Source organism: Ascaphus truei, chromosome 19 (genome assembly GCF_040206685.1).
Source record: "Ascaphus truei isolate aAscTru1 chromosome 19, aAscTru1.hap1, whole genome shotgun sequence".
Taxonomy (NCBI): Eukaryota; Metazoa; Chordata; class Amphibia; order Anura; family Ascaphidae; genus Ascaphus; species Ascaphus truei.
In genome coordinates, this window is record NC_134501.1 from 32617809 (window position 1) to 32760141 (window position 142333).

General features: G+C 41.9%; 44 non-coding genes across 44 annotated transcripts; all 44 read left to right on the plus strand.

Moving 5' to 3' along the window:
* The first annotated feature begins 22711 nt into the window (after positions 1-22711).
* TRNAE-UUC (transfer RNA glutamic acid (anticodon UUC)) lies at positions 22712-22783 on the plus strand. The gene has a single exon. It is a non-coding gene; the product is annotated as a tRNA-Glu (tRNA).
* A 1590-nt stretch (positions 22784-24373) lies between these two features.
* TRNAE-UUC (transfer RNA glutamic acid (anticodon UUC)) lies at positions 24374-24445 on the plus strand. Its single transcript has one exon. It is a non-coding gene; the product is annotated as a tRNA-Glu (tRNA).
* Positions 24446-25914: 1469 nt separating this feature from the next.
* On the plus strand, positions 25915-25986 carry TRNAE-UUC (transfer RNA glutamic acid (anticodon UUC)). The gene has a single exon. It is a non-coding gene; the product is annotated as a tRNA-Glu (tRNA).
* A 6872-nt stretch (positions 25987-32858) lies between these two features.
* TRNAE-UUC (transfer RNA glutamic acid (anticodon UUC)) lies at positions 32859-32930 on the plus strand. The gene has a single exon. It is a non-coding gene; the product is annotated as a tRNA-Glu (tRNA).
* A 1468-nt stretch (positions 32931-34398) lies between these two features.
* Positions 34399-34470, plus strand: TRNAE-UUC (transfer RNA glutamic acid (anticodon UUC)). Its single transcript has one exon. It is a non-coding gene; the product is annotated as a tRNA-Glu (tRNA).
* Positions 34471-35938: 1468 nt separating this feature from the next.
* Positions 35939-36010, plus strand: TRNAE-UUC (transfer RNA glutamic acid (anticodon UUC)). Its single transcript has one exon. It is a non-coding gene; the product is annotated as a tRNA-Glu (tRNA).
* Positions 36011-44333: 8323 nt separating this feature from the next.
* TRNAE-UUC (transfer RNA glutamic acid (anticodon UUC)) lies at positions 44334-44405 on the plus strand. The gene has a single exon. It is a non-coding gene; the product is annotated as a tRNA-Glu (tRNA).
* Positions 44406-45875: 1470 nt separating this feature from the next.
* On the plus strand, positions 45876-45947 carry TRNAE-UUC (transfer RNA glutamic acid (anticodon UUC)). Its single transcript has one exon. It is a non-coding gene; the product is annotated as a tRNA-Glu (tRNA).
* A 1470-nt stretch (positions 45948-47417) lies between these two features.
* On the plus strand, positions 47418-47489 carry TRNAE-UUC (transfer RNA glutamic acid (anticodon UUC)). Its single transcript has one exon. It is a non-coding gene; the product is annotated as a tRNA-Glu (tRNA).
* Positions 47490-48959: 1470 nt separating this feature from the next.
* Positions 48960-49031, plus strand: TRNAE-UUC (transfer RNA glutamic acid (anticodon UUC)). The gene has a single exon. It is a non-coding gene; the product is annotated as a tRNA-Glu (tRNA).
* Positions 49032-50501: 1470 nt separating this feature from the next.
* TRNAE-UUC (transfer RNA glutamic acid (anticodon UUC)) lies at positions 50502-50573 on the plus strand. Its single transcript has one exon. It is a non-coding gene; the product is annotated as a tRNA-Glu (tRNA).
* Positions 50574-52042: 1469 nt separating this feature from the next.
* On the plus strand, positions 52043-52114 carry TRNAE-UUC (transfer RNA glutamic acid (anticodon UUC)). Its single transcript has one exon. It is a non-coding gene; the product is annotated as a tRNA-Glu (tRNA).
* Positions 52115-53582: 1468 nt separating this feature from the next.
* On the plus strand, positions 53583-53654 carry TRNAE-UUC (transfer RNA glutamic acid (anticodon UUC)). The gene has a single exon. It is a non-coding gene; the product is annotated as a tRNA-Glu (tRNA).
* Positions 53655-55123: 1469 nt separating this feature from the next.
* TRNAE-UUC (transfer RNA glutamic acid (anticodon UUC)) lies at positions 55124-55195 on the plus strand. The gene has a single exon. It is a non-coding gene; the product is annotated as a tRNA-Glu (tRNA).
* A 1469-nt stretch (positions 55196-56664) lies between these two features.
* Positions 56665-56736, plus strand: TRNAE-UUC (transfer RNA glutamic acid (anticodon UUC)). Its single transcript has one exon. It is a non-coding gene; the product is annotated as a tRNA-Glu (tRNA).
* A 1469-nt stretch (positions 56737-58205) lies between these two features.
* On the plus strand, positions 58206-58277 carry TRNAE-UUC (transfer RNA glutamic acid (anticodon UUC)). Its single transcript has one exon. It is a non-coding gene; the product is annotated as a tRNA-Glu (tRNA).
* Positions 58278-59746: 1469 nt separating this feature from the next.
* TRNAE-UUC (transfer RNA glutamic acid (anticodon UUC)) lies at positions 59747-59818 on the plus strand. Its single transcript has one exon. It is a non-coding gene; the product is annotated as a tRNA-Glu (tRNA).
* Positions 59819-61288: 1470 nt separating this feature from the next.
* TRNAE-UUC (transfer RNA glutamic acid (anticodon UUC)) lies at positions 61289-61360 on the plus strand. The gene has a single exon. It is a non-coding gene; the product is annotated as a tRNA-Glu (tRNA).
* Positions 61361-62829: 1469 nt separating this feature from the next.
* On the plus strand, positions 62830-62901 carry TRNAE-UUC (transfer RNA glutamic acid (anticodon UUC)). Its single transcript has one exon. It is a non-coding gene; the product is annotated as a tRNA-Glu (tRNA).
* A 1468-nt stretch (positions 62902-64369) lies between these two features.
* Positions 64370-64441, plus strand: TRNAE-UUC (transfer RNA glutamic acid (anticodon UUC)). The gene has a single exon. It is a non-coding gene; the product is annotated as a tRNA-Glu (tRNA).
* A 1468-nt stretch (positions 64442-65909) lies between these two features.
* TRNAE-UUC (transfer RNA glutamic acid (anticodon UUC)) lies at positions 65910-65981 on the plus strand. Its single transcript has one exon. It is a non-coding gene; the product is annotated as a tRNA-Glu (tRNA).
* Positions 65982-67449: 1468 nt separating this feature from the next.
* On the plus strand, positions 67450-67521 carry TRNAE-UUC (transfer RNA glutamic acid (anticodon UUC)). Its single transcript has one exon. It is a non-coding gene; the product is annotated as a tRNA-Glu (tRNA).
* A 1468-nt stretch (positions 67522-68989) lies between these two features.
* TRNAE-UUC (transfer RNA glutamic acid (anticodon UUC)) lies at positions 68990-69061 on the plus strand. Its single transcript has one exon. It is a non-coding gene; the product is annotated as a tRNA-Glu (tRNA).
* Positions 69062-70529: 1468 nt separating this feature from the next.
* TRNAE-UUC (transfer RNA glutamic acid (anticodon UUC)) lies at positions 70530-70601 on the plus strand. The gene has a single exon. It is a non-coding gene; the product is annotated as a tRNA-Glu (tRNA).
* A 1468-nt stretch (positions 70602-72069) lies between these two features.
* TRNAE-UUC (transfer RNA glutamic acid (anticodon UUC)) lies at positions 72070-72141 on the plus strand. The gene has a single exon. It is a non-coding gene; the product is annotated as a tRNA-Glu (tRNA).
* A 1468-nt stretch (positions 72142-73609) lies between these two features.
* On the plus strand, positions 73610-73681 carry TRNAE-UUC (transfer RNA glutamic acid (anticodon UUC)). The gene has a single exon. It is a non-coding gene; the product is annotated as a tRNA-Glu (tRNA).
* Positions 73682-75149: 1468 nt separating this feature from the next.
* TRNAE-UUC (transfer RNA glutamic acid (anticodon UUC)) lies at positions 75150-75221 on the plus strand. Its single transcript has one exon. It is a non-coding gene; the product is annotated as a tRNA-Glu (tRNA).
* Positions 75222-76688: 1467 nt separating this feature from the next.
* TRNAE-UUC (transfer RNA glutamic acid (anticodon UUC)) lies at positions 76689-76760 on the plus strand. Its single transcript has one exon. It is a non-coding gene; the product is annotated as a tRNA-Glu (tRNA).
* Positions 76761-78229: 1469 nt separating this feature from the next.
* TRNAE-UUC (transfer RNA glutamic acid (anticodon UUC)) lies at positions 78230-78301 on the plus strand. Its single transcript has one exon. It is a non-coding gene; the product is annotated as a tRNA-Glu (tRNA).
* A 1470-nt stretch (positions 78302-79771) lies between these two features.
* On the plus strand, positions 79772-79843 carry TRNAE-UUC (transfer RNA glutamic acid (anticodon UUC)). Its single transcript has one exon. It is a non-coding gene; the product is annotated as a tRNA-Glu (tRNA).
* A 1470-nt stretch (positions 79844-81313) lies between these two features.
* On the plus strand, positions 81314-81385 carry TRNAE-UUC (transfer RNA glutamic acid (anticodon UUC)). Its single transcript has one exon. It is a non-coding gene; the product is annotated as a tRNA-Glu (tRNA).
* Positions 81386-83313: 1928 nt separating this feature from the next.
* TRNAE-UUC (transfer RNA glutamic acid (anticodon UUC)) lies at positions 83314-83385 on the plus strand. The gene has a single exon. It is a non-coding gene; the product is annotated as a tRNA-Glu (tRNA).
* A 1468-nt stretch (positions 83386-84853) lies between these two features.
* Positions 84854-84925, plus strand: TRNAE-UUC (transfer RNA glutamic acid (anticodon UUC)). The gene has a single exon. It is a non-coding gene; the product is annotated as a tRNA-Glu (tRNA).
* A 1594-nt stretch (positions 84926-86519) lies between these two features.
* On the plus strand, positions 86520-86591 carry TRNAE-UUC (transfer RNA glutamic acid (anticodon UUC)). Its single transcript has one exon. It is a non-coding gene; the product is annotated as a tRNA-Glu (tRNA).
* A 1469-nt stretch (positions 86592-88060) lies between these two features.
* Positions 88061-88132, plus strand: TRNAE-UUC (transfer RNA glutamic acid (anticodon UUC)). Its single transcript has one exon. It is a non-coding gene; the product is annotated as a tRNA-Glu (tRNA).
* Positions 88133-89724: 1592 nt separating this feature from the next.
* Positions 89725-89796, plus strand: TRNAE-UUC (transfer RNA glutamic acid (anticodon UUC)). The gene has a single exon. It is a non-coding gene; the product is annotated as a tRNA-Glu (tRNA).
* Positions 89797-91265: 1469 nt separating this feature from the next.
* TRNAE-UUC (transfer RNA glutamic acid (anticodon UUC)) lies at positions 91266-91337 on the plus strand. The gene has a single exon. It is a non-coding gene; the product is annotated as a tRNA-Glu (tRNA).
* Positions 91338-92929: 1592 nt separating this feature from the next.
* TRNAE-UUC (transfer RNA glutamic acid (anticodon UUC)) lies at positions 92930-93001 on the plus strand. The gene has a single exon. It is a non-coding gene; the product is annotated as a tRNA-Glu (tRNA).
* Positions 93002-94470: 1469 nt separating this feature from the next.
* On the plus strand, positions 94471-94542 carry TRNAE-UUC (transfer RNA glutamic acid (anticodon UUC)). The gene has a single exon. It is a non-coding gene; the product is annotated as a tRNA-Glu (tRNA).
* A 1591-nt stretch (positions 94543-96133) lies between these two features.
* On the plus strand, positions 96134-96205 carry TRNAE-UUC (transfer RNA glutamic acid (anticodon UUC)). The gene has a single exon. It is a non-coding gene; the product is annotated as a tRNA-Glu (tRNA).
* Positions 96206-97674: 1469 nt separating this feature from the next.
* Positions 97675-97746, plus strand: TRNAE-UUC (transfer RNA glutamic acid (anticodon UUC)). The gene has a single exon. It is a non-coding gene; the product is annotated as a tRNA-Glu (tRNA).
* Positions 97747-99208: 1462 nt separating this feature from the next.
* On the plus strand, positions 99209-99280 carry TRNAE-UUC (transfer RNA glutamic acid (anticodon UUC)). The gene has a single exon. It is a non-coding gene; the product is annotated as a tRNA-Glu (tRNA).
* A 7108-nt stretch (positions 99281-106388) lies between these two features.
* On the plus strand, positions 106389-106460 carry TRNAE-UUC (transfer RNA glutamic acid (anticodon UUC)). Its single transcript has one exon. It is a non-coding gene; the product is annotated as a tRNA-Glu (tRNA).
* Positions 106461-107929: 1469 nt separating this feature from the next.
* On the plus strand, positions 107930-108001 carry TRNAE-UUC (transfer RNA glutamic acid (anticodon UUC)). The gene has a single exon. It is a non-coding gene; the product is annotated as a tRNA-Glu (tRNA).
* The last annotated feature ends 34332 nt before the right edge of the window (positions 108002-142333 follow it).

Genomic DNA, 142333 nt, shown 5'->3' on the forward strand with positions numbered 1-142333 from the left:
CAAATATGATAACACCGCCCAATGGCTTACAGAGAATCACCGTAATTCCACCTTCGACTTCCAACAAACCAACACTGACTGACATGACTTACGGGATTAACAAGGAGACAGGGACAGGGTGGGGATAGGAAGGGGGAGGGAGGGTGGCGGGGTGTGTGTGTGGGGGGGGGGCAACTCCGATGCTGAGAGCTGAGAGCTACTGCCTCTTCCGCTTGTTCCTCCAAATCAGGCACGGGTTCCCTTCCTGTGGGAATGGCTCGGGCCTAAGCCTCCGACCCTCGGCGGCACCCCATTATTTAAGAATACTCTCCTGCCTTTCGTCTGAGGTGTCCCCTATCGTCCAGGATCCGTTTCATAACCGGAGAACGCATCTTCTAACTATTATTGCAGTATAGTGGCACCGTCTACCCCCGGGATGTCCGTCTGTGCCAACCACTGCGACCAGACTTTTAGAAAATTTGTGCCGGAGTCGTTGACCAGACTTGTCAACTGTTCCATCCGGCAGACAAACCAAATTCTGTTTCTAATCTTGGGTATAATCGGAAACTCTGGTTGCTTCCACAGTGCTGCTATCTCACATCTGGTGGCCGTGGCAAAATGTGCAATCAATTTGTGCGTTGCATTCGAGAACCCCCGGATCCGCCTGCCCAGGAGGAACAGCCATGGGTCAAGGGGGACCTCGAGCCCAATCAGCCGCTGCAGCCACTCTTTAACTTCCGCCCAAATCGGAGCCACCTTCGTGCAGGACCACAGCATGTGGTGCAGGTCCGCTCTTTCTCCACATTGCTTGGGGCAAAGCGGAGAATAGCCTTTGACGAATTTAGAAAGTTTAGTTGGGGTGTAGTACCGACGCATCAGGACTTTATATGCGTTCTCCTTTAACGTGGTACAGATAGAGCTCTTCGCCGCTGCCTGTACGATCCTATCCCAGTCATCGTCCTCTAGAGTTTCCCCTAAGTCTGCTTCCCATTGTCTCATGTAGCTAAGTCTGGGATCGTCTGTTGTCCCGGGGCAGATCACTTCCCTATACATTCTAGAGGTTAGTCCTCTCGTGTCCATTTCTCTGGAACACATCTGCTCAAAATTTGTTCTCCGTGGCCGAATAGGGGCCTTATTATAGAAAGCCCTGATCTGTAGATATCTAAATAATTCGGAATGTTTTTTTCCTCTTTTATATGAGCAAAGGTTTTGATTACCTCCCTGCCTTCCAGATCATTTAGTCGGAGATACCCTGCCTGGATCCAATTTGAAAAATTAGCGCTATCCAGGCCTGGAGCGAAGTCCGGGTTGCCCCATATGGGGGTCATCAGTGAGTTTTGCGCTGTGAGAGAACTTCTAAATTTGGTGGCCTCCCATACTTTCAGGGAATTCATCATGGCCTGCAGCGGTGTTCGCATCCTAGATCGGCTGTTCCTGGGTAGCCATATCAGGTTTTTCAAATCTACCAGAGCGCAACACTCCCTCTCCAGTGCCACCCATCTCCGAAGTGTCGGGTTGGTGTGCCAATGCAGGATCTGCGTTAGTTGAGCTGCTTCGTAGTAGGCGAGCAAGCACGGCACCCCCAGCCCTCCTCTCGAGGTCGGCCTCCTCAAGATATCTTTTCTAATTCTGGGGCCTTTTTTATTCCAGATAAACTTCGTTATTGCGGACTGTAACGAGAGGATCTCATCTTTTGGCAGGGGGATTGGGAGGGCCTGGAAAAGGTGTAGCACCCGTGGAAGGAGATTCATTTTTACGCTTTGAATTCTGCCTATCCAGGAGATGCCATATTCCGCCCATCTCCGCAGATACTCCCTTAGAGTCTTAAATAACCTGGGATAATTTGCCTTGTATAGGGTTTTATAGTCTTTTGTTAGATTTACCCCTAGATATTTGATCGTGGAGGGCTGCCATTTAAAGTTAAAATTGAGTCCAATTAGCTTTTCCATTGGTTTAGGTAAATTTAGGTTGAGGGCTTCCGATTTGGCCTGGTTAATTTTGAACCCCGAAATTTGGTTGAATTTCCCCAGGATTGAGAACACGTTGGGCAGAGAGGTAAGAGGCTGGGATAATGTCAGGATCACATCCTCCGCGTACAGGGCCACTTTATGTGACTGCTCTTTTAATGCTATTCCCGAGATATCCGGGATACTCCTCAGATGTGCCGCCAAGGGTTCAATACATAGGGCGAACAACAAGGGGGACAACGGGCATCCCTGTCTTTTGCCACTGCGAATCTGGAAAAGTTCCGATGGGAATCCCTGATGTCGCACCCTTGCTGCTGGCCCCTCGTACAGTGCCATAATGGCTCCCAATAGGCATCCCTCGAAGCCAAATGCCCCAAGCATCTCTCTCAGGTAGGGCCAGTCTATCCGATCGAAGGCTTTTTCCGCGTCCAGACTCAGCACCATTGACGGGATGTTTTGCTTTTGGGCCAGATCAATTAAGTCAATTATTCGTCTGGTGTTGTCTGCCGCTTGCCTTCCACTTATGAAACCCATTTGGTCTGGATGTATCAGCAAGGGAAGAACGATACCCACTCTATTGGCTATTAGTTTAGAGAAATTTTTTATGTCCGTATTAATTAATGAGATGGGCCGGTAGCTCTTACAGTCCGCCGGGTCCTTTCCGGGTTTATAGATCAGCGAGATTGACGCCTGGAGCATCTGTGCTGGGAACAAGGCCCCTTGTAAGACCGAATTGAATATTTTCAACAAGTGTGGGGCTAAAAGTTTTAGATATTTTTTGTAGTAGAGGTTTGAGTAGCCATCTGGGCTGGGCGCCTTGGCTGGCTTGAGAGACTTTACAACTTCCGTTAACTCTTCTAAAGAGAAGTCTTCCTGTAGCGCTTCTCTCTCCACTCTGCTCAGTGTTGGTAGGTTCGCCTCTTTTAAAAATTCTCGGAGATTGTCCCTCGTTTTCTGATTATGTATGACCTTACCCCCGTCGTAGAGCGACTCATAGTAGCTTTTAAATTCTGCTACGATCCGCTTAGGATTCGAGGTAAGTTCCCCCCCCCTGCGTGCGAATAGATTGGATGTGGTCATTTGGTATTTTGTTTCTGAGTCTATTTTCCAGGAGGGTGTCCGGCTTGTTCGCCTTCTCAAAGAATCAACGCCTAGTCCAGCTCATCTCCTTTTCAGCCTGAGATGCCAGTCGCAAATTTAACTGCTTTTTAGTATCTTGAATTTGTTCCAGGACTGCTTCATTTTTGGAGCTTTTATGTGTTGCAGTGAGGGATGCCAATTTCCCTTTCAGCTCTTTTATCTGGCTCTCCTGTTCTCTTTTGCGTCTAGCAGCTAGCCACATAAGAGATCCTCTGAGGGTAGCCTTATGGGCCTCCCACAACATGGCAGGTGAAGACACACTCCCCTCGTTCTTCTTAAAATACTCACTGATTTTGTCCGCGATCTCTGATTCTTGTTTTGGGATTTTTAACAGCAACTCATTTAGTCTCCAACCCGCTCCAGGTCTGTCCAGTAAATTTAGTGTGCACCGCAGCTCTATAGGTGCGTGGTCTGACCACGAAATATCGTGTATTCCCGAGTGGGAGACTACTGGGACCAGTCTATTAGATACCAGGAAGTAATCAATCCGGCTATAACGGTTGTGAGGGTGGGAGTAAAATGTATAGTCCTTGGTCTGTGGGTGTTGCTCCCTCCAGATATCCACTAGTTGGCAGTCTCGGAGTCCCTGTGCAATGGTTAGTATGTCCTGTCGGTCTAGTTTCGGGTTTAGTGTCCTATTCAAGTCTCCCGCTACAATTATCTGACCCTTCGCCTCCTGCTGCAAACGCCGGAAGAGGGCAAAGAATTCCGTTGCCCGCTCGAACGGGGCATATATTGAGACCAGTGTGAGGGCTTGACCCTGTATGGACCCCACTAGTATGATGAATCTGCCTTTGACGTCTACCACCCTTTTATCTAGTTCAAACGGTAAGTTCTTGTGTATAACAATGGCCACCCCTCTCTTTTTTTCTTGTGCTGATGCTAAATGTATCGTACTAAAATCTTTATCTAGGTATTTTGGGAAGCTAGCTTTGGAAAAGTGGGTCTCTTGAAGGAAGAGAATGTCCGCTTTGTGTCTTTTATAATCTCTAAAGGCCAACTTACGTTTTGCGGGGCTGTTGAATCCCTTAACATTATGGGAGATGCACCTGATTTCTCTATTCATTGGGATCGTCTTGGTATGGCTCTTTCTCCGTGTCCAGTTTGGCTGACCTGCGTCATTGCTGCGAGGCCCTGCACATAGCTCTATCTCTTCCAGTGATACTTTCTTCTGTTCTGGTCGCCTCTGGGGCAGATGGGGGGTGTGTGGGGTTGCGGGATGTGACACGAGAGGGAAGACAAAAAGGGAACACAAAGGAAAAAACCCTTCCACACCTCCTCCTCCACCTTCTACCCCTTCCCCTCCTCCACCTCCCCCTTCCCCTCCTCCACCTCCCCCCTTCCCTTCCTCCACCTCCCCCCTTCCCCTCCTCCACCTCCCCCTTCCCCTCCTCCACCTCCACCCTTCTCCACCTCCCCCCTTCCCCTCCTCCACCTCCCCTCTTCCCCTTCCTCCACCTCCCCCCTTCCCTTCCTCCACCTCCCCCCTTCCCTCCTCCACCTCCCCTTCCCCTCCTCCACCTCCACCCTTCTCCACCTCCCCCCTTCCCCTCCTCCACCTCCCTCTTCCCCTTCCTCCACCTCCCCCCTTCCCTTCCTCCACGTCCCCCCTTCCCTTCCTCCCCCTCCCCTTCCCTTCCTCCACCTCCCCCCTTCCCTTCCTCCACCTCTCCCCTTCCCTTCCTCCACCTCCCCCCTTCACCTCCCCTCCGCCCCCCTTCACCTCCCCTCCACCCCCCCTTCACCTCCCCTCCGCCCCCCTTCACCTCCCCTCCGCCCCCCCCTTCACCTCCCCTCTGACCCCCCTTTCCTCCCCTCACCACCCCCCCTCACCTCCCCTCACCACCCCCCCTCACCTCCCCTCACCCCCCTTCATCTCCCTCACCACCCCCCCTCACCTCCCCTCACCACCCCCCCTCACCTCCCCTCACCACCTCCCCTCTGCCCCCCTTCACCTCCCCTCACCACCCCCCCCTCCCCTCCCCTCGCCTCCCCTTCACCTCCCCTCACCCCCCTTCACCTCCCCTCACCCCCCCTTCACCTCCCCTCACCCCCCCTTCACCTCCCCTCCTTTCCCCTTCACCTCCCCTCCTTTAACGCCTTTCGGCCACCCTCTCGCCTCTGCCTTTAGCCCACCTGCCCTTCTGCCTTTCACCCGCCCACGCTCACACCCCTGCACCACACAGCTGCCGCACGCACTGAACAGACACCCGCCACACTCGACACACACCTGCCGCCTCTCACCCACCCCACACACTCGCCACACACCCGCCGCCTCACACCCTTGCAAGACCCCGACCCACAGCCAGCACTCGCTAACCACGCGCCACCCGTACTGAACACCCACCCGCCGCCTCACACACGCTCACACCCTAGCAGGACACACGCCTCACATTTTTACATCACTTATGTCACCAAAATATACATTGTACTGTGGTGTGTTTACAATAAACCATTTTTATACAACATCGTATTACATTTTCTTCCATCTTTCTTTTCAACATTATTATCCAACCTTTACAACAAATACTCAACCTATTGTTCCACGATTTATAAATAATACTACCTACTGCACCGACACACTTTATTCGAGCAAATACCCAGTATGTACCTGGCAGATACCTGGAATGCTGACGGGCGGCTGATCTGTTAAATGATAATGATTAGGATTTAATAGGCTGCAATGCTTCGCGTGTCTACCAGATGGCATAAATTCATGAATTGTAATGCAGTATATATATATATACTGTGCAGTTTTGCAGCCAGCGGGAATAAAATGCTTCAATCCCTGCCTGGAAAATACCTCAATGCACTCGGGCAGAAAACAGTCACAAACCTCAATACACCCGAGTATACCCGAATTCGTGGGACTAGACGAGCTCGAATAAAGTGTGTCGCCAGTGTATTACGGATTTAGATCCCGGGCAACGCCGGGTATATCAGCTAGTTTAATGTATTTATTGTTGTTTATGTATTTTAAATGGACAACTGCACTATTATCGATTTGTGGATAATAGTAATGTTGCCCATTACTGTATTGTATGTTGTGTATTGCAATGTTTATTGGGGGCAATTGTCCCCAATAAACATGCTATTATGCGTTAACCCCTTCATTGCCTTAGCGGCTATCCGCTATGGTAATGAATCAGCATTAATGTATTTTAATAATATTGTGCGAGAGCAGGGGGTCCTCTGAGCTGAACCGCATTGATTGGTGGCACAGGGAACCCCTGCTTCCCGAGTTACAGGCCCCGGTTTGGGGCATCGGTTACAGTGTCGACGCCATCCTTATAGCGGGCACGTCACGTATGGGACGCTATAAAGATGGCGGCGACACTGCCCACACGTTGACACATACCGAGGCCTGTAACTTGGGAAGCAGGGGGTCCCTGGTCCAAAAAGCAATGCGGTTCAGCTCAGGGGACCCCCTGCTCACTGTACACTATTATTAAAAATACATTCATGCTGCTTCGTTACCATAGCAGATAGCCGCAAAGGTAAGGTATGAGTGTTTATTGATATTTGTGTTTTATTCATACTGTAGATGTGCAGAGGGTCTCCGAAGCTGAGCCGCTGTGGTTTTAGGTCCGGGGACCCCCTGCTTCTTGAGATACAGGCCCCTTTATGGGGTGCCGGGATCCCTCTGCTTTGTTTACATTCCGCGGTCATGTGTTCGGGACATTTAAATGCAGAGGGATACAGGCACCTCATAAAGGGGTCTGTATCTCTGGAAACAGAGGGTCCCCGGACCTGAAACCAATGCGGTTCAGCTCCGGAGACCCCCTGCACATGTACACTATTAATGAAATTGTATATAAAATAATTTTTAATATGCCGATGTTTGCGCCGAGAGAGCAACGAATCTCTCTCTGCTGCAAACACATCTCGGCAGGGGATGGCTTCTCGGCAGCTTCTCACCAGGCAGCCGTCTCGCCACCGGTTACTCGCCATTATATCAAATGGTGGTGGCGCATTCATTCACCAGGGATTCGGCCCTTACAGCATACAGCGAGGTTAAAACACCAAAAACATGGCTAGTTCAAAAACTGGCTAATGCATTTTTTCGCTGCTTAGTGCATACAGTAGACCCCCCAAAAGTGGATGGCAACCAATAGGAAGGGTGGTGAAAGGCTAAAGATGATGTCTAAACAAGAGTGTGAATGCACCATAAATTGATCTATAGTATACCATTGATAACTAAATAAGAGCCTGCAAGTATTGTGTATTTTGTTATACTTAGTCAATGAGATTTTTGGGGGGCCTTTAGACATCAGTTTGCAAAGTTTTAAAAAGTTCAGTATTTTGTAATAGAAAACAGATGCTGGACACTATTTATCTCTAATTTTTGTAGTTGAGCAAAATAATTTTTTGTCACTTCGGGCTTCAGCTACACTTTTTGTAATTGGTATTGTTGACACAATAAGGACAATGCTGGTCAATTGTCTCAAACTATTTCAGTTCTGTAAAAAATCTGCTTAGAGTGGCAGATACAATAGATTTGTTCATAAAAAGGTTGGATAGAATGGATAGGGACGCTCTACTGATCCAGAAGGTAAAAAGAATAACAAATGATGAGGTAGACGATAAATTAAAAGTTCCATTCATTACAGAGTTCAGCTCAGTGAGCACCAGTGTGCAAAAAATAATTAACAAAAACTGGGGCATTCTCTGTAATGATCCTATTTTGGGCCCCTCTCTCCAAAACAAACCAAGTTTTATCTATCGTCGGGCCAAGACCCTTAAGCACTTCCTAGCACCTAGTGATATTGGTTCCCCAATTAATACATCACTGGAGCCATCATGGATGCCGACTAAACCAAACGGTAACTTTTGCTGTGGAAAGTGCAAAGCCTGCAAAATGTTAAGTTCTAACCGTAAATCTTTTATATCTAATACAACTAAGGAAAAGTTTACAGTAAAAGATTGCATATCTTGTAAATCCACATATGTGGTTTATTTATTGCAGTGTCCTTGTGGATACCAATATGTTGGGCGAACAAAAAGATTTTTAAGAGTCAGGATTTTAGAACACGCTAGAAATATTAGATTAGGATTAGAACAACATAGCGTGTCCAGACACTTTAAAATCAAACATGATTGTGACTCTTCGCTCCTGACATATGTGGGAATCCAGATTGTACAATCAGGAAGACGCGGTGGAGACAGAGACAAAAAATTGTCTAAACAAGAAAGCCTGTGGATATACAAACTCCAGACTCTGTCTCCACTAGGTCTAAATGAGGAGATTGACGTATGGTCCCTTTTTTAATTAGAGATTTTTCAACTAAACATATACCAGTGTTTTTAAGTTTTAATAAATATTTAATTATTTTAAAATATAAATAATACCTCCAAGGATTATCATAATACCCTTTCTCTCTGAATAATTACAACAAATTCCATCCCCTAAGATCTATTCCTAGACCATTACATTATCCTATAGATTTCCATGTGTACTTACATATATCTACTAGAAGTCATATGTTAATCTATGTTATTCTCAATTATTGGGAGTTAGCACTTTACATCTCTAAATGTGATTTTTACTATGTGACTAATTTTTTGTCTCTTTATATTTTTAGAGTCTTGATTCGATTTAATTATATTTTTAGAGTCTTGATTCGAACTATTAAAGTTTATTATTATTGTAAGAGTGTTTTATCCTATGTATTTTATATATTAGTATGCTTTTGCAGATTGAGCCCCTCCACGGGATGAGTAAATATCTCTCCAGGTGGGGGGAGTTGAATACAATTACTCTGACCAATAGCAATAATGCTGAGTGTATAAGTACCGCCCTCGGAATCTCCTCCATCATTCCCTGACGAAGTACGAAAGTACGAAACGCGTAGGAGAGGGCGCGTTCCTTTATTCTTTACATATACCCCCATTGCGGCATTGTATTGAGACATTTGTTTCATTGCTGGACTTGTCTGGGACTCTGTATACCGCCCGATTACATATCGCTAAGGAGTGACGCACTAAAGACGCGACCGGCTGAGAGACGCTGCCGGATGACGTCACACGCCAACGTGGACTAACCAGGAAGAGACGCGGCGATCTACCCCTGCAAACAACTGCTGTGAGCTCCGTGAAGGCGCGGGAAGGTTCCCCAACGCTAAGCTGTACACTCTGCATCCAGATACCAGCATTCTGAGGGAGGACGTCCAATTCCTGGTGCCTGTATCCCGTTGTGCCTGCCGAGTGGTAACATGTCCCTAACATGTCTTGCTATTAACCCTTTTTTTTGATGTACGTGCAATACTCACCTTCACCTTTTATAAAATTATTTAAATATACTACACAATGGTTTTTTTTGCGCTGTTCTTTTTCTGTTTCTATCTAGCTTGGTGTTTGAACCATTCCCACTGAACAGCAGCATAAAACTTCACCCATCAGGTTGTATTATTAATTTATTCATAAGTCACTAATTTTCAGCACAGACCACATTGAGCGCAAGTTTTTTCTGTTTTCCTTTGGTGAATCTAATAGAATGTAGCTGTTAATGGCAAATGACATTAGAGTTGTATATTTTCTCAATACAGTTATTGCCTATTCATGATACTTTTCCAAGAGGTTTGAAATTCGGCATCCAACAGGAGAGGAGGTGATAGGCTAAAGATGTTGTCTAGACAAAAAAGAGTGAATGGGCCATAAGGTGATCTATGTCATACCACATAACTAAATTAAACCTTGTAGGTTTTGTGTATTTTTTTTTATATATATGTAACGGGTTTTCTGAACCGGCCTGACCCACCCAATCTCATATTGGCCCCTGTGGTCTAACCAGTCCCCATTACAGTGTGATTGTGTCGGGTGGTGCACCTGTTGGCTACAGGACTCCTGAGTCTCCCGCATGATGGTGTATGGGGATGACCCGTCCAGACAGGCAGCTGAGGTAGTGTGCTGAGTCCTACCTAGATCCAGTGCAGCGCCTCCACCTCATCAGGATCCCTGCGTCCGCATGGGGATGGTCCTGGTGAGGAACTCCTCAGTGGTGCCCCTCTCTGTGCAATAACTCCACACTTGCACACGAGAGTGTTGGTAATCAGGAACATCTTTATTGTACGGTGGGCCATGCTGCCCTCCACAATGGGGTGTAATCAGCCCTCCATCGTTCACCGCACTTCCCTTTGAAAGGTAATGTCCTCCTAAATTAGGGATTCCCTATCCCCGCAGGGATATCTTATTCTGTGCCAGGTCCCTGGACACAGTCTCCTTATTCAGCTACTATAACATAACACTTGAACTGCTCCTTCTCTTACTACTCCTCCTACAGAACTAACTTTGGACACAGTGCTGTGCCTTATGTATCCTTTGGGGGCTGGCACAATTCTGACATCACTAATCATGGAGTCAGAACCTGTGACCACTCCCATCCATACATAGGGCACCTCACCAGGGTGTGAGGGCAAACCTCCATAATTACTGCTGGCATGCCCACAACTTACCAGACCTTACTGTCAGCAGGAGAGATGACTGCAGCCATTTTACATGACCGCTACATTCTCCCCCTGGTGAATCCCACCTACCCCGGCTGGGACCTAAATTTGAAGTACCTTTCTCCAGGAAGCACTGTAAATTGGAAACACAAACATCATCAGTGAATACAACATTATTCAACACATCATTGCGCCAAACCCGCCCCGTCCAGCAGCCGTGAGCTCACACAACAATATATATATACTGTACCTCCTAAAAGTAGTGACTAGGGTCAGGCTTTTTGACCTCCCGACCACCCATGTCTAGAACGGTAACATGATAGTGGCGCGGCAATCCCCTCTCAGGTCTATAGGTCACCCTGTGTTTATGAATATTCCGCCCAATACTCCAAACCCTCATCAGGTGATCTATCCGGTCCTCGGCCTTTTTCCCAGTGATTGCACTCCCTTTATTTATCATGTACATTTCTATCGTTTCTCTTAACCACCTATCCCTATTCTCTTCAATCTCCTCCATGAGGGGCTCAGGGACGTATGGGTATTCCAGGCCATGCGAGTGTTTGTACTTGGCTATAATAGCCCTCTCGGCCTGGCTGCTCCTATTCAGCTCTGCGTTCCCTGCCCTCCCTGGCAACACCCATGACAGGGGCTCATCTGTGTCCACGGGGTCAGATAATATCCCAGGCCCCATAGGCTCTATATTATGCTGACATATCTGAAACCATCATTCCTGCATCTCCCTCTTCCTCTGGGCCGGTGTAAATTCCCCCACCGCCCACCAATAGTCCACTACGTCCTCTTTCTGTAGTAAGAAACGTGTGCGGTCCATCCACCCCACGTATCCCTCAAATAAGGGAGCCCACCATCGGGTCTCCTTACGTTCCTCAGACCCCCACTCTAGTGAGTCCCCCTCCTCTGTATCCCCCCAAGAAGATACCCCAGAGGTCCTTGATGAAAGAGGCCTAGATCACCTCTCTTGTTTGGAGCTATCCTGAGACTTAACTATGGCCACACTAGGTACCCATCGGGACTCGGATACTTTTCCCAACTGCCCTCCACCCCTCGACCCACCATCAGAGGCATAGCTGTTCAGTCTCTCCCCAGTCCGTTCCTCACCGATTCCCTGGGACCCTTCCGACACTCCCAAACTGGATGTGGACCCACAGGAAAAGGTGACAGGGACAGGGGCTTTACTTAGGGCACGGGGTTGGGCATAGGGACAGGAAATGGGCATCCGCGGGGTTCCGACCCGCTCTCTGCCTTCAGATAGTCACGTATCATTGCGAGGACTCTCCGCTGGCTGAGCCTCACCCTTCTCGGGTCTCCTCGCTGCCTGCCAGCTCTTTGTTGTCACAGGTGATCGGGAAGCACTGACCGATCGCCGAGGCGTTGTGGTTCTCTCTCCGGTCGTTCCGCTACCTCCGCCGGAAGTGACGTCATCACCGGAACCGGATACTCCGCCATCTTGCGATAGATCCCCATGCGGGATCTCTTCCTCCACAACGACAACCGCCGCCGGAAGTGATGGTTCTGCTCTCTGCTCCGCTCGGGCCTGGGCTAGGCCTTCCTCCGCCATTGCCACCACCGGTGCCTGGGGAGGGTAAGGATGTATTTCACCGCTTCGTCGGCTCGGGATGGGATCTTCTCCTCTTTCCGCGCTGTAAGTCACCACGGCCGTGGGACTCCGCCGCTCCGGTTGTCTCTGCAAAGGCGCTCTCGGCACCTCGAGACTCCGCTCCGCTCCGACACAGGTAAGTGCTGGTTCTTTTGCAGCCCCGCTGTAGTGGTCCGCCGGTAGGCGCATCACCACCGTCGTTAGGGTCGCTTGTTCCTCTTTCGAGGAGCCGAACTCCGACTCGGGGAGTGGCACTCCCGCAGGGGACCGACGGTGAGGTTCCGGGTTCTCACCGCGGTTGTAGACCCCTCTCTCTTCAGGCTCCGTTGCGATCATTAGGAGCGATCCCCATTCTCCGGGATCAACTGGTTCGGTGCAGGCCGCATGCGGGGCTTCAGCCGTCAGCATGGCTGTGTCCGCTCCCGCCTTGACTACCAGGGAGCCTCCTGGCAATGAATAGGGATATACCCCAATGTCCATCTCGCTCTTTGTTGTGCTGGTTATGGGAGCCACTTTGCACAATGGTCTCTCCTGTTCACCAGCTCGCAACTGTGGGACAGGAAGCTCACACCCAGCTCCTCCCTCAGACAACTCGGGTCTTGCCTGGCAGAGATAGAGACCCCTCCCCCTGGTGAATATTTGGGGAGGGTCCCACAAGTTAATTGGATGCCCCGGCACAGGGGCTGAACTTTTCACAGTCATGGGGGGTGTGGCTTCAGGTTTCGCGCCAACACCCGAGCACCACTCCTTATTTGGCGCCATCCCCGGCCAAATTTGCTCAGTCTCTTTATCCTTTCCCTCACAAGCAGCACCAATTACAGGGATTACATTCTGTAAGGGTGCGGCCGGCTCACCAGTTCCTTGCTCCGCTGGATTCATGCCCACGGGGCATAATTGGAAACCACTCCCCCTGGTTGAGATTATGGGCGGGTCCCACAACGGGATAGGATGTCCTTTAATTAAGGCCGCACCTCTTTCAGTCCTAGTGGCCGCGGTCACAGCTTTCGCGCCCTTATCCCCAACAGGGTGGGGTTCCTCTTTTGCCGCCAATTCCAGCCGCTTTCTTTCAGCTGCCTTGCGTGCAAAGTACCCTTCCTTTTTGCACGCCACTCCAGCGGGCGGTACTACTTCAGGTAGTTGCGCCGTCAGTGCACCAGTTCCTGGGTCCGCTGGACTCATGCCCACGAGGCATACTTGGAAGCCACTCCCCCTTGTTGAGATTAGGGGGAGGTCCCATAGATTTATCGGGTGACCCAGCACTGGGGCTGAATTAGTCACTGTCCATGAAGGCGCGGCTGCAGCTTTCGCGCCATACCCCCCATCAGGGCGGGGTTTTCCTGTTGGCGCCACTCCTGGCCAACTCCCTGCAAGTTTTGCATTTGCAGAATTCTCTGCACTCGGCCCACGCGGTCTCCCGGGGAAGCGGGAACCGCCATTTTGGAATTCATTTCCATCAGCCCCAATCACAATGTCCTCAATACTGTCCTCCAGGGTAGTTCCCGGCGGTCCTAAGTAGGACCAAAACGGTGCGGTCACTGCTTTCGCTCCACTCCACAGCAGGCTCGTGAAAGACATGTCAGTAACAGCTTGCTCTTCAGTGGGGCGCACGCCACGTGTACTCTCCCCATCAGCCTCTGGTCGCCATCTTGGACTATCCGCACCGCGCGGATCCTCCATTCTTGCGGTCACCATTCTCTCGTAGCAGTTATCGTACATGGGGCTCCTCTCTGTGGGGCAGCCACCACACTGGTACAATAAAGATTGCCCTGATGCACCACCTTGTGTACCTAATGTAGGCTGGACTCATGTATGCACTACCTCAGGCTAGGCTCACTCTCTCAGTGTCTGCTGTATCTCCTTCCTCCCAGTCTGTGCTCAATATGGTAAGAGGTCTGGAATGGGCTAGAGTACACTTGGGCTCCCATGCAGTACTTGGGGCGTCTACCTGTCTTGGTTAGCCTAGCGCAGACCCTCTCCAGGATTCCTGACCACGTTAACAGGCTATCCCTTTAGGCATCCTACACACTAGCACTACCTCACGGTGACTAGGACAGCTATAGCCCGGCTCCAAACCCCCCACTCCTTTCAGGCCCCTAGGTCGTCCCTGTGAACTGACATACGCCATCAGCCCCCTGACTGCCCCTAGGTCCGTCCCAACGCAGCACAAAGTGGCAGCAGACACTTCTCCCTGTTTCCAAGTGACCTAGCAAAAGCCTGTCCTGTTGACAGGTCTATCTCAGCAGCGCCTCCAAATGTAACGGGTTTTCTGAACCGGCCTGACCCACCCAATCTCATATTGGCCCCTGTGGTCTAACCAGTCCCCATTACAGTGTGATTGTGTCGGGTGGTGCACCTGTTGGCTACAGGACTCCTGAGTCTCCCGCATGATGGTGTATGGGGATGACCCGTCCAGACAGGCAGCTGAGGTAGTGTGCTGAGTCCTACCTAGATCCAGTGCAGCGCCTCCACCTCATCAGGATCCCTGCGTCCGCATGGGGATGGTCCTGGTGAGGAACTCCTCGGTGGTGCCCCTCTCTGTGCAATAACTCCACACTTGCACACGAGAGTGTTGGTAATCAGGAAAATCTTTATTGTACGGTGGGCCATGCTGCCCTCCACAATGGGGTGTAATCAGCCCTCCATCGTTCACCGCACTTCCATTTGAAAGGTAATGTCCTCCTAAATTAGGGAATCCCTATCCCCGCAGGGATATCTTATTCTGTGCCAGGTCCCTGGACACAGTCTCCTTATTCAGCTACTATAACATAACACTTGAACTGCTCCTTCTCTTACTACTCCTCCTACAGAACTAACTTTGGACACAGTGCTGTGCCTTATGTATCCTTTGGGGGCTGGCACAATTCTGACATCACTAATTATGGAGTCAGAACCTGTGACCACTCCCATCCATACATAGGGCACCTCACCAGGGTGTGAGGGCAAACCTCCATAATTACTGCTGGCATGCCCACAACTTACCAGGCCTTACAGTCAGCAGGAGAGATGACTGCAGCCATTTTACATGACCGCTACATATAATATATACATCATTGAGCTATTAAGAGGTTGACATTTTAAAGAAAGTGGATGGCAACCAATAGGAGAGGTGGTGATTGGCTAAAGATGATGTCTAAACAAGAGTGTGAATGCACCATAAGGTGATCTATAGTATACTATTGATAACTAAATAAGAGCCTGCAAGTATTGTCTATTTTGTTATACTTGTCAATTAGATTTTTGGGGGGCCTTTAGACATCAGTTTGCAAAGTTTTAAAAAGTTCAGTATTTTGTAATTGAAAATAGATGCTGGACACTATTTATCTCTAATTTTTGTAGTTGAGCAAAATAATTTTTTGTCACTTCGGGCTTCAGCTACAATTTTTGTAATTGGAATTGTTGACACAATAAGGACAATGCTGGTCAATTGTCTCAAACTATTTCAGTTCTGGAAAAAAACTGCTTAGAGTGGCAGATACAATAGATTTGTTCAAAAAAAGGTTGGACATCTTTTTAGATGGGAAAGGTATACAGGGATATACCAAATAAGTATACATGGGAAGGATGTTTATCCAGGGATTAATCCGATTGCCAATTCTTGGAGTCAGGAAGGAATTTATTTTTCCCCTTATGAGATATCATTGGATGATATGACTCTGGGATTTTTTGTTTGCCTTCCTCTGGATCAATAAGTAAGTATAGATAGAGGAAAAGGTATCTGTTGTCTAATTTAGCATAGGTTGAACTTGATGGACCTATGTCTTTTTTCAACCTCATCAACTATGTAATTATGAGTCATAAATGAGGTGTTAAGTAGTAATTTTCCTCTACTTATTTACCTCTGCTTTATTGCAGTTGAATTGCATGTTTACAAGTGAAATTAGCACATGAAAGAGTTTGCAAATGAACATCTTATTTCCTTGTAGAGCCCATGGTCCCGAACATCCTCCAAAAGCAGGAGTGGGAGGAACATCTACAGAGGATATTGTACTGCAAGTTCCCATAGCTTAGGTGCTGCTGCTCGCTCCACATATACACACACCACACGTGTGTGTGTGTGTGTATATACATACACACACACACACCACACATATATACACACCCTGCAGCCCGTTTTACACACACACACACACACACACACACACACACACACACACACACACACACACACACACACACACACACACACACACACACACACACACACACACACACACACACACACACACACACACACACACACACACACACACCTTGGTGCTGTCTGGTGGCTCTGTAGTTGCAATGCCGGGAAGGCTGCAGCCCCATTGGATGGGAGCGGTCACGTGACCGCTCCTCTGCTTCCCCTCAGAGGTTTTTTTTTTTTTTTTTTTTTTTTTTTTTAAATTAGCGAGCAGCCCTTGTTTCCCGCTGCTGGCGGCCCTGATCGCGGCGCCCCTCTAGCCAAGCTGCGGCGCACACTTTGGGAAACACTGGTCTATCTGACCTCACTCTCTCTCTCTCTGACCTCACTCTCTCTCTCTCTGACCTCGCTCTCTCTCTCTCTGACCTCGCTCTCTCTCTCTCTCTGACCTCACTCTCTCTCTCTCTGATCTCACTCTCTCTCTCTGACCTCACTCTCTCTCTCTGACCTCACTCTCTCTCTCTGACCTCACTCTCTCTCTCTGACCTCACTCTCTCTCTCTGACCTCACTCTCTCTCTCTCTCTCTCTCTGACCTCACTCTCTCTCTCTCTCTCTCTCTCTCTGACCTCACTCTCTCTCTGACCTCACTCTCTCACACTGACCTCACTCTCTCTCTCTCTCTCTCTCTCTGACCTCACTCTCTCTCTCTCTCTCTCTCTCTGACCTCACTCTCTCTCTCTCTGACCTCACTCTCTCTCTCTGACCTCACTCTCTCTCTCTCTCTGACCTCACTCTCTCTCTCTCTGACCTCACTCTCTCTCTGACCTCACTCTCTCTCTCTCTCTGACCTCACTCTCTCTCTCTCTGACCTCACTCTCTCTCTGACCTCACTCTCTCTCTGACCTCACTCTCTCTCTGACCTCACTCTCTCTCTGACCTCACTCTCTCTCTCTGACCTCACTCTCTCTCTCTGACCTCACTCTCTCTCTGACCTCACTCTCTCTCTCTGACCTCACTCTCTCTCTCTTACCTCACTCTCTCTTTCTCTGACCTCACTCTCTCTCTCTCTGACCTCACTCTCTCTCTCTCTCTGACCTCACTCTCTCTCTCTCTGACCTCACTCTCTCTCTCTCTGACCTCACTCTCTCTCTCTCTGACCTCACTCTCTCTCTCTCTGACCTCACTCTCTCTCTCTCTGACCTCACTCTCTCTCTCTCTGACCTCACTCTCTCTCTCTCTGACCTCACTCTCTCTCTCTCTGATCTCACTCTCTCTCTCTCTGACCTCACTCTCTCTCTCTCTGACCTCACTCTCTCTCTCTGACCTCACTCTCTCTCTCTGACCTCACTCTCTCTCTCTGACCTCACTCTCTCTCTCTGACCTCACTCTCTCTCTCTCTCTCTCTGACCTCACTCTCTCTCTCTCTCTCTCTCTCTCTCTCTCTGACCTCACTCTCTCTCTCTGACCTCCCTCTCTCTCTCTGACCTCACTCTCTCTCTGACCTCACTCTCTCTCTGACCTCACTCTCTCTCTGACCTCACTCTCTCTCTGACCTCACTCTCTCTCTGACCTCACTCTCTCTCTGACCTCACTCTCTCTCTCTGACCTCACTCTCTCTCTGACCTCACTCTCTCTCTCTCTGACCTCACTCTCTCTCTCTCTGACCTCACTCTCTCTCTCTCTGACCTCACTCTCTCTCTCTCTCTCTCTGACCTCACTCTCTCTCTCTCTCTCTGACCTCACTCTCTCTCTCTCTGACCTCACTCTCTCTCTCTCTCTCTGACCTCACTCTCTCTCTCTCTCTCTGACCTCACTCTCTCTCTCTCTGACCTCACTCTCTCTCTCTCTGACCTCACTCTCTCTCTCTCTCTGACCTCACTCTCTCTCTCTCTGACCTCACTCTCTCTCTCTCTGACCTCACTCTCTCTCTCTCTCTCTCTGACCTCACTCTCTCTCTCTCTCTGACCTCACTCTCTCTCTCTCTCTGACCTCACTCTCTCTCTCTCTGACCTCTCTCTCTCCTCACTCACTCTCTCTCTCTCTGACCTCTCTCTCTCAGAACTCTCTCTCTCTCAGACCTCTCTCTCTCTCTCTCTCAGACCTCTCTCTCTCTCTGACCTCACACTCTCTCTCTCTCTGACCTCACTCTCTCTCTCTCTCTGACCTCACTCTCTCTCTCTCTCTCTGACCTCACTCTCTCTCTCTCCTCACTCACTCTCTCTCTCTCTCTGACCTCTCTCTCTCAGAACTCTCTCTCTCTCTCTCTCTCAGACCTCTCTCTCTCTCTCTCTCTCAGACCTCTCTCTCTCTCTGACCTCACACTCTCTCTGACCTCACACTCTCTCGCTGACCTCACTCTCTCTCTCTCTCTCTGACCTCACTGTCTCTCTCTCTCTGACCTCACTCTCTCTCTCTCTCTGACCTCACTCTCTCTCTCTCTCTGACCTCACTCTCTCTCTCTCTGACCTCACTCTCTCTCTCTCTCTGACCTCACTCTCTCTGACCTCACTCTCTCTCTCTCTCTGACCTCACTCTCTCTCTCTCTCTCTCTCTCTGACCTCACTCTCTCTCTCTCTCTGACCTCACTCACTCTCTCTCTCTGACCTCACTCTCTCTCTCTGACCTCACTCTCTCTCTCTCTGACCTCACTCTCTCTCTCTCTCTGACCTCACTCTCTCTCTCTCTGACCTCACTCTCTCTCTCTCTGACCTCACTCTCTCTCTCTCTGACCTCACTCTCTCTCTCTCTCTGACCTCACTCTCTCTCTCTGACCTCACTCTCTCTCTCTCTCTCTGACCTCACTCTCTCTCTCTCTGACCTCACTCTCTCTCTCTCTGACCTCTCTCTCTCTCTCTCTGACCTCACTCTCTCTCTCTCTGACTTCTCTCTCTCTCTCTCTCTGACCTCACTCTCTCTCTCTCTCTGACCTCACTCTCTCTCTCTCTGACCTCACTCTCTCTCTCTCTCTCTGACCTCACTCTCTCTCTCTCTCTGACCTCACTCTCTCTCTCTCTCTGACCTCACTCTCTCTCTCTCTCTCTCTCTGACCTCACTCTTTCTCTCTCTCTCTCTCTGACCTCACTCTCTCTGACCTCACTCTCTCTCTCTCTGACCTCACTCTCTCTCTCTCTGACCTCACTCTCTCTCTCTCTCTGACCTCACTCTCTCTCCTCACTCACTCTCTCTCTCTCTGACCTCACTCTCTCTCTCTGACCTCACTCTCTCTCTCTCTCTGACCTCACTCTCTCTCTCACCTCACTCTCTCTCTCACCTCACTCTCTCTCTCACCTCACTCTCTCTCTCACCTCACTCTCTCTCTCACCTCACTCTCTCTCTCTCACCTCACTCTCTCTGACCTCACTCTCTCTGACCTCACTCTCTCTGACCTCACTCTCTCTGACCTCTCTCTCTGATCTCTCTCTGACCTCTCTCTGACCTCTCTCTCTCTCTCTCTCTCTCTGACCTCTCTCTCTCTGACCTCTTTCTCTCTGACCTCTCTCTCTCAGACACACACAGACACTCTCTCGCACAGACAGACACTCTCTCTCACAGACAGACACTCTCTCTCACAGACAGACACTCTCTCTCACAGACAGACACTCTCTCTCACAGACAGACACTCTCTCTCACAGACAGACACTCTCACAGACAGACGGACACTCTCTCACACAGACGGACACTCTCTCTCACAGACGGACACTCTCTCTCTCACAGACGGACACTCTCTCTCTCTCTCACAGACAGACACACTCTCTATCTCAGACAGACACTCTCTCTCTCAGACAGACACTCTCACTCTCTCAGACAGACACTCTCACTCTCTCAGGAAAGGCAGGAGATCCGTGCAGGCAGCTCCCTGCACAGACACACACACATACAAATAAATACACACATAAATACACACACACACACACAAATAAATACACACAAACACATAAATAAATACACACAGATGCAGATACACACACACACACACACAAATACAGGGGGTGGGGGAGGGTATGGCTGAACGGCCCGGTCCCTGCACGGGGGAGGTCAGTGCTGCGGGGGCCTGTGCCACGTGGGGGAGGGCCGGTGTGCTGCGGGGAGGGGGGGGGGGGTGTGAGGCTGCAGTGCTGCTGGGAGACATCTGTCTCCCGGTGCTGCTCCTCCAGCGTGCGCGCCGGGCCTCCCTCTCTCAGCGTAGGCAGCTCAGCGTCGCTGAGCCGGGCTGAACAGATGCACAAAGCCCCTGCATCTGTAATCAGCGCGGCTATAGTTCCTCCGGCCTGGGACATAGTAAGCGCTTAGGTGCTGCTGCTCGCTCCACATATACACACACCACACGTGTGTGTGTGTGTGTATATACATACACACACACACACCACACATATATACACACCCTGCAGCCCGTTTTACACACACACACACACACACACACACACACACACACACACACACACACACACACACACACACACACACACCCTGCAGCCCGTTTTACACACACACACACACACACACACACACACACACACACACAAACACACACACACACACTGCAGCCCGTTTTTCACACACACACACACACACCCCCTGCAGCCCGTTTTACACACACACACACACACACACACACACACACACACACACACACACACACACACACACACACACACACACACACACACACACACACACACACACACACACACACACACACCTTGGTGCTGTCTGGTGGCTCTGTATTTGCAATGCCGGGAAGGCTGCAGCCCCATTGGATGGGAGCGGTCACGTGACCGCTCCTCTGCTTCCCCTCAGAGGTTTTTTTTTTTTTTTTTTTTTTTAAATTAGCGAGCAGCCCTTGTTTCCCGCTGCTGGCGGCCCTGATCGCGGCGCCCCTCTAGCCAAGCTGCGGCGCACACTTTGGGAAACACTGGTCTAGCGGTTAGGATTCCTGGTTTTCACCCAGGCGGCCCGGGTTCGACTCCCGGTATGGGAAATGTTCCTCTTTTTAATCTTATCTGGCACATTCGACTTGCCCACTTTCAGTTTTGCAACTTCATATGAGCTTTCTCCTCTCTAAATAAACTTGGGACAAATTCCATTCTATTCCCTAACTGTGGTCCTTCCCATTTTCCTTTGGGTGTTTTATGTGTAGCAAAGCTTGTAACTTTGTTGCTACATCAAAGAAAATACTATTCTTTTGCTATTACAAATCAAAATGGTGCCCAAAAATGAATTAATTCTTGTCATACTCCTTTGGTGAATCTAATAGAATGTAGCTGTTAATGGCAAATGACATAAGAGTTGTATATTTTCTCAATACAGTTATTGCCTATTCATGATACTTTTCCAAGAGGTTTGAAATTCGGCATCCAACAGGAGAGGAGGTGATAGGCTAAAGATGTTGTCTAGACAAAAAAGAGTGAATGGGCCATAAGGTGATCTATGTCATACCACATAACTAAATTAAACCTTGTAGGTTTTGATTATTTTTTACATATATAATATATACATCATTGAGCTATTAAGAGGTTGACATTTTAAAGACATAGAGTGGATGGCAACCAATAGGAGTGGAGGTGATAGACTAAAGATGATGTCTAAACAAGAGTGTGAATGCTCCATAAAGTGATCTATAGTATACTATTGATAACTAAATAAGAGCCTGCAAGTATTGTGTGTTTTGTTATACTTGTCAATTAGATTTTTGGGGGGCCTTTAGACATCAGTTTGCAAAGTTTTAAAAAGTTCAGTATTTTGTAATAGAAAATAGATGCTGGACACTATTTATCTCTAATTTTTGTAGTTGAGCAAAATAATTTTTTGTCACTTCGGGCTTCAGCTACACTTTTTGTAATTGGAATTGTTGACACAATAAGGACAATGCTGGTCAATTGTCTCAAACTATTTCAGTTCTGGAAAAAAACTGCTTAGAGTGGCAGATACAATAGATTTGTTCAAAAAAAGGTTGGACATCTTTTTAGATGGGAAAGGTATACAGGGATATACCAAATAAGTATACATGGGAAGGATGTTGATCCAGGGATTAATCCGATTGCCAATTCTTGGAGTCAGGAAGGAATTTATTTTTCCCCTTATGAGATATCATTGGATGATATGACTCTGGGATTTTTTGTTTGCCATCCTCTGGATCAATAAGTAAGTATAGATAGAGGATAAAGTATCTGTTGTCTAATTTAGCATAGGTTGAACTTGATGGACCTATGTCTTTTTTCAACCTCATCTACTATGTAATTATGAGTCATAAATGAGGTGTTAAGTAGTAATTTTCCTCTACTTATTTACCTCTGCATTATTGCAGTTGATTTGCATGTTAACAAGTGATATTAGCACCTGAAAGAGTTTGCAAATGAACATCTTATTTCCTTGTAGAGCCCATGGTCCAGAACATCCTCCAAAAGCAGGAGTGGGAGGAAAATCTACAGAGGAGATCGTACTGCAAGTTCCCATATGGTCTAACGGTTAGGATTCCTGGTTTTCACCCAGGCGGCCCGGGTTCGACTCCCGGTATGGGAAATGTTCCTCTTTTTAATCTTATCTGGCACATTCGACTTGCCCACTTTCAGTTTTGCAACTTCATATGAGCTTTCTCCTCTCTAAATAAACTTGGGACAAATTCCATTCTATTCCCTAACTGTGGTCCTTCCCATTTCCTTTGGGTGTTTTATGTGTAGCAAAGCTTGTAACTTTGTTGCTACAGCAAAGAAAATACTATTCTTTTGCTATTACATATAAAAATGGTGCCTAAAAATGAATTAATTGTTGTCATACTCCTTTGGTGAATCTAATAGAATGTAGCTGTTAATGGCAAAATACATTAGAGTTGTATATTTTCTCAATACAGTTATTGCCTATTCATGATACTTTTCCAAGAGGTTTGAAATTCGGCATCCAACAGGAGAGGAGGTGATAGGTTAAAGATGTTGTCTAGACAAAAAAGAGTGAATGGGCCATAAGGTGATCTATGTCATACCACATAACTAAATTAAACCTTGTAGGTTTTGAGTATTTTTTATATATAATATATACATCATTGAGCTATTAAGAGGTTGACATTTTAAAGACATAGAGTGGATGGCAACCAATAGGAGAGGTGGTGATAGGCTAAAGATGATGTCTAAACAAGAGTGTGAATGCACGATAAGGTGATCTATAGTATACTATTGATAACTAAATAAGAGCCTGCAAGTATTGTGTATTTTGTTATACTTGTCAATTAGATTTTTGGGGGGCCTTTAGACATCAGTTTGCAAAGTTTTAAAAAGTTCAGTATTTTGTAATAGAAAATAGATGCTAGACACTATTTATCTCTAATTTTTGTAGTTGAGCAAAATAATTTTTGTCACTTTGGGCTTCAGCTACACTTTTTGTAATTGGAATTGTTGACACAATAAGGACAATGCTGGTCAATTGTCTCAAACTATTTCAGTTCTGGAAAAAAACTGCTTAGAGTGGCAGATACAATAGATTTGTTCAAAAAAAGGTTGGACATCTTTTTAGATGGGAAAGGTATACAGGGATATACCAAATAAGTATACATGGGAAGGATGTTGATCCAGGGATTAATCCGATTGCCAATTCTTGGAGTCAGGAAGGAATTTATTTTTCCCCTTATGAGATATCATTGGATGATATGACTCTGGGATTTTTTGTTTGCCTTCCTCTGGATCAATAAGTAAGTATAGATAGAGGATAAAGAATCTGTTGTCTAATTTAGCATAGGTTGAACTTGATGGACCTATGTCTTTTTTCAACCTCATCTACTATGTAATTATGAGTCATAAATGAGGTGTTAAGTAGTAATTTTCCTCTACTTATTTACCTCTGCATTATTGCAGTTGAATTGCATGTTAACAAGTGATATTAGCACATGAAAGAGTTTGCAAATGAACATCTTATTTCCTTGTAGAGCCCATGGTCCAGAACATCCTCAAAAAGCAGGAGTGGAAGGAAAATCTACAGAGGATATTGCATGTTAACAAGTGATATTAGCACATGAAAGAGTTTGCAAATTAACATCTTATTTCCTTGTAGATCCCATGGTCCAGAACATCCTCCAAAAGAAGGAGTGGGAGGAAAATCTACAGAGGAGATTGTACTGCAAGTTCCCATATGGTCTAGCGGTTAGGATTCCTGGTTTTCACCCAGGCGGCCCGGGTTCGACTCCCGGTATGGGAAATGTTCCTCTTTTTAATCTTATCTGGCACATTCGACTTGCCCACTTTCAGTTTTGCAACTTCATATGAGCTTTCTCCTCTCTAAATAAACTTGGGACAAATTCCATTCTATTCCCTAACTGTGGTCCTTCCCATTTTCATTTGGGTGTTTTATGTGTAGCAAAGCTTGTAACTTTGTTGCTACATCAAAGAAAATACTATTCTTTTGCTATTACAAATCAAAATGGTGCCCAAAAATGAATTAATTCTTGTCATACTCCTTTGGTGAATCTAATAGAATGTAGCTGTTAATGGCAAATTACATAAGAGTTGTATATTTTCTCAATACAGTTATTGCCTATTCATGATACTTTTCCAAGAGGTTTGAAATTCGGCATCCAACAGGAGAGGAGGTGATAGGCTAAAGATGTTGTCTAGACAAAAAAGAGTGAATGGGCCATAAGGTGATCTATGTCATACGACATAACTAAATTAAACCTTGTAGGTTTTGATTATTTTTTACATATATAATATATACATCATTGAGCTATTAAGAGGTTGACATTTTAAAGACATAGAGTGGATGGCAACCAATAGGAGAGGTGGTGATAGACTAAAGATGATGTCTAAACAAGAGTGTGAATGCACCATAAAGTGATCTATAGTATACTATTGATAACTAAATAAGAGCCTGCAAGTATTGTGTGTTTTGTTATACTTGTCAATTAGATTTTTGGGGGGCCTTTAGACATCAGTTTGCAAAGTTTTAAAAAGTTCAGTATTTTGTAATAGAAAATAGATGCTGGACACTATTTATCTCTAATTTTTGTAGTTGAGCAAAATAATTTTTTGTCACTTCGGGCTTCAGCTACACTTTTTGTAATTGGAATTGTTGACACAATAAGGACAATGCTGGTCAATTGTCTCAAACTATTTCAGTTCTGGAAAAAAACTGCTTAGAGTGGCAGATACAATAGATTTGTTCAAAAAAAGGTTGGACATCTTTTTAGATGGGAAAGGTATACAGGGATATACCAAATAAGTATACATGGGAAGGATGTTGATCCAGGGATTAATCCGATTGCCAATTCTTGGAGTCAGGAAGGAATTTATTTTTCCCCTTATGAGATATCATTGGATGATATGACTCTGGGATTTTTTGTTTGCCATCCTCTGGATCAATAAGTAAGTATAGATAGAGGATAAAGTATCTGTTGTCTAATTTAGCATAGGTTGAACTTGATGGACCTATGTCTTTTTTCAACCTCATCTACTATGTAATTATGAGTCATAAATGAGGTGTTAAGTAGTAATTTTCCTCTACTTATTTACCTCTGCATTATTGCAGTTGATTTGCATGTTAACAAGTGATATTAGCACCTGAAAGAGTTTGCAAATGAACATCTTATTTCCTTGTAGAGCCCATGGTCCAGAACATCCTCCAAAAGCAGGAGTGGGAGGAAAATCTACAGAGGAGATTGTACTGCAAGTTCCCATATGGTCTAGCGGTTAGGATTCCTGGTTTTCACCCAGGCGGCCCGGGTTCGACTCCCGGTATGGGAAATGTTCGTCTTTTTAATCTTATCTGGCACATTCGACTTGCCCACTTTCAGTTTTGCAACTTCATATGAGCTTTCTCCTCTCTAAATAAACTTGGGACAAATTCCATTCTATTCCCTAACTGTGGTCCTTCCCATTTCCTTTGGGTGTTTTATGTGTAGCAAAGCTTGTAACTTTGTTGCTACATCAAAGAAAATACTATTCTTTTGCTATTACAAATCAAAATGGTGCCCAAATATGAATTAATTGTTGTCATACTCCTTTGGTGAATCTAATAGAATGTAGCTGTTAATGGCAAATGACATAAGAGTTGTATATTTTCTCAATACAGTTATTGCCTATTCATGATACTTTTCCAAGAGGTTTGAAATTCGGCATCCAACAGGAGAGGAGGTGATAGGCTAAAGATGTTGTCTAGACAAAAAAGAGTGAATGGGCCATAAGGTGATCTATGTCATACCACATAACTAAATTAAACCTTGTAGGTTTTGTGTATTTTTTTTTAAATATAATATATACATCATTGAGCTACAGTATTAAGAGGTTGACATTTTAAAGACATAGAGTGGATGGCAACCAATAGGAGAGGTGGTGATAGGCTAAAGATGATGTCTAAACAAGAGTGTGAATGCACCATAAGGTGATCTATAGTATACTATTGATAACTAAATAAGAGCCTGCAAGTATTGTGTATTTTGTTATACTTGTCAATTAGATTTTTGGGGGGCCTTTAGACATCAGTTTGCAAAGTTTTAAAAAGTTTAGTATTTTGTAATAGAAAATAGATGCTGGACACTATTTATCTCTAATTTTTGTAGTTGAGCAAAATAATTTTTTGTCACTTCGGGTTGTCACGGTTGTGCTCGCCACAAACCTGGGTCGGACCGCGAGGCTGAGGTGGGGTTGTAAAAGCACCGACCTGAGACCGCGCAGGCTGATCCGGATTGCGCAGTTCGTTGTCGTACATCGCAGGATCAGGATAGGAGAAGACAGCGTCGTCGTTGTTCAAGCCAGGGTCAGGGCTGGAGATATCAGGATAAACATTGTTCAAGCAAGAGTTTGGCAACATGTAGTCAGGAGAGCCCCGCTTCAGCTTAGGAGCGCGGGGTTGGGCTCTGCGCGAGCGACGGCCATGGCCCATGGTGCTGGTCATAGGAGATGGTAAGCAGACCAGCGTAGCACACCGCTTTGCTGCACGGGCGAACCAGTGCTACAGCGCAAGAGTCCTGAGCGGCCTGGGGAATCCTCTGTAACAGCGCAGGAACCAGGACACGACCTCTCTAGATTAGGGAAAGAGTAGGCCCCAGGAACCAGGAAGCTATAGAAAGACGGGGAAACCACCGCTGCAGTGCAGGAATCCAAGAAGCTGAAGGACGCAGGGACGAAACCTCCGCTTCAGTGCAGGAATCCAGGAGGCTGAAGGACGCAGGGACGAAACCTCTGCTTCAGCACAGGAGAACAGGAAGCTAAAGGACGCAGGACGGGACCTCTGCTTCAGCACAGGAGAACAAGCGGAAGCTTGAAGGAAGCTGAGGGATGCAGGGCGGAACCTCCACTTCAGCACAGGAGAACAAGCGGGAGCTTGACGGAAGCTGAAGGGCGCAGGGCGGAACCTCCGCTTCAGCACAGGAGAACAAGCGGGAGCTTGACGGAAGCTGAAGGACACAGGGCCGAACCTCCGTATCAGCATGGGAGAACAAGCGAGGGCTTGTGGCAGAACGATAGTGACATCCAGTAAGGACTATGCTCGGCAGGGAGCATTGTGGGAAGACAGTACTTAAAGGCCAGCGGGCCAATCCCCAGAGGGGGGTGTGAAGGTACTGCTCCAATGAGTGAATGTAAGTCTATGTTGCAGTGATAGGCTGCACAGCTGCAATAGATACCAGAGGGAGTGTGTATTGCTTTGGTGAGTGAATCCAGGCTGCAGCAAACATCAGGAGAGGTGCTCCAGGACTGCACAGCCTGCAAGGTAAGGCAACCAGTAAACCGCGGAGCGGATTCCTTACAGTACCCCCCCCCCTTCACGCGAGACCTCCGGGTGAACATGAGCACACATAGAGTTGGGGGACCGGGAATAGTTGCTGAACTGTCTAGGATTAGGGGTAGAGTCATGGTCCAGAGACTCGTGGTTACTCCTTAGTGTACCCCCACCCCACGGTAAAAACTGCGGACAGACAGGACCATCCATGGGTCTCGGAGACCTCGAGTTGTTCCTAAAGTTCTTTAGGTGGAAAGGGGATCCGTAAACGAGCAGTTCCTTGGTGAGTACAGTTCTAGGAAATGAGAGTGGTAGAAGAAACATCGTTGGTACATGGCTCGCCCCGCAAAATGACTTGGAAATCCAGGGCTGTGAAGAACCAGAGAGTTCCAGAGCAGAAACGGCAGAAGAACCCCTACAGGAAGCCCAGTCTTTAATAAATGAACCGGAATCTAGGATCAGCGGCCCTGATAGTTGATCGAATACACCAGGAGGAACTTTGTAACAGAAAAAGTCTTGGCTGACCACTGCATGTTGGAATTTGCGAGGAATTTTTCCTCTAGAAGGCTCCCAGGTAATGGTTAGTAAGGGTATAGGCTGGTTGGAAGCATCTCCCGGTATTGGTATGGAAGGTGACAAGGCAAGCAGTAAACCAGGCATAGGAACCGAAATCTTGGGATAAGTACAGAGTATTTCCAACTGAGAGGAAATAACAGGGGCAACCGAAAATTCCGAGGGACAAAACCATGGTTTGGCAGGAGCAGAGAAGCAAACAACAGTAGCGCTCTCCAATACTGGGAAATCTTCATTGGAAGATAGTATTGTCAGTGAATCAGGAATAGACCTTGGGATTTTCATGTCAGTATCTTGAGAAAAAGGCAGAGCCAGGGTAGTGGCGGGAGGGAAGCTAACATCAGAAGCTGAAGTCTGTACCTCAGTGACAGGGATCTGAGAATCAACAAGCAGCAAGTATGAACTATGAAAACTCTTAATGACAGGCACCTTAGGAGTACAAGGAGTCTTTTCCGAAACTGCAATGGCCCTAACCACAGGGGTACCTAACCTGACAAAAACATGAATAGGTGTGTTTTCTAGTGCAAAATCTCTGATCACAGGACTCCTAACCGATAGTGAGGGTGTCTGGGTTTGATTAGAGAAAAAATCAGATGTATTGATAAGTGACTTAGAAACAATTACTGAGGTTCTAGATTTGCTGGACATGTGAGAAAAAATACCCTTTAAGATAGGAGCTTTAATTTCTTCCCAGAGTAACCCAATAGTTGCTGGGGCAAATTTAGACACAGTACTGAGGGACAGAGTTTCAGCAAATGCAGGACAGCTAAATAGCTCAGATTTAAACCCCAGGACTTGTAAAATAGGCATGATGGTCTCAGACAATACAAAAGGAGTGACCCCAGATATGCTGATCTCTGGAGGATTAACCTGGAGAGAGAAATCAGGGGAACCCTCAGCCAGAATAACCATCATAGGAAGAGATTCAAAATCTGAAGGAGAAACACTACCTCTCAGAGTTTCAAAACCAGTAAGACACAATTCAGAGAAAGGAGAAACAGTGTGTGGGTTTCTTACTAGTCTATATGAACAAGCGTCACTTTTGGGCGAAAACCGTGCGTCAGCAAACATTCCTGGGAACACAATATGAACCCCAGGAGGGACATACAGACTACTGTATGCTTTTAACCCTAAGCTTAAAGAGGAGGAGAACTCAGACAGTACCCGGGGGTTAATTAAAACTGTACTGGTCTCTGAAGTAGGTATTTGGTAAGGAATGTCTGGGAAACCAGAAATTACTGCAGACTCCCTAATATGGGAACTATGCGCTGAAGCAGGGATCACCGCTATGTGGGCGACAGGCTGGTTCAATGAAATACCCGGGAGAAGGAACTCTGCAACCAAGCTTAGGGAAAAAACTGACTCCTGACTACTTTTATCAGGAACCAAAACTTTAGCCGAATTCTCCGGAGGCGAAACTGCGGAAACTTGAGCTGAAGCAGGGGATTTATAGCAAAGAATATCTAAGGACTCCGTACGGTTATGGGAATCCCTCAATGCAACCTCTGCTGTCTGACTTGTGGATTCATTCTCTGAGGCTAAAACGAAGGCATTAACTTGGAGGCAGCAAGAATTTACAGGGGTTAATGCAGACAGTGCCTGAGAGTAAACCACAGGAAATCTTTTCTCTGTACTAGGAGAGACAAGGAATCTCTCCTCTAGAGCTAGGGGCGTAACCATGGCTGGCAGAGAACAGGGAATTATCAAAGAAGACTCAGAGAGCTGCCCCTCAGGGGTTAATACAGAAATGACCCTGGGGACAGAACTTAGGGATTCTTTCTCTGACGGGGAAAGCGCACAGGACTGACTGCCTAGCAGAGGTTAAAGCTGGGAAACCCTCAAAACCTAGAGAGAGGGCTTCTGAGCTAGAAATAGGAGAACTAAGAAACTTATTCTCTGATACTAGAACCTTAGTGTTGGGTAAAGAAACATATGTATCCTCCAGGGGGACCTCACAGGACTGATCAGCAGGGGTTAATGTAGACATATCATTGGTGACAGGGAACCCGGCCATACAATCAGGGCAAGGATCCGTGGTAGACCAGGGATACAGCCAAGCGGCAGCGAAGCTGGCGAGGGGAGGATCCTGTTCCTTTATGCAAATGTCCAATGTCATGGAAAGGATATGGAGTGTGTTTTGGGCATGAGCCAACATAAGGAGAGGGTCCTCTTGTGCTATATAAATGTCTAAGGACAAGGCCAGGGAAGAGAGTTCCTTTTGGGCGTCGTCCAGTTCTAAAGGGTACACATTCTCCCAGGTTAAAGGGTAACCAGGAAAGCAAATACAAGCGACCAGCGATTGTTTAAAGTCCCGGAGGCGATAAACCTTCATCATGAGATCATAACGGCATTTGGTTTGCAAAGGGGTTAAACCTTCAAACACAATCATACCTTCAAGCAGGGGTATTATCTCACATAGAAACTGATATTCAAACTGGGACTGGTCTACAGGCCGGGACAGGCTTTCAGATAGAAACTTACCAACCCTCACCACAGGGCGGTCCGAGTTTGTGGGGCCGAGCATACTGTCACGGTTGTGCTCGCCACAAACCTGGGTCGGACCGCGAGGCTGAGGTGGGGTTGTAAAAGCACTGACCTGAGACCGCGCAGGCTGATCCAGATTGCGCAGTTCATTGTCGTACATCGCAGGATCAGGATAGGAGAAGACAGCGTCGTCGTTGTACAAGCCAGGGTCAGGGCTGGAGATATCAGGATAAACATTGTTCAAGCAAGAGTTTGGCAACATGTAGTCAGGAGAGCCCCGCTTCAGCTTAGGAGCGCGGGGTTGGGCTCTGCGCGAGCGACGGCCATGGCCCATGGTGCTGGTCACAGGAGATGGTAAGCAGACCAGCGTAGCACACCGCTTTGCTGCACGGGCGAACTAGTGCTACAGCGCAAGAGTCCTGAGCGGGCTGGGGAATCCTCTGTAACAGCGCAGGAACCAGGACACGGCCTCTCTAGATTAGGGAAAGAGTAGGCCCCAGGAACCAGGAAGCTATAGAAAGACAGGGAAACCACCGCTGCAGTGCAGGAATCCAAGAAGCTGAAGAATGCAGGGACGAAACCTCCGCTTCAGTGCAGGAATCCAGGAGGCTGAAGGACGCAGGGACGAAACCTCTGCTTCAGCACAGGAGAACAGGAAGCTGAAGGACGCAGGACGGGACCTCCGCTTCAGCACAGGAGAACAAGCGGAAGCTTGAAGGAAGCTGAGGGACGCAGGGCGGAACCTCAGCTTCAGCACAGGAGAACAAGCGGGAGCTTGACGGAAGCTGAAGGGCGCAGGGTGGAACCTCCGCTTCAGCACAGGAGAACAAGCGGGAGCTTGACGGAAGCTGAAGGACGCAGGGCGGAACCTCCGTATCAGCATGGGAGAACAAGCGAGGGCTTTTGGCAGAACGATAGTGACATCCAGTAAGGACTATGCTCGGCAGGGAGCATTGTGGGAAGACAGTACTTAAAGGCCAGCGGGCCAATCCCCGGAGGGGGGTGTGAAGGTACTGCTCCAATGAGTGAATGCATGTCTATGTTGCAGTGATAGGCTGCACGGCTGCACCGCTGCAATAGATACCAGAGAGAGTGTGTATTGCTTTGGTGAGTGAATCCAGGCTGCAGCAAACATCAGGAGAGGTGCTCCAGGACTGCACAGTCTGCAAGGTAAGGCAACCAGTAAACCGCGGAGCGGATTCCTTACAGGGCTTCAGCTACACTTTTTGTAATTGGTATTGTTGACACAATAAGGACAATGCTGGTCAATTGTCTCAAACTATTTCAGTTCTGGAAAAAAACTGCTTAGAGTGGCAGATACAATAGATTTGTTCAAAAAAAGGTTGGACATCTTTTTAGATGGGAAAGGTATACAGGGATATACCAAATAAGTATACATGGGAAGGATGTTTATCCAGGGATTAATCCGATTGCCAATTCTTGGAGTCAGGAAGGAATTTATTTTTCCCCTAATGAGATATCATTGGATGATATGACTCTGGGATTTTTTGTTTGCCTTCCTCTGGATCAATAAGTAAGTATAGATAGAGGATAAAGTATCTGTTGTCTAATTTAGCATAGGTTGAACTTGATGGACCTATGTCTTTTTTCAACCTCATCTACTATGTAATTATGAGTCATAAATCCGGTTTTAAGTAGTAATTTTCCTCTAGTTATTTACCTCTGCATTATTGCAGTTGAATTGCATGTTAACAAGTGATATTAGCACATGAAAGAGTTTGCAAATGAACATCTTATTTCCTTGTAGAGCCCATGGTCCAGAACATCCTCCAAAAGCAGGAGTGGGAGGAAAATCTACAGAGGAGATTGTACTGCAAGTTCCCATATGGTCTAGCGGTTAGGATTCCTGGTTTTCACCCAGGCGGCCCGGGTTCGACTCCCGGTATGGGAAATGTTCCTCTTTTTAATCTTATCTGGCACATTCGACTTGCCCACTTTCAGTTTTGCAACTTCATATGAGCTTTCTCCTCTCTAAATAAACTTGGGACAAATTCCATTCTATTCCCTAACTGTGGTCCTTCCCATTTTCCTTTGGGTGTTTTATGTGTAGCAAAGCTTGTAACTTTGATGCTACATCAAAGAAAATACTATTCTTTTGCTATTACAAATCAAAATGGTGCCCAAAAATGAATTAATTCTTGTCATACTCCTTTGGTGAATCTAATAGAATGTAGCTGTTAATGGCAAATGACATAAGAGTTGTATATTTTCTCAATACAGTTATTGCCTATTCATGATACTTTTCCAAGAGGTTTGAAATTCGGCATCCAACAGGAGAGGAGGTGATAGTTTAAAGATGTTGTCTAGACAAAAAAGAGTGAATGGGCCATAAGGTGATCTATGTCATACGACATAACTAAATTAAACCTTGTAGGTTTTGAGTATTTTTTATATATAATATATACATCATTGAGCTATTAAGAGGTTGACATTTTAAAGACATAGAGTGGATGGCAACCAATAGGAGAGGTGGTGATAGACTAAAGATGATGTCTAAACAAGAGTGTGAATGCTCCATAAAGTGATCTATAGTATACTATTGATAACTAAATAAGAGCCTGCAAGTATTGTGTGTTTTGTTATACTTGTCAATTAGATTTTTGGGGGGCCTTTAGACATCAGTTTGCAAAGTTTTAAAAAGTTCAGTATTTTGTAATAGAAAATAGATGCTGGACACTATTTATCTCTAATTTTTGTAGTTGAGCAAAATAATTTTTTGTCACTTCGGGCTTCAGCTACACTTTTTGTAATTGGAATTGTTGACACAATAAGGACAATGCTGGTCAATTGTCTCAAACTATTTCAGTTCTGGAAAAAAAACTGCTTAGAGTGGCAGATACAATAGATTTGTTCAAAAAAAGGTTGGACATCTTTTTAGATGGGAAAGGTATACAGGGATATACCAAATAAGTATACATGGGAAGGATGTTGATCCAGGGATTAATCCGATTGCCAATTCTTGGAGTCAGGAAGGAATTTATTTTTCCCCTTATGAGATATCATTGGATGATATGACTCTGGGATTTTTTGTTTGCCATCCTCTGGATCAATAAGTAAGTATAGATAGAGGATAAAGTATCTGTTGTCTAATTTAGCATAGGTTGAACTTGATGGACCTATGTCTTTTTTCAACCTCATCTACTATGTAATTATGAGTCATAAATGAGGTGTTAAGTAGTAATTTTCCTCTACTTATTTACCTCTGCATTATTGCAGTTGAATTGCATGTTAACAAGTGATATTAGCACCTGAAAGAGTTTGCAAATGAACATCTTATTTCCTTGTAGAGCCCATGGTCCAGAACATCCTCCAAAAGCAGGAGTGGGAGGAAAATCTACAGAGGAGATCATACTGCAAGTTCCCATATGGTCTAGCGGTTAGGATTCCTGGTTTTCACCCAGGCGGCCCGGGTTCGACTCCCGGTATGGGAAATGTTCCTCTTTTTAATCTTATCTGGCACATTCGACTTGCCCACTTTCAGTTTTGCAACTTCATATGAGCTTTCTCCTCTGTAAATAAACTTGGGACAAATTCCATTCTATTCCCTAACTGTGGTCCTTCCCATTTCCTTTGGGTGTTTTATGTGTAGCAAAGCTTGTAACTTTGTTGCTACATCAAAGAAAATACTATTCTTTTGCTATTACAAATCAAAATGGTGCCCAAAAATGAATTAATTCTTGTCATACTCCTTTGGTGAATCTAATAGAATGTAGCTGTTAATGGCAAATGACATAAGAGTTGTATATTTTCTCAATACAGTTATTGCCTATTCATGATACTTTTCCAAGAGGTTTGAAATTCGGCATCCAACAGGAGAGGAGGTGATAGGCTAAAGATGTTGTCTAGACAAAAAAGAGTGAATGGGCCATAAGGTGATCTATGTCATACGACATAACTAAATTAAACCTTGTAGGTTTTATTTTTTTTTTACATATATAATATATACATCATTGAGCTATTAAGAGGTTGACATTTTAAAGACATAGAGTGGATGGCAACCAATAGGAGAGGTGGTGATAGACTAAAGATGATGTCTAAACAAGAGTGTGAATGCACCATAAAGTGATCTATAGTATACTATTGATAACTAAATAAGAGCCTGCAAGTATTGTGTGTTTTGTTATACTTATCAATTAGATTTTTGGGGGGCCTTTAGACATCAGTTTGCAAAGTTTTAAAAAGTTTAGTATTTTGTAATAGAAAATAGATGCTGGACACTATTTATCTCTAATTTTTGTAGTTGAGCAAAATAATTTTTTGTCACTTCGGGCTTCAGCTGCAATTTTTGTAATTGGAATTGTTGACACAATAAGGACAATGCTGGTCAATTGTCTCAAACTATTTCAGTTCTGGAAAAAAACTGCTTAGAGTGGCAGATACAATAGATTTGTTCTAAAAAAGGTTGGACATCTTTTTAGATGGGAAAGGAATACAGGGATATACCAAATAAGTATACATGGGAAGGATGTTGATCCAGGGATTAATCCGATTGCCAATTCTTGGAGTCAGGAAGGAATTTATTTTTCCCCTTATGAGATATCATTGGATGATATGACTCTGGGATTTTTTGTTTGCCATCCTCTGGATCAATAAGTAAGTATAGATAGAGGATAAAGTATCTGTTGTCTAATTTAGCATAGGTTCAACTTGATGGACCTATGTCTTTTTTCAACCTCATCTACTATGTAATTATGAGTCATAAATGAGGTGTTAAGTAGTAATTTTCCTCTACTTATTTACCTCTGCATTATTGCAGTTGAATTGCATGTTAATAAGTGATATTAGCACATGAAAGAGTTTGCAAATGAACATCTTATTTCCTTGTAGAGCCCATGGTCCAGAACATCCTCCAAAAGCAGGAGTGGGAGGAAAATCTACAGAGGAGATCGTACTGCAAGTTCCCATATGGTCTAGCGGTTAGGATTCCTGGTTTTCACCCAGGCGGCCCGGGTTCGACTCCCGGTATGGGAAGTGTTCCTCTTTTTTTTTTTTTGTAACTTTCTTTTATTGGATTTTTGCAAGTATAATACAGTCAGTTATCACTTTGGTACCTAATGGTAGATTGTAGGACATACAACATTGATACAGACATGGGGAGGGGTAGACATGAGTGGGTTAGGGTAGAGGAGAGGGGGGGAAGGGGGAGGGGTGTGGAGAGGGCAAGGGACTGAGGTATCCTCTTCCGTGTGCTCCAGTAGACTTAGCTCGCTTCTGCAGACTCAGATGCATCCGCACCGCCCCCGCACCGAATCTACGGGCCCGGAGGTTGTGTGGTTCCTCTCTGTGGATCCTGTATTCATGGGTGTTATAGTTCCTCTCGTGTGTTTAGTCCGGCATCGAAGGAAAACCCATCTGATTTTATCAAAGCCAGACGGAGGCATTGCTCATCCCTGGGATGTCGGTCTGTGCCAGCCACAGTGACCAGACTTTTTGGAAATTTGCGCCAGTGTCGTTGACCAGACTCGTCAACTTTTCCATCTGGCAAGCAAACCAGATTCTGTTCCGAATTTTGTCTATTGATGGAATTGTATTCTGATTCCACAGTGCTGCGGTCTCGCACCTCATCGCCGTAGCAAAGTGTGCTATTAATTTATTTCCTGATCTCGATACCTCATCTGTGGGCTTACCTAATAGGAAAACCCACGGGTCAAGTGTAATTCTGAGGCCCAAAAAGACCCTCTGTAGCCAATCCCTGATTTGTGTCCAAACGGGTATGATTCGTGGACAAGACCACAGCATATGTACCAGATCTCCCCGTTCCCCGCACCGTCTGGGACAGAGCGGGGAAGCGCCCGCGACGAATTTAGCCAATCTAACTGGGGTGAGATACCACCTCATTAACACTTTATATGAGTTTTCCTTCAATGTCGTACAAATCGAACTACTGGCCGCAGCCTTAAAGATCGCCGTCCACTCTTCGTCAGGTCTGTCTCCCACTGTGTCATAAACCTGGTTTTGCGCGATCCGTCGATGTCTGCCCTAACCACTTCCCTGTATAGAGCAGAAATGAGTCCCCGTGTGTCGGTTCCCCGAGCACAGAGCTTTTCAAAATTAGTTAGAGGTGGTCTATTGATGTGTTTGGTATAAAATGCCCGGACCTGAAGGTATCTAAGAAATTCTGTGTTTGGTAAGTCCGTATCTGACTGCAATTGTTCAAATGTTTTGATCGTGTCTCGTCCCTCCAGGTCCTTAAGCCTTCTCAGCCCCAAATTTTGCCAGAGAGTGTAGTTCCTACCTATCAGCCCTGGAGCAAAGTCTGGATTTCCGTATAGGGGGGTCATTAAAGAATGTTTTGAGGTTAATGTGTGATTACTTTTGGCCGCTTCCCAGACCGATAGGGAGTTATGCACCGAGGGCAGCGAGTTCTGCATATCTTTTAGTCTGGGTTTAGGATACCACAGTATATCTTTAAGCTCGAGCGGGGCGCAGACCTCCCTCTCCAGTGCCACCCATCGCCTCTGCTCCGGATCACCATGCCATTGAGTGATTTGGCATAGTTGTGCTGCTTTATAATAGGCCATCACACTCGGTACTGCTAAGCCTCCAGTTTCCTTAGGTCTTTGCATAATTGACATTTTTACCCGTGGCTTTTTATTCTTCCAGATGAACTTTGTAACTGCGTTCTGCAGTTCCTTAATGTCTGATCTCACTACGGGTATCGGAAGTGTTTGGAACAGATAGAGTATCCTAGGGAGGAGGTTCATTTTCACACAGTAAATTCTGCCAATCCAAGATATCCCATATGCAGACCAATCTTTTAGTTCTTTTGTGAGGGCTCTTAGGAGTCTCGGATAATTCTCCTGATAAAGATTGGAGTTATGTTTAGTTAGGTATATTCCTAAATACTTTATCGCCTTGGGCTGCCATTTAAACTGAAAGTTGATCTCTATTAATTTCTCCGTCTCCTTTGGAACATTTAGGTTCAGTGCCTCCGACTTAGATTGATTTATCTTAAATCCGGAGATTCTGCCAAATGCGTCCAGTAGAGCAAACAGATTGGGCAGCGAGGTAAGCGGTTTCGTCAGAGACAGGATAATGTCATCTGCATACAGAGCGATTTTGTGCTCTTGGGATTGAATTTGAATGCCGGCAATATCCGGGTTGCGACGTATGTGCGCCGCTAGCGGTTCCATGCATAGGGCAAACAACAAGGGCGAGAGTGGGCAGCCCTGTCTGGTCCCGCTTTTGATTTTAAACAGCTCTGACGGGAATCCTTGATGGACCACCTTGGCGGTCGGGGTTGTGTATAATGCGTTTATAGCCCCTAGAATTTTACCTCTAAACCCGAATGCTTCAAGCGTGGACTCCATGAATGGCCAGTCAATCCTGTCAAAGGCCTTCTCTGCGTCTAAACTTAATACTACACCTCGGATCCCGTTGACATTGATAAAGTTAATGATATCTATGATTCTTCTAGTATTGTCGGCCGCTTGTCTATTGCTAATAAAGCCAACTTGGTCCGGGTGGATAAGCCTTGGCATGATTGCGCTCAATCTGTTGGCCAGCAATTTGGAATATATCTTAACGTCCGAATTGATTAATGATATCGGCCTATAGCTTTGACAGTTTGTAGGATCTTTGTCCTGTTTATGGATTATAGATATCGACGCCTGGAGCATCTGGTCTGAGAAGGGTTCCCCCGCCAAGACTCCGTTAAATAACTTGAGCATGTGCGGTGCTAGAACCCCTATGTATTTCTTGTAGTATAAATTGGAAAACCCATCTGGGCCTGGGGCCTTAGAGGGTTTGAGGTTTTTGATAACCGCGGTCAGTTCCTCCAGAGTGAAATCAGCCTGGATTGCCTCGCTCTCCATTCTGCTCAGCCTAGGTAAGGCTGCCTCTTTTAGGAAGGTCTGTAATAATTTGCTTGTTTTGGAATTGTGTATCACCTTCTCCCCATTATAAAGCTGTTCATAGTAAAGTCTAAACTCTTCCACTATACGTTTGGGGTTGGAGGTCAATTCCCCCGATTTGGTTTTGATGGCCTGTATGTTATAGTTTGGTTGCCTATTGCGAATCCTGTTGGCTAGCATAGTATCCGGTTTGTTGGCTTTCTCAAAAAATTTCCTCTTGGTCCAGCTAATGTCCCTCTCGGCCTGGGATGTGAGGAGGAGGTTAAGTTCTATCCTTACATCCTTCAACTCCTTAAGAATGTCTTCTCCACCTGATCGGCTATGTAGTGTGGAGAGCTCATGTAACCTCTTGTATAGTTGTGACAATTTCGATTCCCTCTGTCTTTTTCGCCTTGCTGCGAGACTAATGAGCGTTCCACGCATTGTGGCCTTGTGAGCCTCCCACAGTATAGTGTGAGATTCCACTGTACCTGCGTTCATGACAAAAAATTGTCTAATCTCGTCTTTGACTATCTGTGCCAATTCCGGTATCTTTATTAGGGACTCGTTTAATTTCCAGTTTGCTCCCGGGCTAACCGATCTAATTTGCGTGCATTTTAGCTCAATTGATGCATGGTCCGACCATGAAATGTCATGAATTAAGGTGCCGGTGATTTGTGGGACCACTCTGCTCGACACAAAGAAGTGGTCTAGCCTGCTATAGCTGTCATGGGGGTGTGAATAGAATGTAAACAAACGGTCACCTGGGTGCTGTTCCCGCCATATGTCTACCAGACACAGCCGTCTCAGCCCCTCCATCAACCCCGTCGTCCCTGCTTGTCGCATTTTCTCCCTTCTAGGGGACCTGTCTATTCGAGGGTCTAAGACCTTATTGAAATCTCCCGCTAATATTATATTGCCGGAAGCCCATTGCTGCAGCTTAAGGAAGAACTCTGTGAAGAATTTAGGGTCTTTTTCACATGGGGCATATATGCACGCCAGTGTTACTCTACATTGTTGCAATGTGCCCACCAATATAATATATCGACCGCCTGGGTCTCGTTTTATTTTTTCCATCTCAAATGGGACTCTGTTGTGGAGTAGAATGGCTACCCCTTTTTTTTTTTCCTTAGCTGAGGCTAGATAGAACTTCCTAAAATGTTTATCTATGAACCCCGGGTTTTTTCTCGAGCAGTAGTGCGTCTCTTGTAGGAATAAAACATCTGTTTTCCTGCGTTTAAATTCAGCAAAGGCGATTCTACGCTTTTGAGGGGAGTTGAATCCCTTAACATTCTGTGATATAAATGTCAATGCCATAGGTGTTTATGTAGTGAGACCTTGCGGGTGTGCTGTGTTTGTTTCCTACCCTTGTCTTGTCTTTTCTGCCGGTGTCGGGAGCGGTACTGCTGCCCTCCGTCTGCCGAGCTGCTTCCTTTTGGGATACCTGTGGGATGGGGAGGAAAACACATAGGGGAGTGACAGGGAACATAAATCCTTGTAGAACATACAAGGGAAACCATCTTGGTCTTATTTGACCTGTGGTTAACTGCCTGGGGATGCCGCACATATTCCGGATGATCCCACCTTCCCATCCGGGATTGAGGGGGAGACTCCAGACTGCGGATCCCCTGGTCTTTGACTGACCTGTGGCTTAAGGCCACAGTCCAGCCCCAGAGGCACATGCCAACAGGTAGGGAAGAGGACAGGCATCTGCCCCCCCGTCGGCAACATAAACATTTTTTTTAAACGAACAACTAAATAATAGCCGTGTTTTGCAAGTTCAACAACATATTTGCTGGTCCGTATTGTTTCTGTGTCTTATTGCGAACCGCTGTGTGCTATAGACTTTGGTTGTTTACTGTTAGCAGTCCAGCTCTTTAACTACCCTTAACTGTGTATCTTAATCGGGCTTAGCCCCCCTCTCCCTCGTCCCCTCGGGGGAATGCGCGAACCCCCTCGGAACACCCCCTCCCTCTCAGTGACTCCCCCCAGACCCTCTGCCCCGCTGCTCCGGTGCGCGGCCATCTTTGTCCTGCTCCGCAGGCGCTGTCACTGACGTCAGATCCGGATCGACACGGACTCGCCGGGGACCGCCCTCTGTCATCATCCGGGCTGCGTGCGCATTCCAGTCCGTGGTGAGCCGAGGGAGCAGGCGTGTCCCGAAGGCGGAGCTAGCAGGAGCTTCTCTTTTTCGCGCCCAATTGACCTCCGCCATTCTGTTTCCGCGCCTCTCCTCCAGATTCTCCCGCGGATCGCCTCCGGCCGCCATTTTGGTGAGTGTTATGTTTTTCTTCACTTTTGTTTTCTTTTTTCTTCTTGGCTGTTCCAGCATCCTCCGCCGGGGCTTGGCCATCTGGGTCGGGACCCATCGAGAGGGGGCAGAGGGGTCGCCCACTGTCAGTCGCTTTTGTGGGTATTACTCAGTGGTATTCACTGGCTGGGAGATAACTTCAACCGGGTTAATAACAGGAACTGATGTGTCCAGCATAGCTGGAGAGCCACTCAAAAAGCCCTCATGCCGGTCTGGGCGATCCTGAGGTAGCTTGTCGCGGACCTTTAGGTGAGCCCACCTTTTCCCATTCCATCCGCCTGGGAGGGCGCCCCACCTGGGCCTCTACTAGTGGGAGATCATGAGGTATATTCAACTTATTCAGGAACTCAGCGCCGTCTGCAAGGTGTTTTAGTACATGGGACCGACCGTTTTGCACCACGATCAGGGCAAAGGGAAAGGCCCATCTATACCTTATATTTCTGTCCCTTAGTAGTTTGGTAACTGGCTGGAGGGCCTGGCGCCGTGCCAATGTAATCGGGGAAATGTCTTGAAATATGGCCATTTCTATTCCCTCGAATTTCACCGTTGGGGTGGCTCGTGTAATTTTACTGATTTCTGCCTTTGTGGTGAAATGATGCAGACGCAGAATTATGTCTCTGGGTGGGTTGTTAGGAAGCGGTCGGGCCCGTAATGCACGGTGGCACCGGTCCATGACCAGCTCTGCTTCCGTTTTCCCCGGCATAATGGAGGACATCCAGCGATTCAGCATCACTTCGGGGTCTAGTATCTCCTCCGGTATCCCCCTAACCCTTAGGTTATTGCGCCTATCGCGATTCTCGCTGTCCTCATGGCGTTCTTCCAGCTCTGCCACCCTTCTCTCTAGTGCAGAGACCCTGGTGTCTGTTACATTTTGAGAGCGGGAAGACTCCTCCATTTTCTCCTCCAGGGCGTGCGTTCGTGTCCCGATGTTCAGTATGTCCTTCCTTAGCTGGTCCACCTCTCCGCGGAAAAACGTTTTTAGGTCAGAGAGGAGTTGGGCAATTTCCCTCTTTAAAGCACCCGTCTGCTCGTCCGGGGCCGACTCCAACTCCGGTGCGGACTCTGAGTCGGAGGCCGCCATGCTGTCTGTCTCTCTTGCCTTCTTTGCCCCCACGAAATAGGTGCGTACATCCACCTTTTGTTTGTTTTTTTTGCGAGTCGCCGCCATGTGTGTAGTTGCTGTGATCTTAGCTTTAGCCGGTCCCGTAGTGCAGGGATATTTTTGTTGGGTTTTGCAGTTGTAATGCTTTATTTATTGCCGACGGGTATCGGAGCACTCAAATCAGGCTGCCATCTCCGTTCCCGCCGCGCATGCGCCTCCAAGTGTTCCTCTTTTTAATCTTATCTGGCACATTCGACTTGCCCACTTTCAGTTTTGCAACTTCATATGAGCTTTCTCCTCTGTAAATAAACTTGGGACAAATTCCATTCTATTCCCTAACTGTGGTCCTTCCCATTTTCCTTTGGGTGTTTTATGTGTAGCAAAGCTTGTAAACTTTGTTGCTACATCAAAGAAAATACTATTCTTTTGCTATTACAAATCAAAATGGTGCCCAAAAATGAATTAATTCTTGTCATACTCCTTTGGTGAATCTATTAGAATGTAGCTGTTAATGGCAAATGACATAAGAGTTGTATATTTTCTCAATACAGTTATTGCCTATTCATGATACTTTTCCAAGAGGTTTGAAATTCGGCATCCAACAGGAGAGGAGGTGATAGGCTAAAGATGTTGTCTAGACAAAAAAGAGTGAATGGGCCATAAGGTGATCTATGTCAGGGGGGCGCAAACTTTTTTCCCTGCGCCCCCCTGACGGCTGTCCCCTCGCTCCCGCGCCCCCCCCAACCCCAACTTACCCGCGCTCCGGCGTAATGACGTCACGTTGCCATAGCAACGTGACGTCACATGACCTCGCAGCGTCATTTTGACGCCGCGTTGCCATGGCGACGCCGGGAGGAAGCCGCCGGAGCCACGGGTAAGTATGGTTTACAGAGGCCCTGCAGCTCCCCCGGCACTTAATTTAAGTGCCTTCGGGAAGCGCGCGGGGCCTCTGTAAACCCCGCGCCCCCCGTCGGCAGTCTCGCGCCCCCCCTGGGGGTCGCGCCCCACAGATTGCGCACCGCTGATCTATGTCATACCACATAACTAAATTAAACCTTGTAGGTTTTGATTATTTTTTACATATATAATATATACATCATTGAGCTATTAAGAGGTTGACATTTTAAAGACATAGAGTGGATGGCAACCAATAGGAGAGGTGGTGATAGACTAAAGATGATGTCTAAACAAGAGTGTGAATGCTCCATAAAGTGATCTATAGTATACTATTGATAACTAAATAAGAGCCTGCAAGTATTGTGTGTTTTGTTATACTTGTCAATTAGATTTTTGGGGGGCCTTTAGACATCAGTTTGCAAAGTTTTAAAAAGTTCAGTATTTTGTAATAGAAAATAGATGCTGGACACTATTTATCTCTAATTTTTGTAGTTGAGCAAAATAATTTTTTGTCACTTCGGGCTTCAGCTACACTTTTTGTAATTGGAATTGTTGACACAATAAGGACAATGCTGGTCAATTGTCTCAAACTATTTCAGTTCTGGAAAAAAAACTGCTTAGAGTGGCAGATACAATAGATTTGTTCAAAAAAAGGTTGGACATCTTTTTAGATGGGAAAGGTATACAGGGATATACCAAATAAGTATACATGGGAAGGATGTTGATCCAGGGATTAATCCGATTGCCAATTCTTGGAGTCAAGAAGGAATTTATTTTTCCCCTTATGAGATATCATTGGATGATATGACTCTGGGATTTTTTGTTTGCCATCCTCTGGATCAATAAGTAAGTATAGATAGAGGATAAAGTATCTGTTGTCTAATTTAGCATAGGTTGAACTTGATGGACCTATGTCTTTTTTCAACCTCATCTACTATGTAATTATGAGTCATAAATGAGGTGTTAAGTAGTAATTTTCCTCTACTTATTTACCTCTGCAATATTGCAGTTGAATTGCATGTTAACAAGTGATATTAGCACATGAAAGAGTTTGCAAATGAACATCTTATTTCCTTGTAGAGCCCATGGTCCAGAACATCCTCCAAAAGCAGGAGTGGGAGGAAAATCTACAGAGGAGATCATACTGCAAGTTCCCATATGGTCTAGCGGTTAGGATTCCTGGTTTTCACCCAGGCGGCCCGGGTTCGACTCCCGGTATGGGAAATGTTCCTCTTTTTAATCTTATCTGGCACATTCGACTTGCCCACTTTCAGTTTTGCAACTTCATATGAGCTTTCTCCTCTGTAAATAAACTTGGGACAAATTCCATTCTATTCCCTAACTGTGGTCCTTCCCATTTTCCTTTGGGTGTTTTATGTGTAGCAAAGCTTGTAACTTTGTTGCTACATCAAAGAAAATACTATTCTTTTGCTATTACAAATCAAAATGGTGCCCAAAAATGAATTAATTCTTGTCATACTCCTTTGGTGAATCTAATAGAATGTAGCTGTTAATGGCAAATGACATAAGAGTTGTATATTTTCTCAATACAGTTATTGCCTATTCATGATACTTTTCCAAGAGGTTTGAAATTCGGCATCCAACAGGAGAGGAGGCGATAGGCTAAAGATGTTGTCTAGACAAAAAAGAGTGAATGGGCCATAAGGTGATCTATGTCATACCACATAACTAAATTAAACCTTGTAGGTTTTGATTATTTTTTACATATATAATATATACATCATTGAGCTATTAAGAGCTTGACATTTTAAAGACATAGAGTGGATGACAACCAATAGGAGTGGAGGTGATAGACTAAAGATGATGTCTAAACAAGAGTGTGAATGCACCATAAAGTGATCTATAGTATACTATTGATAACTAAATAAGAGCCTGCAAGTATTGTGTGTTTTGTTATACTTGTCAATTAGATTTTTGGGGGGCCTTTAGACATCAGTTTGCAAAGTTTTAAAAAGTTCAGTATTTTGTAATAGAAAATAGATGCTGGACACTATTTATCTCTAATTTTTGTAGTTGAGCAAAATAATTTTTTGTCACTTCGGGCTTCAGCTACACTTTTTGTAATTGGAATTGTTGACACAATAAGGACAATGCTGGTCAATTGTCTCAAACTATTTCAGTTCTGGAAAAAAAACTGCTTAGAGTGGCAGATACAATAGATTTGTTCAAAAAAAGGTTGGACATCTTTTTAGATGGGAAAGGTATACAGGGATATACCAAATAAGTATACATGGGAAGGATGTTGATCCAGGGATTAATCCGATTGCCAATTCTTGGAGTCAAGAAGGAATTTATTTTTCCCCTTATGAGATATCATTGGATGATATGACTCTGGGATTTTTTGTTTGCCATCCTCTGGATCAATAAGTAAGTATAGATAGAGGATAAAGTATCTGTTGTCTAATTTAGCATAGGTTGAACTTGATGGACCTATGTCTTTTTTCAAGCTCATCTACTATGTAATTATGAGTCATAAATGAGGTGTTAAGTAGTAATTTTCCTCTACTTATTTACCTCTGCATTATTGCAGTTGAATTGCATGTTAACAAGTGATATTAGCACATGAAAGAGTTTGCAAATGAACATCTTATTTCCTTGTAGAGCCCATGGTCCAGAACATCCTCCAAAAGCAGGAGTGGGAGGAAAATCTACAGAGGAGATCATACTGCAAGTTCCCATATGGTCTAGCGGTTAGGATTCCTGGTTTTCACCCAGGCGGCCCGGGTTCGACTCCCGGTATGGGAAATGTTCCTCTTTTTAATCTTATCTGGCACATTCGACTTGCCCACTTTCAGTTTTGCAACTTCATATGAGCTTTCTCCTCTGTAAATAAACTTGGGACAAATTCCATTCTATTCCCTAACTGTGGTCCTTCCCATTTTCCTTTGGGTGTTTTATGTGTAGCAAAGCTTGTAACTTTGTTGCTACATCAAAGAAAATACTATTCTTTTGCTATTACAAATCAAAATGGTGCCCAAAAATGAATTAATTGTTGTCATACTCCTTTGGTGAATCTAATAGAATGTAGCTGTTAATGGCAAATTACATTAGAGTTGTATATTTTCTCAATACAGTTATTGCCTATTCATGATACTTTTCCAAGAGGTTTGAAATTCGGCATCCAACAGGAGAGGAGGTGATAGGCTAAAGATGTTGTCTAGACAAAAAAGAGTGAATGGGCCATAAGGTGATCTATGTCATACGACATAACTAAATTAAACCTTGTAGGTTTTGATTATTTTTTACATATATAATATATACATCATTGAGCTATTAAGAGCTTGACATTTTAAAGACATAGAGTGGATGACAACCAATAGGAGAGGTGGTGATAGACTAAAGATGATGTCTAAACAAGAGTGTGAATGCACCATAAAGTGATCTATAGTATACTATTGATAACTAAATAAGAGCCTGCAAGTATTGTGTGTTTTGTTATACTTGTCAATTAGATTTTTGGGGGGCCTTTAGACATCAGTTTGCAAAGTTTTAAAAAGTTCAGTATTTTGTAATAGAAAATAGATGCTGGACACTATTTATCTCTAATTTTTGTAGTTGAGCAAAATAATTTTTTGTCACTTCGGGCTTCAGCTACACTTTTTGTAATTGGAATTGTTGACACAATAAGGACAATGCTGGTCAATTGTCTCAAACTATTTCAGTTCTGGAAAAAAAACTGCTTAGAGTGGCAGATACAATAGATTTGTTCAAAAAAAGGTTGGACATCTTTTTAGATGGGAAAGGTATACAGGGATATACCAAATAAGTATACATGGGAAGGACGTTGATCCAGGGATTAATCCGATTGCCAATTCTTGGAGTCAGGAAGGAATTTATTTTTCCCCTTATGAGATATCATTGGATGATATGACTCTGGGATTTTTTGTTTGCCATCCTCTGGATCAATAAGTAAGTATAGATAGAGGATAAAGTATCTGTTGTCTAATTTAGCATAGGTTGAATTTGATGGACCTATGTCTTTTTTCAACCTCATCTACTATGTAATTATGAGTCATAAATGAGGTGTTAAGTAGTAATTTTCCTCTAGTTATTTACCTCTGCATTATTGCAGTTGAATTGCATGTTAACAAGTGATATTAGCACATGAAAGAGTTTGCAAATGAACATCTTATTTCCTTGTAGAGCCCATGGTCCAGAACATCCTCCAAAAGCAGGAGTGGGAGGAAAATCTACAGAGGATATTGTACTGCAAGTTCCCATATGGTCTAGCGGTTAGGATTCCTGGTTTTCACCCAGGCGGCCCGGGTTCGACTCCCGGTATGGGAAATGTTCCTCTTTTTAATCTTATCTGGCACATTCGACTTGCCCACTTTCAGTTTTGCAACTTCATATGAGCTTTCTCCTCTCTAAATAAACTTGGGACAAATTCCATTCTATTCCCTAACTGTGGTCCTTCCCATTTTCCTTTGGGTGTTTTATGTGTAGCAAAGCTTGTAACTTTGTTGCTACATCAAAGAAAATACTATTCTTTTGCTATTACAAATCAAAATGGTGCCCAAAAATGAATTAATTCTTGTCATACTCCTTTGGTGTTTCTAATAGAATGTAGCTGTTAATGGCAAATGACATAAGAGTTGTATATTTTCTCAATACAGTTATTGCCTATTCATGATACTTTTCCAAGAGGTTTGAAATTCGGCATCCAACAGGAGAGGAGGTGATAGGCTAAAGATGTTGTCTAGACAAAAAAGAGTGAATGGGCCATAAGGTGATCTATGTCATACGACATAACTAAATTAAACCTTGTAGGTTTTGATTATTTTTTACATATATAATATATACATCATTGAGCTATTAAGAGGTTGACATTTTAAAGACATAGAGTGGATGGCAACCAATAGGAGTGGAGGTGATAGACTAAAGATGATGTCTAAACAAGAGTGTGAATGCACCATAAAGTGATCTATAGTATACTATTGATAACTAAATAAGAGCCTGCAAGTATTGTGTGTTTTGTTATACTTGTCAATTAGATTTTTGGGGGGCCTTTAGACATCAGTTTGCAAAGTTTTAAAAAGTTCAGTATTTTGTAATAGAAAATAGATGCTGGACACTATTTATCTCTAATTTTTGTAGTTGAGCAAAATAATTTTTTGTCACTTCGGGCTTCAGCTACACTTTTTGTAATTGGAATTGTTGACACAATAAGGACAATGCTGGTCAATTGTCTCAAACTATTTCAGTTCTGGAAAAAAAACTGCTTAGAGTGGCAGATACAATAGATTTGTTCAAAAAAAGGTTGGACATCTTTTTAGATGGGAAAGGTATACAGGGATATACCAAATAAGTATACATGGGAAGGATGTTGATCCAGGGATTAATCCGATTGCCAATTCTTGGAGTCAAGAAGGAATTTATTTTTCCCCTTATGAGATATCATTGGATGATATGACTCTGGGATTTTTTGTTTGCCATCCTCTGGATCAATAAGTAAGTATAGATAGAGGATAAAGTATCTGTTGTCTAATTTAGCATAGGTTGAACTTGATGGACCTATGTCTTTTTTCAACCTCATCTACTATGTAATTATGAGTCATAAATGAGGTGTTAAGTAGTAATTTTCCTCTACTTATTTACCTCTGCATTATTGCAGTTGAATTGCATGTTAACAAGTGATATTAGCACATGAAAGAGTTTGCAAATGAACATCTTATTTCCTTGTAGAGCCCATGGTCCAGAACATCCTCCAAAAGCAGGAGTGGGAGGAAAATCTACAGAGGAGATCATACATCAAGTTCCCATATGGTCTAGCGGTTAGGATTCCTGGTTTTCACCCAGGCGGCCCGGGTTCGACTCCCGGTATGGGAAATGTTCCTCTTTTTAATCTTATCTGGCACATTCGACTTGCCCACTTTCAGTTTTGCAACTTCATATGAGCTTTCTCCTCTCTAAATAAACTTGGGACAAATTCCATTCTATTCCCTAACTGTGGTCCTTCCCATTTTCCTTTGGGTGTTTTATGTGTAGCAAAGCTTGTAACTTTGTTGCTACATCAAAGAAAATACTATTCTTTTGCTATTACAAATCAAAATGGTGCCCAAAAATGAATTAATTGTTGTCATACTCCTTTGGTGAATCTAATAGAATGTAGCTGTTAATGGCAAATGACATAAGAGTTGTATATTTTCTCAATACAGTTATTGCCTATTCATGATACTTTTCCAAGAGGTTTGAAATTCGGCACCCAACAGGAGAGGAGGTGATAAGCTAAAGATGTTGTCTAGACAAAAAAGAGTGAATGGGCCATAAGGTGATCTATGTCATACCACATAACTAAATTAAACCTTGTAGGTTTTGATTATTTTTTACATATATAATATATACATCATTGAGCTATTAAGAGGTTGACATTTTAAAGACATAGAGTGGATGGCAACCAATAGGAGTGGAGGTGATAGACTAAAGATGATGTCTAAACAAGAGTGTGAATGCACCATAAAGTGATCTATAGTATACTATTGATAACTAAATAAGAGCCTGCAAGTATCGTGTGTTTTGTTATACTTGTCAATTAGATTTTTGGGGGGCCTTTAGACATCAGTTTGCAAAGTTTTAAAAAGTTCAGTATTTTGTAATAGAAAATAGATGCTGGACACTATTTATCTCTAATTTTTGTAGTTGAGCAAAATAATTTTTTGTCACTTCGGGCTTCAGCTACACTTTTTGTAATTGGAATTGTTGACACAATAAGGACAATGCTGGTCAATTGTCTCAAACTATTTCAGTTCTGGAAAAAAAACTGCTTAGAGTGGCAGATACAATAGATTTGTTCAAAAAAAGGTTGGACATCTTTTTAGATGGGAAAGGTATACAGGGATATACCAAATAAGTATACATGGGAAGGATGTTGATCCAGGGATTAATCCGATTGCCAATTCTTGGAGTCAAGAAGGAATTTATTTTTCCCCTTATGAGATATCATTGGATGATATGACTCTGGGATTTTTTGTTTGCCATCCTCTGGATCAATAAGTAAGTATAGATAGAGGATAAAGTATCTGTTGTCTAATTTAGCATAGGTTGAACTTGATGGACCTATGTCTTTTTTCAACCTCATCTACTATGTAATTATGAGTCATAAATGAGGTGTTAAGTAGTAATTTTCCTCTACTTATTTACCTCTGCATTATTGCAGTTGAATTGCATGTTAACAAGTGATATTAGCACATGAAAGAGTTTGCAAATGAACATCTTATTTCCTTGTAGAGCCCATGGTCCAGAACATCCTCCAAAAGCAGGAGTGGGAGGAAAATCTACAGAGGAGATCATACTGCAAGTTCCCATATGGTCTAGCGGTTAGGATTCCTGGTTTTCACCCAGGCGGCCCGGGTTCGACTCCCGGTATGGGAAATGTTCCTCTTTTTAATCTTATCTGGCACATTCGACTTGCCCACTTTCAGTTTTGCAACTTCATATGAGCTTTCTCCTCTGTAAATAAACTTGGGACAAATTCCATTCTATTCCCTAACTGTGGTCCTTCCCATTTTCCTTTGGGTGTTTTATGTGTAGCAAAGCTTGTAACTTTGTTGCTACATCAAAGAAAATACTATTCTTTTGCTATTACAAATCAAAATGGTGCCCAAAAATGAATTAATTGTTGTCATACTCCTTTGGTGTTTCTAATAGAATGTAGCTGTTAATGGCAAATGACATAAGAGTTGTATATTTTCTCAATACAGTTATTGCCTATTCATGATACTTTTCCAAGAGGTTTGAAATTCGGCATCCAACAGGAGAGGAGGTGATAGGCTAAAGATGTTGTCTAGACAAAAAAGATTGAATGGGCCATAAGGTGATCTATGTCATACGACATAACTAAATTAAACCTTGTAGGTTTTTTTTTTTTTTTACATAAATAATCTATACATCATTGAGCTATTAAGAGGTTGACATTTTAAAGACATAGAGTTGATGGCAACCAATAGGAGAGGTGGTGATAGACTAAAGATGATGTCTAAACAAGAGTGTGAATGCTCCATAAAGTGATCTATAGTATACTATTGATAACTAAATAAGAGCCTGCAAGTATTGTGTGTTTTGTTATACTTATCAATTAGATTTTTGGGGGGCCTTTAGACATCAGTTTGCAAAGTTTTAAAAAGTTTAGTATTTTGTAATAGAAAATAGATGCTGGACACTATTTATCTCTAATTTTTGTAGTTGAGCAAAATAATTTTTTGTCACTTCGGGCTTCAGCTGCAATTTTTGTAATTGGAATTGTTGACACAATAAGGACAATGCTGGTCAATTGTCTCAAACTATTTCAGTTCTGGAAAAAAACTGCTTAGAGTGGCAGATACAATAGATTTGTTCTAAAAAAGGTTGGACATCTTTTTAGATGGGAAAGGAATACAGGGATATACCAAATAAGTATACATGGGAAGGATGTTGATCCAGGGATTAATCCGATTGCCAATTCTTGGAGTCAGGAAGGAATTTATTTTTCCCCTTATGAGATATCATTGGATGATATGACTCTGGGATTTTTTGTTTGCCATCCTCTGGATCAATAAGTAAGTATAGATAGAGGATAAAGTATCTGTTGTCTAATTTAGCATAGGTTCAACTTGATGGACCTATGTCTTTTTTCAACCTCATCTACTATGTAATTATGAGTCATAAATGAGGTGTTAAGTAGTCATTTTCCTCTACGTATTTACCTCTGCATTATTGCAGTTGAATTGCATGTTAACAAGTAATATTAGCACATGAAAGAGTTTGCAAATGAACATCTTATTTCCTTGTAGAGCCCATGGTCCAGAACATCCTCCAAAAGCAGGAGTGGGAGGAAAATCTACAGAGGAGCTCATACTGCAAGTTCCCATATGGTCTAACGGTTAGGATTCCTGGTTTTCACCCAGGCGGCCCGGGTTTGACTCCCGGTATGGGAAGTGTTCCTCTTTTTAATCTTATCTGGCACATTTGACTTGCCCACTTTCAGTTTTGCAACTTCATATGAGCTTTCTCCTCTGTAAATAAACTTGGGACAAATTCCATTCTATTCCCTAACTGTGGTCCTTCCCATTTACCTTTGGGTGTTTTATGTGTAGCAAAGCTTGTAACTTTGTTGCTACATCAAAGAAAATACTATTCTTTTGCTATTACAAATCAAAATGGTGCCCAAAAATGAATTAATTCTTGTCATACTCCTTTGGTGAATCTAATAGAATGTAGCTGTTAATGGCAAATGACATAAGAGTTGTATATTTTCTCAATACAGTTATTGCCTATTCATGATACTTTTCCAAGAGGTTTGAAATTCGGCATCCAACAGGAGAGGAGGTGATAAGCTAAAGATGTTGTCTAGACAAAAAAGAGTGAATGGGCCATAAGGTGATCTATGTCATACGACATAACTAAATTAAACCTTGTAGGTTTTGATTATTTTTTACATATATAATATATACATCATTGAGCTATTAAGAGGTTGACATTTTAAAGACATAGAGTGGATGGCAACCAATAGGAGTGGAGGTGATAGACTAAAGATGATGTCTAAACAAGAGTGTGAATGCACCATAAAGTGATCTATAGTATACTATTGATAACTAAATAAGAGCCTGCAAGTATTGTGTGTTTTGTTATACTTGTCAATTAGATTTTTGGGGTGCCTTTAGACATCAGTTTGCAAAGTTTTAAAAAGTTAAGTATTTTGTAATAGAAAATAGATGCTGGACACTATTTATCTCTAATTTTTGTAGTTGAGCAAAATTATTTTTTGTCACTTCGGGCTTCAGTTACACTTTTTGTAATTGGAATTGTTGACACAATAAGGACAATGCTGGTCAATTGTCTCAAACTATTTCAGTTCTGGAAAAAAACTGCTTAGAGTGGCAGATACAATAGATTTGTTCAAAAAAAGGTTGGACATCTTTTTAGATGGGAAAGGTATACAGGGATATACCAAATAAGTATACATGGGAAGGACGTTGATCCAGGGATTAATCCGATTGCCAATTCTTGGAGTCAGGAAGGAATTTATTTTTCCCCTTATGAGATATCATTGGATGATATGACTCTGGGATTTTTTGTTTGCCATCCTCTGGATCAATAAGTAAGTATAGATAGAGGATAAAGTATCTGTTGTCTAATTTAGCATAGGTTGAATTTGATGGACCTATGTCTTTTTTCAACCTCATCTACTATGTAATTATGAGTCATAAATGAGGTGTTAAGTAGTAATTTCCTCTACTTATTTACCTCTGCATTATTGCAGTTGAATTGCATGTTAACAAGTGATATTAGCACATGAAAGAGTTTGCAAATGAACATCTTATTTCCTTGTAGAGCCCATGGTCCAGAACATCCTCCAAAAGCAGGAGTGGGAGGAAAATCTACAGAGAATATTGTACTGCAAGTTCCCATATGGTCTAGCTGTTAGGATTCCTGGTTTTCACCCAGGCGGCCCGGGTTCGACTCCCGGTATGGGAAATGTTCCTCTTTTTAATCTTATCTGGCACATTCGACTTGCCCACTTTCAGTTTTGCAACTTCATATGAGCTTTCTCCTCTCTAAATAAACTTGGGACAAATTCCATTCTATTCCCTAACTGTGGTCCTTCCCATTTTCCTTTGGGTGTTTTATGTGTAGCAAAGCTTGTAACTTTGTTGCTACATCAAAGAAAATACTATTCTTTTGCTATTACAAATCAAAATGGTGCCCAAAAATGAATTAATTGTTGTCATACTCCTTTGGTGTATCTATTAGAATGTAGCTGTTAATGGCAAATGACATAAGAGTTGTATATTTTCTCAATACAGTTATTGCCTATTCATGATACTTTTCCAAGAGGTTTGAAATTCGGCATCCAACAGGAGAGGAGGTGATAGGCTAAAGATGTTGTCTAGACAAAAAAGATTGAATGGGCCATAAGGTGATCTATGTCATACGACATAACTAAATTAAACCTTGTAGGTTTTTTTTTTTTTTTACATAAATAATCTATACATCATTGAGCTATTAAGAGGTTGACATTTTAAAGACATAGAGTTGATGGCAACCAATAGGAGAGGTGGTGATAGACTAAAGATGATGTCTAAACAAGAGTGTGAATGCTCCATAAAGTGATCTATAGTATACTATTGATAACTAAATAAGAGCCTGCAAGTATTGTGTGTTTTGTTATACTTATCAATTAGATTTTTGGGGGGCCTTTAGACATCAGTTTGCAAAGTTTTAAAAAGTTTAGTATTTTGTAATAGAAAATAGATGCTGGACACTATTTATCTCTAATTTTTGTAGTTGAGCAAAATAATTTTTTGTCACTTCGGGCTTCAGCTGCAATTTTTGTAATTGGAATTGTTGACACAATAAGGACAATGCTGGTCAATTGTCTCAAACTATTTCAGTTCTGGAAAAAAACTGCTTAGAGTGGCAGATACAATAGATTTGTTCTAAAAAAGGTTGGACATCTTTTTAGATGGGAAAGGAATACAGGGATATACCAAATAAGTATACATGGGAAGGATGTTGATCCAGGGATTAATCCGATTGCCAATTCTTGGAGTCAGGAAGGAATTTATTTTTCCCCTTATGAGATATCATTGGATGATATGACTCTGGGATTTTTTGTTTGCCATCCTCTGGATCAATAAGTAAGTATAGATAGAGGATAAAGTATCTGTTGTCTAATTTAGCATAGGTTCAACTTGATGGACCTATGTCTTTTTTCAACCTCATCTACTATGTAATTATGAGTCATAAATGAGGTGTTAAGTAGTCATTTTCCTCTACGTATTTACCTCTGCATTATTGCAGTTGAATTGCATGTTAACAAGTAATATTAGCACATGAAAGAGTTTGCAAATGAACATCTTATTTCCTTGTAGAGCCCATGGTCCAGAACATCCTCCAAAAGCAGGAGTGGGAGGAAAATCTACAGAGGAGCTCATACTGCAAGTTCCCATATGGTCTAACGGTTAGGATTCCTGGTTTTCACCCAGGCGGCCCGGGTTTGACTCCCGGTATGGGAAGTGTTCCTCTTTTTAATCTTATCTGGCACATTTGACTTGCCCACTTTCAGTTTTGCAACTTCATATGAGCTTTCTCCTCTGTAAATAAACTTGGGACAAATTCCATTCTATTCCCTAACTGTGGTCCTTCCCATTTACCTTTGGGTGTTTTATGTGTAGCAAAGCTTGTAACTTTGTTGCTACATCAAAGAAAATACTATTCTTTTGCTATTACAAATCAAAATGGTGCCCAAAAATGAATTAATTCTTGTCATACTCCTTTGGTGAATCTAATAGAATGTAGCTGTTAATGGCAAATGACATAAGAGTTGTATATTTTCTCAATACAGTTATTGCCTATTCATGATACTTTTCCAAGAGGTTTGAAATTCGGCATCCAACAGGAGAGGAGGTGATAAGCTAAAGATGTTGTCTAGACAAAAAAGAGTGAATGGGCCATAAGGTGATCTATGTCATACGACATAACTAAATTAAACCTTGTAGGTTTTGATTATTTTTTACATATATAATATATACATCATTGAGCTATTAAGAGGTTGACATTTTAAAGACATAGAGTGGATGGCAACCAATAGGAGTGGAGGTGATAGACTAAAGATGATGTCTAAACAAGAGTGTGAATGCACCATAAAGTGATCTATAGTATACTATTGATAACTAAATAAGAGCCTGCAAGTATTGTGTGTTTTGTTATACTTGTCAATTAGATTTTTGGGGTGCCTTTAGACATCAGTTTGCAAAGTTTTAAAAAGTTAAGTATTTTGTAATAGAAAATAGATGCTGGACACTATTTATCTCTAATTTTTGTAGTTGAGCAAAATTATTTTTTGTCACTTCGGGCTTCAGCTACACTTTTTGTAATTGGAATTGTTGACACAATAAGGACAATGCTGGTCAATTGTCTCAAACTATTTCAGTTCTGGAAAAAAACTGCTTAGAGTGGCAGATACAATAGATTTGTTCAAAAAAAGGTTGGACATCTTTTTAGATGGGAAAGGTATACAGGGATATACCAAATAAGTATACATGGGAAGGACGTTGATCCAGGGATTAATCCGATTGCCAATTCTTGGAGTCAGGAAGGAATTTATTTTTCCCCTTATGAGATATCATTGGATGATATGACTCTGGGATTTTTTGTTTGCCATCCTCTGGATCAATAAGTAAGTATAGATAGAGGATAAAGTATCTGTTGTCTAATTTAGCATAGGTTGAATTTGATGGACCTATGTCTTTTTTCAACCTCATCTACTATGTAATTATGAGTCATAAATGAGGTGTTAAGTAGTAATTTTCCTCTACTTATTTACCTCTGCATTATTGCAGTTGAATTGCATGTTAACAAGTGATATTAGCACATGAAAGAGTTTGCAAATGAACATCTTATTTCCTTGTAGAGCCCATGGTCCAGAACATCCTCCAAAAGCAGGAGTGGGAGGAAAATCTACAGAGAATATTGTACTGCAAGTTCCCATATGGTCTAGCTGTTAGGATTCCTGGTTTTCACCCAGGCGGCCCGGGTTCGACTCCCGGTATGGGAAATGTTCCTCTTTTTAATCTTATCTGGCACATTCGACTTGCCCACTTTCAGTTTTGCAACTTCATATGAGCTTTCTCCTCTCTAAATAAACTTGGGACAAATTCCATTCTATTCCCTAACTGTGGTCCTTCCCATTTTCCTTTGGGTGTTTTATGTGTAGCAAAGCTTGTAACTTTGTTGCTACATCAAAGAAAATACTATTCTTTTGCTATTACAAATCAAAATGGTGCCCAAAAATGAATTAATTGTTGTCATACTCCTTTGGTGTATCTATTAGAATGTAGCTGTTAATGGCAAATGACATAAGAGTTGTATATTTTCTCAATACAGTTATTGCCTATTCATGATACTTTTCCAAGAGGTTTGAAATTCGGCATCCAACAGGAGAGGAGGTGATAGGCTAAAGATGTTGTCTAGACAAAAAAGAGTGAATGGGCCATAAGGTGATCTTTGTCATACGACATAACTAAATTAAACCTTGTAGGTTTTATTTTTTTTTTACATATATAATATATACATCATTGAGCTATTAAGAGGTTGACATTTTAAAGACATAGAGTGGATGGCAACCAATAGGAGAGGTGGTGATAGACTAAAGATGATGTCTAAACAAGAGTGTGAATGCTCCATAAAGTGATCTATAGTATACTATTGATAACTAAATAAGAGCCTGCAAGTATTGTGTGTTTTGTTATACTTATCAATTAGATTTTTGGGGGGCCTTTAGACATCAGTTTGCAAAGTTTTAAAAAGTTTAGTATTTTGTAATAGAAAATAGATGCTGGACACTATTTATCTCTAATTTTTGTAGTTGAGCAAAATAATTTTTTGTCACTTCGGGCTTCAGCTGCAATTTTTGTAATTGGAATTGTTGACACAATAAGGACAATGCTGGTCAATTGTCTCAAACTATTTCAGTTCTGGAAAAAAACTGCTTAGAGTGGCAGATACAATAGATTTGTTCTAAAAAAGGTTGGACATCTTTTTAGATGGGAAAGGAATACAGGGATATACCAAATAAGTATACATGGGAAGGATGTTGATCCAGGGATTAATCCGATTGCCAATTCTTGGAGTCAGGAAGGAATTTATTTTTCCCCTTATGAGATATCATTGGATGATATGACTCTGGGATTTTTTGTTTGCCATCCTCTGGATCAATAAGTAAGTATAGATAGAGGATAAAGTATCTGTTGTCTAATTTAGCATAGGTTCAACTTGATGGACCTATGTCTTTTCTCAACCTCATCTACTATGTAATTATGAGTCATAAATGAGGTGTTAAGTAGTAATTTTCCTCTACTTATTTACCTCTGCATTATTGCAGTTGAATTGCATGTTAACAAGTGATATTAGCACATGAAAGAGTTTGCAAATGAACATCTTATTTCCTCGTAGAGCCCATGGTCCAGAACATCCTCCAAAAGCAGGAGTGGGAGGAAAATCTAAAGAGGAGATTGTACTGCAAGTTCCCATATGGTCTAGCGGTTAGGATTCCTGGTTTTCACCCAGGCGGCCCGGGTTCGACTCCAGGTATGGGAAATGTTCCTCTTTTTAATCTTATCTGGCACATTCGACTTGCCCACTTTCAGTTTTGCAACTTCATATGAGCTTTCTCCTCTGTAAATAAACTTGGGACAAATTCCATTCTATTCCCTAACTGTGGTCCTTCCCATTTTCCTTTGGGTGTTTTATGTGTAGCAAAGCTTGTAACTTTGTTGCTACATCAAAGAAAATACTATTCTTTTGCTATTACAAATCAAAATGGTGCCCAAAAATGAATTAATTGTTGTCATACTCCTTTGGTGAATCTAATAGAATGTAGCTGTTAATGGCAAATGACATAAGAGTTGTATATTTTCTCAATACAGTTATTGCCTATTCATGATACTTTTCCAAGAGGTTTGAAATTCGGCATCCAACAGGAGAGGAGGTGATAGGCTAAAGATGTTGTCTAGACAAAAAAGAGTGAATGGGCCATAAGGTGATCTATGTCATACGACATAACTAAATTAAACCTTGTAGGTTTTAATTTTTTTTTACATATATAATATATACATCATTGAGCTATTAAGAGGTTGACATTTTAAAGACATAGAGTGGATGGCAACCAATAGGAGAGGTGGTGATAGACTAAAGATGATGTCTAAACAAGAGTGTGAATGCTCCATAAAGTGATCTATAGTATACTATTGATAACTAAATAAGAGCCTGCAAGTATTGTGTGTTTTGTTATACTTATCAATTAGATTTTTGGGGGGCCTTTAGACATCAGTTTGCAAAGTTTTAAAAAGTTTAGTATTTTGTAATAGAAAATAGATGCTGGACACTATTTATCTCTAATTTTTGTAGTTGAGCAAAATAATTTTTTGTCACTTCGGGCTTCAGCTGCAATTTTTGTAATTGGAATTGTTGACACAATAAGGACAATGCTGGTCAATTGTCTCAAACTATTTCAGTTCTGGAAAAAAACTGCTTAGAGTGGCAGATACAATAGATTTGTTCTAAAAAAGGTTGGACATCTTTTTAGATGGGAAAGGAATACAGGGATATACCAAATAAGTATACATGGGAAGGATGTTGATCCAGGGATTAATCCGATTGCCAATTCTTGGAGTCAGGAAGGAATTTATTTTTCCCCTTATGAGATATCATTGGATGATATGACTCTGGGATTTTTTGTTTGCCATCCTCTGGATCAATAAGTAAGTATAGATAGAGGATAAAGTATCTGTTGTCTAATTTAGCATAGGTTCAACTTGATGGACCTATGTCTTTTCTCAACCTCATCTACTATGTAATTATGAGTCATAAATGAGGTGTTAAGTAGTAATTTTCCTCTACTTATTTACCTCTGCATTATTGCAGTTGAATTGCATGTTAACAAGTGATATTAGCACATGAAAGAGTTTGCAAATGAACATCTTATTTCCTCGTAGAGCCCATGGTCCAGAACATCCTCCAAAAGCAGGAGTGGGAGGAAAATCTAAAGAGGAGATTGTACTGCAAGTTCCCATATGGTCTAGCGGTTAGGATTCCTGGTTTTCACCCAGGCGGCCCGGGTTCGACTCCAGGTATGGGAAATGTTCCTCTTTTTAATCTTATCTGTCACATTCGACTTGCCCACTTTCAGTTTTGCAACTTCATATGAGCTTTCTCCTCTGTAAATAAACTTGGGACAAATTCCATTCTATTCCCTAACTGTGGTCCTTCCCATTTTCCTTTGGGTGTTTTATGTGTAGCAAAGCTTGTAACTTTGTTGCTACATCAAAGAAAATACTATTCTTTTGCTATTACAAATCAAAATGGTGCCCAAAAATGAATTAATTGTTGTCATACTCCTTTGGTGAATCTAATAGAATGTAGCTGTTAATGGCAAATGACATAAGAGTTGTATATTTTCTCAATACAGTTATTGCCTATTCATGATACTTTTCCAAGAGGTTTGAAATTCGGCATCCAACAGGAGAGGAGGTGATAGGCTAAAGATGTTGTCTAGACAAAAAAGAGTGAATGGGCCATAAGGTGATCTATGTCATACGACATAACTAAATTAAACCTTGTAGGTTTTAATTTTTTTTTACATATATAATATATACATCATTGAGCTATTAAGAGGTTGACATTTTAAAGACATAGAGTGGATGGCAACCAATAGGAGAGGTGGTGATAGACTAAAGATGATGTCTAAACAAGAGTGTGAATGCTCCATAAAGTGATCTATAGTATACTATTGATAACTAAATAAGAGCCTGCAAGTATTGTGTGTTTTGTTATACTTGTCAATTAGATTTTTGGGGGGCCTTTAGACATCAGTTTGCAAAGTTTTAAAAAGTTCAGTATTTTGTAATAGAAAATAGATGCTGGACACTATTTATCTCTAATTTTTGTAGTTGAGCAAAATAATTTTTTGTCACTTCGGGCTTCAGCTACACTTTTTGTAATTGGAATTGTTGACACAATAAGGACAATGCTGGTCAATTGTCTCAAACTATTTCAGTTCTGGAAAAAAAACTGCTTAGAGTGGCAGATACAATAGATTTGTTCAAAAAAAGGTTGGACATCTTTTTAGATGGGAAAGGTATACAGGGATATACCAAATAAGTATACATGGGAAGGATGTTGATCCAGGGATTAATCCGATTGCCAATTCTTGGAGTCAAGAAGGAATTTATTTTTCCCCTTATGAGATATCATTGGATGATATGACTCTGGGATTTTTTGTTTGCCATCCTCTGGATCAATAAGTAAGTATAGATAGAGGATAAAGTATCTGTTGTCTAATTTAGCATAGGTTGAACTTGATGGACCTATGTCTTTTCTCAACCTCATCTACTATGTAATTATGAGTCATAAATGAGGTGTTAAGTAGTAATTTTCCTCTACTTATTTACCTCTGCATTATTGCAGTTGAATTGCATGTTAACAAGTGATATTAGCACATGAAAGAGTTTGCAAATGAACATCTTATTTCCTTGTAGAGCCCATGGTCCAGAACATCCTCCACAAGCAGGAGTGGGAGGAAAATCTACAGAGGATATTGTACTGCAAGTTCCCATATGGTCTAGCGGTTAGGATTCCTGGTTTTCACCCAGGCGGCCCGGGTTCGACTCCCGGTATGGGAAATGTTCCTCTTTTTAATCTTATCTGGCACATTCGACTTGCCCACTTTCAGTTTTGCAACTTCATATGAGCTTTCTCCTCTCTAAATAAACTTGGGACAAATTCCATTCTATTCCCTAACTGTGATCCTTCCCATTTTCCTTTGGGTGTTTTATGTGTAGCAAAGCTTGTAACTTTGTTGCTACATCAAAGAAAATACTATTCATTTGCTATTACAAATCAAAATGGTGCCCAAAAATGAATTAATTGTTGTCATACTCCTTTGGTGAATCTAATAGAATGTAGCTGTTAATGGCAAATGACATAAGAGTTGTATATTTTCTCAATACAGTTATTGCCTATTCATGATACTTTTCCAAGAGGTTTGAAATTCGGCATCCAACAGGAGAGGAGGTGATAGGCTAAAGATGTTGTCTAGACAAAAAAGAGTGAATGGGCCATAAGGTGATCTATGTCATACGACATAACTAAATTAAACCTTGTAGGTTTTAATTTTTTTTTACATATATAATATATACATCATTGAGCTATTAAGAGGTTGACATTTTAAAGACATAGAGTGGATGGCAACCAATAGGAGAGGTGGTGATAGACTAAAGATGATGTCTAAACAAGAGTGTGAATGCTCCATAAAGTGATCTATAGTATACTATTGATAACTAAATAAGAGCCTGCAAGTATTGTGTGTTTTGTTATACTTGTCAATTAGATTTTTGGGGGGCCTTTAGACATCAGTTTGCAAAGTTTTAAAAAGTTTAGTATTTTGTAATAGAAAATAGATGCTGGACACTATTTATCTCTAATTTTTGTAGTTGAGCAAAATAATTTTTTGTCACTTCGGGCTTCAGCTGCAATTTTTGTAATTGGAATTGTTGACACAATAAGGACAATGCTGGTCAATTGTCTCAAACTATTTCAGTTCTGGAAAAAAACTGCTTAGAGTGGCAGATACAATAGATTTGTTCTAAAAAAGGTTGGACATCTTTTTAGATGGGAAAGGAATACAGGGATATACCAAATAAGTATACATGGGAAGGATGTTGATCCAGGGATTAATCCGATTGCCAATTCTTGGAGTCAGGAAGGAATTTATTTTTCCCCTTATGAGATATCATTGGTTGATATGACTCTGGGATTTTTTGTTTGCCATCCTCTGGATCAATAAGTAAGTATAGATAGAGGATAAAGTATCTGTTGTCTAATTTAGCATAGGTTGAACTTGATGGACCTATGTCTTTTCGCAACCTCATCTACTATGTAATTATGAGTCATAAATGAGGTGTTAAGTAGTAATTTTCCTCTACTTATTTACCTCTGCATTATTGCAGTTGAATTGCATGTTAACAAGTGATATTAGCACATGAAAGAGTTTGCAAATGAACATCTTATTTCCTTGTAGAGCCCATGGTCCAGAACATCCTCCACAAGCAGGAGTGGGAGGAAAATCTACAGAGGATATTGTACTGCAAGTTCCCATATGGTCTAGCGGTTAGGATTCCTGGTTTTCACCCAGGCGGCCCGGGTTTGACTCCCGGTATGGGAAATGTTCCTCTTTTTAATCTTATCTGGCACATTCGACTTGCCCACTTTCAGCTTTGCAACTTCATATGAGCTTTCTCCGCTCTAAATAAACTTGGGACAAATTCCATTCTATTCCCTAACTGTGGTCCTTCCCATTTTCCTTTGGGTGTTTTATGTGTAGCAAAGCTTGTAACTTTGTTGCTACAGCAAAGAAAATACTATTCTTTTGCTATTAAAAATCAAAATGGTGCCCAAAAATGAATTCATTGTAGTCATACTCCTTTGGTGTTTCTAATAGAATGTAGCTGTTAATGGCAAATGACATAAGAGTTGTATATTTTCTCAATACAGTTATTGCCTATTCATGATACTTTTCCAAGAGGTTTGAAATTCGGCATCCAACAGGAGAGGAGGTGATAGGCTAAAGATGTTGTCTAGACAAAAAAGAGTGAATGGGCCATAAGGTGATCTATGTCATACGACATAACTAAATTAAACCTTGTAGGTTTTGATTATTTTTTACATATATAATATATACATCATTGAGCTATTAAGAGGTTGACATTTTAAAGACATAGAGTGGATGGCAACCAATAGGAGAGGTGGTGATAGGCTAAAGATGATGTCTAAACAAGAGTGTGAATGCACCATAAGGTGATCTATAGTATACTATTGATAACTAAATAAGAGCCTGCAAGTATTGTGTATTTTGTTATACTTGTCAATTAGATTTTTGGGGTGCCTTTAGACATCAGTTTGCAAAGTTTTAAAAAGTTCAGTATTTTGTAATAGAAAATAGATGCTGGACACTATTTATCTCTAATTTTTGTAGTTGAGCTAAATAATGTTCTGTCCCTTTGGGCTTCAGCTACACTTTTTGTAAATGGTATTGTTGAAACAATAAGGACAATACTGGTCAATTGTCTCAAACTATTTCAGTTCTGGAAAAAAACTGCTTAGAGTGGCAGATACAATAGATTTGTTCAAAAAAAGGTTGGACATCTTTTTAGATGGGAAAGGTATACAGGGATATACCAAATAAGTATACATGGGAAGGATGTTTATCCAGGGATTAATCCGATTGCCAATTCTTGGAGTCAGGAAGGAATTTATTTTTCCCCTTATGAGATTTCATTGGATGATATGACTCTGGGAATTTTTGTTTGCCTTCCTCTGGATCAATAAGTAAGTATAGATAGAGGATAAAGTATCTGTTGTCTAATTTAGCATAGGTTGAACTTGATGGACCTATGTCTTTTTCAACCTCATCTACTATGTAATTATGAGTCATAAATGAGGTGTTAAGTAGTAATTTTCCTCTACTTATTTACCTCTGCATTATTGCAGTTGAATTGCATGCTAACAAGTGATATTAGCACATGAAAGAGTTTGCAAATGAGCATCTTATTTCCTTGTAGAGCCCATGGTCCAGAACATCCTCCACAAGCAGGAGTGGGAGGAAAATCTACAGAGGATATTGTACAGCAAGTTCCCATATGGTCTAGCGGTTAGGATTCCTGGTTTTCACCAAGGTGGCCCGGGTTCGACTCCCGGTATGGGAAATGTTCCTCTTTTTAATCTTATCTGGCACATTCGACTTGCCCACTTTCAGTTTTGCAACTTCATATGAGCTTTCTCCGCTCTAAATAAACTTGGGACAAATTCCATTCTATTCCCTAACTGTGGTCCTTCCCATTTTCCTTTGGGTGTTTTATGTGTAGCAAAGCTTGTAACTTTGTTGCTACAGCAAAGAAAATACTATTCTTTTGCTATTAAAAATCAAAATGGTGCCCAAAAATGAATTCATTGTAGTCATACTCCTTTGGTGTTTCTAATAGAATGTAGCTGTTAATGGCAAATGACATAAGAGTTGTATATTTTCTCAATACAGTTATTGCCTATTCATGATACTTTTCCAAGAGGTTTGAAATTCGGCATCCAACAGGAGAGGAGGTGATAGGCTAAAGATGTTGTCTAGACAAAAAAGAGTGAATGGGCCATAAGGTGATCTATGTCATACGACATAACTAAATTAAACCTTGTAGGTTTTGATTATTTTTTACATATATAATATATACATCATTGAGCTATTAAGAGGTTGACATTTTAAAGACATAGAGTGGATGGCAACCAATAGGAGAGGTGGTGATAGGCTAAAGATGATGTCTAAACAAGAGTGTGAATGCACCATAAGGTGATCTATAGTATACTATTGATAACTAAATAAGAGCCTGCAAGTATTGTGTATTTTGTTATACTTGTCAATTAGATTTTTGGGGTGCCTTTAGACATCAGTTTGCAAAGTTTTAAAAAGTTCAGTATTTTGTAATAGAAAATAGATGCTGGACACTATTTATCTCTAATTTTTGTAGTTGAGCTAAATAATGTTCTGTCACTTTGGGCTTCAGCTACACTTTTTGTAAATGGTATTGTTGAAACAATAAGGACAATACTGGTCAATTGTCTCAAACTATTTCAGTTCTGGAAAAAAACTGCTTAGAGTGGCAGATACAATAGATTTGTTCAAAAAAAGGTTGGACATCTTTTTAGATGGGAAAGGTATACAGGGATATACCAAATAAGTATACATGGGAAGGATGTTTATCCAGGGATTAATCCGATTGCCAATTCTTGGAGTCAGGAAGGAATTTATTTTTCCCCTTATGAGATTTCATTGGATGATATGACTCTGGGAATTTTTGTTTGCCTTCCTCTGGATCAATAAGTAAGTATAGATAGAGGATAAAGTATCTGTTGTCTAATTTAGCATAGGTTGAACTTGATGGACCTATGTCTTTTTCAACCTCATCTACTATGTAATTATGAGTCATAAATGAGGTGTTAAGTAGTAATTTTCCTCTACTTATTTACCTCTGCATTATTGCAGTTGAATTGCATGCTAACAAGTGATATTAGCACATGAAAGAGTTTGCAAATGAGCATCTTATTTCCTTGTAGAGCCCATGGTCCAGAACATCCTCCACAAGCAGGAGTGGGAGGAAAATCTACAGAGGATATTGTACAGCAAGTTCCCATATGGTCTAGCGGTTAGGATTCCTGGTTTTCACCAAGGTGGCCCGGGTTCGACTCCCGGTATGGGAAATGTTCCTCTTTTTAATCTTATCTGGCACATTCGACTTGCCCACTTTCAGTTTTGCAACTTCATATGAGCTTTCTCCGCTCTAAATAAACTTGGGACAAATTCCATTCTATTCCCTAACTGTGGTCTTTCCCATTTTCCTTTGGGTGTTTTATGTGTAGCAAAGCTTGTAACTTTGTTGCTACATCAAAGAAAATACTATTCTTTTGCTATTACAAATCAAAATGGTGCCCAAAAATGAATTAATTGTTGTCATACTCCTTTGGTGTTTCTAATAGAATGTAGCTGTTAATGGCAAATGACATAAGAGTTGTATATTTTCTCAATACAGTTATTGCCTATTCATGATACTTTTCCAAGAGGTTTGAAAATCGGCATCCAACAGGAGAGGAGGTGATAGGCTAAAGATGTTGTCTAGACAAAAAAGAGTGAATGGGCCATAAGGTGATCTATATCATACGACATAACTAAATTAAACCTTGTAGGTTTTGATTATTTTTTACATATATAATATATACATCATTGAGCTATTAAGAGGTTGACATTTTAAAGACATAGAGTGGATGGCAACCAATAGGAGTGGAGGTGATAGACTAAAGATGATGTCTAAACAAGAGTGTGAATGCTCCATAAAGTGATCTATAGTATACTATTGATAACTAAATAAGAGCCTGCAAGTATTGTGTGTTTTGTTATACTTGTCAATTAGATTTTTGGGGGGCCTTTAGACATCAGTTTGCAAAGTTTTAAAAAGTTCAGTATTTTGTAATAGAAAATAGATGCTGGACACTATTTATCTCTAATATTTGTAGTTGAGCAAAATAATTTTTGTCACTTCGGGCTTCAGCTTCACTTTTTGTAATTAGTATTGTTGACACAATAAGGACAATGCTGGTCAATTGTCTCAAACTATTTCAGTTCTGGAAAAAAACTGCTTAGAGTGGCAGATACAATAGATTTGTTCAAAAAAAGGTTGGACATCTTTTTAGATGGGAAAGGTATACAGGGATATACCAAATAAGTATACATGGGAAGGATGTTGATCCAGGGATTAATCCGATTGCCAATTCTTGGAGTCAGGAAGGAATTTATTTTTCCCCTTATGAGATATCATTGGATGATATGACTCTGGGATTTTTTGTTTGCCATCCTCTGGATCAATAAGTAACTATAGATAGAGGATAAAGTATCTGTTGTCTAATTTAGCATAGGTTGTACTTGATGGACCTATGTCTTTTTTCAACCTCATCTACTATGTAATTATGAGTCATAAATGAGGTATTAAGTAGTAATTTTCCTCTACTTATTTACCTCTGCTTTATTGCAGTTGAATTGCATGTTAACAAGTGATATTAGCACATGAAAGAGTTTGCAAATGAACATCTTATTTCCTTGTAGAGCCCATGGTCCAGAACATCCTCCAACAGCAGGGGTGGGAGGAAAATCTATAGAGGATACTGTACTGCAAGTTCCCATATGGTCTAGCGGTTAGGATTCCTGGTTTTCACCCAGGCGGCCCGGGTTCGACTCCTGGTATGGGAAATGTTCCACTTTTTAATCTTATCTGGCACATTCGACTTGCCCACTTTCAGTTTTGCAACTTCATATGAGCTTTCTCCGCTCTAAATAAACTTGGGACAAATTCCATTCTATTCCCTAACTGTGGTCCTTCCCATTTTCCTTTGGGTGTTTTATGTGTAGCAAAGCTTGTAACTTTGTTGCTACATCAAAGAAAATACTATTCTTTTGCTATTACAAATCAAAATGGTGCCCAAAAATGAATTAATTGTTGTCATACTCCTTTGGTGTTTCTAATAGAATGTAGCTGTTAATGGCAAATGACATAAGAGTTGTATATTTTCTCAATACAGTTATTGCCTATTCATGATACTTTTCCAAGAGGTTTGAAAATCGGCATCCAACAGGAGAGGAGGTGATAGGCTAAAGATGTTGTCTAGACAAAAAAGAGTGAATGGGCCATAAGGTGATCTATATCATACGACATAACTAAATTAAACCTTGTAGGTTTTGATTATTTTTTACATATATAATATATACATCATTGAGCTATTAAGAGGTTGACATTTTAAAGACATAGAGTGGATGGCAACCAATAGGAGTGGAGGTGATAGACTAAAGATGATGTCTAAACAAGAGTGTGAATGCTCCATAAAGTGATCTATAGTATACTATTGATAACTAAATAAGAGCCTGCAAGTATTGTGTGTTTTGTTATACTTGTCAATTAGATTTTTGGGGGGCCTTTAGACATCAGTTTGCAAAGTTTTAAAAAGTTCAGTATTTTGTAATAGAAAATAGATGCTGGACACTATTTATCTCTAATATTTGTAGTTGAGCAAAATAATTTTTGTCACTTCGGGCTTCAGCTTCACTTTTTGTAATTAGTATTGTTGACACAATAAGGACAATGCTGGTCAATTGTCTCAAACTATTTCAGTTCTGGAAAAAAACTGCTTAGAGTGGCAGATACAATAGATTTGTTCAAAAAAAGGTTGGACATCTTTTTAGATGGGAAAGGTATACAGGGATATACCAAATAAGTATACATGGGAAGGATGTTGATCCAGGGATTAATCCGATTGCCAATTCTTGGAGTCAGGAAGGAATTTATTTTTCCCCTTATGAGATATCATTGGATGATATGACTCTGGGATTTTTTGTTTGCCATCCTCTGGATCAATAAGTAACTATAGATAGAGGATAAAGTATCTGTTGTCTAATTTAGCATAGGTTGTACTTGATGGACCTATGTCTTTTTTCAACCTCATCTACTATGTAATTATGAGTCATAAATGAGGTATTAAGTAGTAATTTTCCTCTACTTATTTACCTCTGCTTTATTGCAGTTGAATTGCATGTTAACAAGTGATATTAGCACATGAAAGAGTTTGCAAATGAACATCTTATTTCCTTGTAGAGCCCATGGTCCAGAACATCCTCCAACAGCAGGAGTGGGAGGAAAATCTATAGAGGATACTGTACTGCAAGTTCCCATATGGTCTAGCGGTTAGGATTCCTGGTTTTCACCCAGGCGGCCCGGGTTCGACTCCTGGTATGGGAAATGTTCCTCTTTTTAATCTTATCTGGCACATTCGACTTGCCCACTTTCAGTTTTGCAACTTCATATGAGCTTTCTCCGCTCTAAATAAACTTGGGACAAATTCCATTCTATTCCCTAACTGTGGTCCTTCCCATTTTCCTTTGAGTGTTATATGTGTAGCAAAGCTTGTAACTGTTTTGCTACATCAAAGAAAATACTATTCTTTTGCTATTACAAATCAAAATGGTGCCCAAAAATGAATTAATTGTTGTCATACTCCTTTGGTGTATCTATTAGAATGTAGCTGTTAATGGCAAATGACATAAGAGTTGTATATTTTCTCAATAAAGTTATTGCCTATTTATGATACTTTTCCAAGAGGTTTGAAATTCGGCATCCAACAGGAGAGGAGGTGATAGGCTAAAGATGTTGTCTAGACAAAAAAGAGTGAATGGGCCATAAGGTGATCTATGTCATACGACATAACTAAATTAAACCTTGTAGGTTTTGATTATTTTTTACATATATAATATATACATCATTGAGCTATTAAGAGGTTGACATTTTAAAGACATAGAGTGGATGGCAACCAATAGGAGTGGAGGTGATAGACTAAAGATGATGTCTAAACAAGAGTGTGAATGCATGATAAGGTGATCTATAGTATACTATTGATAACTAAATAAGAGCCTGCAAGTATTGTGTTTTTTGTTATACTTGTCAATTAGATTTTTGGGGGGCCTTTAGACATCAGTTTGCAAAGTTTTAAAAAGTTCAGTATTTTGTAATAGAAAATAGATGCTGGACACTATTTATCTCTAATATTTGTAGTTGAGCAAAATAATTTTTGTCACTTCGGGCTTCAGCTTCACTTTTTGTAATTAGTATTGTTGACACAATAAGGACAATGCTGGTCAATTGTCTCAAACTATTTCAGTTCTGGAAAAAAACTGCTTAGAGTGGCAGATACAATAGATTTGTTCAAAAAAAGGTTGGACATCTTTTTAGATGGGAAAGGTATACAGGGATATACCAAATAAGTATACATGGGAAGGATGTTGATCCAGGGATTAATCCGATTGCCAATTCTTGGAGTCAGGAAGGAATTTATTTTTCCCCTTATGAGATATCATTGGATGATATGACTCTGGGATTTTTTGTTTGCCATCCTCTGGATCAATAAGTAACTATAGATAGAGGATAAAGTATCTGTTGTCTAATTTAGCATAGGTTGAACTTGATGGACCTATGTCTTTTTTCAACCTCATCTACTATGTAATTATGAGTCATAAATGAGGTATTAAGTAGTAATTTTCCTCTACTTATTTACCTCTGCTTTATTGCAGTTGAATTGCATGTTAACAAGTGATATTAGCACATGAAAGAGTTTGCAAATGAACATCTTATTTCCTTGTAGAGCCCATGGTCCAGAACATCCTCCAACAGCAGGGGTGGGAGGAAAATCTATAGAGGATACTGTACTGCAAGTTCCCATATGGTCTAGCGGTTAGGATTCCTGGTTTTCACCCAGGCGGCCCGGGTTCGACTCCTGGTATGGGAAATGTTCCTCTTTTTAATCTTATCTGGCACATTCGACTTGCCCACTTTCAGTTTTGCAACTTCATATGAGCTTTCTCCGCTCTAAATAAACTTGGGACAAATTCCATTCTATTCCCTAACTGTGGTCCTTCCCATTTTCCTTTGAGTGTTATATGTGTAGCAAAGCTTGTAACTGTTTTGCTACATCAAAGAAAATACTATTCTTTTGCTATTACAAATCAAAATGGTGCCCAAAAATGAATTAATTGTTGTCATACTCCTTTGGTGTATCTATTAGAATGTAGCTGTTAATGGCAAATGACATAAGAGTTGTATATTTTCTCAATACAGTTATTGCCTATTTATGATACTTTTCCAAGAGTTTTGAAATTCGGCATCCAACAGGAGAGGAGGTGATAGGCTAAAGATGTTGTCTAGACAAAAAAGAGTGAATGGGCCATAAGGTGATCTATGTCATACGACATAACTAAATTAAACCTTGTAGGTTTTGATTATTTTTTACATATATAATATATACATCATTGAGCTATTAAGAGGTTGACATTTTAAAGACATTGAGTGGATGGCAACCAATAGGAGTGGAGGTGATAGACTAAAGATGATGTCTAAACAAGAGTGTGAATGCACCATAAGGTGATCTATAGTATACTATTGATAACTAAATAAGAGCCTGCAAGTATTGTGTGTTTTGTTATACTTGTCAATTAGATTTTTGGGGGGCCTTTAGAAATCAGTTTGCAAAGTTTTAAAAAGTTCAGTATTTTGTAATAGAAAATAGATGCTGGACACTTTTTATCTCTAATATTTGTAGTTGAGCAAAATAATTTTTGTCACTTCGGGCTTCAGCTTCACTTTTTGTAATTAGTATTGTTGACACAATAAGGACAATGCTGGTCAATTGTCTCAAACTATTTCAGTTCTGGAAAAAAACTGCTTAGAGTGGCAGATACAATAGATTTGTTCAAAAAAAGGTTGGACATCTTTTTAGATGGGAAAGGTATACAGGGATATACCAAATAAGTATACATGGGAAGGATGTTGATCCAGGGATTAATCCGATTGCCAATTCTTGGAGTCAGGAAGGAATTTATTTTTCCCCTTATGAGATATCATTGGATGATATGACTCTGGGATTTTTTGTTTGCCATCCTCTGGATCAATAAGTAACTATAGATAGAGGATAAAGTATCTGTTGTCTAATTTAGCATAGGTTGAACTTGATGGACCTATGTCTTTTTTCAACCTCATCTACTATGTAATTATGAGTCATAAATGAGGTATTAAGTAGTAATTTTCCTCTACTTATTTACCTCTGCTTTATTGCAGTTGAATTGCATGTTAACAAGTGATATTAGCACATGAAAGAGTTTGCAAATGAACATCTTATTTCCTTGTAGAGCCCATGGTCCAGAACATCCTCCAACAGCAGGGGTGGGAGGAAAATCTATAGAGGATACTGTACTGCAAGTTCCCATATGGTCTAGCGGTTAGGATTCCTGGTTTTCACCCAGGCGGCCCGGGTTCGACTCCTGGTATGGGAAATGTTCCTCTTTTTAATCTTATATGGCACATTCGACTTGCCCACTTTCAGTTTTGCAACTTCATATGAGCTTTCTCCGCTCTAAATAAACTTGGGACAAATTCCATTCTATTCCCTAACTGTGGTCCTTCCCATTTTCCTTTGGGTGTTATATGTGTAGCAAAGCTTGTAACTTTGTTGCTACATCAAAGAAAATACTATTCTTTTGCTATTACAAATCAAAATGGTGCCCAAAAATGAATTAATTGTTGTCATACTCCTTTGGTGTATCTATTAGAATGTAGCTGTTAATGGCAAATGACATAAGAGTTGTATATTTTCTCAATACAGTTATTGCCTATTCATGATACTTTTCCAAGAGGTTTGAAATTCGGCATCCAACAGGAGAGGAGGTGATAGGCTAAAGATGTTGTCTAGACAAAAAAGAGTGAATGGGCCATAAGGTGATCTATGTCATACGACATAACTAAATTAAACCTTGTAGGTTTTGATTATTTTTTACATATATAATATATACATCATTGAGCTATTAAGAGGTTGACATTTTAAAGACATAGAGTGGATGGCAACCAATAGGAGAGGTGGTGATAGGCTAAAGATGATGTCTAAACAAGAGTGTGAATGCACCATAAGGTGATCTATAGTATACTATTGATAACTAAATAAGAGCCTGCAAGTATTGTGTATTTTGTTATACTTGTCAATTAGATTTTTTTGGTGCCTTTAGACATCAGTTTGCAAAGTTTTAAAAAGTTCAGTATTTTGTAATAGAAAATAGATGCTGGACACTATTTATCTCTAATTTTTGTAGTTGAGCTAAATAATGTTCTGTCACTTTGGGCTTCAGCTACACTTTTTGTAAATGGTATTGTTGAAACAATAAGGACAATACTGGTCAATTGTCTCAAACTATTTCAGTTCTGGAAAAAAACTGCTTAGAGTGGCAGATACAATAGATTTGTTCAAAAAAAGGTTGGACATCTTTTTAGATGGGAAAGGTATACAGGGATATACCAAATAAGTATACATGGGAAGGATGTTTATCCAGGGATTAATCCGATTGCCAATTCTTGGAGTCAGGAAGGAATTTATTTTTCCCCTTATGAGATTTCATTGGATGATATGACTCTGGGAATTTTTGTTTGCCTTCCTCTGGATCAATAAGTAAGTATAGATAGAGGATAAAGTATCTGTTGTCTAATTTAGCATAGGTTGAACTTGATGGACCTATGTCTTTTTCAACCTCATCTACTATGTAATTATGAGTCATAAATGAGGTGTTAAGTAGTAATTTTCCTCTACTTATTTACCTCTGCATTATTGCAGTTGAATTGCATGCTAACAATTGATATTAGCACATGAAAGAGTTTGCAAATGAGCATCTTATTTCCTTGTAGAGCCCATGGTCCAGAACATCCTCCACAAGCAGGAGTGGGAGGAAAATCTACAGAGGATATTGTACAGCAAGTTCCCATATGGTCTAGCGGTTAGGATTCCTGGTTTTCACCAAGGTGGCCCGGGTTCGACTCCCGGTATGGGAAATGTTCCTCTTTTTAATCTTATCTGGCACATTCGACTTGCCCACTTTCAGTTTTGCAACTTCATATGAGCTTTCTCCGCTCTAAATAAACTTGGGACAAATTCCATTCTATTCCCTAACTGTGGTCCTTCCCATTTTCCTTTGGGTGTTTTATGTGTAGCAAAGCTTGTAACTTTGTTGCTACAGCAAAGAAAATACTATTCTTTTGCTATTAAAAATCAAAATGGTGCCCAAAAATGAATTCATTGTAGTCATACTCCTTTGGTGTTTCTAATAGAATGTAGCTGTTAATGGCAAATGACATAAGAGTTGTATATTTTCTCAATACAGTTATTGCCTATTCATGATACTTTTCCAAGAGGTTTGAAATTCGGCATCCAACAGGAGAGGAGGTGATAGGCTAAAGATGTTGTCTAGACAAAAAAGAGTGAATGGGCCATAAGGTGATCTATGTCATACGACATAACTAAATTAAACCTTGTAGGTTTTGATTATTTTTTACATATATAATATATACATCATTGAGCTATTAAGAGGTTGACATTTTAAAGACATAGAGTGGATGGCAACCAATAGGAGTGGAGGTGATAGGCTAAAGATGATGTCTAAACAAGAGTGTGAATGCACCATAAGGTGATCTATAGTATACTATTGATAACTAAATAAGAGCCTGCAAGTATTGTGTATTTTGTTATACTTGTCAATTAGATTTTTGGGGGGCCTTTAGACATCAGTTTGCAAAGTTTTAAAAAGTTCAGTATTTTGTAATAGAAAATAGATGCTGGACACTATTTATCTCTAATTTTTGTAGTTGAGCTAAATAATGTTCTGTCACTTTGGGCTTCAGCTACACTTTTTGTAAATGGTATTGTTGAAACAATAAGGACAATACTGGTCAATTGTCTCAAACTATTTCAGTTCTGGAAAAAAACTGCTTAGAGTGGCAGATACAATAGATTTGTTCAAAAAAAGGTTGGACATCTTTTTAGATGGGAAAGGTATACAGGGATATACCAAATAAGTATACATGGGAAGGATGTTTATCCAGGGATTAATCCGATTGCCAATTCTTGGAGTCAGGAAGGAATTTATTTTTCCCCTTATGAGATTTCATTGGATGATATGACTCTGGGAATTTTTGTTTGCCTTCCTCTGGATCAATAAGTAAGTATAGATAGAGGATAAAGTATCTGTTGTCTAATTTAGCATAGGTTGAACTTGATGGACCTATGTCTTTTTCAACCTCATCTACTATGTAATTATGAGTCATAAATGAGGTGTTAAGTAGTAATTTTCCTCTAGTTATTTACCTCTGCATTATTGCAGTTGAATTGCATGCTAACAAGTGATATTAGCACATGAAAGAGTTTGCAAATGAACATCTTATTTCCTTGTAGAGCCCATGGTCCCGAACATCCTCCAAAAGCAGGAGTGGGAGGAAAATCTACAGAGGAGATTGTACTGCAAGTTCCCATATGGTCTAGCGGTTAGGATTCCTGGTTTTCACCCAGGCGGCCCGGGTTTGACTCCCGGTATGGGAAATGTTCCTCTTTTTAATCTTATCTGGCACATTCGACTTGCCCACTTTCAGTTTTGCAACTTCATATGAGCTTTCTCCTCTCTAAATAAACTTGGGACAAATTCCATTCTATTCCCTAACTGTGGTCCTTCCCATTTTCCTTTGGGTGTTTTATGTGTAGCAAAGCTTGTAACTTTGTTGCTACATCAAAGAAAATACTATTCTTTTGCTATTACAAATCAAAATGGTGCCCAAAAATGAATTAATTGTTGTCATACTCCTTTGGTGAATCTAATAGAATGTAGCTGTTAATGGCAAATGACATAAGAGTTGTATATTTTCTCAATACAGTTATTGCCTATTCATGATACTTTTCCAAGAGGTTTGAAATTCGGCATCCAACAGGAGAGGAGGTGATAGGTTAAAGATGTTGTCTAGACAAAAAAGAGTGAATGGGCCATAAGGTGATCTTTGTTATACGACATAACTAAATTAAACCTTGTAGGTTTTGAGTATTTTTTATATATAATATATACATCATTGAGCTATTAAGAGGTTGACATTTTAAAGACATAGAGTGGATGGCAACCAATAGGAGAGGTGGTGATAGGCTAAAGATGATGTCTAAACAAGAGTGTGAATGCACCATAAAGTGATCTATAGTATACTATTGATAACTAAATAAGAGCCTGCAAGTATTGTGTGTTTTGTTATACTTGTCAATTAGATTTTTGGGGGGCCTTTAGACATCAGTTTGCAAAGTTTTAAAAAGTTCAGTATTTTGTAATAGAAAATAGATGCTGGACACTATTTATCTCTAATTTTTGTAGTTGAGCAAAATATTTTTTTGTCCCTTCGGGCTTCAGCTACACTTTTTGTAATTGGAATTGTTGACACAATAAGGACAATGCTGGTCAATTGTCTCAAACTATTTCAGTTCTGGAAAAAAACTGCTTAGAGTGGCAGATACAATAGATTTGTTCAAAAAAAGGTTGGACATCTTTTTAGATGGGAAAGGTATACAGGGATATACCAAATAAGTATACATGGGAAGGATGTTGATCCAGGGATTAATCCGATTGCCAATTCTTGGAGTCAGGAAGGAATTTATTTTTCCCCTTATGAGATATCATTGGATGATATGACTCTGGGATTTTTTGTTTGCCTTCCTCTGGATCAATAAGTAAGTATAGATAGAGGATAAAGTATCTGTTGTCTAATTTAGCATAGGTTGAACTTGATGGACCTATGTCTTTTTTCAACCTCATCTACTATGTAATTATGAGTCATAAATGAGGTGTTACGTAGTAATTTTCCTCTACTTATTTACCTCTGCATTATTGCAGTTGAATTGCATGTTAACAAGTGATATTAGCACATGAAAGAGTTTGCAAATGAACATCTTATTTCCTTGTAGAGCCCATGGTCCAGAACATCCTCCAAAAGCAGGAGTGGGAGGAAAATCTACAGAGGATATTGTACTGCAAGTTCCCATATGGTCTAGCGGTTAGGATTCCTGGTTTTCACCCAGGCGGCCCGGGTTCGACTCCCAGTATGGGAAATGTTCCTCTTTTTAATCTTATCTGGCACATTCGACTTGCCCACTTTCAGTTTTGCAACTTCATATGAGCTTTCTCCTCTCTAAATAAACTTGGGACAAATTCCATTCTATTCCCTAACTGTGGTCCTTCCCATTTTCCTTTGGGTGTTTTATGTGTAGCAAAGCTTGTAACTTTGTTGCTACATCAAAGAAAATACTATTCTTTTGCTATTACAAATCAAAATGGTGCCCAAATATGAATTAATTGTTGTCATACTCCTTTGGTGAATCTAATAGAATGTAGCTGTTAATGGCAAATGACATAAGAGTTGTATATTTTCTCAATACAGTTATTGCCTATTCATGATACTTTTCCTAGAGGTTTGAAAATCGGCATCCAACAGGAGAGGAGGTGATAGGCTAAAGATGTTGTCTAGACAAAAAAGAGTGAATGGGCCATAAGGTGATCTATGTCATACGACATAACTAAATTAAACCTTGTAGGTTTTGATTATTTTTTACATATATAATATATACATAATTGAGCTATTAAGAGGTTGACATTTTAAAGACATAGAGTGGATGGCAACCAATAGGAGAGGTGGTGATAGACTAAAGATGATGTCTAAACAAGAGTGTGAATGCTCCATAAAGTGATCTATAGTATACTATTGATAACTAAATAAGAGCCTGCAAGTATTGTGTGTTTTGTTATACTTATCAATTAGATTTTTGGGGGGCCTTTAGACATCAGTTTGCAAAGTTTTAAAAAGTTTAGTATTTTGTAATAGAAAATAGATGCTGGACACTATTTATCTCTAATTTTTGTAGTTGAGCAAAATAATTTTTTGTCACTTCGGGCTTCAGCTGCAATTTTTGTAATTGGAATTGTTGACACAATAAGGACAATGCTGGTCAATTGTCTCAAACTATTTCAGTTCTGGAAAAAAAACTGCTTAGAGTGGCAGATACAATAGATTTGTTCAAAAAAAGGTTGGACATCTTTTTAGATGGGAAAGGTATACAGGGATATACCAAATAAGTATACATGGGAAGGATGTTGATCCAGGGATTAATCCGATTGCCAATTCTTGGAGTCAAGAAGGAATTTATTTTTCCCCTTATGAGATATCATTGGATGATATGACTCTGGGATTTTTTGTTTGCCATCCTCTGGATCAATAAGTAAGTATAGATAGAGGATAAAGTATCTGTTGTCTAATTTAGCATAGGTTGAACTTGATGGACCTATGTCTTTTTTCAACCTCATCTACTATGTAATTATGAGTCATAAATGAGGTGTTAAGTAGTAATTTTCCTCTACTTATTTACCTCTGCATTATTGCAGTTGAATTGCATGTTAACAAGTGATATTAGCACATGAAAGAGTTTGCAAATGAACATCTTATTTCCTTGTAGAGCCCATGGTCCAGAACATCCTCCAAAGCAGGAGTGGGAGGAAAATCTACAGAGGAGATCATACTGCAAGTTCCCATATGGTCTAGCGGTTAGGATTCCTGGTTTTCACCCAGGTGGCCCGGGTTCGACTCCCGGTATGGGAAATGTTCCTCTTTTTAATCTTATCTGGCACATTCGACTTGCCCACTTTCAGTTTTGCAACTTCATATGAGCTTTCTCCTCTGTAAATAAACTTGGGACAAATTCCATTCTATTCCCTAACTGTGGTCCTTCCCATTTTCCTTTGGGTGTTTTATGTGTAGCAAAGCTTGTAACTTTGTTGCTACATCAAAGAAAATACTATTCTTTTGCTATTACAAATCAAAATGGTGCCCAAAAATGAATTAATTCTTGTCATACTCCTTTGGTGAATCTAATAGAATGTAGCTGTTAATGGCAAATGACATAAGAGTTGTATATTTTCTCAATACAGTTATTGCCTATTCATGATACTTTTCCAAGAGGTTTGAAATTCGGCATCCAACAGGAGAGGAGGCGATAGGCTAAAGATGTTGTCTAGACAAAAAAGAGTGAATGGGCCATAAGGTGATCTATGTCATACGTCATAACTAAATTAAACCTTGTAGGTTTTGATTATTTTTTACATATATAATATATACATCATTGAGCTATTAAGAGGTTGACATTTTAAAGACATAGAGTGGATGGCAACCAATAGGAGAGGTGGTGATAGACTAAAGATGATGTCTAAACAAGAGTGTGAATGCACCATAAAGTGATCTATAGTATACTATTGATAACTAAATAAGAGCCTGCAAGTATTGTGTGTTTTGTTATACTTGTCAATTAGATTTTTGGGGGGCCTTTAGACATCAGTTTGCAAAGTTTTAAAAAGTTCAGTATTTTGTAATAGAAAATAGATGCTGGACACTATTTATCTCTAATTTTTGTAGTTGAGCAAAATAATTTTTTGTCACTTCGGGCTTCAGCTACACTTTTTGTAATTGGAACTGTTGACACAATAAGGACAATGCTGGTCAATTGTCTCAAACTATTTCAGTTCTGGAAAAAAAACTGCTTAGAGTGGCAGATACAATAGATTTGTTCAAAAAAAGGTTGGACATCTTTTTAGATGGGAAAGGTATACAGGGATATACCAAATAAGTATACATGGGAAGGATGTTGATCCAGGGATTAATCCGATTGCCAATTCTTGGAGTCAAGAAGGAATTTATTTTTCCCCTTATGAGATATCATTGGATGATATGACTCTGGGATTTTTTGTTTGCCATCCTCTGGATCAATAAGTAAGTATAGATAGAGGATAAAGTATCTGTTGTCTAATTTAGCATAGGTTGAACTTGATGGACCTATGTCTTTTTTCAACCTCATCTACTATGTAATTATGAGTCATAAATGAGGTGTTAAGTAGTAATTTTCCTCTACTTATTTACCTCTGCATTATTGCAGTTGAATTGCATGTTAACAAGTGATATTAGCACATGAAAGAGTTTGCAAATGAACATCTTATTTCCTTGTAGAGCCCATGGTCCAGAACATCCTCCAAAAGCAGGAGTGAGAGGAAAATCTACAGAGGAGATCATACTGCAAGTTCCCATATGGTCTAGCGGTTAGGATTCCTGGTTTTCACCCAGGCGGCCCGGGTTCGACTCCCGGTATGGGAAATGTTCCTCTTTTTAATCTTATCTGGCACATTCGACTTGCCCACTTTCAGTTTTGCAACTTCATATGAGCTTTCTCCTCTGTAAATAAACTTGGGACAAATTCCATTCTATTCCCTAACTGTGGTCCTTCCCATTTTCCTTTGGGTGTTTTATGTGTAGCAAAGCTTGTAACTTTGTTGCTACATCAAAGAAAATACTATTCTTTTGCTATTACAAATCAAAATGGTGCCCAAAAATGAATTAATTCTTGTCATACTCCTAATGGTGAATCTAATAGAATGTAGCTGTTAATGGCAAATGACATAAGAGTTGTATATTTTCTCAATACAGTTATTGCCTATTCATGATACTTTTCCAAGAGGTTTGAAATTCGGCATCCAACAGGAGAGGAGGTGATAGGCTAAAGATGTTGTCTAGACAAAAAAGATTGAATGGGCCATAAGGTGATCTATGTCATACCACATAACTAAATTAAACCTTGTAGGTTTTTTTTTTTTTTTACATATATAATATATACATCATTGAGCTATTAAGAGGTTGACATTTTAAAGACATAGAGTGGATGGCAACCAATAGGAGAGGTGGTGATAGACTAAAGATGATGTCTAAACAAGAGTGTGAATGCTCCATAAAGTGATCTATAGTATACTAATCATAACTAAATAAGAGCCTGCAAGTATTGTGTGTTTTGTTATACTTATCAATTAGATTTTTGGGGGGCCTTTAGACATCAGTTTGCAAAGTTTTAAAAAGTTTAGTATTTTGTAATAGAAAATAGATGCTGGACACTATTTATCTCTAATTTTTGTAGTTGAGCAAAATAATTTTTTGTCACTTCGGGCTTCAGCTGCAATTTTTGTAATTGGAATTGTTGACACAATAAGGACAATGCTGGTCAATTGTCTCAAACTATTTCAGTTCTGGAAAAAAAACTGCTTAGAGTGGCAGATACAATAGATTTGTTCAAAAAAAGGTTGGACATCTTTTTAGATGGGAAAGGTATACAGGGATATACCAAATAAGTATACATGGGAAGGATGTTGATCCAGGGATTAATCCGATTGCCAATTCTTGGAGTCAAGAAGGAATTTATTTTTCCCCTTATGAGATATCATTGGATGATATGACTCTGGGATTTTTTGTTTGCCATCCTCTGGATCAATAAGTAAGTATAGATAGAGGATAAAGTATCTGTTGTCTAATTTAGCATAGGTTGAACTTGATGGACCTATGTCTTTTTTCAACCTCATCTACTATGTAATTATGAGTCATAAATGAGGTGTTAAGTAGTAATTTTCCTCTACTTATTTACCTCTGCATTATTGCAGTTGAATTGCATGTTAACAAGTGATATTAGCACATGAAAGAGTTTGCAAATGAACATCTTATTTCCTTGTAGAGCCCATGGTCCAGAACATCCTCCAAAGCAGGAGTGGGAGGAAAATCTACAGAGGAGATCATACTGCAAGTTCCCATATGGTCTAGCGGTTAGGATTCCTGGTTTTCACCCAGGCGGCCCGGGTTCGACTCCCGGTATGGGAAATGTTCCTCTTTTTAATCTTATCTGGCACATTCGACTTGCCCACTTTCAGTTTTGCAACTTCATATGAGCTTTCTCCTCTGTAAATAAACTTGGGACAAATTCCATTCTATTCCCTAACTGTGGTCCTTCCCATTTTCCTTTGGGTGTTTTATGTGTAGCAAAGCTTGTAACTTTGTTGCTACATCAAAGAAAATACTATTCTTTTGCTATTACAAATCAAAATGGTGCCCAAAAATGAATTAATTCTTGTCATACTCCTAATGGTGAATCTAATAGAATGTAGCTGTTAATGGCAAATGACATAAGAGTTGTATATTTTCTCAATACAGTTATTGCCTATTCATGATACTTTTCCAAGAGGTTTGAAATTCGGCATCCAACAGGAGAGGAGGTGAGGTCTAGCGGTTAGGATTCCTGGTTTTCACCCAGGTGGCCCGGGTTCGACTCCCGGTATGGGAAATGTTCCTCTTTTTAATCTTATCTGGCACATTCGACTTGCCCACTTTCAGTTTTGCAACTTCATATGAGCTTTCTCCTCTGTAAATAAACTTGGGACAAATTCCATTCTATTCCCTAACTGTGGTCCTTCCCATTTTCCTTTGGGTGTTTTATGTGTAGCAAAGCTTGTAACTTTGTTGCTACATCAAAGAAAATACTATTCTTTTGCTATTACAAATCAAAATGGTGCCCAAAAATGAATTAATTCTTGTCATACTCCTTTGGTGAATCTAATAGAATGTAGCTGTTAATGGCAAATGACATAAGAGTTGTATATTTTCTCAATACAGTTATTGCCTATTCATGATACTTTTCCAAGAGGTTTGAAATTCGGCATCCAACAGGAGAGGAGGTGATAGGCTAAAGATGTTGTCTAGACAAAAAAGAGTGAATGGGCCATAAGGTGATCTATGTCATACCACATAACTAAATTAAACCTTGTAGGTTTTATTTTTTTTTTACATATATAATATATACATCATTGAGCTATTAAGAGGTTGACATTTTAAAGACATAGAGTGGATGGCAACCAATAGGAGAGGTGGTGATAGACTAAAGATGATGTCTAAACAAGAGTGTGAATGCACCATAAAGTGATCTATAGTATACTATTGATAACTAAATAAGAGCCTGCAAGTATTGTGTGTTTTGTTATACTTATCAATTAGATTTTTGGGGGGCCTTTAGACATCAGTTTGCAAAGTTTTAAAAAGTTTAGTATTTTGTAATAGAAAATAGATGCTGGACACTATTTATCTCTAATTTTTGTAGTTGAGCAAAATAATTTTTTGTCACTTCGGGCTTCAGCTGCAAATTTGTAATTGGAATTGTTGACACAATAAGGACAATGCTGGTCAATTGTCTCAAACTATTTCAGTTCTGGAAAAAAACTGCTTAGAGTGGCAGATACAATAGATTTGTTCAAAAAAAGGTTGGACATCTTTTTAGATGGGAAAGGAATACAGGGATATACCAAATAAGTATACATGGGAAGGATGTTGATCCAGGGATTAATCCGATTGCCAATTCTTGGAGTCAGGAAGGAATTTATTTTTCCCCTTATGAGATATCATTGGATGATATGACTCTGGGATTTTTTGTTTGCCATCCTCTGGATCAATAAGTAAGTATAGATAGAGGATAAAGTATCTGTTGTCTAATTTAGCATAGGTTCAACTTGATGGACCTATGTCTTTTTTCAACCTCATCTACTATGTAATTATGAGTCATTAAAGAGGTGTTAAGTAGTAATTTTCCTCTACGTATTTACCTCTGCAATATTGCAGTTGAATTGCATGTTAACAAGTAATATTAGCACATGAAAGAGTTTGCAAATGAACATCTTATTTCCTTGTAGAGCCCATGGTCCAGAACATCCTCCAAAAGCAGGAGTGGGAGGAAAATCTACAGAGGAGATCGTACTGCAAGTTCCCATATGGTCTAGCGGTTAGGATTCCTGGTTTTCACCCAGGCGGCCCGGGTTCGACTCCCGGTATGGGAAGTGTTCCTCTTTTTAATCTTATCTGGCACATTCGACTTGCCCACTTTCAGTTTTGCAACTTCATATGAGCTTTCTCCTCTGTAAATAAACTTGGGACAAATTCCATTCTATTCCCTAACTGTGGTCCTTCCCATTTCCTTTGGGTGTTTTATGTGTAGCAAAGCTTGTAACTTTGTTGCTACATCAAAGAAAATACTATTCTTTTGCTATTACAAATCAAAATGGTGCCCAAAAAGGAATTAATTGTTGTCATACTCCTTTGGTGAATCTAATAGAATGTAGCTGTTAATGGCAAATGACATAAGAGTTGTATATTTTCTCAATACAGTTATTGCCTATTCATGATACTTTTCCAAGAGGTTTGAAATTCGGCATCCAACAGGAGAGGAGGTGATAGGCTAAAGATGTTGTCTAGACAAAAAAGAGTGAATGGGCCATAAGGTGATCTATGTCATACGACATAACTAAATTAAACCTTGTAGGTTTTGATTATTTTTTACATATATAATATATACATCATTGAGCTATTAAGAGCTTGACATTTTAAAGACATAGAGTGGATGGCAACCAATAGGAGTGGAGGTGATAGACTAAAGATGATGTCTAAACAAGAGTGTGAATGCACCATAAAGTGATCTATAGTATACTATTGATAACTAAATAAGAGCCTGCAAGTATTGTGTGTTTTGTTATACTTGTCAATTAGATTTTTGGGGGGCCTTTAGACATCAGTTTGCAAAGTTTTAAAAAGTTTAGTATTTTGTAATAGAAAATAGATGCTGGACACTCTTTATCTCTAATTTTTGTAGTTGAGCAAAATAATTTTTTGTCCCTTTGGGCTTCAGCTACACTTTTTGTAATTGGAATTGTTGACACAATAAGGACAATGCTGGTCAATTGTCTCAAACTATTTCAGTTCTGGAAAAAAACTGCTTAGAGTGGCAGATACAATAGATTTGTTCAAAAAAAGGTTGGACATCTTTTTAGATGGGAAAGGTATACAGGGATATACCAAATAAGTATACATGGGAAGGATGTTGATCCAGGGATTAATCCGATTGCCAATTCTTGGAGTCAGGAAGGAATTTATTTTTCCCCTTATGAGATATCATTGGATGATATGACTCTGGGATTTTTTGTTTGCCATCCTCTGGATCAATAAGTAAGTATAGATAGAGGATAAAGTATCTGTTGTCTAATTTAGCATAGGTTGAACTTGATGGACCTATGTCTTTTTTCAACCTCATCTACTATGTAATTATGAGTCATAAATGAGGTGTTAAGTAGTAATTTTCCTCTACTTATTTACCTCTGCATTATTGCAGTTGATTTGCATGTTAACAAGTGATATTAGCACATGAAAGAGTTTGCAAATGAACATCTTATTTCCTTGTAGAGCCCATCGTCCAGAACATCCTCCAAAAGCAGGAGTGGGAGGAAAATCTACAGAGGAGATTGTACTGCAAGTTCCCATATGGTCTAGCGGTTAGGATTCCTGGTTTTCACCCAGGCTGCCCGGGTTCGACTCCCGGTATGGGAAATGTTCGTCTTTTTAATCTTATCTGGCACATTCGACTTGCCCACTTTCAGTTTTGCAACTTCATATGAGCTTTCTCCTCTCTAAATAAACTTGGGACAAATTCCATTCTATTCCCTAACTGTGGTCCTTCCCATTTTCCTTTGGGTGTTTTATGTGTAGCAAAGCTTGTAACTTTGTTGCTACAGCAAAGAAAATACTATTCTTTTGCTATTACATATAAAAATGGTGCCTAAAAATGAATTAATTGTTGTCATACTCCTTTGGTGAATCTAATAGAATGTAGCTGTTAATGGCAAAATACATTAGAGTTGTATATTTTCTCAATACAGTTATTGCCTATTCATGATACTTTTCCAAGAGGTTTGAAATTCGGCATCCAACAGGAGAGGAGGTGATAGTTTAAAGATGTTGTCTAGACAAAAAAGAGTGAATGGGCCATAAGGTGATCTATGTCATACGACATAACTAAATTAAACCTTGTAGGTTTTGATTATTTTTTACATATATAATATATACATCATTGAGCTATTAAGAGGTTGACATTTTAAAGACATAGAGTGGATGGCAACCAATAGGAGAGGTGGTGATAGGCTAAAGATGATGTCTAAACAAGAGTGTGAATGCACGATAAGGTGATCTATAGTATACTATTGATAACTAAATAAGAGCCTGCAAGTATTGTGTATTTTGTTATACTTGTCAATTAGATTTTTGGGGGGCCTTTAGACATCAGTTTGCAAAGTTTTAAAAAGTTCAGTATTTTGTAATAGAAAATAGATGCTAGACACTATTTATCTCTAATTTTTGTAGTTGAGCAAAATAATTTTTGTCACTTTGGGCTTCAGCTACACTTTTTGTAATTGGAATTGTTGACACAATAAGGACAATGCTGGTCAATTGTCTCAAACTATTTCAGTTCTGGAAAAAAAACTGCTTAGAGTGGCAGATACAATAGATTTGTTCAAAAAAAGGTTGGACATCTTTTTAGATGGGAAAGGTATACAGGGATATACCAAATAAGTATACATGGGAAGGATGTTGATCCAGGGATTAATCCGATTGCCAATTCTTGGAGTCAGGAAGGAATTTATTTTTCCCCTTATGAGATATCATTGGATGATATGACTCTGGGATTTTTTGTTTGCCTTCCTCTGGATCAATAAGTAAGTATAGATAGAGGATAAAGTATCTGTTGTCTAATTTAGCATAGGTTGAACTTGATGGACCTATGTCTTTTTTCAACCTCATCTACTATGTAATTATGAGTCATAAATGAGGTGTTAAGTAGTAATTTTCCTCTACTTATTTACCTCTGCATTATTGCAGTTGAATTGCATGTTAACAAGTGATATTAGCACATGAAAGAGTTTGCAAATGAACATCTTATTTCCTTGTAGAGCCCATGGTCCAGAACATCCTCAAAAAGCAGGAGTGGGAGGAAAATCTACAGAGGATATTGCATGTTAACAAGTGATATTAGCACATGAAAGAGTTTGCAAATTAACATCTTATTTCCTTGTAGATCCCATGGTCCAGAACATCCTCCAAAAGCAGGAGTGGGAGGAAAATCTACAGAGGAGATTGTACTGCAAGTTCCCATATGGTCTAGCGGTTAGGATTCCTGGTTTTCACCCAGGCGGCCCGGGTTCGACTCCCGGTATGGGAAATGTTCCTCTTTTTAATCTTATCTGCCACATTCGACTTGCCCACTTTCAGTTTTGCAACTTCATATGAGCTTTCTCCTCTGTAAATAAACTTGGGACAAATTCCATTCTATTCCCTAACTGTGGTCCTTCCCATTTTCCTTTGGGTGTTTTATGTGTAGCAAAGCTTGTAACTTTGTTGCTACATCAAAGAAAATACTATTCTTTTGCTATTACAAATCAAAATGGTGCCCAAAAATGAATTAATTCTTGTCATACTCCTTTGGTGAATCTAATAGAATGTAGCTGTTAATGGCAAATGACATAAGAGTTGTATATTTTCTCAATACAGTTATTGCCTATTCATGATACTTTTCCAAGAGGTTTGAAATTCGGCATCCAACAGGAGAGGAGGTGATAGGCTAAAGATGTTGTCTAGACAAAAAAGAGTGAATGGGCCATAAGGTGATCTATGTCATACGACATAACTAAATTAAACCTTGTAGGTTTTGAGTATTTTTTACATATATAATATATACATCATTGAGCTATTAAGAGGTTGACATTTTAAAGACATAGAGTGGATGGCAACCAATAGGAGTGGAGGTGATAGACTAAAGATGATGTCTAAACAAGAGTGTGAATGCACCATAAAGTGATCTATAGTATACTATTGATAACTAAATAAGAGCCTGCAAGTATTGTGTGTTTTGTTATACTTGTCAATTAGATTTTTGGGGGGCCTTTAGACATCAGTTTGCAAAGTTTTAAAAAGTTCAGTATTTTGTAATAGAAAATAGATGCTGGACACTATTTATCTCTAATTTTTGTAGTTGAGCAAAATAATTTTTTGTCACTTCGGGCTTCAGCTACACTTTTTGTAATTGGAATTGTTGACACAATAAGGACAATGCTGGTCAATTGTCTCAAACTATTTCAGTTCTGGAAAAAAACTGCTTAGAGTGGCAGATACAATAGATTTGTTCAAAAAAAGGTTGGACATCTTTTTAGATGGGAAAGGTATACAGGGATATACCAAATAAGTATACATGGGAAGGATGTTGATCCAGGGATTAATCCGATTGCCAATTCTTGGAGTCAGGAAGGAATTTATTTTTCCCCTTATGAGATATCATTGGATGATATGACTCTGGGATTTTTTGTTTGCCGTCCTCTGGATCAATAAGTAAGTATAGATAGAGGTTAAAGTATCTGTTGTCTAATTTAGCATAGGTTGAACTTGATGGACCTATGTCTTTTTTCAACCTCATCTACTATGTAATTATGAGTCATAAATGAGGTGTTAAGTAGTAATTTTCCTCTACTTATTTACCTCTGCATTATTGCAGTTGATTTGCATGTTAACAAGTGATATTAGCACCTGAAAGAGTTTGCAAATGAACATCTTATTTCCTTGTAGAGCCCATGGTCCAGAACATCCTCCACAAGCAGGAGTGGGAGGAAAATCTACAGAGGAGATTGTACTGCAAGTTCCCATATGGTCTAGCGGTTAGGATTCCTGGTTTTCACCCAGGCGGCCCGGGTTCGACTCCCGATATGGGAAATGTTCCTCTTTTTAATCTTATCTGGCACATTCGACTTGCCCACTTTCAGTTTTGCAACTTCATATGAGCTTTCTCCTCTCTAAATAAACTTGGGACAAATTCCATTCTATTCCCTAACTGTGGTCCTTCCCATTTTCCTTTGGGTGTTTTATGTGTAGCAAAGCTTGTAACTTTGTTGCTACAGCAAAGAAAATACTATTCTTTTGCTATTACAAATCAAAATGGTGCCCAAAAATGAATTAATTGTTGTCATACTCCTTTGGTGAATCTAATAGAATGTAGCTGTTAATGGCAAAATACATTAGAGTTGTATATTTTCTCAATACAGTTATTGCCTATTCATGATACTTTTCCAAGAGGTTTGAAATTCGGCATCCAACAGGAGAGGAGGTGATAGTTTAAAGATGTTGTCTAGACAAAAAGGAGTGAATGGGCCATAAGGTGATCTATGTCATACCACATAACTAAATTAAACCTTGTAGGTTTTGAGTATTTTTTATATATAATATATACATCATTGAGCTATTAAGAGGTTGACATTTTAAAGACATAGAGTGGATGGCAACCAATAGGAGAGGTGGTGATAGGCTAAAGATGATGTCTAAACAAGAGTGTGAATGCACCATAAAGTGATCTATAGTATACTATTGATAACTAAATAAGAGCCTGCAAGTATTGTGTATTTTGTTATACTTGTCAATTAGATTTTTGGGGGGCCTTTAGACATCAGTTTGCAAAGTTTTAAAAAGTTCAGTATTTTGTAATAGAAAATAGATGCTAGACACTATTTATCTCTAATTTTTGTAGTTGAGCAAAATAATTTTTGTCACTTTGGGCTTCAGCTACACTTTTTGTAATTGGAATTGTTGACACAATAAGGACAATGCTGGTCAATTGTCTCAAACTATTTCAGTTCTGGAAAAAAAACTGCTTAGAGTGGCAGATACAATAGATTTGTTCAAAAAAAGGTTGGACATCTTTTTAGATGGGAAAGGTATACAGGGATATACCAAATAAGTATACATGGGAAGGATGTTGATCCAGGGATTAATCCGATTGCCAATTCTTGGAGTCAGGAAGGAATTTATTTTTCCCCTTATGAGATATCATTGGATGATATGACTCTGGGATTTTTTGTTTGCCTTCCTCTGGATCAATAAGTAAGTATAGATAGAGGATAAAGTATCTGTTGTCTAATTTAGCATAGGTTGAACTTGATGGACCTATGTCTTTTTTCAACCTCATCTACTATGTAATTATGAGTCATAAATGAGGTGTTAAGTAGTAATTTTCCTCTACTTATTTACCTCTGCATTATTGCAGTTGAATTGCATGTTAACAAGTGATATTAGCACATGAAAGAGTTTGCAAATGAACATCTTATTTCCTTGTAGAGCCCATGGTCCAGAACATCCTCAAAAAGCAGGAGTGGGAGGAAAATCTACAGAGGATATTGCATGTTAACAAGTGATATTAGCACATGAAAGAGTTTGCAAATTAACATCTTATTTCCTTGTAGATCCCATGGTCCAGAACATCCTCCAAAAGCAGGAGTGGGAGGAAAATCTACAGAGGAGATTGTACTGCAAGTTCCCATATGGTCTAGCGGTTAGGATTCCTGGTTTTCACCCAGGCGGCCCGGGTTCGACTCCCGGTATGGGAAATGTTCCTCTTTTTAATCTTATCTGGCACATTCGACTTGCCCACTTTCAGTTTTGCAACTTCATATGAGCTTTCTCCTCTGTAAATAAACTTGGGACAAATTCCATTCTATTCCCTAACTGTGGTCCTTCCCATTTTCCTTTGGGTGTTTTATGTGTAGCAAAGCTTGTAACTTTGTTGCTACATCAAAGAAAATACTATTCTTTTGCTATTACAAATCAAAATGGTGCCCAAAAATGAATTAATTCTTGTCATACTCCTTTGGTGAATCTAATAGAATGTAGCTGTTAATGGCAAATGACATAAGAGTTGTATATTTTCTCAATACAGTTATTGCCTATTCATGATACTTTTCCAAGAGGTTTGAAATTCGGCATCCAACAGGAGAGGAGGTGATAGGCTAAAGATGTTGTCTAGACAAAAAAGAGTGAATGGGCCATAAGGTGATCTATGTCATACGACATAACTAAATTAAACCTTGTAGGTTTTGATTATTTTTTACATATATAATATATACATCATTGAGCTATTAAGAGGTTGACATTTTAAAGACATAGAGTGGATGGCAACCAATAGGAGTGGAGGTGATAGACTAAAGATGATGTCTAAACAAGAGTGTGAATGCACCATAAAGTGATCTATAGTATACTATTGATAACTAAATAAGAGCCTGCAAGTATTGTGTGTTTTGTTATACTTGTCAATTAGATTTTTGGGGGGCCTTTAGACATCAGTTTGCAAAGTTTTAAAAAGTTCAGTATTTTGTAATAGAAAATAGATGCTGGACACTATTTATCTCTAATTTTTGTAGTTGAGCAAAATAATTTTTTGTCACTTCGGGCTTCAGCTACACTTTTTGTAATTGGAATTGTTGACACAATAAGGACAATGCTGGTCAATTGTCTCAAACTATTTCAGTTCTGGAAAAAAACTGCTTAGAGTGGCAGATACAATAGATTTGTTCAAAAAAAGGTTGGACATCTTTTTAGATGGGAAAGGTATACAGGGATATACCAAATAAGTATACATGGGAAGGATGTTGATCCAGGGATTAATCCGATTGCCAATTCTTGGAGTCAGGAAGGAATTTATTTTTCCCCTTATGAGATATCATTGGATGATATGACTCTGGGATTTTTTGTTTGCCGTCCTCTGGATCAATAAGTAAGTATAGATAGAGGTTAAAGTATCTGTTGTCTAATTTAGCATAGGTTGAACTTGATGGACCTATGTCTTTTTTCAACCTCATCTACTATGTAATTATGAGTCATAAATGAGGTGTTAAGTAGTAATTTTCCTCTACTTATTTACCTCTGCATTATTGCAGTTGATTTGCATGTTAACAAGTGATATTAGCACCTGAAAGAGTTTGCAAATGAACATCTTATTTCCTTGTAGAGCCCATGGTCCAGAACATCCTCCACAAGCAGGAGTGGGAGGAAAATCTACAGAGGAGATTGTACTGCAAGTTCCCATATGGTCTAGCGGTTAGGATTCCTGGTTTTCACCCAGGCGGCCCGGGTTCGACTCCCGATATGGGAAATGTTCCTCTTTTTAATCTTATCTGGCACATTCGACTTGCCCACTTTCAGTTTTGCAACTTCATATGAGCTTTCTCCTCTCTAAATAAACTTGGGACAAATTCCATTCTATTCCCTAACTGTGGTCCTTCCCATTTTCCTTTGGGTGTTTTATGTGTAGCAAAGCTTGTAACTTTGTTGCTACAGCAAAGAAAATACTATTCTTTTGCTATTACAAATCAAAATGGTGCCCAAAAATGAATTAATTGTTGTCATACTCCTTTGGTGAATCTAATAGAATGTAGCTGTTAATGGCAAAATACATTAGAGTTGTATATTTTCTCAATACAGTTATTGCCTATTCATGATACTTTTCCAAGAGGTTTGAAATTCGGCATCCAACAGGAGAGGAGGTGATAGTTTAAAGATGTTGTCTAGACAAAAAGGAGTGAATGGGCCATAAGGTGATCTATGTCATACCACATAACTAAATTAAACCTTGTAGGTTTTGAGTATTTTTTATATATAATATATACATCATTGAGCTATTAAGAGGTTGACATTTTAAAGACATAGAGTGGATGGCAACCAATAGGAGAGGTGGTGATAGGCTAAAGATGATGTCTAAACAAGAGTGTGAATGCACCATAAAGTGATCTATAGTATACTATTGATAACTAAATAAGAGCCTGCAAGTATTGTGTATTTTGTTATACTTGTCAATTAGATTTTTGGGGGGCCTTTAGACATCAGTTTGCAAAGTTTTAAAAAGTTCAGTATTTTGTAATAGAAAATAGATGCTAGACACTATTTATCTCTAATTTTTGTAGTTGAGCAAAATAATTTTTGTCACTTTGGGCTTCAGCTACACTTTTTGTAATTGGAATTGTTGACACAATAAGGACAATGCTGGTCAATTGTCTCAAACTATTTCAGTTCTGGAAAAAAAACTGCTTAGAGTGGCAGATACAATAGATTTGTTCAAAAAAAGGTTGGACATCTTTTTAGATGGGAAAGGTATACAGGGATATACCAAATAAGTATACATGGGAAGGATGTTGATCCAGGGATTAATCCGATTGCCAATTCTTGGAGTCAGGAAGGAATTTATTTTTCCCCTTATGAGATATCATTGGATGATATGACTCTGGGATTTTTTGTTTGCCTTCCTCTGGATCAATAAGTAAGTATAGATAGAGGATAAAGTATCTGTTGTCTAATTTAGCATAGGTTGAACTTGATGGACCTATGTCTTTTTTCAACCTCATCTACTATGTAATTATGAGTCATAAATGAGGTGTTAAGTAGTAATTTTCCTCTACTTATTTACCTCTGCATTATTGCAGTTGAATTGCATGTTAACAAGTGATATTAGCACATGAAAGAGTTTGCAAATGAACATCTTATTTCCTTGTAGAGCCCATGGTCCAGAACATCCTCAAAAAGCAGGAGTGGGAGGAAAATCTACAGAGGATATTGCATGTTAACAAGTGATATTAGCACATGAAAGAGTTTGCAAATTAACATCTTATTTCCTTGTAGATCCCATGGTCCAGAACATCCTCCAAAAGCAGGAGTGGGAGGAAAATCTACAGAGGAGATTGTACTGCAAGTTCCCATATGGTCTAGCGGTTAGGATTCCTGGTTTTCACCCAGGCGGCCCGGGTTCGACTCCCGGTATGGGAAATGTTCCTCTTTTTAATCTTATCTGGCACATTCGACTTGCCCACTTTCAGTTTTGCAACTTCATATGAGCTTTCTCCTCTGTAAATAAACTTGGGACAAATTCCATTCTATTCCCTAACTGTGGTCCTTCCCATTTTCCTTTGGGTGTTTTATGTGTAGCAAAGCTTGTAACTTTGTTGCTACATCAAAGAAAATACTATTCTTTTGCTATTACAAATCAAAATGGTGCCCAAAAATGAATTAATTCTTGTCATACTCCTTTGGTGAATCTAATAGAATGTAGCTGTTAATGGCAAATGACATAAGAGTTGTATATTTTCTCAATACAGTTATTGCCTATTCATGATACTTTTCCAAGAGGTTTGAAATTCGGCATCCAACAGGAGAGGAGGTGATAGGCTAAAGATGTTGTCTAGACAAAAAAGAGTGAATGGGCCATAAGGTGATCTATGTCATACGACATAACTAAATTAAACCTTGTAGGTTTTGATTATTTTTTACATATATAATATATACATCATTGAGCTATTAAGAGGTTGACATTTTAAAGACATAGAGTGGATGGCAACCAATAGGAGTGGAGGTGATAGACTAAAGATGATGTCTAAACAAGAGTGTGAATGCACCATAAAGTGATCTATAGTATACTATTGATAACTAAATAAGAGCCTGCAAGTATTGTGTGTTTTGTTATACTTGTCAATTAGATTTTTGGGGGGCCTTTAGACATCAGTTTGCAAAGTTTTAAAAAGTTCAGTATTTTGTAATAGAAAATAGATGCTGGACACTATTTATCTCTAATTTTTGTAGTTGAGCAAAATAATTTTTTGTCACTTCGGGCTTCAGCTACACTTTTTGTAATTGGAATTGTTGACACAATAAGGACAATGCTGGTCAATTGTCTCAAACTATTTCAGTTCTGGAAAAAAACTGCTTAGAGTGGCAGATACAATAGATTTGTTCAAAAAAAGGTTGGACATCTTTTTAGATGGGAAAGGTATACAGGGATATACCAAATAAGTATACATGGGAAGGATGTTGATCCAGGGATTAATCCGATTGCCAATTCTTGGAGTCAGGAAGGAATTTATTTTTCCCCTTATGAGATATCATTGGATGATATGACTCTGGGATTTTTTGTTTGCCGTCCTCTGGATCAATAAGTAAGTATAGATAGAGGATAAAGTATCTGTTGTCTAATTTAGCATAGGTTGAACTTGATGGACCTATGTCTTTTTTCAACCTCATCTACTATGTAATTATGAGTCATAAATGAGGTGTTAAGTAGTAATTTTCCTCTACTTATTTACCTCTGCATTATTGCAGTTGATTTGCATGTTAACAAGTGATATTAGCACCTGAAAGAGTTTGCAAATGAACATCTTATTTCCTTGTAGAGCCCATGGTCCAGAACATCCTCCACAAGCAGGAGTGGGAGGAAAATCTACAGAGGAGATTGTACTGCAAGTTCCCATATGGTCTAGCGGTTAGGATTCCTGGTTTTCACCCAGGCGGCCCGGGTTCGACTCCCGATATGGGAAATGTTCCTCTTTTTAATCTTATCTGGCACATTCGACTTGCCCACTTTCAGTTTTGCAACTTCATATGAGCTTTCTCCTCTCTAAATAAACTTGGGACAAATTCCATTCTATTCCCTAACTGTGGTCCTTCCCATTTTCCTTTGGGTGTTTTATGTGTAGCAAAGCTTGTAACTTTGTTGCTACAGCAAAGAAAATACTATTCTTTTGCTATTACAAATCAAAATGGTGCCCAAAAATGAATTAATTGTTGTCATACTCCTTTGGTGAATCTAATAGAATGTAGCTGTTAATGGCAAATGACATAAGAGTTGTATATTTTCTCAATACAGTTATTGCCTATTCATGATACTTTTCCAAGAGGTTTGAAATTCGGCATCCAACAGGAGAGGAGGTGATAGGCTAAAGATGTTGTCTAGACAAAAAAGAGTGAATGGGCCATAAGGTGATCTATGTCATACCACATAACTAAATTAAACCTTGTAGGTTTTGAGTATTTTTTATATATAATATATACATCATTGAGCTATTAAGAGGTTGACATTTTAAAGACATAGAGTGGATGGCAACCAATAGGAGAGGTGGTGATAGGCTAAAGATGATGTCTAAACAAGAGTGTGAATGCACGATAAGGTGATCTATAGTATACTATTGATAACTAAATAAGAGCCTGCAAGTATTGTGTATTTTGTTATACTTGTCAATTAGATTTTTGGGGGGCCTTTAGACATCAGTTTGCAAAGTTTTAAAAAGTTCAGTATTTTGTAATAGAAAATAGATGCTAGACACTATTTATCTCTAATTTTTGTAGTTGAGCAAAATAATTTTTGTCACTTTGGGCTTCAGCTACACTTTTTGTAATTGGAATTGTTGACACAATAAGGACAATGCTGGTCAATTGTCTCAAACTATTTCAGTTCTGGAAAAAAACTGCTTAGAGTGGCAGATACAATAGATTTGTTCAAAAAAAGGTTGGACATCTTTTTAGATGGGAAAGGTATACAGGGATATACCAAATAAGTATACATGGGAAGGATGTTGATCCAGGGATTAATCCGATTGCCAATTCTTGGAGTCAGGAAGGAATTTATTTTTCCCCTTATGAGATATCATTGAATGATATGACTCTGGGATTTTTTGTTTGCCTTCCTCTGGATCAATAAGTAAGTATAGATAGAGGATAAAGTATCTGTTGTCTAATTTAGCATAGGTTGAACTTGATGGACCTATGTCTTTTTTCAACCTCATCTACTATGTAATTATGAGTCATAAATGAGGTGTTAAGTAGTAATTTTCCTCTACTTATTTACCTCTGCATTATTGCAGTTGAATTGCATGTTAACAAGTGATATTAGCACATGAAAGAGTTTGCAAATGAACATCTTATTTCCTTGTAGAGCCCATGGTCCAGAACATCCTCAAAAAGCAGGAGTGGGAGGAAAATCTACAGAGGATATTGCATGTTAACAAGTGATATTAGCACATGAAAGAATTTGCAAATTAACATCTTATTTCCTTGTAGATCCCATGGTCCAGAACATCCTCCAAAAGCAGGAGTGGGAGGAAAATCTACAGAGGAGATTGTACTGCAAGTTCCCATATGGTCTAGCGGTTAGGATTCCTGGTTTTCACCCAGGCGGCCCGGGTTCGACTCCCGGTATGGGAAATGTTCCTCTTTTTCATCTTATCTGGCACATTCGACTTGCCCACTTTCAGTTTTGCAACTTCATATGAGCTTTCTCCTCTGTAAATAAACTTGGGACAAATTCCATTCTATTCCCTAACTGTGGTCCTTCCCATTTTCCTTTGGGTGTTTTATGTGTAGCAAAGCTTGTAACTTTGTTGCTACATCAAAGAAAATACTATTCTTTTGCTATTACAAATCAAAATGGTGCCCAAAAATGAATTAATTCTTGTCATACTCCTTTGGTGAATCTAATAGAATGTAGCTGTTAATGGCAAATGACATAAGAGTTGTATATTTTCTCAATACAGTTATTGCCTATTCATGATACTTTTCCAAGAGGTTTGAAATTCGGCATCCAACAGGAGAGGAGGTGATAGGCTAAAGATGTTGTCTAGACAAAAAAGAGTGAATGGGCCATAAGGTGATCTATGTCATACGACATAACTAAATTAAACCTTGTAGGTTTTGATTATTTTTTACATATATAATATATACATCATTGAGCTATTAAGAGGTTGACATTTTAAAGACATAGAGTGGATGGCAACCAATAGGAGTGGAGGTGATAGACTAAAGATGATGTCTAAACAAGAGTGTGAATGCACCATAAAGTGATCTATAGTATACTATTGATAACTAAATAAGAGCCTGCAAGTATTGTGTGTTTTGTTATACTTGTCAATTAGATTTTTGGGGGGCCTTTAGACATCAGTTTGCAAAGTTTTAAAAAGTTCAGTATTTTGTAATAGAAAATAGATGCTGGACACTATTTATCTCTAATTTTTGTAGTTGAGCAAAATAATTTTTTGTCACTTCGGGCTTCAGCTACACTTTTTGTAATTGGAATTGTTGACACAATAAGGACAATGCTGGTCAATTGTCTCAAACTATTTCAGTTCTGGAAAAAAACTGCTTAGAGTGGCAGATACAATAGATTTGTTCAAAAAAAGGTTGGACATCTTTTTAGATGGGAAAGGTATACAGGGATATACCAAATAAGTATACATGGGAAGGATGTTGATCCAGGGATTAATCCGATTGCCAATTCTTGGAGTCAGGAAGGAATTTATTTTTCCCCTTATGAGATATCATTGGATGATATGACTCTGGGATTTTTTGTTTGCCGTCCTCTGGATCAATAAGTAAGTATAGATAGAGGATAAAGTATCTGTTGTCTAATTTAGCATAGGTTGAACTTGATGGACCTATGTCTTTTTTCAACCTCATCTACTATGTAATTATGAGTCATAAATGAGGTGCTAAGTAGTAATTTTCCTCTACTTATTTACCTCTGCATTATTGCAGTTGATTTGCATGTTAACAAGTGATATTAGCACATGAAAGAGTTTGCAAATGAACATCTTATTTCCTTGTAGAGCCCATGGTCCAGAACATCCTCCACAAGCAGGAGTGGGAGGAAAATCTACAGAGGAGATTGTACTGCAAGTTCCCATATGGTCTAGCGGTTAGGATTCCTGGTTTTCACCCAGGCGCCCCGGGTTCGACTCCCGGTATGGGAAGTGTTCCTCTTTTTAATCTTATCTGGCACATTCGACTTGCCCACTTTCAGTTTTGCAACTTCATATGAGCTTTCTCCTCTGTAAATAAACTTGGGACAAATTCCATTCTATTCCCTAACTGTGGTCCTTCCCATTTTCCTTTGGGTGTTTTATGTGTAGCAAAGCTTGTAACTTTGTTGCTACAGCAAAGAAAATACTATTCTTTTGCTATTACATATAAAAATGGTGCCCAAAAATGAATTAATTCTTGTCATACTCCTTTGGTGAATCTAATAGAATGTAGCTGTTAATGGCAAATTACATTAGAGTTGTATATTTTCTCAATACAGTTATTGCCTATTCATGATACTTTTCCAAGAGGTTTGAAATTCGGCATCCAACAGGAGAGGAGGTGATAGTTTAAAGATGTTGTCTAGACAAAAAAGAGTGAATGGACCATAAGGTGATCTATGTCATACGACATAACTAAATTAAACCTTATAGGTTTTGAGTATTTTTTATATATAATATATACATCATTGAGCTATTAAGAGGTTGACATTTTAAAGACATAGAGTGGATGGCAACCAATAGGAGAGGTGGTGATAGGCTAAAGATGATGTCTAAACAAGAGTGTGAATGCACGATAAGGTGATCTATAGTATACTATTGATAACTAAATAAGAGCCTGCAAGTATTGTGTATTTTGTTATACTTGTCAATTAGATTTTTGGGGGGCCTTTAGACATCAGTTTGCAAAGTTTTAAAAAGTTCAGTATTTTGTAATAGGAAATAGATGCTAGACACTATTTATCTCTAATTTTTGTAGTTGAGCAAAATAATTTTTGTCACTTTGGGCTTCAGCTACACTTTTTGTAATTGGAATTGTTGACACAATAAGGACAATGCTGGTCAATTGTCTCAAACTATTTCAGTTCTGGAAAAAAACTGCTTAGAGTGGCAGATACAATAGATTTGTTCAAAAAAAGGTTGGACATCTTTTTAGATGGGAAAGGTATACAGGGATATACCAAATAAGTATACATGGGAAGGATGTTGATCCAGGGATTAATCCGATTGCCAATTCTTGGAGTCAGGAAGGAATTTATTTTTCCCCTTATGAGATATCATTGGATGATATGACTCTGGGATTTTTTGTTTGCCTTCCTCTGGATCAATAAGTAAGTATAGATAGAGGATAAAGTATCTGTTGTCTAATTTAGCATAGGTTGAACTTGATGGACCTATGTCTTTTTTCAACCTCATCTACTATGTAATTATGAGTCATAAATGAGGTGTTAAGTAGTAATTTTCCTCTACTTATTTACCTCTGCATTATTGCAGTTGAATTGCATGTTAACAAGTGATATTAGCACCTGAAAGAGTTTGCAAATGAACATCTTATTTCCTTGTAGAGCCCATGGTCCAGAACATCCTCCAAAAGCAGGAGTGGGAGGAAAATCTACAGAGGAGTTCTGCAAGTTCCCATATGGTCTAGCGGTTAGGATTCCTGGTTTTCACCCAGGCGCCCCGGGTTCGACTCCCGGTATGGGAAGTGTTCCTCTTTTTAATCTTATCTGGCACATTCGACTTGCCCACTTTCAGTTTTGCAACTTCATATGAGCTTTCTCCTCTGTAAATAAACTTGGGACAAATTCCATTCTATTCCCTAACTGTGGTCCTTCCCATTTTCCTTTGGGTGTTTTATGTGTAGCAAAGCTTGTAACTTTGTTGCTACAGCAAAGAAAATACTATTCTTTTGCTATTACATATAAAAATGGTGCCCAAAAATGAATTAATTGTTGTCATACTCCTTTGGTGAATCTAATAGAATGTAGCTGTTAATGGCAAATTACATTAGAGTTGTATATTTTCTCAATACAGTTATTGCCTATTCATGATACTTTTCCAAGAGGTTTGAAATTCGGCATCCAACAGGAGAGGAGGTGATAGGCTAAAGATGTTGTCTAGACAAAAAAGAGTGAATGGACCATAAGGTGATCTATGTCATACCACATAACTAAATTAAACCTTGTAGGTTTTGTGTATTTTTTTTTAAATATAATATATACATCATTGAGCTACAGTATTAAGAGGTTGACATTTTAAAGACATAGAGTGGATGGCAACCAATAGGAGAGGTGGTGATAGACTAAAGATGATGTCTAAACAAGAGTGTGAATGCACCATAAAGTGATCTATAGTATACTATTGATAACTAAATAAGAGCCTGCAAGTATTGTGTGTTTTGTTATACTTGTCAATTAGATTTTTGGGGGGCCTTTAGACATCAGTTTGCAAAGTTTTAAAAAGTTCAGTATTTTGTAATAGAAAATAGATGCTGGACATTATTTATCTCTAATTTTTGTAGTTGAGCAAAATAATTTTTTGTCACTTCGGGTTGTCACGGTTGTGCTCGCCACAAACCTGGGTCGGACCGCGAGGCTGAGGTGGGGTTGTAAAAGCACCGACCTGAGACCGCGCAGGCTGATCCGGATTGCGCAGTTCGTTGTCGTACATCGCAGGATCAGGATAGGAGAAGACAGCGTCGTCGTTGTTCAAGCCAGGGTCAGGGCTGGAGATATCAGGATAAACATTGTTCAAGCAAGAGTTTGGCAACATGTAGTCAGGAGAGCCCCGCTTCAGCTTAGGAGCGCGGGGTTTGGCTCTGCGCGAGCGACGGCCATGGCCCATGGTGCTGGTCACAGGAGATGGTAAGCAGACCAGCGTAGCACACCGCTTTGCTGCACGGGCGAACCAGTGCTACAGCGCAAGAGTCCTGAGCGGGCTGGGGAATCCTCTGTAACAGCGCAGGAACCAGGACACGACCTCTCTAGATTAGGGAAAGAGTAGGCCCCAGGAACCAGGAAGCTATAGAAAGACGGGGAAACCACCGCTGCAGTGCAGGAATCCAAGAAGCTGAAGGACGCAGGGACGAAACCTCCGCTTCAGTGCAGGAATCCAGGAGGCTGAAGGACGCAGGGACGAAACCTCTGCTTCAGCACAGGAGAACAGGAAGCTGAAGGACGCAGGACGGGACCTCCGCTTCAGCACAGGAGAACAAGCGGAAGCTTGAAGGAAGCTGAGGGATGCAGGGCGGAACCTCCGCTTCAGCACAGGAGAACAAGCGGGAGCTTGACGGAAGCTGAAGGGCGCAGGGCGGAACCTCCGCTTCAGCACAGGAGAACAAGCGGAAGCTTGAAGGAAGCTGAGGAATGCAGGGCGGAACCTCCGCTTCAGCACAGGAGAACAAGCGGGAGCTTGACGGAAGCTGAAGGGCGCAGGGCGGAACCTCCGCTTCAGCACAGGAGAACAAGCGGGAGCTTGACGGAAGCTGAAGGACACAGGGCCGAACCTCCGTATCAGCATGGGAGAACAAGCGAGGGCTTGTGGCAGAACGATAGTGACATCCAGTAAGGACTATGCTCGGCAGGGAGCATTGTGGGAAGACAGTACTTAAAGGCCAGCGGGCCAATCCCTGGAGGGGGGTGTGAAGGTACTGCTCCAATGAGTGAATGTAAGTCTATGTTGCAGTGATAGGCTGCACAGCTGCAATAGATACCAGAGGGAGTGTGTATTGCTTTGGTGAGTGAATCCAGGCTGCAGCAAACATCAGGAGAGGTGCTCCAGGACTGCACAGCCTGCAAGGTAAGGCAACCAGTAAACCGCGGAGCGGATGCCTTACAGTACCCCCCCCCCCCTTCACGCGAGACCTCCGGGCGAACATGAGCACACATAGAGTTGGGGGACCGGGAATAGTTGCTGAACTGTCTAGGATTAGGGGTAGAGTCGTGGTCCAGAGACTCGTGGTTACTCCTTAGTGTACCCCCACCCCACGGTAAAAACTGCGGACAGACAGGACCATCCATGGGTCTCGGAGACCTCGAGTTGTTCCTAAATTTCTTTAGGTGGAAAGGGGATCCGTAAACGAGCAGTTCCTTGGTGAGTACAGTTCTAGGAAATGAGAGTGGTAGAAGAAACATCGTTGGTACATGGCTCGCCCCGCAAAATGACTTGGAAATCCAGGGCTGTGAAGAACCAGAGAGTTCCAGAGCAGAAATGGCAGAAGAACCCCTACAGGAAGCCCAGTCTTTAATAAATGAACCGGAATCTAGGATCAGCGGCCCTGATAGTTGATCGAATACACCAGGAGGAACTTTGTAACAGAAAAAGTCTTGGCTGACCACTGCATGTTGGAATTTGCGAGGAATTTTTCCTCTAGAAGGTTCCCTGGTAATGGTTAGTAAGGTTGGAAGCATCTCCCGGTATTGGTATGGAAGGTGACAAGGCAAGCAGTAAACCAGGCATAGGAACCGAAATCTTGGGATAAGTACAGAGTATTTCCAACTGAGAGGAAATAACAGGGGCAACCGAAAATTCCGAGGGACAAAACCATGGTTTGGCAGGAGCAGAGAAGCAAACAACAGTAGCGCTCTCCAATACTGGGAAATCTTCATTGGAAGATAGTATTGTCAGTGAATCAGGAATAGACCTTGGGATTTTCATGTCAGTATCTTGAGAAAAAGGCAGAGCCAGGGTAGTGGCGGGAGGGAAGCTAACATCAGAAGCTGAAGTCTGTACCTCAGTGACAGGGATCTGAGAATCAACAAGCAGCAAGTATGAACTATGAAAACTCTTAATGACAGGCACCTTAGGAGTACAAGGAGTCTTTTCCGAAACTGCAATGGCCCTAACCACAGGGGTACCTTACCTGACAAAAACATGAATAGGTGTGTTTTCTAGTGCAAAATCTCTGATCACAGGACTCCTAACCGATAGTGAGGGTGTCTGGGTTTGATTAGAGAAAAAATCAGATGTATTGATAAGTGACTTAGAAACAATTACTGAGGTTCTAGATTTGCTGGACATGTGAGAAAAAATACCCTTTAAGATAGGAGCTTTAATTTCTTCCCAGAGTAACCCAATAGTTGCTGGGGCAAATTTAGACACAGTACTGAGGGACAGAGTTTCAGCAAATGCAGGACAGCTAAATAGCTCAGATTTAAACCCCAGGACTTGTAAAATAGGCATGATGGTCTCAGACAATACAAAAGGAGTGACCCCAGATATGCTGATCTCTGGAGGATTAACCTGGAGAGAGAAATCAGGGGAACCCTCAGCCAGAATAACCATCATAGGAAGAGATTCAAAATCTGAAGGAGAAACACTACCTCTCAGAGTTTCAAAACCAGTAAGACACAATTCAGAGAAAGGAGAAACAGTGTGTGGGTTTCTTACTAGTCTATATGAACAAGCGTCACTTTTGGGCGAAAACCGTGCGTCAGCAAACATTCCTGGGAACACAATATGAACCCCAGGAGGGACATACAGACTACTGTATGCTTTTAACCCTAAGCTTAAAGAGGAGGAGAACTCAGACAGTACCCGGGGGTTAATTAAAACTGTACTGGTCTCTGAAGTAGGTATTTGGTAAGGAATGTCTGGGAAACCAGAAATTACTGCAGACTCCCTAATATGGGAACTATGCGCTGAAGCCCGCTATGTGGGCGACAGGCTGGTTCAGTGAAATACCCGGGAGAAGGAACTCTGCAACCAAGCTTAGGGAAAAAACTGACTCCTGACTACTTTTATCAGGAACCAAAACTTTAGCCGAATTCTCCGGAGGCGAAACTGCGGAAACTTGAGCTGAAGCAGGGGATTTATAGCAAAGAATATCTAAGGACTCCGTACGGTTATGGGAATCCCTCAATGCAACCTCTGCTGTCTGACTTGTGGATTCATTCTCTGAGGCTAAAACGAAGGCATTAACTTGGAGGCAGCAAGAATTTACAGGGGTTAATGCAGACAGTGCCTGAGAGTAAACCACAGGAAATCTTTTCTCTGTACTAGGAGAGACAAGGAATCTCTCCTCTAGAGCTAGGGGCGTAACCATGGCTGGCAGAGAACAGGGAATTATCAAAGAAGACTCAGAGAGCTGCCCCTCAGGGGTTAATACAGAAATGACCCTGGGGACAGAACTTAGGGATTCTTTCTCTGACGGGGAAAGCGCACAGGACTGACTGCCTAGCAGAGGTTAAAGCTGGGAAACCCTCAAAACCTAGAGAGAGGGCTTCTGAGCTAGAAATAGGAGAACTAAGAAACTTATTCTCTGATACTAGAACCTTAGTGTTGGGTAAAGAAACATATGTATCCTCCAGGGGGACCTCACAGGACTGATCAGCAGGGGTTAATGTAGACATATCATTGGTGACAGGGAACCCGGCCATACAATCAGGGCAAGGATCCGTGGTAGACCAGGGATACAGCCAAGCGGCAGCGAAGCTGGCGAGGGGAGGATCCTGTTCCTTTATGCAAATTTCCAATGTCATGGAAAGGATATGGAGTGTGTTTTGGGCATGAGCCAACATAAGGAGAGGGTCCTCTTGTGCTATATAAATGTCTAAGGACAAGGCCAGGGAAGAGAGTTCCTTTTGGGCGTCGTCCAGTTCTAAAGGGTACACATTCTCCCAGGTTAAAGGGTAACCAGGAAAGCAAATACAAGCGACCAGCGATTGTTTAAAGTCCCGGAGGCGATAAACCTTCATCATGAGATCATAACGGCATTTGGTTTGCAAAGGGGTTAAACCTTCAAACACAATCATACCTTCAAGCAGGGGTATTATCTCACATAGAAACTGATATTCAAACTGGGACTGGTCTACAGGCCAGGACAGGCTTTCAGATAGAAACTTACCAACCCTCACCACAGGGCGGTCCGAGTTTGTGGGGCCGAGCATACTGTCACGGTTGTGCTCGCCACAAACCTGGGTCGGACCGCGAGGCTGAGGTGGGGTTGTAAAAGCACCGACCTGAGACCGCGCAGGCTGATCCGGATTGCGCAGTTCATTGTCGTACATCGCAGGATCAGGATAGGAGAAGACAGCGTCGTCGTTGTACAAGCCAGGGTCAGGGCTGGAGATATCAGGATAAACATTGTTCAAGCAAGAGTTTGGCAACATGTAGTCAGGAGAGCCCCGCTTCAGCTTAGGAGCGCGGGGTTGGGCTCTGCGCGAGAGACGGCCATGGCCCATGGTGCTGGTCACAGGAGATGGTAAGCAGACCAGCGTAGCACACCGCTTTGCTGCACGGGCGAACTAGTGCTACAGCGCAAGAGTCCTGAGCGGGCTGGGGAATCCTCTGTAACAGCGCAGGAACCAGGACACGGCCTCTCTAGATTAGGGAAAGAGTAGGCCCCAGGAACCAGGAAGCTATAGAAAGACAGGGAAACCACCGCTGCAGTGCAGGAATCCAAGAAGCTGAAGGATGCAGGGACGAAACCTCCGCTTCAGTGCAGGAATCCAGGAGGCTGAAGGACACAGGGACGAAACCTCTGCTTCAGCACAGGAGAACAGGAAGCTGAAGGACGCAGGACGGGACCTCCGCTTCAGCACAGGAGAACAAGCGGAAGCTTGAAGGAAGCTGAGGGACGCAGGGCGGAACCTCCGCTTCAGCACAGGAGAACAAGCGGAAGCTTGACGGAAGCTGAAGGGCGCAGGGTGGAACCTCCGCTTCAGCACAGGAGAACAAGCGGGAGCTTGACGGAAGCTGAAGGACGCAGGGCGGAACCTCCGTATCAGCATGGGAGAACAAGCGAGGGCTTTTGGCAGAACGATAGTGACATCCAGTAAGGACTATGCTCGGCAGGGAGCATTGTGGGAAGACAGTACTTAAAGGCCAGCGGGCCAATCCCCGGAGGGGGGTGTGAAGGTACTGCTCCAATGAGTGAATGCAAGTCTATGTTGCAGTGATAGGCTGCACGGCTGCACAGCTGCAATAGATACCAGAGAGAGTGTGTATTGCTTTGGTGAGTGAATCCAGGCTGCAGCAAACATCAGGAGAGGTGCTCCAGGACTGCACAAGTCTACAATGTAAGGCAACCAGTAAACCGCGGAGCGGATTCCTTACAGGGCTTCAGCTACACTTTTTGTAATTGGTATTGTTGACACAATAAGGACAATGCTGGTCAATTGTCTCAAACTATTTCAGTTCTGGAAAAAAACTGCTTAGAGTGGCAGATACAATAGATTTGTTCAAAAAAAGGTTGGACATCTTTTTAGATGGGAAAGGTATACAGGGATATACCAAATAAGTATACATGGGAAGGATGTTTATCCAGGGATTAATCCGATTGCCAATTCTTGGAGTCAGGAAGGAATTTATTTTTCCCCTTATGAGATATCATTGGATGATATGACTCTGGGATTTTTTGTTTGCCTTCCTCTGGATCAATAAGTAAGTATAGATAGAGGATAAAGTATCTGTTGTCTAATTTAGCATAGGTTGAACTTGATGGACCTATGTCTTTTTTCAACCTCATCTACTATGTAATTATGAGTCATAAATGAGGTGTTAAGTAGTAATTTTCCTCTACTTATTTACCTCTGCATTATTGCAGTTGAATTGCATGTTAACAAGTGATATTAGCACATGAAAGAGTTTGCAAATGAACATCTTATTTCCTTGTAGAGCCCATGGTCCAGAACATCCTCAAAAAGCAGGAGTGGGAGGAAAATCTACAGAGGATATTGCATGTTAACAAGTGATATTAGCACATGAAAGAGTTTGCAAATTAACATCTTATTTCCTTGTAGATCCCATGGTCCAGAACATCCTCCAAAAGCAGGAGTGGGAGGAAAATCTACAGAGGAGATTGTACTGCAAGTTCCCATATGGTCTAGCGGTTAGGATTCCTGGTTTTCACCCAGGCGGCCCGGGTTCGACTCCCGGTATGGGAAATGTTCGTCTTTTTAATCTTATCTGGCACATTCGACTTGCCCACTTTCAGTTTTGCAACTTCATATGAGCTTTCTCCTCTCTAAATAAACTTGGGACAAATTCCATTCTATTCCCTAACTGTGGTCCTTCCCATTTTCCTTTGGGTGTTTTATGTGTAGCAAAGCTTGTAACTTTGATGCTACATCAAAGAAAATACTATTCTTTTGCTATTACAAATCAAAATGGTGCCCAAAAATGAATTAATTCTTGTCATACTCCTTTGGTGAATCTAATAGAATGTAGCTGTTAATGGCAAATGACATAAGAGTTGTATATTTTCTCAATACAGTTATTGCCTATTCATGATACTTTTCCAAGAGGTTTGAAATTCGGCATCCAACAGGAGAGGAGGTGATAGGCTAAAGATGTTGTCTAGACAAAAAAGATTGAATGGGCCATAAGGTGATCTATGTCATACGACATAACTAAATTAAACCTTGTAGGTTTTGTGTATTTTTTACATATATAATATATACATCATTGAGCTATTAAGAGGTTGACATTTTAAAGACATAGAGTGGATGGCAACCAATAGGAGTGGAGGTGATAGACTAAAGATGATGTCTAAACAAGAGTGTGAATGCACCATAAAGTGATCTATAGTATACTATTGATAACTAAATAAGAGCCTGCAAGTATTGTGTATTTTGTTATACTTGTCAATTAGATTTTTGGGGGGCCTTTAGACATCAGTTTGCAAAGTTTTAAAAAGTTCAGTATTTTGTAATAGAAAATAGATGCTAGACACTATTTATCTCTAATTTTTGTAGTTGAGCAAAATAATGTTTTGTCACTTTGGGCTTCAGCTACACTTTTTGTAATTGGTATTGTTGACACAATAAGGACAATACTGGTCAATTGTCTCAAACTATTTCAGTTCTGGAAAAAAACTGCTTAGAGTGGCAGATACAATAGATTTGTTCAAAAAAAGGTTGGACATCTTTTTAGATGGGAAAGGTATACAGGGATTTACCAAATAAGTATACATGGGAAGGATGTTTATCCAGGGATTAATCCGATTGCCAATTCTTCGAGTCAGGAAGGAATTTATTTTTCCCCTTATGAGATATCATTGGATGATATGACTCTGGGATTTTTTGTTTGCCTTCCTCTGGATCAATAAGTAAGTATAGATAGAGGATAAAGTATCTGTTGTCTAATTTAGCATAGGTTGAACTTGATGGACCTATGTCTTTTTTCAACCTCATCTACTATGTAATTATGAGTCATTAAAGAGGTGTTAAGTAGTAATTTACCTCTAGTTATTTACCTCTGCATTATTGCAGTTGAATTGCTTGTTAACAAGTGATATTAGCACATGAAAGAGTTTGCAAATGAACATCTTATTTCCTTGTAGAGCCCATGGTCCAGAACATCCTCCAACAGCAGGAGTGGGAGGAAAATCTACAGAGGAGATTGTACTGCAAGTTCCCATATGGTCTAGCGGTTAGGATTCCTGGTTTTCACCCAGGCGGCCTGGGTTCGATTCCCGGTATGGGAAATGTTCCTCTTTTTAATCTTATCTGGCACATTCGACTTGCCCACTTTCAGTTTTGCAACTTCATATGAGCTTTCTCCTCTGTAAATAAACTTGGGACAAATTCCATTCTATTCCCTAACTGTGGTCCTTCCCATTTTCCTTTGGGTGTTTTATGTGTAGCAAAGCTTGTAACTTTGTTGCTACAGCAAAGAAAATACTATTCTTTTGCTATTACATATAAAAATGGTGCCCAAAAATGAATTAATTCTTGTCATACTCCTTTGGTGAATCTAATAGAATGTAGCTGTTAATGGCAAATTACATTAGAGTTGTATATTTTCTCAATACAGTTATTGCCTATTCATGATACTCTTCCAAGAGGTTTGAAATTTGGCATCCAACAGGAGAGGAGGTGATAGGTTAAAGATGTTGTCTAGACAAAAAAGAGTGAATGGGCCATAAGGTGATCTTTGTCATACGACATAACTAAATTAAACCTTGTAGGTTTTGAGTATTTTCCCTAACTTTGTTGCTACATCAAAGAAAATACTTTTCTTTTGCTATTACATATAATAATGGTGTCCGAAAATGTATTCATTGTAGTCATACTCTTTTGGTGTCCCCAGTGTCCAAGCATGAGCGCGCTCATCGCCAAAGGGGCCGCAGCCTTAGTGAGAAGCAGAGGAGAGAAACACATGCGATGGGGTGAGACAGAAGGGAGAGAAATATATGGGAAGGGGGGAGAAAGAGAGGGGGCTCGTGAGGTGTGAAATGGGGAGGGGGGGCGGAGGGCAATACCGCCGACATGGGGGGAGGGCCCTGCTTAAAATGTTTGTCCTGGGCCCCACGATTTCTGTTGGCGGCCCTGCAGCTAATGAATGCATCTATGAGCAGGTGCAGCTGTTTGGCAGCTAGTGGATCTTGACACGGAGCTTTGGGGCGTGGTGCACGTGTGAGTTCCGTGCGTAGTCAGTGCGCGGCACGATCCGGGGGTGGAACCTGAGTCTGCGGAGTCGGATGACGCCATTTTGGCGCGCGTGCATGCTGTGCGTGTCTGGTAAGGAATGTGGTCGATAGGCACCCCGTGCGTGTGCGGTATTTCTCGAGAGGATGTACTTCGGTAAACCTCTCTCTGTCTGTCTCTCTCACACTCTCTCTCTCTGTCTGTCTCTCTCTCACACTCTCTCTCTCACTCTAGGGATCTGGATATCTTATTTACCCTATATATCTCAACTGCCCTATACTACACCGAAATAACCTGTACTGCTTTCTTCCAGATCTAACTCAAGTTTCACACGGGAGATATCGGTTTCCCCCCTGACCCAGAAGACAGGTAGGGAACACATCCCCTCCAATGTATAACATTGCAGGAATGAGGGTACCTGGACATTGAGGGACTGCGGATCAGGTAAGATCCCAGGCGGGATTGCTGCTTTAGAAATTGTGAAGCGGGGGCATCCAGACACTGGTTAAGGGGTTCAGGAAACTAGTCTTTCACATCTGGCTTTTTTTTCCAGATCCGACATTTATATACACACCTATGTAACAAGGACTAATTGTAGTATAATTTAATACAATAAATAAACTTATGTCAAAAACGAATGTTGTTCTTACTAGGAATTTATTCAATTTATTTATTTTTGGGGGCTGGAGGTGGGATTAGGGGTGGGGCTGGGGGTGGGTCTAGGGGTGGGGCTGGGGGCGGAACTAAGGGTGGGGCTGGGGGCGGGACTTATGATGGGGCTGGGGCAGGGCTAGGGCGAATAGATATTTTGGTTCGGCGAGTAGATTTTTGGGTGATTTGTCAAGCACTGTATATATATATAGCTTAACCCCATTGTAGCGCGACCCGTTATAACACGAATTCGCTTATAACGCTGTTTTAACACTGCACACACTCTCACTGCACACTGCACACACTCTCACTGCACACTGCACACTGCACACACTCTCACTGCACACTGCACACTGCACACACTTCCAGCACTCACTGCACACTGCACACACTCTCACTGCACACTGCACACACTCTCACTGCACACTGCACACACTCCCAGCACTCACTGCACACTGCACACACTCCCAGCACTCACTGCACACTGCTCACAGCACACACTCTCACTGCACACACTCTCACTGTACACTGCACACTGCACACACTCTCACTGCACACTGCACAACTCTCACTGCACACTGCACACTGCACACTGCACACACTCCCAGCAATCACTGCACACTGCTCACAGCACACACTCTCACTGCACACTGCTCACAGCACACACTCTCACTGCACACTGCACACACTCTCACTGCACACACTACCAGCACTCACTGCACACTGCACACACTCTCACTGCACACTGCACACACTCTCACTGCACACTGCACACACTCCCAGCACTCACTGCACACACTCTCACTGCACACACTCTCACTGCACACACTCTCACTGCACACACTCTCACTGCACACTGCACACACTCTCACTGCACACACTACCAGCACTCACTGCACACTGCACACACTCTCACTGCACACTGCACACACTCTCACTGCACACTGCACGCACTCACTGCACACACTCTCACTGCACACACTCACTGCACACACTCTCACTGCACACTCCACACTGCACACACTCCCAGCACACACTCTCACTGCACACACTCTCACTGCACACACTCTCACTGCACACACTCCCAGCACACACTCTCACTGCACACTACACACTGCACACACTCTCACTGCACACTACACACACTCTCACTTCACACACTACCAGCACACACTGCACACTCTCACTGCACAAACTACCAGCACTCACTGCACACTGCTCACTGCACACCTCTCACAGCACACTCTCACAGCACTCACAGCACACTCTCACAGCACTCACAGCACACTACACTGCACAGCACACCACACTCACACCACACCTCCCACTCCCCCTCCCTACCTTTGGTGTCGGCTAGTGAGATCGGAGCGGAGCTGGCATCAGGAGGGGGGGGTGTCGGGAGGAGGGGGGATGTCGGGAGGAGGTGGGTGTCGGGAGGAGGGGAGGTGTCAGGAAGAGGGGGGGTGTCAGGAGGAGGGGGGGATGTCGGGAGGAGGGGGGTGTCAGGAGGAGGGGAGGGTGGTGTGGATGCCGGTAGGGGGGTGAGTGAGGAGCAGGCTGGGACTCGGAGGGCTAGGCCCAAAACTGATTATGCCGCAGAGGGCCGGTAGGTGTGGGGGCCTCGGGGTGGAGGAAGTGGATGCCGGTGTTGGGAGGTAAGGAGCAGGTTGTGGCTGGACTCGGAGGGCCGCTGCTGGGGGACGTGTAGGGCTTCCGGCCACCTCTTCCTTCCCCCCTCCCTCCCTCCAATCGGGCGCGCGGCAGCCATTTTTTTTTAAATTAGCGCGACCCCGGTTCTACTGCACCGACACACTTTATTCGAGCAAATACCCGGTATGTACCTGGCAGATACCTGGAATGCGCCGCTCCTCGCCTCTGACAAGCCCCGTTGCGTTTGCCTTCCCAGCCTGGGTTCATGCTTGGCTGACGGGCGGCTGATCTGTTAAATGATAATGATTAGGATTTAATAGGCTGCAATGCTTCGCGTGTCTACCAGATGGCATAAATTCATGAATTGTAATGCAGTATATATATATATATACTGTGCAGTATTGCAGCTAGCGGGAATAAAATGCTTCAATCCCTGCTTGGAAAATACCTCAATGCACTCGGGCAGAAAACAGTCACAAACCTCAATACACCCGGGTATATCCGAAATCGTGGGACTAGCCGAGCTCGAATAAAGTGTGTCGCCAGTGTAGCGCGGTCGGATCGGGTGGCCCCCGAGGACCGCGCTATAACGGGATTGAGCTGTATATATAAATAAACACTGTACACACACATACACATGTCCCTCCCAGCGTGTATGACAGGGTAGTCACTGGGGTTTTAACAGATTTACGCACCCTGGGTGGTATTTATACAGCATTACCCCCTCCCCCCGCCTCCCTGTCAGCAACCCCTTCACCCCCAGACAAAATGCTGATTAATTAAAACAGATTGCCATTTGTTTGATTGAGTAATTCTGTGTTTCACATGACATGCTAGAAACAAATCATACACATACACACACACACACACACACACACACACACACACACACACACACATACCTCTCCCTCCCTCCCTGTACCTCTGCTGGGGGGAGCTGAGAAAGGAGCTGGTTCCTGGCCAGGACACACACAGACAGCTGACATCCCGGCACAGGCTGCGTGTGATCCTCCCCCGCTTCGCACAGCACACAGTCTCCTGCACTGCAAGTGCTGCTGTGGGGCTGCCGCTGCGACGCCGGGCTCAGGGAGAGCTGGGAGAGTTATCCCAGCTCTCCCTCTTTGGCGGACGTGGAGTCCCTGATCGGAGCGGCCATTTTTTTTTTGCGCGATCCTTGTTATAATGAGGTCGGATCGGATGGACCCGAGGACCGCATTATAACGGGGTTCAGCTGTATATATATTATTGAGCTATTGAGAGGTTGGCATTTTAAAGACATAGAGTGAATGGCAACCAATAGGAGAGGTGGTGATAGGCTAAAGATGAAGTCTAAACAAGAGTGTGAATTCATCATAAGGTGATCTACAGTATATAGAGGTAAGTCACATTTAAAAAAAATAAAGATTTAATAAATGATGCTGCGGCGTTACCATCTCCGGATGTTTGTGTCTGGTGCAAGTTATTTAAATTAAGCTAAGTTCCATTTAAAGGGTAATACATCATACAGTTCCATTGGTCCGCGTATTTCAGCAGATCAATCTCAAAAGTGCAAATCGCGCTTTGCGGATTTTGTATTATTCTTACCAATACGCTCTGCGCATTCCGCAATCGATTGACGGATTTGTAGAACCCAGTCCGTGGATTCAGAAATGCAGGGAGAATTCTGAAGAATCCGCCACCGACTACTGAATCTGCCGATTTGCAGAATCCAATCAGTCAATTGGATTATATCCAATGGTGGTTATTGATGAATCTGTGTGGATTAAAATCGACCAAAACCGTTTTCGGATTTAACATCACAAAACTAATTTTGGGGGGCAAAACTCGGGAAAATCCCAAAAACGGATTTGGGCGTATTCGTCCATCTTTACTGACGACAATGTCATTTTCTTAAGTGAGGTATAGGTACTGTAAAAAAAAAAAAAGGTGGAATTGTTTTGTCGTTTTTATATACATGCATATATCCACAGTGTCAAATAACAAAATTTTCCTTTTTTTCATTTTTATCCATGACGATTTCCTAGAAAATACAAGGTGCAGCACAATAGTTGATTCGTCATGAAGGCTCTACTGCAGTCAACGGGCCGGATATTTCTGTTAATAGTAAAAGAAATGAGAGGTTAATGTGAATGTAATAAATAGCACAGTATATATAGCCTGGAGCAGTGGTTTCCAACCTCCGTCCTCAAGAACACCCCACAAGTCGGGTTTTAAGGAAATCCCTGATTAAGCACAGGGGGCTCAATCAAAATGACTGAGCCACTGATTGAGTCACCAGTGCTGAAGCAGGGATATCCTTACAACCTGACAATCTTACCTGGGGGGTGTTCTCGAAGACTGGAGTTGGGAACCACTGGCCTGGAGGAATCTTCATTTCAGAGACATTAAAAACAGGGCGTTACATCTATAGTGTGTACTGTACATTTTACAAACAGTACAAATTAGAACTTTTTTGACTATTCTATATCATGGAAACAGTATGACTTATGGTTCCCTTGAACAGGTTTCTCAAGGTCCTTACTTTTGAATCTGGTCATATTGATAGTCACATACAGTACACAGCAAGTATATACAGTAATGCCGAGTATGAGTATCACACAATATACACAAATGTGTGTCACCTTATTCCATAAAATGCAAAAAAGTCCCCCAAAATGCACAAGAAAGAGTGGTCTTTCAGGCAAAAGTGTAGCCGTCCTTGTGAGACGGTGCTCATCTCGAATCAGGGCTGAGGTGGGAATGCAGAATAACCGACCAGAGCCCAGGGAATTCATAGTCGGTAAGCAGGCAGGGGTCAGGGCTGGCGGCAGTGGTGCAGAGTCCAGGCAGCTGGCAAAAGGTCAGGGCAGGTGTCAGAGGTGCAGAGTCCAGGCGACAGGCAAAGGTCAGGGCAGGCCGAAGGCAGCGAGGTTGGGGTCACGGTCCGGGTTCAGCAACAGGGATTCCAAATAGGCGAAAGGATAATGCGTGACAGCGAAGATCAAACCGAGCTGCAGTAAACAGGACTTTGCTCGGCGACTCCCACCAGGAACTTCAGCCTTATAAAGCCGTCTAGCAATACAGTGAAAAGAGAAGCGCAGAATATAAAACAACAATATAAAGCTTCTCAATGCAGCATGTAAATGACAGTATCTAGTGTATCGTGTATAGTGAACAAATGGGGACAAAAACCCTCTGGAGACACTGTAGCTGACTCCGTAGCTGGCAAGGAAAGCACTGTCCCTCGTGAGCCACCGCACCTGCCGCGCGCGCAGATGCGGAAGTGCCGACGGCCGCGACTTCACAACGTTGATCGGAGGATCTAGGCGGATAGCAGGGACTCACACCGTCACCTTTCCGGTTCCAGAGCTGTTCGGAAGCATCAGAGAGGCGAGAGTGTGCCCTTTAAAGCACTCGTTGCGATTTATTCTTTGGGAGAATGTGAGTGTGCCTTTCCCCAATCTGAATCCATTTGTTTTGTGCATTAAGCTGTATTATGCTATGTACTCTCCATGTGTCTTTTAAGAGAGATATTTACCAGTGACCAGACCATTCTCCTGCAGATGTTCATGAGAGTGATTTGTTCACTTAAATCACTAGCACATCACTTTCACTGGGTCGTTCCCGGTTTTATTGTTAAGCACTCTATTGCGCATTATTTATTTCATTTATAAAGCAGTCTGCCAGTACCCAAAATGGCCAAAGTGAGCAGAAAGGGCAGGAGACAGAAGACCTGGACCGTAGTGAAAACCCGTCACGGATCGAGCAGAATCCTAACACCTTGTTCCTTTAAATTACAAATACACAAGAATGTGTTTTAGAGATCGAGTGTTGATTAAAAATGAATTCAACACTATGGAGAAAGAAGACAGCAATGCACAAGGACAGACACAAACCTCAGTAAAAGACTCAACCAACCAACTGTATTCCCAGCCGCCATACCCCAACGAATCCCAACATTTCCGTCATGACAGTCGTGATATACTGGTTCCATTTCTACGTCAACTCGGGTTGGGGAATGTCCCCCAAAGTTCTCTTGCAATTGTGTAGCCAAGTCCCCTTAGGCTACTAATTATTTGGCCCCTCTAGAACTGTAAGTCCAAGTAAAACGTGCACAGTGCTGGGAGCAAATCTTGCTGGGCCTGGTTGTATTGTTATATGTGTGTTATCTAATAAAGTTCAGGTGTAGTCTGGTATTACAAGGGGGGCCTATGACTGATAGGAGGCCGGCTTTCAAGCCACTCCCCTGGGAAGGAGGGGGTTTTCCACTAGAGGTTAGAGCAAGGGTTCTGGGAGTTAGTTCTGTGCTGCCCTCCATGCTATGAGGACGCTGCCTTAAGTCTCTCCTGGACAGGATTGTGCTGAGGTCTTGCCCCGTTAGGGGGTAAGGTATGCTGAGGAGGGGTGCTCAAAGCCTCAAGCCCGGGGTACTGCCTTCAGGGAATGAAGCCTGTGATGGCTGTACAGAACCAATAAAAGCCAGTTATATCCTCTCTGTATGATGTCTGCTGTTTTAGACCACGAGAAGAGTTGCCTATGAGGTTTATCCTAGCTGCACCAGGATCCTCTTGGGCTGGAGGAGCTGCGTTGATCGAAGAACCATCCCTGATAGCCTGTCCTGATGTCTCCCTATACCACCGCGGAGATCTCAGGCCTTCTGTTCCAACTTCTACCTCACAGGTATGCACCAGCACCAGAATACAACGGTAGCTATATACACTCCCTTAGGGTGGGGGAAGAGGTGCTACAATTGTTCTCTACGTCATACTCTATGAACAAAGTTCTGAATTTGCCCCCATCACTCTGTATAGAAAGCACAACAAAGGGAAACGTAGAATAAACTGGAAAAAAATATCCTATATGGCCAAATTCAATAAGTGAGGAGCAGGTCCTTTTGACGGATATTAAAACCAACACTGCCTTGTTTGCAATTAAAATCACACAAAAACACAGAATATAACCTACCCTCATGAGTTCTGCATCCCACATACCCCCAATATTATCTTTGATGATGAGATGCCAGGACGCAAAGGATTGGGATTATACATTGACAAAGTGTTTGGTGGGAGGTCATCCTCTTTGGCTCTAGATTGCCTTCTTCTGCTCTCTTTCCATACCCATCATCCAGGGTAAGCTAACATCAACAGCGTACAGCACCTAGCGAGCTAGGAGTGGGTCTGAATATCCCAATTTTGGTAACATTTTGACTGTGTTTTTGTACATGAGGTTGACTGTTGGAGCTCTGTGACAAAACTTCTGTTTATTAACCTCTACGTTCTGCCTGGTGTTTGCGATCCCAAGTAGTCTGGTCACTCCCAACAGTGATATGCATGTCAAATTATTTGTAAACAAAATAGTGTAATTCACCTATATTTAACATATTGTACATAGCCTTAGTTCACAGAAAGATTTACACTTTAAGGAAACCAATGACACCTTTTAGGTTGTTAAAGCAGCCATCCCCCTTTTTGTCATTTCTTTTAAATGTACCTTGACTGCTGAGTCCTTTGGAGCAAATTGTAGTAGTCCCCACAGTGCCCAAAATATGTGTACTCCTATGTGCCACGTGAGACAGATGAAAACTACAAATGAGGCCAAGAGAACGTTGGGACGTCATCTGCCGATGGCGCCCAGTGCTAGGCTGACCCCTGTGTCCATACTGTGTCCACTGGGCAAGCAAAGTTCTATCTCTGGACCCGATGGGTCGGGGCACTGCAGATTGTCTCTCCCAAGGGTTCAGGTTTTAGTAGGAAAAAACTACCCTCCAGAAAAATGAGCAGCACAGATTTGTAACAGATTTGTAACATATTTGTATTTGTGCTTTAAGTGAAACTGCACCATGACACGATTATACTTAATAAAAGAGTGATTTTGTAGCTGCAGAGGGACATTCTATTTTTTGCATTGTCATGTTTACTTTCACGGCTGTGTTTGTTCCCTTTCATGATCCCGTTCCCTGCAGACACTTTCCTGCTATATCAGGATTTATGCAGCAATATTTCCACTGCCTTCCCCAAGAGACTTCTACAAAGAAACACACAAAGGATGAAGCAGCTTTGAATTTAACAAAAGTTACAGTGTTCTTGATCTGCAGTCCATTTAATTTTGCAGAAGATTTTGGGTCCTGTGGAATATAAATTAATGAACCAATTAGTTTATTTTATTTTCTGTATCTTGTACAATTTTTTTGTTTCCCACCATATCCTAATTGTGTCCGGTATTTAACCACTGCCAACTTCCTACTGCCGAATCAGTAACTGGTGCAGTAAAGGTGGGTGAGTTGAGGAGCAATGTGAACCATAGCCTGGGGGCGAAGCATAATTTTCATCAAACCCTGTACTTGGGGGAGAAAATATTCCCTGATCAGCAGGCAGCTTCAGGTGTTACTTCATCTTGTATCATCATTCATTCACACCCGCCCTCACTGCGTTTTATTTGTGGCAGAAGGAGGGGGGGAAAGGGTACAGGGAGGAAGTGGGGGGGGGGTCACAATTATGAAATGATATAACATATAATAATGAATGATAAAGAAATATATACAGAGTTAGAGTTTGGGGAAATATCCAAGTTACAAATGGATAAAAACCTAAAAAAAAGTGACACATTTAGTGTGCCCATTTGCATTATATTGCCCTTGTTGTAGCTACACTGTATTTGATTTGACAATGGGAAAAAGAAAAAATGTGAACAAGCGCTAAAGACTAAAACACCAGTGTGACAAGTACAAAATATATATATATAGGGCTCTGATTTTTCCCATCTGGATGACCAGCGGTGTTCTCATTTGTCCATACCATTTTATGGCATAGTTCTTTTTATTTAATAAATAGTTTTTATAGTCACTAGGAGTCTCTATGTTATATGTGCAGTGTGTGTATTAGTGTAGACCGGTTTTAACCCTACAGTGTTGCACTATGATCTGTGTCTGTTTGTGTTTTTTCCCCTACATGGCCTGTCAAGCAAGTGTGCTGATCCCCTGAGGCGTACAGGATTATCCAATGAACTTTTGGCGCCAGGTTTTTCTTTGTTTTGATTTGACAATCGGGCAAATAAAGTAGGTTTTGGGAATCTATAGAAGAGATGAGGGTCAGGATACATCAAACTCTGAGGATGAAAAAATGCGGTATTATTGGCCCAAACAAAAAGCGTTATTTTAATGTGCAAGTCATCAACGTTATATCACTAAAAATAACGTATATTTTACCGTGGATGTTAAAAATATTGGCGCCGGCATCAAAATGACTCATGAGTCATGATGATGCTAGTTATCGAGTCCTGATATTAATCAAAACCGCAGTAACGCCAAAACATGCCACATTTATTTATCACCTACTCCAGGCTGGCGTTAGCCCTATTTTACATATGTATTTAATGGCCAATGTATTGGTCAGTATATTCAAAGGCAAGATGAGCTGAACCAGCTTGGAATTGATGATAAAATGTTAACTACTATAGAAATTAAGCAAAAAGATTAGCACTCCAAAATAGGAGTCACACGGTTTGTATTTATGTATAATACTCTCCGTGGAATCACCATGGAAGCAATCCAAAAAATTGGGAAATTATGGAAACTGAACCAACTCTGATAGACAAAGACAAAAATATCCAGTGATTGTTTATGAATGGTATATAGCTGCAGCTACCAGTTGTAGACTGCTTGCCTTGTGATTTCTGCACCTAAACCCATCTCACGCTCTGAGATTCCTGCAGCCAGACTAATGGCCCATCGGATTAACACAGCGGGGGTCCCTGCATTTGAATGGGACTCTCCCTGTGTGAATCCTACCGCGGGGACCCCTGCTGCGTAAAAACGCAGGGATCCCCGTTGTGTTAATCCGATGGGTCATAACAGCCTGCTGTGGACCATCTCATGAGTTACTGCGAGACGGTCACAGATTTTCCTTAGCAAGCAGTCTACAACCGGCAGTTGCATCTGTATAATATCAAAGGAGGAAAGAAGGAGGGAAAGGGGTTTGAGAGGTGTAGGGTAAAATCTCTTCCACCAGCCTAACAGTGATAAAAGAAGGTAAGGTGCATTGAAAGAATAAATGACAATGTGTGAACAAAAAGAGATAAAAAATCTCGCCGCCCCCTAATTAAAACGCAGTTTCAAAGTTAGTCCTGCTGCATTTAGCAAACTGTGTTATTGTTACCAACTGTAACAGGGTGACTCCCGTGTCACATAATAAGGCCTATTAACAGAGCCTGGGACAGCACTGAGCAGCTTAAAGCCAGAGGGCTGTCTGAATTGCCAGCTCAGCTGCTCTATTAAAGGCCTTTAAAAGGCCAGCAGCATTCACTGCAGGGAGATCTCTAGTCCAGGGAGACATCCCGGACTGCTGGAGAGATCACAGGGGAACTACAGAACATCTCTCTGGCCCAGAAAGGTATTGGACCCTGTGTAGAGAAGTCTGCACAAGGACTTCCAGACACTTCCCCAGCCGAAGGTAACTGACCTCCACTCTGTTTATTATATGATTGTTATTGGTAACGGTTTCTTCCAAAGACGTAAGGGGAGCGGAGATTAAAGCCACGTAAAAGAGAAAAATAACATTGTGCAGTACTGTAGTGCTAAAAATAAAAAAATGAACAAAACCTGTAAAATTCCTAGTCACAATGCAGCAGAAAATAAAGGTAATATCCCAAACAGTGGCAAAATCATCTCTTGCTTAGATGTTATGTCAGATGGTTCAGTGCATCTCAATAAAGAGGAAAACAAACCATAGTACAGATAAGCTTAAAAATGATTGATATATTTCTCATAATGGAGGCTTACACTTAGAAGTAGAATAGCAGGCAATGCAGTGAGACAGTATTCAGGTGGGTGAGTAGTGATCTCATCCCTTCCTCAATCGTCTCCGCTTCGTCTCCGCTCGCGTCACGGCCGCCCACATCACTTCTGGTTCCGAAATCTCGACAGTCAAGATGTCAGGAGGTGGTTAATTCTCTCTTCAAGACCGCACAGCGGAGCCAACACTCTACTTGTTTTATAAACATACAAATTAATTGTCCCAGGCGCTGTGATTAAAGTCCAATAACCCAAATACCGTGAACCAATTGGGCAGTCTTTAGTAATGGTTTCCTATGCCAGATAGATGATCTTGATAGTTGTTGGACAGACAGGGGTGTTGTCTATTGTGATGTGCTGATGTCTCTGAAATCACAGAAAAAAACAGCAGGGCACGCCCATAGCGTGGTAAGTTTACTTACAGGATAAGGGCTCTCAGTGTACAGTGGAGAGAATCTGTTCCTCACGTCTCTACTTCTCAGAACGTCACACGGATCCCACGTGGTCTGGTCTGCAGGAGTCCCCTCACTTAGCGATGTTGGTAATGTGGATGATATACTCCAACGCTCCCACGGATTAATGTGTTCGGATGGGGGGGGGGAAACGGAGACGGGGAAGATATGGAACAAACTAGTGTGATATCGTACAGGGTTTTTAATGTTATAAAACAACGTAAAATCACACTTACAATGTTAGAAGTTTTCAAGTATAACTCAAACTGCCGTCCGCAACCTGTGTAGCTCCTGATGCTGCCAAGGGGAAGAACACCGCGCGCTACACTCGATCCCGGAAATCAAAGTGACGTCAGCAGTGGGGCAGACCGGAACTCTCCTCACACCAGGAACTACGGGTGCCTGGGCAGCTCAATTCACTAGGCTCCTCCTCCCTACGCGTTTCGTGACGAGTTGTCACTTCCTCAGGCACGAAACGCGTAGGGAGGAGGAGCCTAGTGAATTGAGCTGCCCAGGCACCCGTAGTTCCTGGTGTGAGGAGAGTTCCGGTCTGCCCCACTGCTGACGTCACTTTGATTTCCGGGATCGAGTGTAGCGCGCGGTGTTCTTCCCCTTGGCAGCATCAGGAGCTACACAGGTTGCGGACGGCAGTTTGAGTTATACTTGAAAACTTCTAACATTGTAAGTGTGATTTTACGTTGTTTTATAACATTAAAAACCCTGTACGATATCACACTAGTTTGTTCCATATCTTCCCCGTCTCCGTTTCCCCCCCCCCATCCGAACACATTAATCCGTGGGAGCGTTGGAGTATATCATCCACATTACCAACATCGCTAAGTGAGGGGACTCCTGCAGACCAGACCACGTGGGATCCGTGTGACGTTCTGAGAAGTAGAGACGTGAGGAACAGATTCTCTCCACTGTACACTGAGAGCCCTTATCCTGTAAGTAGGATTACAGGGTTCTAGGCAGGGGGGTAATTGATAAAACATACCACGCTATGGGCGTGCCCTGCTGTTTTTTTCTGTGATTTCAGAGACATCAGCACATCACAATAGACAACACCCCTGTCTGTCCAACAACTATCAAGATCATCTATCTGGCATAGGAAACCATTACTAAAGACTGCCCAATTGGTTCACGGTATTTGGGTTATTGGACTTTAATCACAGCGCCTGGGACAATTAATTTGTATGTTTATTTTTTATACGGATTTGGAATAGTCTGTTGATTTTTTTGTTCCATAGGCTGCTTTATTATTTTTGATCAAATTAAGGTTAATCACTTTAAGTTGTTATCATTGTTATCATTTTATCACATATTTATTGTAGGTCAGCGCTTTTTAGAGGGCTTAAAATTGTTTGTTTGCTACTCTACTTGTTTTGCTGTCTAAACTGACAGCTTCCTCAGGAGTAGCTCTCAACTACATGTAAAGGGGTATATATACCCACTAAAATTACCTAAAAACCCTCCCTGTTGGCTAATACACTGGCGACACACTTTATTCGAGCTCGGCTAGTCCCACGAATTCGGGTATACCCGGGTGTATTGAGGTTTGTGACTGTTTTCTGCCCGAGTGCATTGAGGTATTTTCCATGCAGGGATTGAAGCATTTTATTCCCGCTGGCTGCAATACTGCACAGTATATATATATATACTGCATTACAATTCATGAATTTATGCCATCTGGTAGACACGCGAAGCATTGCAGCCTATTAAATCCTAATCATTATCATTTAACAAATCAGCCGCCCGTAAGCCAGGCATGAACCCAGGCTGGGAAGGCAAATGCAACGGGGCTTGTCAGAGGTGAGGAGCGGCGCATTCCAGGTATCTGCCAGGTACATACTGGGTATTTGCTCGAATAAAGTGTGTCGGTGCAGTAGGTAAAAAGGCAAACAAATGATGAGCTTATGTCTAACATACTGTAACGAGTGCTCACCACAAACAAGGCGGGACCGCGAAGCTGAGGTGGGGATGTTGATAGCCACCAACCTACAACCAAGCAGCCACGTCCGGAGTGCAGAGTAGTAGTCGTGTAGCTGGGTCAGGGAAGGAGAAGTCAGATTGGTCGAGGTACTTGCTGTGGTCGAGGATTGGAGAGATCGGGTTGTCGTTGTGCGGTGACGGGGTCCAGGGGTATAGAATGTAGAATCGTCGTATCCGTAGCCATGGTCCAGGGGTCAGAGAAGGCAGAAGTCTGGGTGTAAGCTGGGGTCAATATACAGGGAGCAAGACAAGGCAAAGGTAGGACACCAAAAGCTAGAGGTAAGCACAAGTCACAAGAACAGAGTTTATGCTCAGCCAGTTTGCAAGCGGAGTGGCTGAGCCTATAAGGAACAAGCAGCCAATGGAGAAGCAGCAGGGAGCTGGGAGCAATAAGTAATCACAGGTATACTGTGCACTGATAGGCAGGGGCAGAGTCAGTAGCAGCTGTGGAATAGTTAAATGAATTAACCCCTTGCTTGCCTGTGTCCGTGCGGCATCTGTGCATAGGTAGCGTGCGCCGTGCGTTGCCCATGTCATCATGGGAATGGAGCCTAGAGACGGTCCCTTCTGTGTTTTCCTTCCTAGCAGCGCGGCGCCTGCACACAGGTTGCAGCTGATGCGTGTCACTTGTGATGTGGCGAGGTAAGTCACGGGGGCGGGGCCTAAGCCCAATCCTGACACATAGAGACCCAAATACATAATAAAATGTAATGCATGACTAACCTATAAAAACATTGCTCAACTAAGAGGAGAAATAGCAAACAATGCATAAAGAGAGCATACAACATATAAAAGCGCTCATGGATATATTAATATATATATATATATATATATATATATATATATATATATATATATATATATATATATATAAGGCTGGATGATTTTTAAAATGATATATTATATATATAATCATATGTGCTCCCCCTCACATAGACATGAATTAATACAATTGTATTGTATTGTATGTCTTTATTTATATAGCGCCATTAATGTACATAGCGCTTCACAGTAGTAGTACACGTGGTAATCATATAAATAACAGGTCATGGGAATAAGTGCTTCAGACATAAAAGTAACATTAAGGAAGAGGAGTCCCTGCTCTGAGGAGCTTACAATCTAATTGTTAGGTAGGGAGAACGTACAGGGACAGTAGGAGGGAATTCTGGTAAGTGCGTCTGCAGGGGTCCAAGCTTTATGTATCATGTGTCCAGTATTATCCAGAGTGCTATTCATATGCTTCTTTGAGCAAGTGTGTCTTAAGGATGTAAAATTAATTTTAGAACAACAGTATACAAAAAACAGTAATAAAAAACAGTATAAAGGAAAACAGAGCTAAAGCAGTACTAACTGTCAATAATAATACTATCTAGAGAGTGGATTCTTGGATAAGTTCTTCTGCTCCAGATAGAATATGTAACAAAGACCAAAAAAATAACAAAAGAATATATCAATTATGCAGAATTATCAATATAAAAAATCCCTATTATGCCATCACCCATAATGTATGTGGCAACTATGAGAATAAGTATATATAAAAATATAACAAAGTCCATAAAAGGCTATAAAAAAAAGCATGTAAACAACAAAAATGAAGCGGCTCTAGAGAAACACACCTAATTCAATGTCGGCATTGAGACCCAATGTTACTAATGTCTTTAATTTGAATATCCAAAATGTCTCTCTTTTTGTGAGCTCAGTGTTCCTATCACCTCCCCTCCAGTGAGACATCACGTGCTCTATCTCTGTGAATTTAAGACCACAGGGATTCCCCTGGTGATGTGTGAGGAAGTGATTGGATAAATAATGTGTCGTAACGTTCCTCCTGACATTTCCCACATGTTCCAACACACTTGTTTTATGGATCTCGTGGTTTTGCCCACATATTGTAGCCCACATGGACACTTGAGAAGATAGATAACGTGGCCCGTCCGACAACTTAACTTAAATGTTTAGTAATCTGGAATCTCTCCTTTGTCACATAGGAGACGAAACCAAATGCATCCATTGCTCTGAAACTCCAGGCCTTGCATGTAGTGCATCCGTAGAAAACCTGCTACCTGTGGTAACCAAATGTTGGTGGATTCCTTCGTTTTTAATAAAGCACTAGGCGCAAGTTTTTAAAAAAAAAAATATTTGCTCTTCTAAAAATGACATTAGGGTTTTCTGGAACTATTTCTCCAAGGACTGGATCATTCCTCACAATATGCCAATGCCTTTTTATAATTCTTTATTTTGTATCAGCTTTCCTGTTGTAATTGTTAATACTTTTCAGTATTGTCCTACATTTTTGTTATAAGCAATTTTCTCCTATCCATGCAACGAGCTTTATCCATGGCTTCCTTGACATTATTTGTTTCATACAGGTATACCCCGCATTAACGTACGCAATGGGACCGGAGCATGTATGTAAAGAGAAAATGTACTTAAAGTGAAGCACTACCTTTTCCCCACTTATTGATGCATGTACTGTACGGCAATCGTCATATACGTGCATAACTGATGTAAATAACGCATTTGTAACAGTCTCTATAGTCTCCCCGCTTGCGCATAGCTTCAGTTCAGGTAGGGAGCTGGTATTGCTGTTCAGGACGTGTTGGCAGGCGCATGCGTGAGTTGCCGTTTGCCTATTGGGCGATATGTCCTTACTCGCGAGTGTACTTAAAGTGAGTGTCCTTAAACCGGGATATGCATGTATTCTCTCCCCAGCCGAAGGTAACTGACCTCCACTCTGTTTATTATTTGATTGTTATTGGTAACGGGCCTAGCCCCACAACCCATAGATAGGGTGTTTCCTGGTCTAGTCAGTGCTCCCGGGGAGAGTTAGGTCTGTTTGTGTTTTACCTTTAACGCTGTATTGTGCTGGTGATAAGCTGTTTATGTCGTCAAAGTTGCAGTTAATAAAACATCTCCTGCTCTAATAACCTGAGGTGGTTATTGACCTTTAGTCGGCCACTAATTGAGCTTGTTTGCCAGCCCCAGAGCTACAGTACAGTGTATATACCCAGTGTCAATATACTGTCATATCCTTTTTATTATACCTATGTCTTCAAGTTCCCACATGCAACATTATAGATATAATTCATGTTGTACCTTCTGGATACACTGTTATGTTCGTGTAGTTCCTATAGTTTTCTTTGTTCATGTTTGATTGGTTTTGGTCTACCATCCCAATATATATATATATTTATTTGAGAAAAGGTTACGTTTTAGAGTTTACCAATATACCCTATCCATACTTTTGTATAGATAGCAGCCAAGGAAGAATCTTTTTTCTCTTTTTGTTCATGAATGGTATATAAACCTGAATGATATGCTAATAAGCACGGACCCCTCTAAATATTCATGTGGGGTAACAGGGGGTATATCTGGCTGCTATACATGTCAGAGCTGTTCCATTTTCAATTGCCAAAATATAGGGAAGTTCTTTTACCATTCTCAAGGGGAATACAACTACTGTTAAAATATGACATAATATGCACTACACTCTACTAAAAATGTGATTCATACTTTAAAGTTTCTATGTGGTCTGATGTACGTCGGTCAGACAACAAGCGGCCTATTCTAGTAGCTTTGGTAACCAACTCATCGAGGATTTAGAGCAGTTCTTTTTGCAATTTGCAAGGTTGCTATTCAGGAAGCCATTATGAGTTGGCAAACTCGTACGGGGAGTGCATATTCCTGCGAGTTCTCACTCCTGGCCAAACTCATCGAGCTTCAAAAATCAAAATAGGTCCATTTTGAGAAAATAATGCTATTCTAGTAGCCTCGAGAATCTCATTGAGGGTCTGGAATAGCGCGTTTACTGAAGATCTCATCCTGGCACCCCTCGGGTGGCGGGATGGCATCTGAGAGCAGGACTTAGAAAAGAAATGCATTTTTCCTGCATTGGATTTAAGCCGGGAGTCTCCGGAGCTGACACACATTAATATCAGCTCCGCAGACCCCCGGCTTCTATCCAAAGCAATAAAAATACATTAACAGGCAGCTTCATTAACTTAGCGGTTAACCGCTAAGGCAATGAAGAGGTTAACTACTAGTGCCCGGTTTATTGTTGGTAACTAATGGCAGCTAACCCCTTCATCACCTTAGTGGTTAGTAACTGCTATAGTAATTAAGGGGTTAACCCCCCTCCCCCACTTCCCACCCAGGTGGCCTAACCACCCTCCCCAGGTCAACTACCCCCACCCTCTACCCATTTATTGGCACAGTGGTTCATCATGCCCATATAATATGGGCATGATTGGCCACTATGGCAGTAAATAGGCAACCTAAAAAAAAAACAATCACCAAAAATAAACCAGAATTTAAGGGGTTAATCTTATTGGTTTGTGACCCCACCCATGTTGCTCTATGATGGACAGGAGTAAGGTGGTGAGTCATGGCTTGTGTAAGCCTATCAGGGATAGGTATAGACCATGTGCCCGCCCCTTCTGTTCATAATTAGGGGAATGCCAAATGTAGAGTCTAGAGGAGAGAGGAAGCAGTAGAGCTATCAGGCTTTCCCATGGCGGGATGAGCGTGCTCACCTCCAGCCTTTGGGTTGGGGGAACATCTGATTCAGCCACAGATACCCTATACTACCAGGGGCAAAGCACAATCCAGAGGTAAGGGTGGGGGAAACAGTGCTATACAAATATAGTGCAACACAGTATGAACAATATCAATATGAACTTGGTGTTGTGAATGATTACACTCACATGCTCCACATGCTCCACATGAATATTAGGCAATGAGGTTATATAGAGTAGCCAACTCTTATGCACATCCTGATATCTTCTTCAAACATCCACCAGGGCACATAGATTCAGTATCAGATGGGAGAAGGGAGGGACAGGAATCCCACATAGAAAGAGACAAAGCAATAATAGTGAAGATTGCTTTATATAAAATTATCACTAATTAATGCACTTACATACTGTAAGCAACTTTGGGACAGGCATTCAGACCACCCTGGGTCACAATCTGGGAACGAACAGCAGCACTTCCTTTCCGCCATTGCTCCTGCTCTACGGCCATTAAGCAGGTGATCTCCCAAATGGTGAAAGAGGAATCAAATCTCGGCTACAGATCTCCAGCAACAAACGCCTTCCCAAGGTGCAAATTGTCAGCAAAACGCCGCCGGGTTACACAATAGCGCTACTTTTTTATGTACCAAATCAGTACTCTTAATAAAAATATTGGAGTACAGAGACACACCATTACGGCATAATACCTTTTAAAAAGGAGTGATTAAAATAAATAGGAAAACACCATATTATATACAGCGGTCTCCCAGTAGAAGCCAGAAGCACTGGGTGGTCTCTCCAAACCCTTTAGGCTTGGTGACAAACAGTTTCCAGTCATACCCTATATTGCACAGCTGGTGAAGGAAGCTGGATGCCAACTGGCACCACTGTGCAGAAGGGTCTACTTATAGTCATCTCTGCCAGTACTATAGGTGGAAGGCATGTACTTGGGAGTGCACACACTCGACTGCCTGTCTGCTCTCACTCACAGGGAGACACGCAAAACCCATAGAGACCCAATGTTTTCCCATTGAGAGAAACTCCAGAAACCCTCCGGATTTTGGTTTTAAATTCAGGGGTTGGGCTCGGGGAGATCAGCTGGTGCCAGTGCTGAGAGGTCACCAGCTGGTTGATCACCAGAGTCCTCCCCCTGACATAAAGCATTTTCGCGAGACACTTCCATGATCCCAGATGAGCGAGGACATGTTCCTCTAGCTCAGTCCAATTCTCTGGAACCGGGCACTCCGCAGTGGACAGGTAGACTCCCAGATACTTGATAGCATCCGCCTCTCACAAGATGTTACAGAGCATGGGAGGTAAGGAGTCTAGCTGTATGGAATCCTCTTAAAGGCCTGAGCATTTGGACCACTTGATCCGAGCTGGAGGATGCAGTATAGACCTCTTTGCATGCTTGTGTCTGCTACAGATCAACTAGGTCCTGGGCCACAAGGAGAACATCATCAGCATTGTTTGTCCAGCTCTCATAGCACTAGCCCGGTGAGCCTTTTCCTTAGCAAACAAAAGAAAAGGATTGATGGCCAGTGTGCAGGGTCGACTGGACATCCCACAAAACGTGGGCCACAACCATACACGTGCAGGGTGGCTATGAGGTACCGGTTATCCACCATGTCAAACACCTACTCCTGATCAAGGAAGAGGAAGGTAAGGGAGTGACCAGTCCTGTTTGTGAAGTGCAGAAAATCCCGGATCAGAAACACATTATAAAAAACAATATATCCTATACCATATATATACTGTGACAAAATACCCTTTTGTCTGAAGGGGTTTTTGTCTGGGATCCTTAAAACCCATTGTCTTTAGGGTAAACCGCAATCACCGGACAATTCAGCTCTGCTTTAAGTGCTTTATTTTCTTTGGCACAAAGCCGACAAAAATTAAGATAAACAAAAGAAGCAAAAATAAATCCTCGCTCTATCTGGGCATTAACTAGGCAGCAATTCTCTCGCTATCTTTGGGTGGCTTCCCCACTTACCAAACAATGAAACACAGATATCATAAGCAAACCTGTTGCAGGCCAGTGCCTGTTTGAAGCATCCAGCCCTCTTAGGCTAAGGCCCTGCTGCACGCGCCAGCGTGCCCGCCTTGCGTCCTGGCAACATGTGCACGGCACTTCACCGCGATCTGCAGTCTGTAGGGAGCCGTTTTTAGGCGTGGCCAAAACGGGTCGGGTGGGCGCGGCCATGACGAGGGGGGGCACGGCTATGATGCACATGTTCTGATCCGTGTGTGTGTCTGTCTGTGTGTCTGTGTGTGTGTCCAGCATTGAGGGCTGAGCATGGTTGAGGAAGAATCCACCCCCCTGCTGGTCGATCTCCCCTCCTCATTGGCTCGCTGCCACATCACGTGACGCGTCGCCGCTCGGGATCACCATTCTATTGTAGCCCCTGCTGACTGACGCGTCACAGTGTGCAGTGAGCCTGGGAGTGAGGTGCCACTGTGGACAGCTAGGGAGGAGGTAAGGGGCTGGTGGGAGGCGCATGCGCGCCGCCGGCTGCAGCAAGGACCTAACCTTAGCTGGAATAGGGGAGAGGGAGAACTGATCCAGCCTGGCCTTTTTCAACATTGGTCAGGTGATCTGCACCTGGCTGTGCTTGCAGATCCTCCCCATTGGCCTTTAACACTTCGTAGGGATAGGTATAATTTGCAAAAGCAGGACTTATGTATCTCCCATCCACAACTTTACCGCCTTTCCTCTCACAATACTATATATATATATATATATATATATATATATATATATATATATATATATATATATATATATATATATATATATACATAGTATATATATGAGAACCAGCACTCAAAATCAAAAAGTAAATGCAATAAACAATATAAATGTGTCAATTAATATATAGTATATAACAATACATAGTTACAAGTTCAATCCAGGAGAGCAAGGGAATGTGTTTGCAGTCCAATCACAAGACTCTTATGCTGTGAAGCCAAACACGCAGGAGTGGGGGCTGCTGTATCTGGGAAGAACCGCTTCCTAAGAAGAATCTATATAGAAAAGGAAAAAACAGCGCACACCCTAGTGCATTACCACAAATATGAAATGTATTTAGTACAAGGGGGAAGTCAATGCCCACTTACAAAATGAATACAATAAAAGAACATTGAAAGGTTTCTTTGTACATCTGCTGCTGTGGTTAACCATCGTCAGCTGGGGAAACCTCCAGATTGTAAGCCTTGTAGTGAGTCAGAGTGAGATAGAGTCCACTACTACTGCTGCTCACCTGTGGGACATAATTTCTCACAACCAGATCGTTCCATAAATTATTTAAAAATCAAAATCCTCAATGGAATGTTTAAACGCATCCAAGAACGGAAAACATTTGAACTCAGAATGATAAGACTCTTTGACACCAAAACAAGGGGACTTAATGCGGATATGGGGTTTCTCACACACTATCAGAATTGTTTGTAATTATCCTGCCTGCTTCCGTGCCAATTATCTTATCCACAACTCTCCCCCCCCACACACAGCTTCCCCTTTCCCCTCCATGCTGTTCCTTGTCACCGTTTTAATACCCTTCCATGTCTTCAAACACTTTCTTACCCCACCTTATCTACAGTACATCTCTGTTGTTTTTTTGTTTGTTTTTTCTGCTCTCCCAAATCAAATCAAATTAGCTTTATTGGCATGACGAAAGAACATTTCAGTATTGCCAAAGCGTGAATAATAGGGGGTGGGGGACAATGATTACACGAATACTAGGGGGTAGGGTATAATGATTGAACAGTTTCCCACAGGGATGTGGGGGTTAGTGAGCGTCCCTCAGCCTGTGGCAGGTGCTGATATAGTGTGCAATATAGAAGAGATGAGACACTGCTCAAACCATAATGTCAAGTAATAAAGAATAAGCCTGGTGCACAGGGAAAAATAACAATAATAAGCAAGAAAAAAGTGACAGAGGTCACAGCAGTCCCCTATTAGTTGAACTCTAACAGAATGATGGGATAACTAACTTATTTGAAGGAAACACATGGAGAGTAATGTGTTATAGTAGAGCTAAACCCTAAAAGTGTCACGTTAAAGACACATCAATTTAATTAATCCTATCAAATTTGTGCATTCCAGAATCTATCTGGTGGTGAGTGTGACGATGGGGAGGATTTGGCCCGGGATTAAAGGGGTTACACCCCAATTGGCCACCCCCTGACCTCACCAGGGAGACAAGGGGTTAACTGGGCTGAGGTCCAGAAATGTGATTTAACCCTTGTTATGACATGAAAATGTGTATTCCCCTGTTCCCAGGTTTTATTGTTATTTCAGTGTCTGCATCACACACACTAGGATCCATCCGGGAGTACAAGGGTTAATAGTCCTTTAATGATTATAGCCCTTTGTGTAATTTTCCCGCCTTTTCAGGCACCATTTTGCAGGGTCCCATAGGCCGCCATTAGGGCTCAATGCATTCTAATGGCGAATCTTGCTGTATTGGTCCTGTTTCCTGTGAAGACCAGCAGATGGCATAAGAGAGGAGGAGCGGCGGTTTCCCATTGTAAGTCAATGGGCCCATTGACTTCAATGGAGATTCCTCGAAGGAGCTTTCCAGGAACGAGTTGGCTGCCGTCCAAACCGCAAAACCGCAAAGCGGATACTTTTTCTAAAAGAGAGCTTTGATCACTTATTAGCCAAGTTCAACGACAAGTGGCGTGGGAATAAACAGTTCTAGAGCACCTAGAAATAAAATTCTTTTTGCCCCTAGTTCCTAGGCCTCCCCCCACTCGACCACCACGGGTCCCCGAATCCTGGACCCCCGATAAGGGTCGATCCGAGAAGAGCGGGTCGCGCCATAGGTTCCAATGGCGGCAGCAGAAACAGCTCAAGAAAACGGCTAAGTGTGAAAAGCTGAAATTTAGGAATCCATAGCTCCGGTTCCGGAGGGTCCAGAGGGCCAGGGTTTGGGGTACCTGTAGTCACTGCTCCGGCATCGCGGCAGAACCATCCTTGACCCTCTTGGACCAACCCGACGGAGTATGGAACCCCTTGAAAGTTCGGGACTTTTCCCATAGACTCCAATGGCGGCCAATCTCCATTGACCGGCTATGGCGGAAAACCCCCATTGACTTCAACGGCGGCGTAGCCTCGTTTAAAGTCTATGGCGACGGATTCCCATAGCCGACAACGGCGGCGGTTTGCAATTGAAAGTCTATGGCGGCGAAGCCCGTTGTTTTCAATGGGGATTTAGTGAAAAACCGTGATTTAATTTACAGCGGAGTTTAGTGTATTAAAATAGGAAACGGTTTAAGGTGTATTTGTGTAACTCCGGTTCCGAAGTTCGTAGCAAGTCGCAAATTGGACCATATGGTGTCCCAGTTCTGGCATTGAGAACTGGGAAGTTTTGACCCGCTGGACCCAACGGAACCGGATATTTTAATATGTTTGTGTTTTATCCTTAATACTGTGTCCCCAGGTAGGGACAGAAACCAGAGGGAATTCCTTTGGCAATAAGTTAGCAGATGGCCAGGGAAGCGCCCTAATGTCTAGAATTTAAGTGCTGTTCAAAGGAGTTTATCACCTACATTGTTTACAGGAGGGCGGAGATGACTCAAACCAGAGCAGGCTATAAGTGTCCCATTTCACACCTTACAACAAAGGGTTTCCTGCCAGAAATTCCGTTTAGTAGACTGTCTGGCATTCCTGATGCAAATGTGGGGCTGCAGAAATGAGACCCCAGAGTCCAACTGAGCATGTGCCAACTAGCTGGGGGCATGTATCAAAATGTGTTCCCATGTTAGTGAGTGGCTACAGGTAATTGAAAACCAATCACCTGTACTTAATGTTAAGGATAGGGTTACAAAAGGTTTATAAACGGTTGTCCACCCTTTATCCTGTGTTGTTCTTCTATACCATCTTGATTGCTGAGAGAAATGCTATGCAATGTCTGCATGCAAGGTCTTTTCATGGCTTTTCGTGTCTTGGGATGATGAAGAATGTTGTATGAACTGCCAGTCCAGATGTGACTGTTTCATCATTTCCATCTTTAAGTAAGTGTCTATATTTTGCCTGTTATTTGTATATTTTGTGTGTTCACCTTTATCAAGGAATAAATTATATTTTATCATATCTAAGTCTCGTCCCAGTTCAACCCAGTTATATATATATTATATATATATTTTGGTGTAAATTGCAGCCTGTCATAAGTCACCGTGACAGTGAGTCAATAGCATCACTCAACAGTAAAGGTTAACAGACCCATGTACAGATCTATAACACACAGAAAGGTTAAATACCGAAAAGATATAGGTATCCTCAGTAGGGACCTATGCCCCAGATAGTAAAGGGTAATTAGAGGATACAATATCACTAGAAGACTAATGTCTAATCCAGGGGGGCGCAAACTTTTTTCCCTGCGCCCCCCTGCCGGCTGTCCCCTCACTCCCGCGCCCCCCCCAACCCCAACTTACCCGCGCTCCGGCGTAATGACGTCAAGTTGCCATAGCAACGTGACGTCACATGACCTCGCAGCGTCATTTTGACGCCGCGTTGCCATGGCGACGCAGGGAGGAAGCCGCCGGAGCCACGGTAAGTTAGGTTTACAGAGGCCCTGCAGCTCCCCCGGCACTTAATTTAAGTGCCTTCGGGAATCGCGCGGGGCCTCTGTAAACCCCGCGCCCCCCGTCGGCAGTGTCGCGCCCCCCCTGGGGGTCGCGCCCCACAGTTTGCGCACCGCTGGTCTAATCAATAATAAATGGACAAATGTATAGTGTGTAGTATAATCCAACTAAAAAGACCATATATACACACAGAAATGTCTAGTAGCCAAAATTATAATAGTGACATCCACAAGTAAAATAAAAAAAATAATAAAAAAACAAAAAAACTTTAATTAACCAAATAATCGCCGAAAAACAAGGGACATAAATATAAACAATGTGTACAACATTAAAATTCCCCTGTAGGGGAAGCGGGTAGGAGCAGGGTAGCAACAATATGTATAGGGAAAAACTTAATATATGATGGTGTATAAATATAATATAATATACTGTAGTAATATCCCTAATGCGGCTACCAAATAGCTAAATAGCCCTGTTGGTAAGATCAACAGCTGGTACAGTAGGTGAAGGAGCCTGTATCAGTAACTACATATAGACACCAAAAAAAGAAAAATGCACAAATGCGCACAAGGGGTTAAGTAAATGTCATTTATTGATAAAAATACACAAAAAGAAACTGAGAGGATCCAACCCCACCTCAGCTCAAAGGTTACACCGCTCAGATTCAGTGACCATACATATGAACTCTGAGATGTCTAAACCCTAAGCAGTATAACACATACAATACACTAAAAAACAGATATGATCAATCAATGTAAAAATAAACATAAAAACAACAATCCAAAGTGGTTTCAGGTAAACCGCCAAAAAGGACTATCAAAAAACTGACAGGGGGAGACGAACACTCACACTGAGGCAGAAATGCGAGTCCACGGTAACCGTAAGAGGATCCGGATCACGGCACCGCAGAGATGGAAAATGCCACTTGTGCCTCTCGCAGGCTCCGTCTCAGCCTGTCAGCAAACACGCGGAGGATGATATGTCGTGACCTCTACGTGTTTCGCACCACGTGAACGAAGCACATCTGTGTGCACATATATATGTGTGCATGCAGAAGGAGGGGATATCAGAGTAGCTCACCATAGGCACAGTATGTTAACTGACACAAAGGGTATGAATGCTATTGTAGCCAGGGTCCCTCCAGTCCCCCTGTCTGCAGGTTTCTTTCCCCCTTGCGTGTGCTGCTGCGGGGGTAAGCGTGTTCCTGGGGGATCCCGGTGGCAGTTGCGGCAGGACGCCGCCATGTTTAATGTGTTCGCGCATGTGCGGAGGCTTGCGCGTAAGCAGAGCAGTCGCGGCGGCCATATTGAGGTTGGCGCGGAACTTCGCGCCTGTGCAGTGCAATGCACAGAGGTTGGCAAGCATAGAGGTGGCCATTACATGTGTGCAAGAGCTCTTGGAAGTTGCGTGTGCTCAGTTAAGAGTAGCGGCGGCCATTACAGCTTCAGACATGCACAGTAAAGGTCACGCACGTGGTCCCCATAGGAAAGAGCTGTATCAAGAACTACAATTCCCAGCAGCCTCTGGGGACTGCACTTTCACCCTGGTCACAGGCATCCAGACAGCCAGACAGCCAATAGAGCTGGCAGCTTCTCCTGCAGCAAAGAAGATACAATGTTGTGTGCAGACAGGGTTTTGTCAGTTGGATCCAGGAAGCGATTGGGGAAGGTAGTGTACAGAGAGCAGTGCTCTGATGTACTAGGCCACAGACACCCCCAGGCCAAGGTAGGCCCCACTCCCCACTAGGTTAGTGGGTAAGTTCATAGGGAAGGCCCCTTAGGTAGGGACCCTGCCCTTATCTGAGTCTGAGTCTTGTCAGTGACACAGCTGCAGTGCTGTGTGCTCTGACAAGAAGAGACAGTATGGCTTGCAGTGCAGCCACATCAGGTAGTTTGGAAGTTTCAGGAAAGGCTCCTTTCAGTGCAAAGGGGGGGTTTGCTTTCAATAGTACTCAGTTATATTTGATATCACCGGTGCCAGTTGCACGCAGTGATCGCGGCCTGCGTCTGGGCTCAGACAGGCTCTACAGCAAGAGACTTTCCAAAGGTGGATCACTCCATGCGGGAGCCACCCACCGCCAGCAGAGTTTCAGGACGTCGCAGAGGATATCGTAGAGCAGCGGATCCTTTGTGAAGAATCTCCAGCCCCAGGTGCTGGGGCAGGTATCGTATTAAAAGTGCACCAACAAAACTGGTACATCAGGCGCTGATCCCGCCTATAGGTTCTGGGTCTCTTAGTGGACATTTGGGACTTTGGTACATAGTGTGGGGTTATCACCCATAGGGAGTAGTGTTACAGAGTGACACAGTTATTGTTGTTGATGATATGTGATGTATGGTTATTCTGCATATAGTAAACGGTTATACTTATACTCCTGTGTATGTGGTTACTACATGTGGGTCCTGTGTAGGCCACCTTCTACACTCCTAGAATCCTACACAGGTGGAGGCGCTGACCGAAGAAGATCATTCCAGAGGATTCACCCCAGGCTCTCACTAGCGGAGGCTCAGACCTCCTGTGAGCCTGACAGGTATACTGCACCACACCTGGTAACATATAGGTTCCCCCTCACATACACTCTATATGCGGATCGCTACCACTGGTACCGCCAGAGCAGGACCACTTCATGCCGATTGCCGCCAGTGAATGCGAGGCGCCCCGACGCTGTTCCCCTGCGGAGGTGTCCCTACCCCCATCCTTGTCTACTGATGACAGCAGCCAACCATCAGTGGTGATGCGCCTACCGGCAGGCCACTACAGCGGTGTGGCAGAGGCAGAGCGGCTTACCTGTGACTTGGGCCTGTTGCACATCGACATTCCTCGGCAGCAAGCATTGGTGCGGCCGGAGCCGTGGAAGAGTCCCACAGCCATGGCGACTCCCAGTGTGTCGGAGGGACATCCGGAGACGGGACCGGAGGAAGAGGAACCCATCGCAAGCCAACGGAGTGGTGAGGGACCTCTTTACTCCCCACAGGCTCCGATGGAGGCGGCCGTGGAAAAGGCCCCAACTAAGGCTCATGCTGAGCAGCAGAACGTCGCTGGACATCCGTGTGCCCAAGGTGAGACTGCTCATGACCTGATGGTGGGCCCGTGTGACACCATAATCGCTACCATGACTGAACTGAGTGTGAGCCCGTGCGCTCCATCCCAAATGGTCCCAGGACTGGGATCGTACGCTCCCGAGTTTCAAGACAGTGAGTGGACTGCCCCAGAAGTGCCGGGGACAGGTCCCAATACAGCCGAGGTGGGAACTGGCAGCGTCCCCGAGGACCTGTTGGCCACTGTGAATCCCTGCAGTGGTGAGGCACCAACCCTTTACCCCCTGCAGGATGTAACGAAGAATTTGAGTACAGAGACATTGCTAATCGCTCGCTTCCCAGTGGAAGCCTTCCAAGTACTTAGGGACAAGGACTGTGTTGTGAATGCCCCATTGAAATTTGCCTCCTCTAAGCGCAACATGGAGCGCTCTGTCCGCCATGTGGTGGACCGCGGAAAAGGTCAAGACCTCCTCGCCCACCGCATCCATGCCGCGGATGGCCGGGTAAAGATCTGGCCAAGAGACACTGTGCTATTCCTTCCACCAGGGGGAGGAAGTGGTATGGAACCAGTGACTGTTGCACATGACCATAATTTCAAAGAGTCTACAGAGTCTCCAGTGTCGGTAACGGAGACTACCCAGGCGGAGGCTCACAAAAGTCAAAGTGAGGTACCCCCACATTTCAGTTAGGGGCACCCCACAATTGGTCTCAGCAAACAGCTAACACTCAGCTGGCCTCGAGTATTACTGTGTGTGAAATGCCATGTACCAATGACGTTAAAGCACCTGTGATAAGTTGTATATACTATGCACTACATTTTCATTATATAACTTTATTGTGCTGTGTGACGCTGTCCTCTAAGCGGGACGTTGGTATTTCCACCAGGGGGAGATTGTAGCCAGGGTCCCTCCAGTCCCCCTGTCTGCAGGTTTCTTTCCCCCTTGCGTGTGTGCTGCTGCGGGGGAGAGCGCATTCCCGAGGGCTCCTGGTGGCAGCTGCGGCAGGACGCCGCCATGTTTAATGTGTTCGCGCATGTGCGGAGGCTTGCACGTAAGCAGAGCAGTCGCGGCGGCCATGTCGAGGTTGGCGCGGGAGTTCGTGCCTGTGCAGTTCAATGCACAGAGGTTGGCAAGCATAGAGGTGGCCATTACATGTGTGCAAGAGCTCTTAGAAGTTGCGCATGCTCAGTTAAGAGTAGCGGCGGCCATTACAGCTTCAGACATGCGCAGTAAAGGTCACGCACGTGGTCCCCATAGGAAAAAGCTGTATCAAGAACTACAATTCCCAACAGCCTCTGGGGACTGCACTTTCACCCTGGTCACAGGCAGCCAGACAGCCAATAGAGCTGGCAGCTTCTCCTGCAGCAAAGAAGATACAATGTTGTGTGCAGACAGGGTTTTGTCAGTTGGATCCAGGAAGCGATTGGGGAAGGTAGTGTACAGAGAGCAGTGCTCTGATGTACTAGGCCACAGACACCCCCAGGCCAAGGTAGGCCCCACTCCCTACTAGGTTAGTGGGTAAGTTCATAGGGAAGGCCCCTTAGGTAGGGACCCTGCCCTTTTCTGAGTCTGAGTCTTGTCAGTGACATGTGCTCTGACAAGAAGAGACAGTGTGGCTTGCAGTGCAGCCACATCAGTTAGTTTGGCAGTTTCAGGAAAGGCTCCTTTCAGTGCAAAGGGGGTTTGCTTTCTATAGTACTCAGTTATATTTGATATCACCGGTGCCAGTTGCACGCAGTGATCGCGGCCTGCGTCTGGGCTCAGACAGGCTCTACAGCAAGAGACTTTCCAAAGGTGGATCACTCCATGCGGGAGCCACCCACCGGCAGGCAGATGTTCAGGACGTCGCAGAGGATATCGCAGAGCAGCGGATCCTTTGTGAAGAATCTGCAGCCCCAGGTGCTGGGGCAGGTATCGTATTAAAAGTGCACCAACAAAACTGGTACATCAGGCGCTGATCCCGCCTATAGGTTCTGGGTCTCTTAGTGGACATTTGGGACTTTGGTACATAGTGTGGGGTTATCACCCATAGGGAGTAGTGTTACAGAGTGACACAGTTATTGTTGTTGATGATATGTGATGTATGGTTATTCTGCATATAGTAAACGGTTATACTTATACTCCTGTGTATGTGGTTACTACATGTGGGTCCTGTGTAGGCCACCTTCTACACTCCTAGAATCCTACACAGGTGGAGGCGCTGACCGAAGAAGATCGTTCCAGAGGATTCACCCCAGGCTCTCACTAGCGGACGCTCAGACCTCCTGTGAGCCTGACAGGTATATTGCACCACACCTGGTAACATATAGGTTCCCCCTCACATACACTCTATATGCGATTGGGGTAGGGGGAATACCCGTTACACTAATAATATAACAAGCTCCCATATAGGACAGTCAATTACACTAAGAATCTATGTCACAGAGTGGCCTATTGATAAAATAAAATAAAGTAATACCATAGCAAGTCTAAATGAACAAAGTATAGATACAACCTTCGTTCATACCATTATGTGCAAGTGTTCCTAAGGTCTGAATCAACCTACACTCCCTCTGTAGTAATTTACGGTCCGGTCTCCACGTCTGGGGCCCCACGGAACATGTTCTATGCCTGTGAAGCTAAGGACATGGATGTTACCCCCATGCTCGTTATTCACATGCCTGGCAACAGGTGGATCGCGATGGTTGCGTATTGAACCCAGATGTTCGAGAACCCTAATTTGAAGGGGTCTGTGGGTTTTTCCAATGTATTGTTTCTTACATATACACACAATCTGATAAATTACACCCACTGTCAGGTAGTCAATGAAGATTTTAATCTGAAAAGGGGATGTGCCATGCGTATCTGTAAATGCCTTGGTAACCGTCATTGATGAACATGCCTTGCATCTGCAACAGGTTTAGAACCCTATGGGTTTCGGGCCCAACCATGTCTGCTTGCTACTCTCCATAAAATGACTCTGGACAAGACTGTCTTTCAAATTGCGTGAGCGTCTACTCACCATATTAGGTGAGGACTTCAGAACCTGTGACAAATCGCTGTCTTGAATTAAAATATGCCAATGTTTTTGAAGGCTCTGGCGTATGAGTCCCCATTGTTCATTAAAAGTACTAATGAATCTAATGGTCTTCTCCGCAGGGGTATCAGTCTCTTGTTTTTGTAAGAGAAGGTGGGGTCTATGTGTGTGAAGTGCATTTTGATATGCACGTTTGACAGTCCCTTTACTGTGTCCCTGTGCCAAAAAGCGATTTGTCATATCGGCAGATTGTAACTTGAATTCATTGATACTTGAACAATTGCGTCGTAAATGCAGAAACTGGCTATGTTGGTAATCATATGTGCTGGATGATGGCTGGTGGCCATAAGTAAGCTGTTTGTTGAAGTTGGTTTACGGAAAATCATACTTTCTAATCTCCCATCGTCCCATCGTCCATTTTTGTAATTGTTAAATCAAGAAAATCCGTTTTCTTGTTGTCAACATGATACGTAAGTCTCAAGTTGATGTGATTAATATTGAGCCTATCAATTAAATCTTTCAACTGGTTTTCTGTCCCATTCCATAACAACAAGACGTTGTCTATATATCTTGCCCATAGAAGAATCAGGTCTGTGAATGCCTCGTTATTCTCCATGAACACCACTGCTTCCTCCCACCAGCCCAGATACAAATTAGCGTAGGTGGGAGCGCAAGTGGTGCCCATGGCCGTACCCTGTAGTTGATGGTATGTTTTATTATTAAAGGTGAAAAAGTTTTTGGTAAGTACAAAATCCAAAAGTTGAATAGCAAAAGCATTGTGAGTATCTAAATGGGTATCCCTAGCTCGTAGGAAGTGTGAGACTACCTTGAGGCCCACCTGATGCAAGATGCTTGTGTATAAACCTTCACAGAAAAAAGATAAGGTGCAAAACAGCGCTAATGATATTGATTGAAATTAAATAAATGTTCAGGCAGCCAGGTGGATGACTGGTAGTACAACCAGTCAGGGAAGCAAATGAGAAAAAAGGTTAAACCGGCGCCAAAGGGGGGTAAATACCAGACCAGTGGAGGGTGTGACAGTCCAAATACAGTCCTTGGGATGCTGAATAGTGATGATTTTCAACTCAGCAGTGCATATGTGGAAAAAGAAAAGAAAAAGATAATGGTGCAGTAAATCAACACAGGGGGGGGGGGGGGGGGAAAAAGCACAGATAATTTACAGATAATGACAATCAACAAACTAGACATACAAACATGAAACAATAGCACGGCCTAAATATTAATAAAAAGCAATTTATTTGTGTGGAAAGTGCATGAACCGCATCCGGAGGGGTAAAATTACAACCCTACTCACAGAATGCTGGAAGGGTACAGGCAATTGCCTGTACCCTTCCAGCATTCTGTGAGTAGGGTTGTAATTTTACCCCTCCGGATGCGGTTCATGCACTTTCCACACAAATAAATTGCTTTTTATTAATATTTAGGCCGTGCTATTGTTTCATGTTTGTATGTCTAGTTTGTTGATTGTCATTATCTGTAAATTATCTGTGCTTTTTCCCCCCCCCCCCCCCCTGTGTTGATTTACTGCACCATTATCTTTTTCTTTTCTTTTTCCACATATGCACTGCTGAGTTGAAAATCATCACTATTCAGCATCCCAAGGACTGTATTTGGACTGTCACACCCTCCACTGGTCTGGTATTTACCCCCCTTTGGCGCCGGTTTAACCTTTTTTCTCATGTGTATAAACCTTCAACATCGATGGTAACTAAGAGTGTATGTTGTTCCACACATATACCCTCTAGTCTTAAAAGAACATCTTTGGTATCCTTCAAATAGGAAGGGAGGGAACCTACAAACGTTCTGAGAATGCCTTTAATTACATCTGCCACGCACTGATGCCCCTTTGGGGTGATACACATGTATGTGTATATATGTATACTGGAGCTCTGCAGTCATGTGCTGTGCAGATCATAGGTGTATATGGATGTGGTAGCTCACACATTTTCATGCACCTCTTTTTATTTATTTCCTCTTCGTTTCATTTCTCTATGTGTGCATGGAAGCTGGCAGATCATTACACAGCAGCAGCATGCACATGGATTGGGCAATCTGTTCCAGCCCCTTTGTAGCCATATGTATAAGACGAGCATAGACACCCACGGCAATAATTCCTCCCCCCCCTGATGAAGTGTGAAGCGTCACACGAAACGCGCATTGGGGCGTGACATCACTTGTGGGCGTCAGTGAGCGGGACCTTATGTGGAGCTGAGCAGACCCTGCTGGGACATATTACAGATCGGTTGAAGCAATAGGAATACTAGGAGCACGGTTGTATACAACTTGTCTGTCCATATTGTTTATTTGCCATTGATGATGCTGATTTCTTAGGCACATCATTACACACTGGCTGTGGGTTGTGGCCACTTATGCTCCCCCATGACAGACATCAGTATACCATCTACTACATGGTGTCTATATGTAGTTACTGATACATGCTCCTTCGCCTACTGTACCAGCTGTTGATCTTACCAACAGGGCTATTTAGCTATTTGGTAGCCGCATTAGGGATATTACTATATTATATTATATTTTATATACCACCATATATTAAGTTTTTCCCTATACATATTGTTTCTACCCCTCTCCTACCCGCTCCCCCTACAGGGGAATTTTTATGTTGTACACATTGTTTATATTTATGTCCCTTGTTTTTCGGTGATTATTTGGTTAATTAAAGTTTTTTTGTTTTTTAATTTTTTTTAAT